The sequence below is a fragment of the Choristoneura fumiferana genome, chromosome 30 (assembly GCF_025370935.1).
Source record: "Choristoneura fumiferana chromosome 30, NRCan_CFum_1, whole genome shotgun sequence".
NCBI classification, from domain to species: domain Eukaryota; kingdom Metazoa; phylum Arthropoda; class Insecta; order Lepidoptera; family Tortricidae; genus Choristoneura; species Choristoneura fumiferana.
Genome location: NC_133501.1, coordinates 8,294,460 through 8,438,638, shown reverse-complemented (window position 1 = coordinate 8,438,638; position 144,179 = coordinate 8,294,460). Strand labels below are relative to the sequence as shown.

The window sequence follows — 144,179 nt, the reverse complement described above, 5'->3', positions numbered from 1 at the left end:
TTTTCACTCACACATACAAAATTATATATTTTATTTCATATTTTGTATTTCAACTATTTTTGTAACTTTCGTTTGTTACTATTATGTGTGTGTTGAAGAAACCTTTTTCATACATTCATTCATTCAATGATCTTTTATAATCCGATGCTTCAAAGGTTTTATATAAAAAAATTGTTTTTTGTTTCTCACAGGTTACGTCTGTGCTACTAATTTTCAGATATTAAAATATAGTAGGTGATTATTACTAAAACATTGGTTTTTGATTATTTAGCATTTTCTAATTTCAATTCCAAATTTTGTTACTTTTACACAGCATTCCGTGCTTCGTGCTATACCGCTACACCTGGGTTCAATTGCCAGCGCTGGTCTCTTTTTCTGGTTTTTCTGTGCATCTATGTGTCAGTTTGTATTTTCGATTATTACCATAATAATTATTTACTGTTCGACGACCGTCTAAATGTCAAAAAAACGGTTGGTACGCGTCCAGTCGACACGTTTCAATTCTGCCACTGGACTCATACTGGCCCGTTGTTTTAGACATCTACATCATCACTGTCATCATATAGCTTTTAAGACACATTCTTAAAAGCTTATTTTTTTTAAATCTTTTTACTATCTAAATTTTACTGGGATAAGCCTGAAGGTTTCCAATGTGCGGAATGATACTCAGACTCCACTATTATAACCCCACGTATTATTCATATTTTGTTTGCATATGCATATATTTGTATATAGTAGTGTATTTTTAAGTTAGGATTATTTTATAGATTTGTGTATTATATTATTTAAAGCAATGTATTGTAGCTTCCACTATCTATTTTTAATTTTTAAACTCACTTTTTGTTTGTCCCTGACTGAATGCTCCTCTCATCCACTCAAAGGTTGACTGGTAGAGATCCCTTAAAGGGATAAATTCGCCTTTGTACATATATTTAATTGTTTGTCGATTGTGTTTGTTTACTTATTTTGTACAATAAAGAGTTTACATACATACATAACGTATATTGATAAATGTGTGTACACACAGTAAAATAAGGAATTTGGTGACACAATTTGTGAACACTGTAACGATTGCGTTCCCACTAACTTATTATATTGTACAGTCGAGTTCATAAAGTTGTCAGCAACAATTTAATCAAAAATATCTAAACACGACTCTATTGTTAACGACCTAGAAGCGTGTTCAGATATTTTTTTTCAAATTTTTGCTCACAAGTTTATCAACTCGACTGTAGTCTCTGTAGCTAAGTCGAAGAATTATTAGGCTAACTTTTATTTGTTTATTTCAGTATTTTCAGTTATAACAAGAAGCAAAAAAAAGTAAAAAGTATGATAAACGGTTGGTACAATATCAGTAGACATGTTATAATTCTGTCACTGGTCTTATACTGACCCGTTGATCATGACTTGCTCTACATCATGATCTGCCTCATCATTTTCGCCATCATAAGACGCGCCGGAAGACGTCCTCTGTTGAACAAAGGCCTTTTAGAACGTCAACTTCATCATTATTTATATGGCATTTACATTGCGGAATTTATTACTACTAGACGACCAACCAAATGTCAAAAGAACGGTTGGTACGCGTCCAGTCGACACGTTTCTATTCTGCCACTGGACTCATACTGACCCGTTGTTTTAGACATCAACATCATCACTGTCATCATCATCGGTTCTAAGACATATTCATGATATCTTATTTTTTTTTAAACAATTATGCTAATAATATATTAGTATTCGTAGTTGTTAAGTCAAATAATATTATAAAGCTAGGTTTTCTTTGTTCATTTCAGTAATAACAGGGTGTCGCTAAACTAAAAAGTCAAAGATAAACGGTTGGTACAATTCTAGTAGACACGTTATAATTCTGCCACTGGTTTGTACTGGCACGTTGGTCACGACTTGCTCTAACGTCATCAATTCATCATAATCAACCTCATCGTTCTCCATCATCATAAGAAGCCGGAAGACGTCCTCTGTTGAACAAAGGCCTTTTAGAACGTCAACTTCATCATTATTTATGTGGCATTTTCATTGCGGAATTATTACTACTAGACGAACAATCAAATGTCAAAAGAACGGTTGGTACGCGTCCAGTCGACACGTTTCTATTCTGCCACTGGACTCATACTGACCCGTTTTTTTAGACATCTACATCATCACTGTCATCATCATCAGTTCTAAGACATATTCATGATATCTTATTTTTTTTAAACAATTATGCTAATAATATATTAGTATTCGTAGTAGTTAAGTCAAATAATATTATAAAGCTAGGTTTTCTTTGTTCATTTCAGTAATAACAGGGTGTCGCTAAACTAAAAAGTCAAAGATAAACGGTTGGTACAATTCTAGTAGACACGTTATAATTCTGCCACTGGTTTGTACTGGCACGTTGGTCATGACTTGCTCTAACGTCATCAATTCATCATAATCAACCTCATCGTTCTCCATCATCATAAGAAGCCGGAAGACGTCCTCTGTTGAACAAAGGCCTGCCTTTTAGAACGTCAACTTCATCATTATTTATGTGGCATTTTCATTGCGGAATTATTACTACTAGACGAACAATCAAATGTCAAAAAAACGGTTGGTACGCGTCCAGTCGACACGTTTCTATTCTGCCACTGGACTCATACTGACCCGTTGTTTTAGACATCTACATCATCACTGTCATCATCATCAGTTCTAAGACATATTCATGATATCTTATTTTTTTTAAACAATTATGCTAATAATATATTAGTATTCGTAGTTGTTAAGTCAAATAATATTATAAAGCTAGGTTTTCTTTGTTCATTTCAGTAATAACAAGGTGTCGCTAAACTAAAAAGTCAAAGATAAACGGTTGGTACAATTCTAGTAGACACGTTATAATTCTGCCACTGGTTTGTACTGGCACGTTGGTCATGACTTGCTCTAACGTCATCAATTCATCATAATCAACCTCATCGTTCTCCATCATCATAAGAAGCCGGAAGACGTCCTCTGTTGAACAAAGGCCTTTTAGAACGTCAACTTCACCATTATTTATGTGGCATTTTCATTGCGGAATTATTACTACTAGACGAACAATCAAATGTCAAAAAAACGGTTGGTACGCGTCCAGTCGACAAGTTTCAACTCTGCCACTGGAATCATACTGACCCGTTATTTTAGACATCTACATCATCACTGTCATCATCATCGGTTCTAAGACATATTCATGATAAATTTTTTAAACAATTATGCTAATAATATATTAGTATTCGTAGTTGTTAAGTCAAATAATATTATAAAGCTAGGTTTTCTTTGTTCATTTCAGTAATAACAGGGTGTCGCTAAACTAAAAAGTCAAAGATAAACGGTTGGTACAATTCTAGTAGACACGTTATAATTCTGCCACTGGTTTGTACTGGCACGTTGGTCATGACTTGCTCTAACGTCATCAATTCATCATAATCAACCTCATCGTTCTCCATCATCATAAGAAGCCGGAAGACGTCCTCTGTTGAACAAAGGCCTTTTAGAACGTCAACTTCACCATTATTTCTATGGCATTTACATTGCAGAATATAACTACTAGACGACCAACCAAATGTCAAAAGAACGGTTGGTACGCGTCCAGTCGACACGTTTCTATTCTGCCACTGGACTCATACTGACCCATTGTTTTAGACATGTACATCATCACTGTCATCATCATCAGTTCTAAGACATATTCATGATATCTTATTTTTTTAAACAATTATGCTAATAATATATTGGTATTCGTAGTAGTTAAGTCAAATAATATTATAAAGCTAGGTTTTCTTTGTTCATTTCAGTAATAACAAGGTGTCGCTAAACTAAAAAGTCAAAGATAAACGGTTGGTACAATTCTAGTAGACACGTTATAATTCTGCCACTGGTTTGTACTGGCACGTTGGTCATGACTTGCTCTAACGTCATCAATTCATCATAATCAACCTCATCGTTCTCCATCATCATAAGAAGCCGGAAGACGTCCTCTGTTGAACAAAGGCCTTTTAAAACGTCAACTTCATCATTATTTATATGGCATTTACATTGCGGAATTTATTACTACTAGACGACCAACCAAATGTCAAAAGAACGGTTGGTACGCGTCCAGTCGACACGTTTCTATTCTGCCACTGGACTCATACTGACCCGTTGTTTTAGACATCTACATCATCACTGTCATCATCATCAGTTCTAAGACATATTCATGATATCTTATTTTTTTAAAACAATTATGCTAATAATATATTAGTATTCGTAGTAGTTAAGTCAAATAATATTATAAAGCTAGGTTTTCTTTGTTCATTTCAGTAATAACAGGGTGTCGCTAAACTAAAAAGTCAAAGATAAACGGTTGGTACAATTCTAGTAGACACGTTATAATTCTGCCACTGGTTTGTACTGGCACGTTGGTCACGACTTGCTCTAACGTCATCAATTCATCATAATCAACCTCATCGATCTCCATCATCATAAGAAGCCGGAAGACGTCCTCTGTTGAACAAAGGCCTTTTAGAACGTCAACTTCACCATTATTTATGTGGCATTTTCATTGCGGAATTATTACTACTAGACGAACAATCAAATGTCAAAAAAACGGCTGATACGCGTCCAGTCGACAAGTTTCAACTCTGCCACTGGAATCATACTGACCCGTTTTTTTAGACATCTACATCATCACTGTCATCATCATCGGTTCTAAGACATATTCATGATAGCTTAATTTTTTTAAACAATTATGCTAATGATATATTAGTATTCGTAGTTGTTAAGTCAAATAATATTATAAAGCTAGGTTTTCTTTGTTCATTTCAGTAATAACAGGGTGTCGCTAAACTAAAAAGTCAAAGATAAACGGTTGGTACAATTCTAGTAGACACGTTATAATTCTGCCACTGGTTTGTACTGGCACGTTGGTCATGACTTGCTCTAACGTCATCAATTCATCATAATCAACCTCATCGTTCTCCATCATCATAAGAAGCCGGAAGACGTCCTCTGTTGAACAAAGGCCTTTTAGAACGTCAACTTCATCATTATTTATGTGGCATTTTCGTTGCGGAATTATTACTACTAGACGACCAACCAAATGTCAAAAGAACGGTTGGTACGCGTCCAGTCGACACGTTTCTATTCTGCCACTGGAAACATACTGACCCGTTGTTTTAGACATCTACTTCATCAACATCATCATCGTTTTTAAGACATATTCTTGTAATCTTATATATTTTAAATTTCTCAACAACATTTTTGTGTTTTCTTATCTTATTTCTGATTGTGATATTTTTGTCTTTACTTTAATTATCTTTTCAAATCTTGTTTTTCTGTGTTTAAATTACGCTGTTGGCAGATGAATTACGAGAAAAACGGTTGGCATACCTTTAGTAAACACGTTTGAATTCTGCTACTAGGGATATACTGACCAGTTGTTCTAGTAATAACTACTTCATCACTGTCTTCATCATCACGATCAATCATCATCGCTCATAATCTATGATGCTTTAAAGGTTATATATGTATATTTTTACTGTTTTTATATTTCTTACAGGCAACGTTTGTGTTACTAATTTTAAGATTTTAAAAATGTAAAGGTGATTATTACCATAATCATTATTTACTGTTAAACGACCGCCTAAATGTCAAAAAAAAAACGGTTGGTACGCTTCCAGTCGACACGTTTCAATTCTGCCACTGGACTCATACTGACCCCTTGTTTTAGACATCTACATCATCACTGTCATCACCATCGTCCCTAAGACATATTCAAGATATCTTAATGTTTTAAACCATTTTGCTAATAATATATTAGTATTCATAGTTTTCAAGTCAAATAATATTATTAGGCACGTTTTCTTCATTCATTTCAGTAATAACAGGGTGTCGCAAAACTAAAAAGTCAAAGATAAACGGTTGGTACAATTTCAGTAGACACGTTATAATTCTGTCACTGGTCTTGTACTGGCACGTTGGTCATGACTAGCTCTAACGTCATCATAATTTACCATCAACATAAGCCGGAAGACGTTCACCGTTAAACAAAGGGATGCCTTTTAAAACATCAACCATATCATTATGACAATTCATATTCCGAAACCAGGCTAGCAACCTGTCACTATTGTACCGTTTATGTCCGAAGCCGTAACGTTTCGTGTGCTCTGCCTACCCCATTTAAGAATACAAGCGTTATGTTTGTGTGTGTGTGTGAGTATATTCCGAAATTATTACAACTAGACGACCGCCTAAATGTCAAAAAACGGGTGGTACACGTTCAGTCGACACGTTTCAATTCTGTCACTGGGCCTATACTGACCCGTTGTTTTAGACATCTACCTCATCACCATCAGTATCATCATCACAAGTCTTATACCTAATTTTATTTTCTGTGTTTTTCTTAGCTTGTTTCCAATATAATAATCAAATTAATGATTCAAGTTATTATTAAACATCGTCGACAAAAAGTTATAATTTGTTTGGTATTATTACAACTTAATTTTGCGCGTGTAAGACGGCGCTATCACTGTAATTTATTTGACGTCACAAAATACGATTCCTGCAAATGCAGGACAAATGTTCCAAATCTGTCACTGGATTTAGACTGAAGTTCTTTTAGATTGGTTCTATTTCATCACAATCTACATCAACATCGTCATTTATGAAAGTTTTACTCACAGATATAGATTACACTAGATAACGCAAACACCTCAATCTGTATGAAAACCAACCGTGTCACTTTTTTATATCTACTGTGACGTCTCAAGAGCGAATTAGCGATGTGAATTCCTCAATGTCCGCGCAAAATCGATTCAAATGCGCCGCCCGCCCGCGCCGTGGGGCTCGATTCGTGGGGACATGATTAGTCAGTTAGCGGTCAGTCTTTGTATGGGGCCAACCCCGACGTTTGGTCGGGGTTCGGACACGCGAAGTAGATGCATTTGCGTAATCTAGTGTAATCTATATCTGTGGTTTTACTGCAAATTTACATTGGCTGTTTGTTTAGAAACACTGATGTTTGCATTGTAATTATCTTTCTCAAATTTACTTTAAGTTACTAAACTTTGTTAAAGCTGCAAAATTATAGTCCTACTCATATTATTAATGCGAAAAGTATGTGTATGTGTGTGTGTGTGTGTGTGTGTGTGTGTGTGTGTGTGTGTGTGTGTGTGTGTGTGTGGTGCGTGCGTGCGTGCGTGCGTGCGTGCGTGCGTGCGTGCGTGCGTGCGTGCGTGTGTGTGTGTGTGTGTGTGTGTGTGTATGCTAAAACGGCTGGGCGGATTTGGATGAAGTATGTAGATAGCTGCACGTCTGGAATAACACATAGGCCACTTTTTATCCCGATATTCCCACGGGATAGGTATTAAACCTTGAAATTTCAACCGCTGGGCTTAGTCTTGAAATTTTGGACAATTGTTCTTAGCACAACCTCAATGAAGACCACGATATAAACTTTGGGAATTCCCGGGGGAGTTTTAGAAAATACCGGAATTTCAATTGTACCAGATGTACCAGATCTAATAGTTTATGCGTGCGAAGCCCAACAACGCACCTTCGTATTGTTTATTTGTACCTAACAATATTGTTGTGTTTTGTATTTTCTATCTTTCTTTCCTTCCTTTTAATATTAATAGACTAAGTTCTACTCGTTCATTTCAGTTATAACAAGATGACCAAAGTGAAAAGTCAACGAAAAACGGTTGGTACAATACCAGTAGACAAGTTATAATTCTGTCACTGTTCTTATACTGACCCGTTGATCATGACTTGATCTACATCATCATGATCCACCTCATTATTCGCCATCATAAGAACATCTCAGCTCATCATTATGATAGGATTTAAAAAAAAAAAATTTGATTGCTTAGTAGCGACATCTCTTGTCTGGATGAGCGGTTGGTTCCGAAAGAGTGTGACGTCTGTCGACGCCACATAGATGTCGCTAGTACTGCTGCTTAAGTAGCTAAGTAGAAATAAGCAACCTGAGATATGTATGCATAGGAAAAATTCGTGTCTAGATTCCTGTCCAGCAGTGGTGTAGGGGTTATAGCACGCAGCACGGATTGCTGAGGATCTGGGTTCGATTCCCAGTGCTGGTCTCTTCTTCTGGTTTTTCTGTGCATCCATGTCTCAGTTTGTATTTTCGATAATCTCATCATTATTTACGAGTAGCATTAGTTCAGCGACTTTTTTTCACTTCTCATGCTCTAAAAGTAGGTCAACATAGCCTTACGAGGCGGGAGTAAAGTGAGTACTAGTCTGTATATTTGTCCATAAATATAAAAACCTGTTCACAGAATTTCAAGAAATGTACTCGCGTAAGGTTAGACCGCAATATAAATATAGATTATATAAACCAGCCGTAAAACTGGCATTGACATCCAAAAATACCTATGTTATGTGCATTAAGATATATAATAAGCTGCCGGATGTCTTTAAAGATAAGAAAATAAAGCATTTAAAGTGTAGTAGTGCAATGGTTAAGTGAAAAGTGTTTCTATAGTGTTCGTGAGTTCTTTGATAAGTAATTTATGTTAATTGGCTTCTGTGATTAAAATTAATACATTAAAACTAATGCACTCAATTATAAATTTGTACGCCAGTCTGTTGGCATAATGTGGCGTCTTATGACTGTATAACTCTAAGACCTTGATTGAAACCCACTATTAACAAATAAATATTTCATTTAATTTCATTTCATTTCACTAGTCCTAGGGAGTAAAAGTATTTTTTTTTTAATTGACAACGAGTGACTTAGATAAACTAAAACAGCCAGTACTTGCTTAGCTTTTGGCATAAAATATGATTGTGTATGGACCATTTTCATGACGAAAATGTTACGTTTTTTCTTAGTCTACGTGGTCTTAGTTCTATACTTTTTCCGCATAGAAGGTGGCGCCATTCTATTTATTCCAGTTTGTGTATGGACCATTTCGCCGATGCGATTTTGTTATATCTGCGTCTGGTTGGAAAAAAATACTTACCGCGAAAACTTTGAAATCATTGTAGAGCGAAAATCATAAACGATAAAAATAAATTGAGAAAGTGAAAAATAGAGTTTTCACTTCGAGACTAAAAGTCAATATAAGCCCTCGGATAAATAGACACCCTCGCTGATGCTCGGGTGGCTAACCACCTCGGGTATATATTGGCTTATTTCAGTCCCTCGATGAAAATATGCTATTTGATTTTTATTGTACTTTGAAGAAGCAATGTAAGCAAAGCAATATTCTAGCGTAACAGGCGACGTCAGTTGGGCTCTAGGATGGCATACATTGATGACAGTGGTTTGACCTATCGCCTCTCAAGCAGAGGGTCGTGGGTTCAAACCCCGGCTCGCACCCGAGTTTTTCGAAATTCATGTGCGGAATTACATTCGAAATTTACCACGAGCATCGTGAAAACATCGTGAGGAAACCTGCACAAACCTGAGAAGCAATTCAATGGTGCGTGTGAAGTTCCCAATCCGCACGCCTGTGCCCAGCAGTGGGACGTATATAGGCTGGGATGATGATGACAGTATTTAATTTGTATGAAAAAGGGAAAATCTAAATACTATTATTTTTATAAGTCGCTGAACTAATATTGTTCAGTTTGGCGAGTACGATCTATGTTTTAATTATTTGCTAACGTCGCGTTACAGGCCACATATGGCAAACCCTCAAAAGTAAAAAACGATACCCTTACTTTTTTTTTTTTTTTTATTCGACCACATTCCTTGCTCATCTCTGGTGGAAACGCGGCCTTAAGGGGATCCCATGCCCCAATGACCTCCGATCTGAATTCATTAGTTTTCTAATGATTTTTGTAGCTTTTTTATTAACAACAACGGTTTTAAGCAATATAGTATCCCATATTTACTTCAAAGTTCATTGTTTTTCTAGATATTTGGCATCAAAGTTGAACAATTTTAGGCCAAAAAACTGGTTTTCTGGCCATAACTTTTGTGTTAATTAGTTTCAAATGATAACCCTCGACCAGTTTTCAGAGACGTCAAAGACGAACCCAAATATCTAGATTTCGTATATGTTAGATCTTGCACGTCAATAGAGATACGAAATAAGCGTTTTTTCAGTCAATGTTTTAAAAACAAATACAAAATTAAGTATAATTTTTTTTCCAAATCCGGTAGACAAAAATGGAGATAAAACATTGGAGAACCGATAGTCGTTTGACTTATAATTCTATCTGTAGTGCAAAAGTAGGAGATACGATTCAAAACTTTTTTTTTTTTTTTTTTATTCGACTGGATGGCAAACGAGCAAGTGGGTCTCCTGATGGTAAGAGATCACCACCGCCCACAAACATCTGCAACACCGGGGGTATTGCAGACACGTTGCCAACCTAGAGGCCTAAGATGGGATACCTCACGTGCCAGTAATTTCACCGGCTGTCTTACTCTCCACGCCGAAACACAACAGTGCAAGCACTGCTGCTTCACGGCAGGATTAGCGAGCAAGATGGTGGTAGCAATACGGGCGGACCTTGCACAAGGTCCTACCACCTGCTCCTTGCCACCACTTGTCAAAAAATCGATGAAAACCTCGGTTAGCCCCCTAAGGCAATTAGTTATGCGCATAAAAACAGTACAAGCCTTATTTACGGTGTTATTTTAACTCACCTTATTGGTGAGACATTCTTCGAAGTCCTTCTTCATGTTGGACACGGACACTCTGTCTTGAGGCCTTTTCGGCCCGCTGACAGATGTCACCACCGTTGACAGATCCAGTTCCACGACCTGTCAAACCATAAAAGGGTTTAGGCTCAGATCAAATAAAAAGTAAAGATAGGGCGCTGCGAACAACGAAGTGAGGCCAATCAAACTACACCAATCCGTGTGCTAACACAGTGGCACGCACACACTTGCAATCAAACTACACCAAAACCTTATTACTTGAGCAACGCTAACCGTGGAACACAGCGTATTTTTAACTGCGACTCATATCACTAATAATGCCAAATTGCGTAGTGAAAGGGTGTAAAATCTATTCGTCCAAAAATAAAAAGCAGGATTGAATCACTTTTCACACGTGACTAAACTCGAAAACCAATATTTTCAATAAAAATCGAAATAATTTTGCTTAGAACATAAAACGTCAACACTAGTGTTGCCATTATAATATTGTAGTTACCCCATTAGGTATTGGGTTAAAGCCGGCTATGTAATTAAATATTTTTTTTATTAATTCTATTCTTTATTAGCACGGCTTATTTCTTTTTTTTTAAACTTTACATTGTTGCCTTGGATTTTGTTATATAACAAATATATAACCGTGTTTCATTTTTAACACCAAGTATCAAAATAATATGAGTGCCGTATTGCCTCGGCGTGGTCTATCGTCCTACACTACCAAAATGTAATATCTAGAATATCAGTGACATTAAATTTGAACCTTAATACCATGACGATACCGTTTGTTTTTCAATATGAATGGTGCAGTGGCACGTGCCAAATCGGTAGCTAACGGCTTTGCGATAATATATACAATGGCCTTTGTTTGAAAGATAAGGGCTCAAAGCGAAGAGTTCACCTGGGAAGATTCATACTATAACAAACACACAAAAAAACATACAGACGAATTGAGAACCTCCTCATTTTTTGAAGTCGGTTGAAAAGTATTAAAAATTAAATTCTTCACCGAAACTTATCCCTCTAATATTATAAATGCGAAAGTTTGTAGGTCTGTTTGTTTGTTTGTTACTTCATCGCGTCTAAACTATTAAACCGATTTAGATGAAATTCAGTATACAGATAGCTTGAGACCCGGAGAAGGGCATAGGATAGTTTTTATCCCGGAAAATTGCATAGTTCCCGCGGATAGTCGCGGGTAACGCTAACGGCTAGAACTAAAAAAAAATCCTTGCTCACCCGCGACCTTACGATAGCCAAGCTTATGCAAAATATGCGTGTTCATGCAGTTCCTCGACCTCCAACACTGTAAGAACACACACAAATCACACAAACCCATCTATCACCACCACCACACCACACTGACGCGTTTCGAACTCAACCAGAGCTCATCTTCAGAGTGACACAACCGTACACCATGCCACCAGTTGTTAGACTAACGGCTAGTTTATACTGTAACTATTTTACCTCAGAGAAGACAGGGTCTTGCGCAGGGTTATTGTAGTCTCTGAACTGGTTGGTGGCACGAAGGTACGTCTCGATGATTTCTATTTTTTCCTTAGTGCGGTCTGAAAACAAAAATAAGGAATATAAGCCAAAATAAAATAAACCTTATTACTTTGGCTACGTCAATGACGTTTATATATTTATTTCTCAATAAAAATTTACAGCATTACATTTACCACGAATGTGCTATAAATATAAAAACATGAAAATAATTACATACAATCAATATATCAATTAATAATAATATATTAAAAAAGTAATTTAGGGACTTTCATTTTGCACATATATACGGAATATAATGTGTGAGGTTTCATTTTCTATATCCATTACGTCATGTGCCATATATGTGGCACATAATATAGTGGCATGTGTGGCACATAATATAGTGACATGTGTGGCACATAATATAGTGACTTGTGTGGCACATAATATAGTGACATGTGTGGCACATAATATAGTGACATGTGTGGCACATAGTATAGTGACATGTGTGGCACATATATAGTGACATGTGTGGCACATAATATAGTGACATGTGTGGCACATAATATAGTGACATGTGTGGCACATAATATAGTGACATGTGTGGCACATAATATAGTGACATGTGTGGCACATAATATAGTGACATGTGTGGCACATAATATAGTGACATGTGTGGCACATAGTATAGTGACATGTGTGGCACATAATATAGTGACATGTGTGGCACATAATATAGTGACATGTGTGGCACATAATATAGTGACATGTGTGGCACATAGTATAGTGACATGTGTGGCACATAGTATAGTGACATGTGTGGCACATAGTATAGTGACATGTGTGGCACATAATATAGTGACGTGTGGCACATAGTATAGTGACATGTGTGGCACATAATATAGTGACATGTGTGGCACATAATATAGTGACATGTGTGGCACATAATATAGTGACATGTGTGGCACATAATATAGTGACATGTGTGGCACATAGTATAGTGACATGTGTGGCACATAGTATAGTGACATGTGCGGCACATAGTATAGTGACATGTGTGGCACATAGTATAGTGACATGTGTGGCACATAATATAGTGACATGTGTGGCACATAGTATAGTGACATGTGTGGCACATAGTATAGTGACATGTGTGGCACATAGTATAGTGACATGTGTGGCACATAGTTATAGTGACATGTGTGGCACTAGTATAGTGACATGTGTGGCACATAGTATAGTGACATGTGTGGCACATAGTATAGTGACATGTGTGGCACATAGTATAGTGACATGTGTGGCACATAGTATAGTGACATGTGTGGCACATAGTATAGTGACATGTGTGGCACATAGTATAGTGACATGTGTGCACATAGTATAGTGACATGTGTGGCACATAATATAAGTGACATGTGTGGCACATAGTATAGTGACATGTGTGGCACATAGTATAGTGACATGTGTGGCACATAGTATAGTGACATGTGTGGCACATAATATAGTGACATGTGTGGCACATAGTATAGTGACCTGTGTGGCACATAGTATAGTGACATGTGTGGCACATAGTATAGTGACATGTGTGGCACATAGTATAGTGACATGTGTGGCACATAGTATAGTGACATGTGTGGCACATAGTATAGTGACATGTGTGGCACATAGTATAGTGACATGTGTGGCACATAATATAGTGACATGTGTGGCACATAGTAATAGTGACATGTGTGGCACATAATATAGTGACATGTGTGGCACATAGTATAGTGACATGTGTGGCACATAATATAGTGACATGTGTGCACATAGTATAGTGACATGTGTGGCACATAATATAGTGACATGTGTGGCACATAGTATAGTGACATGTGTGGCACATAATATAGTGACATGTGTGGCACATAGTATAGTGACATGTGTGGCACATAATATAGTGACATGTGTGGCACATAGTATAGTGACATGTGTGGCACATAATATAGTGACATGTGTGGCACATAGTATAGTGACATGTGTGGCACATAATATAGTGACATGTGTGGCACATAGTATAGTGACATGTGTGGCACATAATATAGTGACATGTGTGGCACATAGTATAGTGACATGTGTGGCACATAGTATAGTGACATGTGTGGCACATAATATAGTGACATGTGTGGCACATAATATAGTGACATGTGTGGCACATAGTATAGTGACATGTGTGCACATAGTATAGTGACATGTGGCACATAGTATAGTGACATGTGTGGCACATAGTATAGTGACATGTGTGGCACATAATATAGTGACATGTGTGGCACATAGTATAGGACATGTGTGGCACATAGTATAGTGACATGTGTGGCACATAGTATAGTGACATGTGTGGCACATAATATAGTGACATGTGTGGCACATAGTATAGTGACATGTGTGGCACATAATATAGTGACATGTGTGGCACATAGTATAGTGACATGTGTGGCACATAGTATAGTGACATGTGTGGCACATAGTATAGTGACATGTGTGGCACATAGTATAGTGACATGTGTGGCACATAGTATAGTGACATGTGTGGCACATAGTATAGTGACATGTGTGGCACATAGTATAGTGACATGTGTGGCACATAATATAGTGACATGTGTGGCACATAGTATAGTGACATGTGTGGCACATAGTATAGTGACATGTGTGGCACATAATATAGTGACATGTGTGGCACATAATATAGTGACATGTGTGGCACATAATATAGTGACATGTGTGGCACATAATATAGTGACATGTGTGGCACATAATATAGTGACATGTGTGGCACATAATATAGTGACATGTGTGGCACATAATATAGTGACATGTGTGGCACATAATATAGTGACATGTGTGGCACATAATATAGTGACATGTGTGGCACATAATATAGTGACATGTGTGGCACATAATATAGTGACATGTGTGGCACATAATATAGTGACATGTGTGGCACATAATAGTGACATTTGGCACATTATACGTGCCATATGTGGCACATCACACGTGCCATATGTGGTATAATACTTACTGGTCTGAGCCAGGTACTGGAGCGAGCGCGTGTCGACTGGGAAGTGTGCCACCGTGGCACCGAACTCGGGGCACATGTTGGCGACGGTGGCGCGGTCCGCTATGCTCAGAGCGGACACGCCGGGACCGAAGAACTCCACGAATTTACCGACCACGCCCAGGGAGCGGAGATGCTGAAAAAAAAATACGTGTAAAAATAGTGTTTTATGAAACAGCTGTATAAGAGGGCGTAAAAGCGAGTGGCGTGGGTTACGATGTGAGCGTAGCGAGTTTTTTTCTTACTTATACAACGTTGCATACAATACTTTTTCTACGACAAGGTACTATTGTAGTCTACTCTAAGTAAATTAATTAAGACTATGGCAAACGCATATACAGGATGATTTGGGAAACGTGCTGGTGGCGCGCTGCCGCAGCGCACACCTTAGAATTGACCTAATGCACGCCAATAGTACAGCCAAAGTTACAAAAATATGTATGTATACGCGACTTTATTGACTGAACATTAAGGTCGTTTATACATGTTATTGTAACATTTGACCGTATCGATACCGACGACCGGATGGCCAAGTGGTTAGAGAACCTGACTACGAAGCTTGAGGTCCCGGGTTCGATTCCCGGTCAGGGCAGGTATTTGTATGAATGTTAAGAACATTTGCTCATGGTTGTTGGATGTGTAATATGTATTTAAGTATGTATTTGTCTATACCGGGTGTGGCCCTCGTCAATCTGAACAACATTAGTTAGGCGACTTTTTAAAAATAATAGTCTTTGAATTTCCTTTTTTCATACAAATTAATACTGCTATCAATGTACGCCATCCTAGAACCCAACTGAGGTCGTCTGTCACGCTACAAACATCAAGCTTTTCGCTTTACATTGCTTCTTCGAATAAACTTACTATATACGTCCCACTGCAGGGCACAGGTCTCCTCTCGGAATGCGAGGGCTTGGGCACTAGTTCCCACGCGAGCCCAGTGCGGTTTGGGAACTTCACACACACCGTTGAATTGCTTCGCAGGTTTGTGTGCAGGTTTCCTCGCGATGTTTTCCTTCACAGCAAAGCTCGTGGTAAATTTCAAATGTAATTCCGCGCATGAATTTCGAAAAACTCAGAGGTGCGAGCCGGGGTTTGTACCCACGATCCTCTGCTTGAGAGGCCATAGGTCAAACCACTCGGTTACCACGGCTCACGGAACTTAAAAGTGTAATAAAAATTAATAGTACATTGTGTCTTTAGGGCGGTAAATAAGGAATTACGAACGAGAGTCTATTAGATTAGTCTATTAGGCTTTAATGAGTCGATGTTCGTAATTCTAGTACCGCCCGTGCGACATACAATGTTTTTCATCACATTTGCGAGTAAAATTGTATATTTGCAAAAGAAAAACTAATATTTTATTATCAAAAATTGCCGATACCGCTGACTGCGCTCTTGGCAATCCGCAGCATGTGCATGGCGTGCGTGTGCAGCGCGCGCACGGAGCAGCAGCACACCAAACACCATGCAGTAACAAACTCATGCGACCGACCTTGGGCTTCATGACAACAAAATTAGTACGGGCAATGACTCATTTACCGACCTTGGGCTTCATGACAACAAAATTAGTACGGGCAATGACTCATTTACCGACCTTGGGCTTCATGACAACAAAATTAGTACGGGCAATGACTCATTTACCGACCTTGGGCTTCATGACAACAAAATTAGTACGGGCAATGACTCATTTACCGACCTTGGGCTTCATGACAACAAATTAGTACGGGCAATGACTCATTTACCGACCTTGGGCTTCATGACAACAAAATTAGTACGGGCAATGACTCATTTACCGACCTTGGCTTCATGACAACAAAATTAGTACGGGCAATGACTCATTTACCGACCTTGGGCTTCATGACAACAAAATTAGTACGGGCAATGACTCATTTACCGACCTTGGGCTTCATGACAACAAAATTAGTACGGGCAATGACTCATTTACCGACCTGGGCTTCATGACAACAAAATTAGTACGGGCAATGACTCATTTACCGACCTTGGGCTTCATGACAACAAAATTAGTACGGGCAATGACTCATTTACCGACCACGGGTTTCATGACAAGCACATTAAGGTCGAGGGTTTTATTTGGGGGGTTGCAACAAAGGTAGCCTGCATGTTACGACACTGTTTATGAGCAAGTGTGATCAAAAAAAACTAATTATTTGTAAATGTCGCTGAAGTAGTGTTGTTCAGTTTGAGGAGTATGATCTATGTTTAAATTATTTGGTCATATTACAGGACACACTCAGTATAAGTATGTTTATCCATTGCCTGGTATCCATAGTACAAGCTTAGCTTACTTTGGGACTAGATGAATTGTCCCATGATATTAGAGAGAGAGAGAGAGAGAGAGAGAGAGAGAGAGAGAGAGAGAGAGAGATACACTAGAAAAGCTCATCATAATTTGATTGCTTAGTTGCCACATCTCTTGTCTGGGTGAGTGGGTAGTTAGTGGTAGTGTAGGGGTATGGCACGCAGCACGGAATGCTGAGCACCTGCGTTCGATTCCCAGCGCTGGTCTCTTTTTCTGGTTTTTCTGTGCATCCATGTCTCAGTTTGTATTTCCGACAGGATTTCTTTTAATTGATAATTGAATGCTCCAGTCTTTAATTATCTAAGGCTTTGGCACTATGAGTGTCTATTAAATTTTGGCAAGTATTTTTTTATGGTTTTGTGGACTTACCTTAGTGATGGTAAGCACTAAGTCAGTGGAAGTGGCAAGCGGGTTCAGTTCCCCGACGAGGCGGTAGCCCACTACTTTGGGCAGCAGCATGCTGATAGCCTGGCCCAACATCACAGCCTCCGCTTCGATGCCTGTCGGAGTCAAAATGAAATAAATTGTACTATATATTGCATTTTATCCTACTGTATAAATGCAAAAGTTTGTGAGTGAGTAAGTGTGAGTAGGTTTGTTACTTTTTCACCCTGAAACGGCTGGACGGATTTGGATGAAATTTGGCATGTAGATAGCTGTACATCTGGAATAAAACATAGGCTACTTTTTATTCCGATATTCCCACGGGATAGGGATAAAATCTCGAAACAACAACCGCTGGGCTTAAAGTCATTTGACATGATTGTTTTTAATGTATGATTGGTTATTTCGAGTATTTTTGTGTTTTTTATTTCAACTCCAAATTTGTTACTTTTACGGTCATCCCGTAAAACCATATCGAAAATACAAACTGAGACATGGATGCACAGAAAAACCAGACAAAAGAGAATGAGAGCGCAACATAGATGTCGCTAGTGCTGCTGCTTAAGTAGCGTAGTAGAAATAAGCAACCTGAGATATGGGTGCATAGGAGAAATTCGTGTCTGTACTCTTGTCCAGTGGTAGTGTAGGGGTACCTATAGCACGCAGCACGGAATGCTGACGACCTCGGTTCGATTCCCAGCGCTGGTCTCTTTTTCTGGTTTTTCTGTGCATCCATGTCTCAGTTTGTATTTTCGATATGTTTTTAATGTAACGTCAATGAAAACCACGATTTAATTTTCGAGAATTCTCACAGGAATTTAGCAAAAAACCCAAAATTTCAATTCAGCTGCTGGATCTAATGAAGTAATGATTTACGTGTGCAAAGCACTAAGTCAACACTAGTCATTTATATTGATAACTCATTATCCATATATTATAGATGCCGTGGTGGCCTAGTGGTTTGACCTATCGCCTCTCAAGCAGAGGGTCGTGGGTTCAAACCCCGGCTCGCACCTCTGAGTTTTTCCAAATTCATGTGCGGAATCACATTTCAAATTTACCACGAGTTTTGCCGTGAAGGAAAACATCGTGAGGAAACCTGCACTAACCCGCGAAGCAGTTCAATGGTGCGTGTGAAGTTCCCAATCCGCACTGGGCCCGCGTGGGAACTATGGCCCAAGCCCTCTTGTTCTCAGAGGAGGCCCGTGCCCAGCAGTGGGACGGATATAGGCTGGGATGGAACTCCTTATCCCACTTTTCATTAAAAAAAAACTTATGTTGTCGATTGACTCACCCCCTACTCCCCACCCCGCGACGCCCAGCCCATTAATCATGGTGGTATGACTGTCAGTGCCGACCACGGAATCAGGGAACAGGATGTCGTTGGAAAACACCACGCGAGCTAGGTATTCCAAATTAACCTGGAATAAATCATTATCAACAACAATAACAACATCATTATAATCATTACCATCATCATTATCACAATAATCCACAACATCAACAATAACATATCAATATAGACAACAACATACATACAAAGATTAAGTTTTGATTGTTCATATATTATCACCGCGGAGCGAAACTTTGATGCAGGTTACAGCCGTTAACTTTAACTTAGCCGTTAACTTATTGGCCTCTTTAGTTTACGGATATTTTATTGACACTTGAGACTGGCCAGTACTCACGAGTACCTATAAATGTCACTATTTTAATATGTTGTCTATATTTTATAAAAACACCCTATATGTTAATTTGTGTCAAAATTACGTGACCGGCATCAGAATTTTGCTCCCTGATCATCACCATCATCATTGTCATCAACAACATTTATCATCACCATCATCATCAAAGTCATAACCATAAATTACATGGAAAAAAATCATGGAGACGACGAAATGTGTTGTAAAACATCCTGACATTCCACATTTAAAAATGTTTTTTTTTTAAAGTACAGGTGTTCTAAATTCAAAACTTTGATTTTGAATTTGGACCTTTTTTAGCAGACTGTAATGGACTTTGGTGTATTGTGACGGTATTGTGGTCATTTTTAAACATTTGATTTTTTAATGAATTTTTTTTAATTAATTTATTTATTATTCAAATCACAACAAACTGAAGATTAATGATTTATTTTTACCTTTTTTTCATGTAATTTAATAGTTTAAGTACTTTTAACTTGAAATTTCAAGACTAATACATTCTTTGTGAGTGCTCCCTGAGTTTGGTTTTTTTACTTTTTATCTCAGATTTAGCAAGCAATGTGAATGAGTCATACCTTAAGAGAAAGAACAATAAACAAGCATGTTTTTAAAATGTTTGAACCTTTCAAGGATTTTTTTTAAATTTTTATTTACGGCACAGAAAAATGACTGTTCCAACATAAGACATTTTAAGTAATGCCTCCATTTTGTTTTTGTGGCAAGAAAGACGAAAAATTATTTCATACACATTAAACTATCCGAAATAAAAGTTTTTGTTTACAAATTAACGCTCATTGGGGCAATATTGACTCGTGACTCTCAAATTCCTAAATTTTTAATTAAAAAAAATCAAAAATACCTCGGCTATTACCCCCTTAAGGCTTTGCACGTAGGTACCAAAAACCTGTATAAGTTTTTAAATCTAATGCCTGACCAGAAATATATATTCTCCGTGTTGCGGAATTTCATTGGAACTAATTTCTTACACTGGAAATAATTTTAATGATTGTCAGTGTCACTGTGGTGGTTTCTTTGAACAATAACAAAAAATGCCCAAAACGATTAGTAGTCAACAACTCCACGCGTTCCTGAGAAAAGAAGCCTTGATAGGTACGGAACCACAAAACACAGATAGATCAGAAATCAATCTCCATACAAGTGCGCTCGAGCAACGCACACATAGACACTGCTCACGGACACGATATCTCGGACCGGTTGGGACCAGTGCGAGCGCGAGTGCCATCCGCTTGAGACACGCGTCTGTGAACTTTTTTGTGCAATAATGGAGCAACAAAAAAAAAGTTATTATAACTGTTCAGTGGACGGTTGTTTAAATTAAATAATCGTGAATTTCGCCAATAACGAAATCGTCGCAAGATATTTTCTGTGACAAATTGACATTAAAATCAAAAATTTTAGTTGTTAATTTATATTTCCATTCTGCCCGTTTCATTCTCAACAATAAATCAAACAACTAGATAAGAGTGCCACTACCACGATAGTTTTTTGGTGCATAAGCCATAGTTGACAACCTTAGAGCGACCGCCGAGCGTAGGTATGAAAAGTGAAGTACATACAGGAGATTGACTTCTGAACTATCTGTTTTGTGACGGAACCCTTAAAATGAGGTACTGACCTGATGCACGATTCCAGACCCTGGTGGCACGATCAGCATGTTGTCAAACGCCTGGGCGCCCCACTGTAGGGACGCAAACAAGGTAAAGTTTAAAATATTAATCAAAATAGAAATAGAAATCATTTATTCGTGACAAAGTAGCGTAGCAAAAGGATATAAAAAAAATTAAGAAAGTTTTAATACATTTTAAAAAGTAGCATATTCAAATTAAACAAATCATATAAGCCGTAGCACGTCCACTGGTATGCAGGACGGAACTCCTCAACGGTTAAGTTAAGAGCGTTTATACCTACCGAGCTGGCAACGTTGCATTTTCTTTAGTTTTTCGCGATTATTCCATAAAAATTGAATGAAAATTAAAAATGTTGTCTGATAGAACACTTTTTAATATATAAGTTAATGTGTCTACTCCAATAATTCGTGATAGACTTTTACATTCTTCAAAAACGAATAAATGTTTATGACCGGTTTTTAAAGAAAATAAAAGTCTATAGCGAATAATTATTGGAGTAGACACATTAACTTATATATTAAGAAGTGTTCTCAGACGACATTTTTAATTTTCATTCAATTTTTATGAAATAATCGAGAAAAACTAACAAAAATGCAACGTTGCCAGCTCAGCAGGTATAAACGCTCTTAACGGCATCGACTTGAAACTTGCTACGCAAACGTAGCAAGTTTCGTAGTTTAGGTGACATTACAGTTCAGTCAGAATAGTACATTGTGTCTTATGGGCGGTAAATAAGGAATTACGAACGAGAGTCTATTAGAAGCCCGAAGTCGAAGACTGAGGACTTTAATGAGTCGATGTTCGTAATTCTAGTTCCGCCCGTGCGACATACAATGTTTTTCATCACATTTGCTAGTAAAATTTTATATTTCTAAAAGAAAAAATATAATTGTTCCAAATATTGGCGATACCTTAGGCTGCGCCCTTGGCAGTGCCGCCCTCCCCCTCCCCCCAACAGCGTGCGTGTGCGTGTGGCAGCAGCGCGCGCAATGACTCATTTACCGACCACGGGCTTCATGACAAGCACATTATGGTCGAGGGTTTTATTTGGGGGGTTGCAACCAAGGTAGCCTGCATGTTACGACACTGTTTACGAGCAAGTGTGATGAAAAAAAAGTTAATCTTTATTTCCAAACAATATTTAACCTTTTGTAGAGTAAACGCTGTAATATATCGCTTTGAATTACCTTCAAAAACTGGAAACGTTCCATGTTCCTCTCGAACTCTAATTCCTGGTTCTTATTCAGTGCATCAGGGCTGAAAAATTAACAAATACATAAAGGGTCCATATGTGGCGTTATCTGGGAAAAGGTACCTTGTTGTCGGTATTGAGTTATTGATATCCCCATAATCTACATACATTTAGCTATCGCACCATGTAAGAAACATGCATGTAGGTTTAATAGATATTTTTTTAAAAAATGTTGAAGCTCAAAAGCCAGAAAAGGTGATTATGAGAAAATTGAATTCAAACTTATACACCCAATAAAAGTATGTTAATGTTGGAAGTTACATAGATGACATGCTATTTGAGGAGTAGATTGTACGGGCTTTTAGGTTTCAAGAACAATTTTGTAATTGGACAACGGTTTTCCTATAGTTTACCTTGCCAAAGTGCATAAAGTAAAAAAAAAGGTTGATGGATTTTTTTACATTTTTTTTATTTATAGTATATTTCCATTGGATTTTATCGAAGGAAAAAATATTATGCGTAATTGGACACTAAATAAGAACTACTCCGTTTTGAATTAACGTTGTTTATTATATATAAAAAAATACTTTAACTAAAATAACTTTGTTGTTTACAAATGTAATTAAACAGTCAAAATCAACAAACTTTTATATTTAGTACGCTAAAACATAGCCAAATGAGACTAAATTAACTCAACAAATCTTGAAAAACTAGTTTTTCAATCTCAAAATTCAAGGTAAAGTTTAGTAAAAAGTTGGTACAATCACTCTATATTTTCTAAAAGGTACCTTATCGTCGGTGGTAAAATATTTAGTGATTATGAAGTGATATCATTTGAAAACGACTAATAACTTACGATTAATTTTAATAGTCTTAATTTAAGAACACTGTAGTATTAAAACTCTTACCAAAAACCTATAATTTTGTCTCAACACACTAAATGATTAACGTATTTGAAAACGTACCTTATTGTCGGTCGTAAAATGTTTAGTGACATAGTTAAGAATAAGATCTAAAAAAATGCTTTTGATTTGTAGTTGTAACTATTAATCGTTATTATTATTACTATAAATCAACCTCTAAAGACCAGCAGGTGGTAGGACCTTGTACAAGGTCCGCCCGGATTGCTACCACCATCTTGCTCGCTAATCCTGCCGTGAATAGCAGTGCTTGCAATGTTGTGTTTCGGCGTGGAGAGTAAGACAGCCGGTGAAATTACTGGCATTTGAGGTATCCTAGGTTGGCAACGCATCTGCAATCCCCCTGGTGTTGCAGGTGTCTAAGGGCGGTAGTAATCTCTTACCATCAGGTGACCCACTTGCTCGTTTGCCATCCAGTCGAATAAAAAAAAGACAAATTGGCGTAAATCGTCAATAAGGGCCTTATCACACTAGCGATTCGCGGGAGAGTTGCGAGCGTATAACGATTTCGCTGCAAGCGCGCAACGATGTCGCTGCTGCGAGCGCATGGCGAGTTCCCTGGTTTAGCGCCAAAAACGCCATATTGTAGACTTTCGTATAATATATAGGGCGTCTTCGGCGCTAACGCAGCGAATTCGCAGCGATATCGTTGCGCGCTCGCGGCGATATCGTTTCATGCTCGCGGTGAAATCGTTACGCGCTCGAAGCGAACTCGCTGCACGCTCACCTCGCTTTCAACTCGCCCGCAAATCGCTAGTGTAATAAGAGCCTAACTGGCTACCGCTTAAGGGTGGCCAGTTATTGATGATTTACCTTACTCTATCTAATTAAACGCATTTTATGATGATTCTTGACGTTTTTTACGCGCCGACAAGCACCGCAATGGGCCCGCGTAGTTCCCAATGCCCAAGCTCTCTCATTCTGAGAGGAGGCCTGTGCCCAGCAGTGGGACGTATAGGCTAGGATGATGATGATGATGATGATGATGACGCGCCGACAAAGTACCGACGTCCGACACGTCTTCCAAACCGATACTGAGCGCACAGAAAGCATTCAAGAGCGGCACCGACAATAAGGTACCTTTCTTACTAAACTTTAAGGGATGTTTTAACTCATAAAAAATCGATTTAAAAACTTGTGTCTCTGTCAAATTAAAATTTAGACCCTGCTTATTAATATAGAGTAAAAAAAGAAAAAATGATTTTTTTCGACATTTTACTAGCGCGATTATCTCGGAAACTAGAACCGACAACAAGGTACCTTTTACCAGATAACGCACATATACTGAAAAATTAACAAATACATAAAGGGTCCATATACTGAAAAATTAACAAATACATAAAGGGTCCATATACTGAAAAATTAACAAATACATAAAGGGTCCATATACTGAAAAATTAACAAATACATAAAGGGTCCATATACTGAAAAATTAACAAATACATAGAGGGTCCATATACTGAAAAATTAACAAATACATAAAGGGTCCATATACTGAAAAATTAACAAATACATAGAGGGTCCATATACTAGTAAGGTTGTCAAGTAATCCATACTAATACTATAAATGCGAAAGTGTGTGTGTGTGTATTTGTGTTTGTATGTTTGTCCGTCTTTCACGTCGAAACGGAGCGACGGATCGACGTGATTTTTGGCATAGAGATAGTTTATGGGTCAGAGTAATTTTATAATACGCCTTAGATATTAATGTCTTCTTGACTTGACTTAGCGCGCGGGTTTGTGTGTGTGCGTACGTGTGTGTGTGTGTGTGCGTGTGTGTGTATGCGCATATATATATGTGTGCGCGCGCTATCGCTTATGGAATGTACTACACAATAGGAACTAGTTTCCCGATTATTTTTTTTTTATTCGACTGGGTGGCAAACGAGCAAGTGGGTCTCCTGATGGTAAGAGATCACCACCGCCCATAAATATCTGCAACACCAGGGGTATTGCAGACGCGTTGCCAACCTAGAGGCCTAAGACGGGATAATAATAAGTAATTTCACCGGCTGTCTTACTCTCCACGCCGAAACTGCTGCTTCACGGCAGGGTTAGCGAGTAAGATGGTGGTAGCAATCCGGGCGGACCTTGCACAAGGTCCTACCACCTGCAACTGCTGATGTGCTGTCAAGGAGCCATTTTCCAACAGGATGTTCGCAGGAGAATTTTTTACTCACGCTCTAGCGAAGTCGACCTGCACGGAGTGGTCTATGACCAGGTCGGCGGGGCAGATGGGGTTGATCTTATCAGGGTCCCCGCCGAGGTCTTTCACGGCGTCCCGCATGGCTGCAAAGTCCACGACCGCCGGCACCCCCGTCAGGTCCTGGGGGGGAGGGCATTTTTTATCATCATCATCATCAACATTCATTTCATGGATTAAAACTATTAGCTATGACCAAGCGGAAGCATTGCTAACATATTATTAATAAAACTAAACGGGAGATATGCACACACATACACACACACACACACACACACACACACACACACACACACACACACACACACACACACACACACACACACAGACGCACAGACACGCAACACACACATACACACACACACACAAACACGCACGCATGCCCGCAACTTAAACGATTTTATAACGAAATGAATATTTTTCATTTCATTTCATTTCATCATTACCATCATCATCATCACCATCATCATTAGACATTCGGCTCATGTGGTTTGACTCGAATACGAACTTCGGCCAAACATTCGGTAACAATACAAAATACGGAAGAATTTCGGCCGAACTTCGGTTCAATAACTTTAAATTTTAAATACGAATAGATAGATAAAACAATAAATTGTTAAAGACTGTTGAAAACACCCTTCAATAATTAAAAATACTTCATGTTTCTCAATGTTCAATTTGTTTTTTTTTAATAATTAAAAAATATCTTTTTTATGCAATTTACGAATTGTAATAAAGATGCTTATTAAAAGAATTGTTACTAAGTTTATTTAATATTGTTTACATATTCTACTGATATGCTTTCTATTAATTTAAGTCCAAATAGTACATGTAGATAGACTCTTTTCTAGTGCCGAATGTTCGGCATTTAAACGAAATTTCGGCCGAATGCCGAAGTACGGCTCAAGCTGCCGAAATCCGGTTGCGCGTTGCTGGCCCTTTGTTGTAAAGTAACTTGCAATTACCTGCAAAATGACTCTAGCAGGCTTGAAGGCAATCTCGACGCCCCCCTCCACCGCCTGGTTTTTCTCCCACTCCAACACATGCTGCACGTCCTTGTCTAACACTTGGAAGTTGTCGCAGTTCCTCACGCACGACTCTAGCAACACCCTGATGCTGTACGGGAGACGGTCTGAAACAAGTGGAATATGTTGAGCTCGACTAATTTATAAATGCAAAACTTTGTATGTGTGTATGTTCGTTAGTCCTTCACGCTAAAACGGCTGGACGGATTTGGATAAAATCCTATCCTATAATATTATAAATGCGAATGTTTGTGAGTGAGTGAGTAAGTGAGATTGTTCTCCTTCACGCTGAAACGGCTGGACGGATTTGCATGAAATTCGGTATGTAGATAGCTGGACAATCGGAATAAAACATAGGCTACTTTTATTTCCAATATTCCCACGGGATAGGGATAAAATGTCGAAACAACACCCGCTGGGCTTAGAGTCATGAAATTTGACATAATTGTTTTTAATGTAACATCAATGAAAACAACGATTTAATTTTCGGAAATTCCCACGGGAATTTTTCAAATATCCCAAAATTTAAATTCAGCCGCTGGACCTAATTTATTTATTTATTTATTATTATTATTAAAGATCAAAAATACAACAAGTTACATTACAGGTCTTAGTCCTAAAGAGTAACAGGCTGGCAAAACAAATATTTACACTTATAATTACAGAATAAGGATAAATTATAATTAATAAAAGTAACAAAAACTAATGATTTACGTGTGCGAAGCCGGGGGTAAACACTAGTTTGTTTACAGTTAAGTTAATTTAAGTGTTTTTAGGGCTCCATAAAATGGTAGGAAAAAAACAATTCAGACTTCCGATAATAGGACTGAAAAAGTTCTGTAAAAAATGCGCACCCGTTTTCCTTCTACTTATAAAATCATAGTAACCGGTTATAATTTCACTAATACTTACTATAAACGTGTTTGTAAATCTGTTTGTTTGTTACCTTATCACGTCTAAACCGCTGAACCGATTTAGATGAAATTCTGTACACCAATATTTTGATTCCCGCAGAAGGGCAAAGGATAGTTTTTATCCCGGAAAATTGCATAGTTCCCGCGGGATAGCGATAAACGAATTCTACGCGGACAGAGCCGCGGGCAACAGCTAGTGTTTGATAGTAGGAAAATGCCGTCTCCTGTAATCATTCCTACACGTCCTATGCAAACACCATAATTATCAATTTAAGATTATGTAAGGTTTTTTTATTTTTTACAAGCTTTTATTTAGTTTCACCTGTCCCGTTGTCTGTCTGGCTGTAGTCAAATCTTGCAAGTTAAATTCGATTTAATTTAAATGCATACTTATGTAAATCAACAATACAATAATAACGGTTTATAGCATCGACTTGAAATTTGGTATGCAAATGTAGTTTGGGTGACAATACAAGTACAGTCAACAAAAAGGACAGCCAGCAAAAAAAGCTTGCATTAAAAATGTAATTTTTACCAAAAATTTATTAAGACAAATCCTTGATGTCTCGTTTCCTTAAATTTTCATTTCATTTTGTACAATTTACTTACACTTATGTGTCCCCTTGTTACGTATCTGGGACCTATATTTTTTATCTGTGAAATGTGTTGCTAATATACTTACTTTATACTTGTTTATTTTGTGTTGTATGTAATTTGCGAAGTGCAAATAAACATTTCTATTCTATTCTATTCTAATCCTATTTTTTTCATTTGCCGTCATTTCATGCTGCCTATGGTCCTACTTTAATTACCAATACCATTAACAAGTACAATTGTTGTCTGCCTTATTTCAATATTAATTATTTCACTGTATTGAATATGGTGTAAGTAGGTACACAAATTTATTTATTTTGTAAAATTAGATCATAACATAAAATTCTATATAACAAAGTTACTTACTTAGATACATGATACATCATGTCGACGTAATAAAGTGACATCCACCTGTCCCGCCTGATGTTAAGCAATTACCGCCGCCTAGGAACGCTTGCAACACCCGAAGTATCACTCGCGCGTTGCCGACCCTGCGTAAACCTTTTTATATCCCTTTCGAAGACCTCCATGCTGTAACTTACCATACTTGGGCCCGAGAGCGTTCAGGTCATAGTACTTGTAGGTTTTTCCATGAATCTCCAAGGTCCGGAGCAAATTGGCGTAAGGGTTGTTGGCTGGAAGAAAAAAACATACCGTTTAGATAGGTGCCCTTTGCAAGGTCCAAAATATTTTTTTTACATACTTTTTTTTCGCATACATATTTTTTGCATACATATTTTTATTCCCTGAAGCACTTTTGGTCTATAATTGTTTAGACTACATTTTTTATTATTAAAATGCTAAATCCATAATATTGTTAGATGTAATTATTATTTAGTCTAATATTCAATGCCCTCAAAAAAATAATGAAAAAAAAATGAAATTTATAAATTATAATACTAGTAGGAATAGCAAGATTGCTATAAAATCTATAAAACAATGACACTTCGCTTCATATCGTAGGTTACGCAATTATGATAAGATATCCTATTTATATATATGCTTGTTCCATTATTTACAATACAATAAAACAAGGGTCATGGTTTCTCATGAACTTGGCTAACATTTTTTATCTGATTTGTATGTTTTTTGCGTCAAAAGTTCCTTTATAACACTATCAATCGAAAACTAAATCGCAAAACTGGGAGTTAGTTAAGAGCGTTTATGCCTGCTGAGCTGGCAACGTTGCATTTTTGTTAGTTTTTCTCGATTATTCCATAAAAATTGAATGAAAATTAATAATGTTGTCGATAGAACACTTCTAAGTTAATGTGTTTACTCCAATAATTTTATTATTCGATATAGACTTTTATTTTCTTTAAAAACCGTCCATAAACATTAATTCGTTTTTAAGGAATATAAAAGTCTAGTATAAGGAGTTAAGATCGCGGGATCGCGGTGGATGCGGAAAGCACAAGACCGCTCTGAGTGGAGAGCCTTGGGGGAGGCCTATGTCCAGCAGTGGACGTCTTTCGGCTGACATGATGATGATGATGATGATGAATCGAGAAAAACTAACAAAAATGCACCGTTGCCAGCTCAGCAGGTATAAAAACACGTTCGGCCTCAGTGACACAACGTCTGTGACTTTTTAATTCATAGTCCTATGCCAGTGACACGTATTTGTGACTGCTGTGGGTTATGCGCTATGCCTACCGTAAGAGCTCAGTGGATCGTCACATTCGGCTCCGGCAAAGTTCCGCTAAGCCCTTACGCTATGCCAGCCTTTAGGAGGTACGAATACGGTATTTGACTACTCCTTAATTTGATGATGGTGATGATGAATTCCTGTAGCCCCTCAGCAGGGACATAGGGCTCGCAGTAGGGACTTCCATGCGTCACGGTCCTGTGCTGTGGCTTCTAGGTCTCGCCACTGGTACCCAATTAGGGAGATCTCCTTCTCAACCGACCGTCTCCAGGTGATTCGGGGTCGGCCTGGCCTCCTACTACCAGCAGCTTGCCACTCCAGCGCTTGCTTGGCGAGATGAGCATCGGGTCTCCGCAACACGTGTCCGATCCAGCGCCACTTCCTCAATAGGATCTCCTTATCAATTGGCTTCTGGCTCGTCAACTCCCTCCCTTAATTTGCCATATCTTAATATTATTTTGAAAATATAGATATACAGATAGTGTTTAGCGAAGAGAAAATTTAAATCGGGTGAAAATTGGATTTAGTGATTTTTTGAAAAATCTGTACACCTGTCTCTTTCTCAAACGCTTTCCTCTATGCAGCAAGTATGGCGGTACTGGCGTGCGACGTCACATGCCAGTACGTCTTTCTTTGTCTAATCTTGAATTTCAAACCATTATAACTTTGTTATTTGTAAAGGTAGCTTAAAAATTGTTTCTTTATTCGATAACAGGCATTGTGAAGTTTTAATTTATAAAACATATACAAAATAGTCAAATACCGTATTATTTTGACACGACGTAGTGTCACTGGCAAATAAAAAGTCATAGACCTTGTGTCACTGGCACCGGAATGTATTACGTCTGTGACACGTATACGTGTCAATGGCGTAGAAGTGACTGCTGTGCTACGCTGCTGTGGGATATGCGTAGGCATAGCGTAAGAGTTTAGTGGATTGTTGCCGGGGCCTTATTAAGTCTATTTTAAGTCTGGACTGATGTTTTGAAGTTCGTATCGTACCGTCCCTCTCGCTCTCGTATTAAATAGTATAAGTGTCAGAGGGATCGCACGACACGAACTTCGATTTTCGAGTTTCGTAGTAGCCGTGCTGTATCTAATCTTGATTGTGTGTGTTTGCAGTACCAAATAAACGTTTTTATCTGTCTATCTATCTAAGAAGCTAAATAGTAGTTAACCAAAATCTAATTTTTTTTTTTCAAAATTAAACATTTCTCTTATTTATTAAACATTCAAAAAAAAATTATAGGTTTGTATGTATGTACCTTCACTAGCCCTTTTTGCCCGTATTAATGGCTTCGTCTGCTTTGAGTATTTTTTTATCGTTTATTAATCAAAGCATACCTAACCATGTTTTCTCACATATATACAAGGTGTTAATTAAATAACTGAAAACCTCAGACACCCCAAAAATATTTTTTCATTTTAAGTTTGTTGATTGCATTTATTTTTGAATACCTTCATTATTTTAAAAGATATTCGGGTGTTTTGCTAAGTCAGTAATTCTTCTTCATTTCTAACTCTACACTTATGTATAAAGTATACTCTGTGTCTACACTCATGATTTGTATTTGTCAGTTGCGGTTTGACGTTTTTAGAAGAAAATCACACAGTCACAAGAAACCAGCCAGTATTAAATTATCAAAATAGTATGCAACCTGATAGAACATTTAATTGGCGCCTGTTGCAGTCGTAACTTTTAGACAGGGCACTATAAAAAAGGGATTTAAAAACACAAACACAACCTAATTTAAAACATAGTGTAATGATTCTACTCTCGATTCTGAGCAAACTACTTTCTGGTTTTCAGTTATTTTATTATATTTTTTTCCTTCCTGCTATAAAACATTATTTTTAAGATACTCAACTCATTCCTTTACATTTGTATAACACATATTATGATTGGTTTTTTGGAATCTTTTTGTATTTTTTATTTCAATTCCAAATTTTTACTTTTACGGTCATCCCGTAAAACCTAAATTGAAAATACAAACTGAAATATAGATGCACAGAGAAACCAGAAAAATTAGACCAGCACTGGGAATCGAACCCAGGTCCTCGGCATTCCGTGCCGTGTGCTATACCGCTACACCTCCAGCAGTCCATTACGTCTTATTTTTCTGGTGCTTCTGTGCATCTATATTTCAGTTTGTATTTTCAATACATATTATTATTTTTCTTCATCTTCTTATTTATTCCATTTTTTTTTCACAATCTGCTATGTGTATGTTTATGTTTATGCGTTTTTCTGTTTGTGTGTGCGTGTGTTTTGAAAAATAAAGTCTAATCTTATCTTATCTTAGCATATAATATACATATAAGGGAAATAAAAGGGAGGCCTTCTTAGCGGATGCGGAGGTTTAAATTAGGGAGTTAAAATTGGAAGTGGAAAAAATGTAAATATTATGTATATGTTAGAATCAAAGTAAACCTTTTTTTTTAATTGACTGGACTTGAGCTTTTAGTGTTTTTCGTTAGCCATTTTAAAATAACAATTGTAGAGATACTATTTCAAAACTCTTGCCAAAACTTCCAAATTTCAAAAATAAATACAACATGGGTAATAATTAGTAATAAAATGTTATAAATATAAAAAAAATATTTTTGTGTCCAAAATCACCTTAAATATTTTTAGGTAACTATAAATGCTCATGGTATATTGTAATCAAATAATCATAGTCAGAACGTAGCTATAAAAAGTAACACATGAATGAATTACTACAATCAGAAACCGGTTAACTAATAGTCGAATACATTAGGTGTGAATGACGTTGGAATATCATTTAAGATTTATCATTCAATATAACCTTTAACGCCATAGTTATAGAACTTATTTTATTTGTCTATTCATTACGTGTAAGTGAACTCCGAACACGACCTCGAACTTTTTACGGTTGTTTATAGTTACGGATCTGCATATTTACAGGACCAAGGGTCAATTGAGTACTTAGAGGTTTTAGTGAGAAACCTTGAAAAACTATGGTTATTTTATGACATAAAATTGTAATATAAATCCAATTAGATTTCGAAGAAAGTTGCCCGAAAGTAGGTGATTCTATTTTAATTCCTAAGAGTTTATTATATTATTTTTATTTTTAATAAGAAGTAAAAGGAAACATACCAGCCATGGTGCGCCGTCGAAAAGTCACGTAGAACTAGTGATTGACGCAATAAGATGTTTTTAGAACTGAAAATAGAGTCGAGAATATTGTGGATTTTCAGAATTTATCAGTGCCCGATCGGAATGTCAGAATGACATTGACATAATTTGACATTGCTTACTTTTTTTGGTTCGGCATATAGCATGGCAAAGGGATCACATTTTGTACATCAAAAGGTGCAAACTGTAAACGCATTGACAAAATGTTTGGAGAATTCTTTAAAATCGAAAATTAAGCGAAGTCGTTGTATTCTGGCTGCATTCATTTTGCTAACCGCTTCAAGAAAATTGTATGAAAGGCAAAACTATAAGTACTTAGTTCGTTTTAATTTTTTTTAAAAAGAGCTTGCCCGTCCGTTCCACTGGCGACTATAGGGCTGGCTCTTTCCTCGGTCAACGTATTGGCATTGCCATACAACGAGGAAACGCAGCCAGCCTTATGGGCACCCTGCCCGACTTGGGTGATATTTGTAAATATAGATAAGTATATAGATTTATATAATTAGAGTCAGTTAGGTTTAGTTCTATTTTTATTTATTTCTGTTGATTATTGTATATATTATTTGTTTGTTTATAAATAAAAAGTTTGTATGCAAATTTATAGTATGTAGTAGTAGTATGTATGCAACACCACTGTTTCCAAAAGCTACCAGCTTGAAAATTTTCCCTCAATCTGGAGGGTTCTTTTTTGTGGGTATTGGTTAAAAATTGTTAAAAATTGTTATTGTTGTTGTGTATTGTTATTGTGGTTTTGAGATTTATTTTCTGTTTCTATTATGTGTTTAATTGTATTACTATGCCTTATGGCAATAAATGACCTTTTTAAATAAATTGAGCGATTGATTTCTTTGAAAAGGGACCAAAAAGTAAGTCAATGATTTTTTTAACAAAATTTGGCAAACAAAAAAGATAGCCCTCACTTAGTTTTTTACTAAAACAACAAAATTGTACTTACCTATCATTTTGTTTTAATTTGTAACGTAATTATTACGAATATAATAAGTATGTATGTATGTAAACTCTTTATTGTACAAAATAAGTAAACAAACACAGATGACAAACAATGAAATACATGTACAAAGGCGAACTTATTCCTTTAAGGGATCTCTACCAGTCAACCTTTGAGTGGATGAGAGGAGCATTCAGTCAGGGACAGACAAAAAGTGAGTTTAAAAATTAAAATAGATAGTGGAAGCTACAATACATTGCTTTAAATAATATAATACACAAATCTATAAAAGAATCCTAACACAATAATAAGTCAAGAAGCGTAACTCGGAACAAATTCCACACAAAAGGGGCCATACTTTACTAAACTAAAACAACTTATGATTGATATACAAACCATGTTTGAGGTTGCAATTAACGTGCTTGATGATTGGTTAAATTTCAAAACAAAACAGGGATTCATTTGCGCGCGTGATGCAATGTCAGATGACGCACAGAACACGGTGTATAAGCCCAGCCTACTAGGACACGCAAGGCCGTTTTTCTAACGCAATTACAATTCCTGACTTATTGTTTACTAGCCGTTACCCGCGACTTCGTCCGCGTAGCATTTGTTTATCACTATCCCGCGGGAACTATCCAATTTTCTGGGATAAAAACTACTCCATATTCTTCTCCGGGACTCAATCTATCTGTATACCGAATCTCATCGAAATCGGTTCAATGGTTTATAAGTGATGAAGTAACAAACATAAAACCAACAAAAAAACAAACAGACATACAAACTTTCGCATTTATAATATTAGTGTGATAAGTGGGATTCGTGGCGTATTTATATTTTTCGTGGTGTGGTGAATTTTTGCAAATAAATTTGTTCTTTTCTTTCTTTCTTTTCTTGTTTACATTGTAATAATCATCTGTTCTGTCATAGACGTTTTATGAAATAAAAAAATTCTTACTTCTTGAATCTATACTTATAAAAACAAATACTGCATAGTTTGAACGATCTTCATTTGTAGTTTATTTGTATATAACGTAGAAACTAAATATTTGAACAACAATACTCAAAAAAGAACTTAAGATAAGAAAAGATAACATTTATTTGCAGAAAAAGGGTTGGTTACCTACATGTCTTAAGATAATGAAACCGAAAATGTACTAAGATATGCGTATAAAATATAATAATAATAATCGTAAAACCCTTTATTCTGAACCACAAGCATGAGAAAATGATAATAAATTTATAAAAACTGGTTAAAGAATGTCTCCTAGTTCAGCGTGCCTATTGGCATAGGCCTCCTCCAACCTTTTCCATTCGGTTCTGTCGCGTGCTACTCTTCTCCAGTGGTGTCTAGCTGTTAGTTTTAGATCGTCCTCCCATCTCGTCTGTTGACGTCCACGGCAGCGCTTGCCGTCTCGGGTACCAATCCGAGACAATCTTGCTCCATTTCTCTTGTGGATCCCTGATCATGTGTCCCACCCATCTCCATTTTTGTTGGTCTATTTGCTCAGTAATGTCTTTAACTCTCGTTTTCCTTCTTATTACTGTACTTTTGATTTTGTCCAGCTTTTTTTATTCCCATCATGCTTCTCTCCATGGCTCTTTGGCAACGTGCCAGCTTAGCCCTGTGATGCTTAGTTAGAGACTATATTTCGCAGCCGTTTGTAATAACTGGCAGGACGCAGTGTTGTATACTTTTCTTTTTAATGATAAGTTCAGTTCCTTGGATTTCAAAACTTTTCTCAACGACCAGTACTTCTTCCATCCATTTGTGATTCTTTTGTTAATTTCTTTAGTAGTCTGGTCGTTGTGAGTGATTATTTGGCCTAGGTAGCAATAGTATAAAATATTAACAAAATATAAAACGTTGTCCAAAAAATCTACCGGTGGCAGGGTACCCAAAATAGATCCACATCTTTTATTCTTCACTTGATGGGCCATTCCCGTATTTCCGTATTTGAATTGGCGATTAATTTTTAGACCAGTTGTTCTAATTATCCTGTTTTTTCTTTACTGCTTACTATGTGTTGGTGTTATTGTATTGTCGCTAGATTGTCGCAAACGTTGTAAAATAAATGACTTTAGGGGAAAAATAAACGGCTTGACTTCTGTGGTAGCTGGTAACCCTAGACCTTGTGTCAACTTGTCAAAAAAATTAAAAAATATCCGTTGGTTTGGTTGATGAATTTGCTTTTGCTTGTGTACGAATATTTTATGAATTTTTAACTTATTTATTGATAAAATCAAAGGCGAAATGGCTACATTTGATTTGAAAACGTTCGCTACAGCTTTAAACGAGACGAACAAGACACAAAGTGGTGTTGATTTTACTGGGAGATCATTAAAATTGGATACCGAAAAAGATGGTAAGCAAGCTAGCATTAGTTTTTTAAGAAATGCGACGCGATAACTCCACTATGCTGCGCTGAAGGTTGTTAAGTAACTGCACATACTTCATTTAGATACTTTATTAACATTATTGTTTACAAAGTAACCTCTTTTTTTCACATCACGTGTTTTTGTTATAATAAGAAATTGGCGCGCGAACCTACCTTTCGTCGTTATCGTCGCAATAAAACCTATCGAACGCTTGCACACAGACAAAGAAGGTTTTGTCCTATGTCCTTAGGATATCCAACTATTCATACCAACTTTCATCACAGTACTTTAGGCATAAAAGCATCACAAACACACATTGGACATGATATTTCTATTTACTGAATGCATATTGTTTATAATTGACTTTGATTCTTATTAATTTTGTTTGGTTTAAATTCTATTTGTTATGATTATATACAGTTGTGGTCATATAATTAAGAACGATTTTTTATAGAGAAGATTTTTTCAAACTGAGAAGTGTTACTAACTGTATGTATATTTTTGTAATTCTCTCGGTATCGTAAAACTTTTCCTTACTAGCGGTAAATTCATTTATACATATAATTGGCTAAAAAATAAATAGATAAACTTATATATTACATCTAAACCTAGTATTACTACTTACTGGCTGGTCATATAATTAAGAACGCTGAATAGTTTATTTTTTATTCAAATTTAAATAGAGAACGGACCGCCGCTTTGTGGTTTTAGGTTATTATTTGAATAATTTTGGCGCCATTTAGTGCCGCAAAAGTCTTTAAGGCGATTGCTTCATATAAAAACAATGGGGAAAATAAAAGTTGTGATAAATCTACAAGAAAAGTAATACTAAAACTTCGCGACAAGAATTGGTCGTATAAACACATAGCCGATCATCTGCAATGTTCAAAAACTATGGTTTTCCACGCCATAAAGCATTTTGCTACGTATCACACTACTTCAAATGTTCCGCGTGTACCTAGACAAGAAAGTCATCTCGTCGAGATAATCGAAATATCGTTCGTTTGGCAAACAAATTCTTTTAAAGGGTCTAATGAGTTGAGAAAGAATATTTTGGCGAAAACAACCCTTCAGCAATCTTGGCACGCAGTATTCGAATGCGTTTGGTAGAAGAAAAGTTGCACGGAAGGATAGCAAGGAAGGTGCCTATGTTGAAACGGTGTCATAGGCAAGCCCGGCTTGCATTTGCAAGAAGATATGTAAACTGGACAGTCAGACAGTGGAAAAACGTTATTTTTTCTGACGAGACAAAAATAAATAGGGTATGTTCTGATGGCAAACGATATGTAAAACGGCCTCCAAATAAAGCATTCGACCCAAAGTACACAAAAGTAACTTTAAAGCATGACGGGGGAAATGTAAAAATTTGGGGATGTTTTCTGGACATGGTGTTGGACCTGTTAGGCTGATAGAACGAAACATGGATCAATTTCAATACAAAAACATACTGTTAGAAACAATGTTACCATATGCTGAAGGCGTGCTTCCGGTTATTTGGACATTCCAGCACGACAATGATCCCAAGCATACTCTCACATCGCAATCAGTTTCTGTCTTAGATTGGCCAGCCAACAGCCCCGATCTTAACCCAATAGAGCATCTTTGGTGCGAAGTCAAGAAAAAGTTTCAAATCGACAGTGTGGCAATTTAAGAGAACTGTATGACGTATTCTTAGAAGAATGGAACTCTATCTCTCTTGCGAAATGTCAAAAATTGATAGATTCAATGCCTCGCCGGTGTAAGGCAGTAATAAAAAGCCGTGGACATGCTACTAACTATTAATTTAGTTAAAATGTATTACATTGCTTTTTTTTCTGTACAAACTTCACGTTAGTGTGATTTAGTTAATCTAAGTTTCAAATAAAAAACTTTCGAACAGTTAAAGAATCGTTCTTAATTATTTGTCCAGCTTCATTACTATTTGAATTTGTTACTAAAGAGAATAAAAACAAAATTTGTAAAAAAATGACAGTAATTTTATTCTTTATTCTAAATCCCGTTTGCTCTATTCATGTGGCTATTTCATAACGTAACTAGTTACTTCTAAGAAGGACCCACGACTACACATGACATGATTTAGTTAAAAATAATCTGGAACTTCAAATCGTTCTTAATTATATGGCCACCACTGTATCTAAAAAATCAAATAAAATAAATGATTAATTTATTGAATCAGGCGTTACTTTGCGGAGGTCCATATCAATGAACTAAAATAATTTCCTTGCTCACCCGCGACCTTACGATAGCTAAGCTTATGCAAAATATGCGTGTTCATGCAGTTCCTCCACCTCCACACTGTAAGAACACACACAAATCACACAAACCCATCTATCACCACCTATAAACCTTCCTACCTACCTACCTATTAAGCTTAGCTATCGTAAGGTCGCGGGTGAGCAAGGAAATTATTTTAGTTCAAAATAAATGATTATTATAATAGATCTGACTGTGCCTTTTATTTTGTTTTATTTTGCGTTCTTCAAATACAGTGTTTGTTATACTTTTAATCATAGAATTGCATGTACAATCAAGTGCAAAAATAAGTATCTATTTGAACCATTCAAAAATATGTTACTAGAGCCTTATTGCATCGGAATAAGTGCTTGTGGTACTTTTGTTTAAATCTTTGAATAAGTTCATAAGCCGTGGAAGCTGTGGTGGCCTAGTGACCTATCGCCTCTCAAGCAGAGGGTTGTGCGAAATTCATGTGCGGAATTACATTAGAAATTTACCACAAGGAATACATCGTGAGGAAACCTGCACAAACCTGCAAAGCGATTCAATTGTGTGTGTGAAGTTGCCAATCCGCACTGAGCCCGCGTGGGAACTATGGCCCAAGCCCTCTTCTTCTGAGAGGAGGCCTGTGTCCAGCTATGGGACGTATATAGGCTGAGATGAGGTAATGAATTAGTTCATATTTTTACACTCAACTGTACAACAGTTTATAAATATATAAAATGTTTCTTGCTATACCCTACCAGGGTTCAGTGACTGACACTATTATATAGGTACTGAGTGGCATAAAATCTGGCCTTCAAATGCAGTAATCGGTAGCTCTGTATGTAGTGGGCCAAATTTTTTGCCGGGGAGTATATTTTAAGACCTGTACAAACACTATGGTTATAGGTATAGGTATGAGCGGGCTGTTTTCCGTAACTCGACGTCTAAGTGCGCCTATTTTGCGTGATTAGGCTGTAGGCACTATTCATGCCAGCTCCTGGAGGAAGCCTAGCAGACCCCGGTGATCCGAGGTGTAGTGCCCTGTAGTTCGCCACACCAGAGCATTCCAGAAGGATGCGAGTGGCTGTCTCTTCTGTCTCCATGCATGCTCTGCTCAGGGGGCTGTCTGTAACACCTAGAAATATTATGTTAATGCTTGTTTAGCAAGGCGTGTCCAGTAAGAGCTCCGACCTGCAGTCGGAGTTGATCCCTCCTAAGTCCGCGAAGCTTGCGGGACAATCCGGGGTTGATTGTCAATGAAAAACATTATGGTTACAATAAAGCAGTGGTAGGCAGCATGTGGCCCTACTTCAAGCAGCACAACTTCTTCAGTCTTTAACACCAGACACAGTGCAGGAACCTCAACCGATGTTGGAGAATGATTGTAATATAACATTAGGAAAGCCAATCACTATGTCCGAGCTTAATAATTTGATTAAACGGAAGGAGTACGGCACCAGGTGCTGATGATATATCATATTCCATGGTTTACAAGTAAGGTAATGCTTTTATATATCTTCAACTTAATACTTATGACTGGAGAGGTTCCTGTACAGTGGAACCTGTGGCCCTCGGGCCTATACTTTGCGGCTAATGACTGTCTTATAATGTTCTAAGTCTCATATACCTAACTACCTACACAAATGTATCCAAGCAACGAGACAGGTTGATTCTTGACGTGGGTTATTTGACATACGCCCGCCCCCACCCCGACCGCGTTCCCGCTGCGCGCCGATGATAATGAGATGAGAAATAAACCTCCGTTATAACATAACATTAGTCAATAAGTGATTATGTATTACTAACAACATGGATTGAAAAGTCTGAATAAATATGATTATTATTATTATGTATGTATGTATGTATGTATGTAAACTCTTTATTGTACAAAAGAAAATTAACAAAACATTACTGACAAACTTTAAGATACTTGTACAAAGGCGGACTTATCCCTTATTATATTATTATATTATTATTATAACTCTGCAAAAAAAAAAGCGGAGGCGAAACTTCCGCAGTAACGGAGGCGGAGGCGAAGTTCCGTTAAAAACCTAATATAAACACAAAATCAGGGTAGACAGTAGGCGGTCTTATCGCTTAAAAGCGATCTCTTCCAGACAATCATGTTGCGACCCGGTATTTTATTTTCATGGGCCGGTACCGGCAAATGGGAAACGCTGACCTATTGATCAAAGTTCTATAATAAATAAAGATAAAAAAAAATACAATAGCAAAACATTATTCACTAGATTGTATTACAAACACCAAATTAAATTTATTACAGCCAAAGACATCATAGCAGCTATATCAGCATGCCCAGACCTCTACTATCTCACGCTGACGGGGAACACCCTGGGGGTGGCTGCGGCCGAGGCCATAGCGAAGGCCCTGGAGTCCCACCCGGAGCTCAAGGTGGCCCGCTGGTCCGACATGTTCACGGGGCGGATGAAAACGGAAATACCACCTGCTTTGGTGAGTTGGAAGAGTTTGCTGCATCTCTTTTTTATCTAGAGGTACATATATACCTAATACACAGTATCATACTATGACCGTAATGGGAACGTTTCAGGCACGGAATGTAACGCGCATGCATGGCACGCGACAGCGACGGTTGGTTAAGAATGTGGGCATAGTCTCATACAACGAGCCTTAAGTACACTAAGGGGCTGTTTCACCACCCACTGATTAATTTTATTTGACGGATAAATTGATGCCGTCTCCGTCTATTCGAGCAAAACCAACAGAGACAGCATCACATTTATCCGTCAAATAAATTTAATCAGTGGATCGTGAAACAGGGGGTTGATTATGTCAACCTCAGACACATTACACTCTCCCTTGTACCGAAACTAAGTCTCTGGATAATTCAGCCATATAAAGTTTTTCACTTTCTTCTCTCTTATTCTTTCTTTCGTTTGAGTTCAGTTTTGTTTTGGTGTATTAGTTGTATCAAAAGTTTAAAAAAATCTCGTGTCTGCGTCTAAAAGTCAATTTTTCGCGATAACAGTCAGTTTTTCGCGATAATCTTGGTTCCTATAGCCCCAGTGATGTTAACTATAGTTAGTATTTTTGGCAAAAACTTATTACCTGAACTGTTCTTAAAACATTGTACAGGGTAAGGAACCCTATATGTATGATATGTTTAAATTGTAATTTTCAAATACCACGCACAGGATTTATCACGCTAACAACCACGAGTAATATTTACCTCGACGTTTCGGCAACATTACAGTGGCCGTGGTCACAAGTAGACTGAAGTGTGGGGTGTCAAGTCTGCCTAGCAGCGCGAGTCCTTCGAACTACCCGCACTTGATCACTAATAGTACCGGCACTCGTATCACGAACTACCCGCACTTGGTCATTTTTATTTGTCACCCCATCACACCGACACACAACACCCCACACTTCAGTCTACTCGTGACCACGGCCATTGTAATGTTGCCGAAACGTCGAGGTAAATATTACTCGTGTGTGTTAGCGTGATAAGTCCTGTGCGTGGTATTTTGACTATGAGTGAATATCACGAAAGTTTAAGACATTAAATTGTAATTTTGCCGTATTTCTAGAAAGCCCTGGGTGACGGTATGATAGCGGCCGGCGCCCGCCTCAAAGTGCTGGATCTGAGCGACAACGCGTTCGGCCCCATCGGGGTGGAGGGCCTCGCCAAGCTGCTGCAGAGCGAAGTCTGCTCCGAGCTGGAGGTGAGCACTCACCATCAAAGCCAAAGTCAAAATATCTTTATTCAATTTAGGCTATAACAAGCACTTATGAATGTGAAAAAAAATCTACCACCGGTTCGGAAAAACCTCTGTTGAGAAGAATCCGGCAAGAAACACAACGAGGTATATTTTTTTTAAACAGATTTACTTATTTATTTAATATGTTTGTCCGTCAGGAGCTCCGTCTGAACAACAACGGTCTGGGCATCACGGGAGCCCGGCTATTAGCGAAGGCGCTCTCCTCTAGGCCTCCGAAGTTGCGTGTGTTCATAGCGGGCAGGAATCGGCTGGAAAACGACGGCGCCACAGCTCTTGCAAAAGTGTTTGAGGTGACGCTGCCTAAATTATTTATTTAATTACAGTACCCGGCGATAAAGATTGCACATGGATCTTCGGAAAAAGACAGTTGGCTGTTCACGACGATTTCCGAACACTGGCGACCGTCCATCAATCATCGTATTTATTAAGTGACGTTTTGTATCAAATAAATACTGCACCTTTATGGACTTAATTAGTTTACGTCAAATTGATGACATACTGTGGTAAAAGGTTGTCGTGTCGGTAGAAAAGATTCAATGCTCTATTTACAATTTATTTACAATTAGATATATGTACAACAAATAAAATATTTAAAGCAAATTTGTATGAGGTTTTTCTCTTGCTAGGAGATCGGACAGCTCTGTTGATTTTCGGTTGCTGCACAACCGTCCGCTGCATTGCGCAGGCGCGCGGACTTAGGTTGTGGCGGTCGAGCAGGCCGCCACAACATGTAAACTTTGCATATCTATAGAGAGCTGTTGCAACTACTAGAAAAAGGATAGTTCCCTCTTTTTCCTGAAGATGGCATCGCACGATATAAAGTTTTGGGGGGTTTCAACAACTCTTTGTTATAAATGTTGTAGCCATGTGCTATAACCACTTGGCTTTCCCGTCGTCTTATTGTTCTATGTTAGGGTTTTACCATTTTAACAATTCCACGGACCCCTGTCAAAAATATTTTTGGAAATTTCCTGGTAAATATGTTTACAGACTGACCTACTGCGGAACCGTGATACACATGCTACGGACCCCTAAGGGGTTCGTGGACTCTTTAAGAAACCCAGCTAAACTGAAGCTAAAATAAGCCATTCTAGCTAGCCTGTCAACGGGGGCAGGCTGAAAACCAGCGCTGGCAGCTTCTGAGCAAGCGCAGCATAAGCTGAGCCTGTTCCTTTTGCCACACAGTGCAAGGGACTGGCAAACGCATTTTTTATTAGTTTATTGTTTATTTGTATTCTGTGTGCCTATCCTGTATTGTTCATGTTGGCAAATAAATCAATCTTAAATAAATAAATAAATAAATATCATGGGACACTTGACACCAATTGACCTAGTCCCAAACTAAGCAAAGCTTGTACTATGGATACTAGGCAACGGATAAACATACTTATATAGATAAATACATACTTAAATACATATTAAACATCCAAGGCCCGAGAACAAACATTAGTGTTATTCACACAAATATCTGCCCCGGCCGGGATTCGAACCCGGGACCTCAAGCTTCATAGTCAGGTTCTCTAACCACTTAGCCATCCGGTCGTCTTAAATCTTAAAAATCTGTTACAGAAAATGGGTTCGCTAGAAGAAGTGGCCATGCCCCAGAATGGTATCTACCACGTCGGTATAACGGCGCTTTCGGAGGCCTTCAAAGAGAACCCACAGTTAAGCTGCCTCAATTTGAACGACAACACCATCGGGCCGAAGGGTGCTGCCGCCGTCGCTAACGCGTTGCCGAGGTAAGACGGCCAGATTTAGGGGCTGTTTCACCATCCATTGATTAGTGTTAACTGACGGTTAAATGTGATACCGTCTCCGTCTATTCGAACAAAACAAATAGAGACGGCATCACATTTAACCGTCAGTTAACACTAATCAATGGATGGCGAAACAGCCCCTTAGAGTCGAACCATTTGATTCCTGACCCACAGGGACTTTCGGGGCACGAACGATTTGCCAAAGAGAAGACATTAATAGATAGGTTATTCTGACAAAACATGATTATGCCTAATGAATAATTACCTCACTGGGAATTGTAAACTATACTAGTAAGTACTTTAGGTTTAAGTACGAAGGCTTTTGTTATGAGATAATAATAAAAAAACGTAAGTAGTTGATATGATTTTCGAAATAAATTATTAATATCTTTTCTAAATTTGGAACAGTTCAGCAGCGGCGTCTTGCTGTAAATATCCATTTTAACCCACTGAATGATTTTTCTACGTCGGCAGTTGTAATAGGTGCATATTTAAATTTCTTGACGGAATCAATTGATGCACGATGTGTCTGCGATCGCAATTCTGCTTCATTGCCTTGTAACAATTCGTTCTTCATGTTTAGCGTGCTACAGCCAAAATTCTTATTTATAAATAAATAAATAAATATCACGGGACAGCAATTGAGCTTGTCCCAAAGTAAGCTTAGCAAAGCTTGTGTTATGGGTACTAAGCAACGGATAAATATAATTATATAAATAGATACATACTTAAATACATATTAAACACCCAAGACCCGAGAACAAACATTCGTATTTTTCATACAAATATCTGCCCCGACACGGGAATCGAACCCGGGACCTCAAGCTTCGTAGTCAGGTTCTCTAACCACTAGGCCATCTGATCGTCTTATTTAAACTTCAATTCATTAAAAATCTTTTCGAACGATTTCATCTTACGAAAATTTAATATTTTTTGTGTTTTAAATATCATGTATTTGTTTTCTAGATGATTATTATTCATTAGGTAGAAACCAGCTAGAGTGCACTCTGTTTTTTAACTCGATACCTACTCTTTGGCTAATGTCATCATTCGTGCCCCGAAAGTCCCGGGGTATGGTTATCACAGTGTCATAGTAAATTCCCTTGTCAAGCAATGCGATGGGGATTCGATTTGTAGCATTCGAACATGGCGGATGTTGACAATATCTAATTTTATTTTGCTATTTCTGTTTTTTTTTTTTTTTATTCGACTGGATGGCAAACGAGCAGTGGGTCTCCTGATGGTGAGAGATCACCACCGCCATAAACACCTGCAACACCAGGGGTATTGCAGATGCGTTGCCAACCTAGAGGCCTAAGATGGGATACCTCAAGTGCCAGTGATTTCACCGGCTGTCTTACTCTCCACACCGAAACACAACAGTGCAAGCACTGCTGCTTCACGGCAGGATTAGCGAGCAAGATGGTGGTAGCAATCCGGGCGGACCTTGCACAAGGTCCTACCACCTGCAAAACCTGTTTCTTTGGCTAGTTGAAGTATAATTTTGATAGTGTTTTATGCGGCGATTAACCTTAACAGTGAACAGTGATCACAAAATTCTATATTGCTCTCGTGTCTGGCATTTTTTAATGCGCAAGTTGTCTCCGCGTGGTTTCTGGAATTTTACTATCAAGTTGCAAAAACTACAATCACCGTACAACGTCCTCTCAAAGAGAGTACTTTGACACTGGCGAAATTGTCCTATTAATTAGGACAGAAAAGCCATATTTTAAAAGAGAAGAAGAAGGGGGACACATTCGATACACAGAAAAAACACGTTGGAAGAAATAATAATTGAAAAAAAACACAAACAGCAACTGTTGTTGTTTCGAGATTTTATCCCTAACCCGTGGGAATATCGGAATAAAAAGTAGCCTATGTTTTCTTTTGTTTCCGTCCAGCCATTTCGGCGTGAAGGAGCAACTAACATACACACAAACTTTCGCATTTACAATATTAGTAGGATTTTTGTTGCAGATTAAAAAATCTGAAAGCGATCAACTTTGGTGACTGCCTGCTGAAGAGTACAGGAGCTAGGACCCTGGCCAAGGCTTTCAAAGACAACGAACTGCTAATAGAGGTGGGCTATTATAAACACCATTTATACATAACGTGACCTGACGTCCCGTTTTAAAACGTGTCTAGATTCCTGTCCAGCGGTGGTGTAGGGGTTATAGCACGCAGCACGGATTGCTGAGGACCTGGGTTCGATTGCCTGCGCTGGTCTCTTTTTCTGTTTTTTCTGTGCATCCATGTCTCAGTTTGTATTTTCGATATAACTAAGGTGGGCATAAAAAAAACTTGCCAAGTTCAGTGTTCATTCTTTACTTAAAAGCATCACCAGCTATGTTAAAGCAAATTTGCTCCTCTGATAAATATAACTAAACATTTTGAATATTTTTTTTTTCATTTGTAACAGTTAACCTTTTCTAAATAAATGTCTTTTAAAAGTGTTTTTTTTTTCATTGGCTACCTGTTAATTGAGCTAAATAAACTAATGTCCCGTTCTGAATCAATCAATACTGTTGTTATTCTGTCTCGTGACCCAGGAGACACCAGTCATACACTTCCTTAGAAGAATGCTTGGAATGTATAATACTAGCATGCTTCGGAGATGAGCTACGAAGGAATGAGGGCTATCGGTTTTTGTTTTAGATGGCGCCACTGTTGAGTGTGGTTTTTAAGTATGGCTTTCAAAGTCTGTTATTACGGGCTATTATATATTTAGATTAAAATCATATTTAATACACCTTAAAACCGTAAGTAGGTACCATAAAAATATCGAGCAACCACAGTGTTGCGTAGTCCCGTTTTGTTCGGAAAAAAAGGGAGGACAAAAGTTTCCGAAAGACAAAACTGTCTCAAAACACAGACATTAATTGTCTCGTAACGCATAATTGCCAAAATTAATTTCAGGTAATCCACAAAAATATTCTAATTATAAATAAACCCGCGTAGCTCACCCAAAAACTATGAGATTTGACATTTCGGAGACCTCAAGCTACACTAGCGCCTCTAGCGGCGAATTCATACGCGATAGCCCTCATTGCCTTGGAACTGTCACAACTCCCTAACTTTTAGTGAATTTGTACCCCATAAAATCATACTTTTAATAAGTGACCCAGGAGACGTTACCATGGCACTGCACGAAAAAGTTGATAGACCCATATATTCTACGCAAAAAAATGGTAACCAGACGTTGGTTTTAGTGCTGTGATGCGATATTGTAATAAATTTTAAGTTTAGCATTAGCTAACGATTAATTTTAGATTATTTTCGAGCAGCAATGTATTGCATTATATTAAAATTAATAATCCCCATCCCATCCCAGCCTATATACGTCCCACTGCTGGGCACATGCCTCCTCTAAGAACAAGAGGCCTTGGGTCATAGTTCCCACGCGGGCCCAGTGCGGATTGGGAACTTCACACGCACCATTAAATTGCTTCGCAGGTTTGTGCAGGCTTCCTCACGATGTTTTCCTTCACCAAATTCCAATTCAAATTTCAAATGTAATTCCGCACATGAATTTCGAAAAACTCAAGGTGCGAGCCGGGGTTTGAACCCACGATCCTCTGCTTGAGAGGCGATAGGTCAAACCACTAGGCCACCACGGCTTTTTAAAATTAAAAATTATTTTACTTTTTTTTTAATTACCTTATAATGTGTTCCACAGCTGGGCAAAATCCTCCCGTTTTTTTCTTCCACTTGCCTCTATTTTTAACCAACTCCTTTAAAAACTGATTTACATTGAAAAATGTTTTTTTTTCAGTGTTTAGACCTCAGTCACAACGAGATAGGAAAAGAAGCTTGCAAAGAACTGGTCGCCGCCATTACAGACTTGCCTGACAGCGCTGACAGATTGTCACGCGTCGTGCTAGCAGGCAACAGTCTCGGTCAGTACAAAACAGTGGTGTCTCTATACTATGGATGGGTCAATTAACTTTTAAGTGTTGTTATTCTGTTCCGTAACCCAGGAGACGTCAGTGATACACTTAACTAAAATAATTTCCTTGCTCACCCGCGACCTTAAGCGCGTTTTTTTAAGGTCGCGGGTGAGCAAGGAAATTATTTTAGTTCATTGATATGGACCTCCGCAAAGTAACGCCTGATTCAATAAATTAGTGATACACTTTGTTAGAAAAAAATACAATGTATTCTATTAGTAGGTTTAAGAGATGAGCATGAAGGAATTACCTTATTATACCTGCTGCGCTGGCAACGTAGCATTTTTGTTAGTTTTTCTCGATCATTTCATAAAAATTGAATGAAAATTAAAAACGTGGTCTGTTAAAACTGTTCTTAATATATAAGTTAATGTGTCTACTGCAATAATTATTCGTGATAGAAAAACGAACTAATGTTTATTAACGGTTTTTAAAGAAAATAAGAGTCTCTCACGAATAATTATTGCAGTAGGCACATTGACTTATGTAGAACAGTTACAGACCACATTTTTAATTTTCGTTCAATTTTTATGGAATCATCCCATCATCCCAGCCTATATACGTCCCACTGCTGGGCACAGGCCTCCTCTCAGAACAAGAGGGCTTGGGCCATAGTTCCCACGCGGGCCCAGTGCGGATTGGGGACTTCACACACACCATTGAATTGCTTCGCAGGTTTGTGCAGGTTTCCTCACGATGTTTTCCTTCACCGCAAAGCTCGTGGTAAATTTCAAATGTAACTCCGCACATGAATTTCGAAAAACTCAGAGGTGCGAGCCGGGGTTTGAACCCACGACCCTCTGCTTGAGAAGCGATAGGTCAAACCACTAGGCCACCACGGCTTTTATGGAATAATCGAGAAAAACTAACAAAAATGCTACGTTGCCAGCTCAGCAGGTATAAACGCTCTTAAAACATACTAAACCTAAACTCGCCTGCCTCGCTTATAAACTAAAGCTCAGTATATCTGTCTCGCCCTTGAGCTAATTCGCACTAAAGCTAAATTTCAATTCGCCTATTACGCTCATGAACTAATACGCAATCGGTCTAAATATCAATATGCCAATCTCTTTTTAAAGCTCTAGGCATAACGCGAAATTGGCGGACTCGGTTTTATATTTATATAGTACTAGCTTTTGCCCGCGGCTCCGCCCCCGTTGTATTTTTTCTAAATTTTCTTCAATAAAACCTTCTCCTTACAATAACGAACACAACAAAAAAGAAATTAGTGAAATCGGTCCAGCCGTTCCCGAGTTTTGCGCTTAGCAACACATTTTACGATTCATTTTTATTTATATAGTACTAGCTTTTGCCCGCGGCTCCGCCCGCGTGGATTTCGGTTATCGCGCGCTTTTCCATCGGGAACTATGCATTTTTCCAGGATAAAAAGTAGCCTATGACACTCTCTGGCCCATAAACTATCTCTATGCCAAAAATCACGTCGATCCGTGGCTCCGTTTCGACGTGAAAGACGGACAAACATACACATACACACTTTCGCATTTGTAATATTAGTATGGATTTCCTACTTAGAATCAAGAGCACAATCTATTCAGATAGTGTGCCAAAACAAATACAGCCGGTGAAATTTACTGGCACTTGAGGTTTCCCATCTTAGGCCTCTAGGTTGGCAACGCATCTGCAATCCCCCTGGTGTTGCAGGTGTCTATGGGCGGTGGTGATCTCTTACCATCAGGAGACCCACCTGCTCGTTTGCCATCCAATCGAATAAAAAAAAAAAATACGTTAGTTTTGTGACTTTTTTTTCACACACTGTATGGGCGTCACAAAACTGACTCATAAAAAACAAATTGAAACATGGATGCACAGTAAAACCAGAAAAAGAGACCAGCAGTATAGCTATTCTAAGTTTATTTTGTGTATGTATAGATAAGTGGTTTATTTATTTATTATATTTGTGTATCGTTCCGTGAGTCACAGACGGTTCTGGCAGAAAATCAGCGCTGCAGCGTTTAACGCTTCAGCATATGCTGAGTCAGCGGACCGTTTCACTTTCGCGGGGACACACAACATTGTGTATATTGTATTTAATGTTTTCATGTGTTTTTCTGTAATTTTTTATTTATTTGTGTTAATTTTGCTGTATATGTGTGTCTTCTGTGTAAGTGAATAAATGTCTTCTTTCTTTCTTTTCTTTCTTTCTTTCTATAACCTACACACTGCTGGACAGGAATCTAGACACGATTTTTTCCTATGCATACATATCAGGTTGCTTATTTCTACTATGCTACTTAAGCAGCACTAGCGACATCTATTTTTCGTCGACAGACGTCACACTCTTTCGGAATTTTGAAACAAAAACTACACTTTTTTTTAAATCCCCCATCAACATCCTAGTCATAGCAGTAACGTTTGGCTTGCAGGCAACGCTGCGAGTAAAAAGAGTATGCGGGATCAGCTGGGCGCCGCGGGGGAGCTCAGCGACGACGACGGCGACGGGGAGGACGATGATGACGACGAGGACGGTGATGATGACGAAGGTATGATAAAACATATTAAACGAGAGTTGAAGTGAACGATTACACACACAGCTATACGAAGAACTTTTTTTTTTTTAATTAGGTTGGCAACGCAACTGCAACCCCCCTGGTGTTGCAGGTGTCTATGGGCGGTGGTGATCTCTTACCATCAGGAGACCCACTTGCTCGTTTGCCATCCAGTCGAATAAAAAAAAAAGTAAATTTTACGTCGGCCCTATACATGTTGCGTAGGTACGTTTTACGTGTGTTACGTACTTAGTTGTAGTACTTTTCCCTGTTTGTTACTTTGCCACGTTATCAAAGAGACTAGAGTGACAGAGTTGCTTAAAAAAAACTGTTATACTGCTTAGATCAGGGTTTCTCAAAGTGGGGTACGCGAACCCCTAGGGGTTCGCTATTCGACGGTAGGGGGTTCGCGACAAGGTTTACGTGATGGTGGCTGCAAGACTGGCAAGATGATTAAGATTGGTTTTTGGAGTATTTTTGTATTTTTTATTTAAACTCCAAATTTGTTACTTATTTGTTTGTTATTTGTTGTTGTTTGTTTCAGTTTGTATTTTCGTTGGCAAGATGATTCTTACCTATATTTGTTACCTTTTATTGAAATAAATAATAAACATTATACTATAATGATGATTGAAATAAAAATAAACTTAAGTTTCTCCAACAGTCAATTTCATTACTTCTTTGGGGGGCGGGGGGGGGGTCGAGGTAGGGGTTCGCTGTCGTCTAGAAACTTTAACAGGGGTTGTCCATAACGATATTTATAAATGCGACGTCGGGGACGGTGACTCAACGGGGTCACGCCGTTTTGTCACCAAATTAGTTTTAAATATTATTGACTATAAATATGTATGTTAGTCTGTAAGTTATTTATTGTATGGGCTAAGTTGCCCGAAATAAATGAATTTATTATTATAAAATAATGGGCTTGTAACTACGAGAAAAACGTACGCTCCATGAACTTTAACCACAGAATAAATAAAATCATGGTTAAGAGTTGTCCAGGGGACGTCACCTTGGCAACGAGGTACAAAAAAGTTGATCAACTCTTGTTGTTAAAAAATGAAATGTTTAACATAAACTTATTTTGCAGCAACAGAGTCTGAGGAGTCGGAAGGCGAGAACACAGAAGACAGCGCCACCGAAGACGCGCAGCACAGCGCAAACACCACCCTCGGGGCTCTCAACGACGCTACTAACATCAGCAACATCACCCTTGACACATCAGGTAACACAAACACTTTTTTTGTATTCGACTGGATGGCAAACGAGCAAGTGGGACTCCTGACGGTAATAGATCACCACCGCCCATAGACACCTGCAGCACCAGGGGGATTGGAGATGCGTTGCCAACCTAGAGGCCTAAGATGGGATACCTAACGTGACCTGACGTCCCGTTTTAAAACGGGACTGTCCCTTTTTTTGATTACGAGTCCCGGTGTCCCCAAAATGAAAACCGGGACGCGAAATTGTCCCGTTTCCAATAATTGCGCGAAAATTCAGTTCTAAAGGCGATGTTGATAACTAAACATACACAGGTGGGCATAAAAAAAACGTGCCAAGTTCAGTGTTCATTCTTTACTTAAAAGCATCACCAGCTATGTTAAAGCAAATTTGTTCCTCTGATAAATATAACTAAACATTTTGAATATTTTTTTCATTTGTAATATAATAACAGTTAACCTTTTCTAAATAAATGTCTTTTAAAAGTGTTTTTTTTTTTATTGACTACCTGTTAATTGACCTAAATAAACTAATGTCCCGTTCTGAATCAAAAAATAAATGGTCACGTTAGGGATACCTCAAGTGCCAGTAATTTCATCGGTTGTCTTACTCTCCACGCCGAAATACAACAGTGCAAGCACTGCTCTTCACGGCAGGATTAGCGAGCAAGATGGTGGTAGCAATCCGGGCGGACCTTGCACAAGGTCCTACCACCTACAAAACCTTTTGATTCAGGCCACCGGTTCTTATTTTTTTTGGCTGGCGACAAATTAAACAATTGGGTCAATCAACTTTTCAGCGCAGCTGGTTGCCATGGTAACGTCTCCTGGATCACTTATTAAAAGTATGATTTTATATGAAATGAAATTTATTCGTTATATATTTAATTTACTTTATGTGGTACAAATCCACTAAAAGTTAGGAGTTCTGACGGTTTTAGGGCAATTCTTTCGTGGCTCACTCATCTGTCATCTCCTAAACATGCTACAAGGAAGTGTATCACTGATGTCTCCTAAGTCACGTGACAGAATAACAACATAAAATTATTATAAAGTGTATGTTTGTTACTACTTCACGCTAAAACGGCTGGACGGATTTGGAAAAATTTGTTGTGTAGCTGGACATCTGGAATAACGCATAGGCTACTTTTTATTTCGCGTATACCTATTATTGTTTTATTACTTGCCCGAATTTCACTTGCCACACCAACGTTTGCCATAAAATATATGGAACCGTGCTGTTTACAGGATTTTTCGAAATGTCATCATATAGAATACAGTAGGTTAGGTAAGTTTAACCTGTCCTCTCCCAGAGGCACAAATTTGTGCCCAAATTCCTTTGATCCTGTTATCCTGGGAGATGACAGATTAATATCAACTCAGAAGAAAATACCATTTCAGAAATAAATTACTCTATGGCAAATGAAAATTATGGAAAACGATACATTATGGCGTATGAAATCCGGGCCAACGATAGAGAACCTTTATTTCGATATTCCCACGGGATAGGGATAAAATCTCGACATAACAATCGCTGGGCTTAGAGCAATAGACCACGATGTAATTCCCACGAGAATTTTGTAAAATCCCAGAATTTCAATTCAACTGCCGTGTAAAATCCCAGAATTTCAATTCAACTGCCGTAACTAATGATACACGCGCAAAGTAGCGGGTAAACACTAGTCGTAAATATATATAAGGATAGCGAGTTCGATTCCCAGCCGCAGTTATACTTTTCTGTTGTTTAAGGTTCCATACCACAAAAGGAAAAAACCGAACCCTTATAGGATCAGTTTATGTGTCCATCTCTCAAGATCCTTCTCAGGGACTCATCGAGGCTGGTCAATCAACTATTTATTGTACGAGTATGTTATTCCGTCCCGTTACCCAGGAGACATCAGCAAGGAGCGGAATTTCTCATAGCAAAAATCAAACGTCAAAGGAATTGAACATAAGTTTTATCGACTGTCGATAAATATTTCAGTAATTAATAAAACAGGAAATAGTAGGTACTTTTAAAATAGCGCTTTTTAAGTTAGTTACAATTGGGGGCCTTGGGGGCCAAGTGCGCGTCGGCTATATAAAGATTTGTCGACGCGCCTAATAGAGGCCTCGGGCGACCAGAGGGCTGGCCACTATTTCGCACAGCGTATAAGTATCGCTATACAACGAGGAAATACGGCCAGCCTTCTGGGCACCTTGCCCATTGACGGCGATTTAGGCCAAATTTTCTACCTATAGTGTAATTATGTTTTATTATGTTTGTTTTTAATAAAGAGAATTCACAGTTATAATTAAAATATAGCTTTAAATTAACATTACATTTAGAGCAGTATATCGTTGAAGAATCTTCATTGTAAATAAGTAATGGATGTTTTTTAATCCATTTGTCAATCGTTTTTTACAAGGCGATAACAAGAAGAGTCGATTCGATAACATCGATAACTGGAATAGTCGATAAAACTTATGTTCAATCCCTTTGATGTTTGATTTTTGCTATGAGAAATTCCGTTGAATTTTGAATTTGAATTTGAGCATGCTTAGGAGAGCCATGAAGAAATTGCCTTTAAACTGTCACAACTAACTTTTAGTCAGGGTGTCCACTTTCTGGAAAGTCAGGGAAAAGTCAGGGAGGCTCAAGGTGGTCAGGGAAAGTCAGGGAGATTAGCTAGAAATCCAAAAATCCTGGGAACAAACTCGTTTTCCCAAAACTTAGCTCGATATTTTGACACCAGTCGTTCCAGTTCTGGGTGATGTTGTGATGTATTAAAGAGTGGCACCGTAAAACAGCCAACGAAAAAGTGAGCAAGTTCGGTGTGCAGTCAACTCCCATCATCGGGTCTAGCTTAGTATCTCGGGCAATAAAAAAAAACATATTAGGATTTGTACCCCATAAATCATACTTTTAAGAAGTGAACAATGGCAACCAGCTACACTAAATACTTAATTGATTCTTTTGTTTTGTGCGGCTCCCTCTTTTTGCCGAAATATTATTTCCGAACGTTTAATTTGCCAAACTTTTTCATTTCCCAACTCACAAATTTAACTAAAACCATATTTATTTTTGGAACTTTCATAAAACGAACTTAACCTGTCTTAATTGGGTGCGTCTACAAAGGTTTCGGAGAAACTTTAGAGTTGGGAAATAAAACAATCTGGCGAATGAAATATTTGAGAATAATCATCATCATCATCATCATCCCAACCTATATACGTCCCACTGCTGGGCACAGGCCTCTCAGAACAAGAGGGCTTGGGCCATAGTTCCCACGCGGGCCCAGTGCGGATTAGGAACTCCACACGCACCATTGAATTGCTTTGCAGGTTTGTGCAGGTTTTTCTCACGATGTTTTCCTTCACCGCAAAGCTCGTGGTAAATATCAAATGTAATTCCGCACATGAATTTCGAAAAACTCAGAGGTGCGAGCCGGGGTTTGAACCCACGACGTTCTGCTGGAGAGGCGATAAGTCAAACCACTAGGCCACCACGGCTTACTTGAGAATAATATAAAAGGCAAGATACTGTTTTGTGTGTGTCCAACATTAGTGACGTCATGTTTTCCATTTCAGGCGCGGATGAGATCAAAAACGAAGTGGAACAGTTCCTCAGGGAGCCGACGTTGGTCAATTTTGAGAAGCTCGGGCCCAAGGCTGCGGAGGTAATCGAGGCGCATATAGAGGTCAGTAAAAATCACAGTATATATATACCAGGTGTGGCCTGTAATATGAGCAAATAATTAAAACATAGATCATACTCCTCAAACTGAACAACATTAGTTCAGCGGCTTTTAATAGTACATTGTGTCTTAAGGGCGGTAAATAAGGAATTACGAACGAGAGTCTATTAGAATGAGTCGATGTTCGTAATTCTAGTACCGCCCGTGCGACATACAATGTTTTTCGTCACATTTGCGAGTAAAATTGTATATTTGTAAAAGAAAAACTAATATTTTATCAAAAATTGCCGATACCGCTGACTGCGCTCTTGGCAGCGCCAGCTCCCCGCAGCAAATCCCTTTCTAATATATTTTTTTAATATACGAAATTTATTATAAAATAGGAATCATTCTGTTATCAGACCGGTGAAGATCTTTTCAAGTAGGTTCGGTTCTTAGACCAATCCAGTTGCAGCACACTTATCTCTCATTTTCATTACTATCAATTAGTACGTGTTAAATTGCTTGAAATAAATCATTTTTATTTTATTTATAACAAACAATTTTTCCAGTCAATAAAGGACCCCGAAGACCTTCTCACCCAGTACGTGAACTACACACTGTCCGTGGCGGGACTGTCCCTCTCCAGCGCGGGCGCGCGCGCGGCGGCGCAGGCGCTGCTCTCGCGAACACTGGAGGCGGCCGCGCGGCGCCCGGCGCAGTCCTGGCCGCTGGCCGAGAGGCTGCTGAGGGGGCTAGCGCTGATCAAGGTGAGACCAGCGGTTCTGAGATTGGCAGTAGTTTCTGATTTTTCAGGTTTTTTTTTTTCGTTTTTCCCCAATTTTTCTACTTTTCCCCCCAAGTTTTGAGAATTTTTCAGCGATTTGCCAATTTTTTTTTCAATACTAGCTGTTGCCCGCGGCTTCGCCCCCGTTGTTTTTTTCTGTATTTTCTTCCATAAAACCTTCTCCTGACAGTAATGAACACAACAAAAAAAGAATTAGCGAAATCGGATCAGTCGTTCCCGAGTTTTGCGGTTAGCAACACATTTTACGATTCATTTTTATTTATATAGATTGCTTCGATTTTTTTACACACATATACAGCAAAATTCTTTTAAGTCGAATTTTTCACTTTTTTTTCTAAATAAAGCGAAATGTTGAAAATAAACTGAATGGCTTCGAGAAAAGTATGGTACGGTCGTGTCTTTATTTTTCTCGACTTGGCGCGAACGCTTTTGCGTTACGTACTGTATTATTATGTTAAGACTATGTTGAAAAAATTTACTTTTTGATCTCAAAATTCACTGGATTCAGCTGTGCGGAGCGAGTATAGGTACAGTTTGATTAATTCGAGTTAACACTTGACAGATGGGCGTGCCTTCAGTCAATTTTCAAGTTTGACGTCATACAAATAAAGCCATTTTTAGTATGCCGCTACTCACGTTTACAGATTATGTAAAAACTATTTTATTTGTATGACCTCAAAGTTGAAAATTGACTGAAGGCACGCCCATCTGTCAAGTGTCAACTCCAAGTAATCGTACTGTAAATGAAGCGTTTCTATTGGTTCATGAAAAACACATTCTCGCACATCTCCGGTAGAAACGCAGCCTAACGGCTAGAAGGCTATACCTGAGGTTTTCATCGATTTTTGTCAAGTTTTGAATCGTATCTCCTATACTTTTACACTACAAATAGGATCATAAGTCTAACGGCTATCAGTTCTCCAATCTTTTATCTCCATTTTTGTCTACCGGATTTAAAAAAAAAAACTTAATTTTGTATGATTTTTTTAAACTGTCTGAAAAAAACATTATTTCGTATCTCTATTGACGTGGAAGATCTAACATAAACGAGATCTACATATTTGGGTTCGCCTTTGACGTCTCTAAAAACTGGTCGAGGGTTTTCATTTGAAACTAATTAACACAAAAGTTATGGCCAGAAAACCAGTTTTTTGGCCTAAAATTGTTCAACTTTGATGCCAAATATCTCGAAAACAATGAACTTTGAAGTAAATATGGGATACTATATTGCTTAAAGCCGTTGTTGTTAATATAATAAACCACAAAAATCATTAGAAAACTAAGGAATTCAGATCAAAGGTCATTGGGGCATGAGATCCCCTTAATGAACATGAAACTTTGTCACTTGAGAGCTCGATGTCAAATTACAATAGGCAAGTCCTATATAAAAGCCGCTGGGTGGTAGGAGGTACTAATTTTAGAATTTGCATTTAACTTTCAGTCTGAAGAGAAGAGCCCTATCCGCTGGCACCTCCCGGGCTGCTACGCCGTGCTGGCGGCCGCCCTCCCCGCGCCGTCCTTCCCCGCGCCCCTCCGCACCACCCTCCGCTTCTTCATCAGCGCGCGCGCAGCCACCATGCCTCGCGAGCTACGAGCCACGTTGGAAGCCTTGCCAATGCTGTTACATGAACAATAAAATGGAATACTGTATGATTTATGTTTGCATTTATTTCCTGAGATTTCCTGGAATTTTTGGATTTTCCCGACTTTCTTGAGTTTTTGACTATTCCTCGATTTTTCCTGGACTGTGTAGTAATATTTTCTAAATTTTCCCTGAATGTAGCCACCTCACCACACTCAAATAGTAGCATTTTATTAGGTACGGTCACGAGCGTTAATTTGGACCTATTTCTTCAAAAAATCCTTTTATATGTCCTTATATATGTTTTAGTTATTAAATGGGTCCCACTGAAAAACAGCGTTGCGGCTTGCCGTAACAGTATGCTGAGTGGGGTCCACATTATACTATTCGATGTTATTATTATTTTTTTCTCTCCATCTAATGTATTTTTATGTGTATCGAATATGTGTAAATAAATGTCTCTCTCTCTCTCTCTCTCTGAATTGTCATACAAAATGACAGATATTCAATCTTAAGTGGGTCTCAAATTAACTCTCGTGACTACACACACACACGCACAGACAGATACGCACGATCGCAAATCACACATACACAGTCACCGGGACAATATCACGGGAGAAAAAAATTACAAAACCTTATTCTTGTATATGGAATGAAACCAAAGAATCCTTTGAACAGTTTATCATCGTTTCCGTACTCTTCTTATATTGAGGTGTACGCCTTGAACATGTTGCTTCAAGTTGGACGTGTCCGTGAAAGCCTTCTCGCAAATGTGGCATTTATGACGGCGAACGCCTTGGTGCGTCTGAAAAAAAAATTGGATACTTTCAAGATTATTTCAACTCCAAATTTTTGTTACTTTTACGGTCATCCCGTAAACCCCTATCGAAAATACAAACTGAAATATAGATGCACAGAAAAACCAGAAAAATAAGACCAGCGCCGGGAATCGAACCCAGGTCCTCGGCATTCCGGTTCAGGTCTTCGGCGTGGATACTTTCCTCAAATACGTGTCCAATATTTTTTGATAATCTAACTGACGCTGACGGACGCAATGGATTTTTTTAGGACTAACGTATTGATCCAAGGGCGTAACCCGTCTGTATAGGAAAGACGGTACAGGTCGATTCACAAATGGATTGAATGATTCAATCAAAGTATCAGTTACCGTTACAATACCAAACTACCACAAACGGGACTTGTCACGCTAAAACACACCAGTAATATTTACCTCGACGTTTCGGCAACATTACAGTGGCCGTGGTCAGGGGTAGACTGAAGTGTGTGGTGTCAAGTCTGCCTAGCAGCGCGAGTCCTCCGAACTACCCGCACTTGATCACTAATAGTACCGGCACTCGTATCACGAACTACCCGCACTTGGTCATTTTTATTTGTCACCCCATCACACCGACAACGTCCGATCGTTCCTCCGAACATCCATCCCGACCAAAGAGTAGTATAATATACAGGGAAAAAGAGGGCCCTCTCTCGGCTCATTCATGCAGACGGTTTTGAAGCGCCGTCTACATTTCGTAACAAGTACCATTGATGTATATATCCATCCATACGTATAGCTATTAATAGTCACAGGTATTCTTTTACTTTACTGGTTTTGCTTCCCAGCTCAAACCACATAAAAACTAAAAACAGGGCTGCAAAGAGAAGTGAGACCGCTTGAATTCAGTCTTCTTAAGTTTAAACCAGCTCATTTTCCGTTGCAGCACTGTCTTTACTTTTATGTGGCCTGAGTTTCGATTGTAACGTAGCCATCTTGTTCCTGTTGAGCGGAATAGACGCCTGGCCTGACATAGGGGTTGCTACACAAAAAATATTTGTAAGACTGAGCGGATACATTATGTGACTTTTATATTAGAAATTACAATACGATTGTCAATTTCGAAAATAAAGTTCTTTTTGCGGTAATTATCAACGACAAAATATTTTTTAATAAAAAAAAAATTATGATCTCAAACTTACAGTGACATCTATCTGAAACAAATGACAACAATCTGTTTTATTTTAGGTTAAACAAACAAGATGGCGGCGCTATCGACATCAATTAGTACGGTATAGGCGACTGTCCCCCCCCCCCCCCCTGATCCCGACGACGACGACCGCGACGAGTGTTGTGTTGTGTAAGTTTTGTGTGTGCACTAGGAAATAACGATTCTGGGAAATTAATCTAACAAATCCATTACATACCAGTTTATGTCTGAACAGGCCGCTAAGCTTGCTATAAGTCTTCCCGCATATCCTGCAAGAGTTGCGGCCTTGCTGCTTCTTAGCCGGCGGTGGACGGATGCCCTTGTGTACCAGAGAGTGCTGCTGGAGGAGACCGGGCGACTGGAAAAAAAGTATCTTATAAACAAACAGCGTAATTTATTAACTACTTACAGATACAGTACACAATGGTTGTCCAGTATTTTATCGGAAAAGTTATATAGATAAATATATTAGTTAAAAGTCATATAATAAATAAAAATATATGTAACCAAATACCAGCCTGTTGAAGTATTAAAAATAGTGAATGATCTACACTTTCTGCCAACAAACTGCTACGCAGTTTCGCAGTTTGGCAGAGGTTTATAGTTATAAGTATTTCTGTACTTCTTTTGTTTTTTTATTTGAGTAAATATATATAATATATATATTATATGCACTCTCAATTAGCCTCAGCATCCATCGTACAACCATTTTGACATTTCATATTATTACCTGTCTCTGTTACAAGAAATAAATGTTTTGAATTGAATTTGACTTTAAATAATAAAGTTTTAATGAAAATATCGCTCATTGAATACAATGGATGGACCAAAAATGCGCCATTTACACATACACTCGGAATACGGTATTTGACAACTCCTGATTTTGCCATATCTTAATATTATTATGAAAATATAGACATACATATAGTATTTAGCGAAGAGCAAATTAAATTCGGTTGAAAATTGGATTTATAGTGATTTTTTGAAAAATCTATAAGTATACCTGTCTCTTTCTCAAACGCTTTCTCTATGCAGCAAGTATGGCGGTACTTGCGTATGGCAGTATGTCTTTCTCTGTCTATCTGAATTTCAAACTTTATAACTTTGTTATTTGTAAGGGTAGCTTAAAAATTGTTTTTATATTGGATAACAGGCATTGTGTAGTTTTAATTTATAAAACATATACAAAATAGTCAAATGCCGTATTCATACAAATCTATGGAACTACCACATACAGACAGTAGTTATCCGTTCGAACTTTTCTTTGATTCGGAATTCCGCATGGTGGCCTGTGCGTACAGAATTGAATAAACGCATGTGTGTAAATTCCGAAACTGAATTCCGAGTGTATGTGGCGGCTCTTAAAGCGAAAATGCCCTGGTACACACCTTGTATGTCTTGCCGCACTGCTCGCACAGATAGTGCCGTTGCACGGCGAACTGGTACGGCTTATCGGGGTGAGAGCGCAGGTAATGCTGATACACACCGTTCGGGTGAGAGAACACTTCGTCGCACTGCAACGAATACACTGTCGTGGAAACTGAATTACGTACTAGCCCGGACCTATTTAATTAATCAATTTCGCTATGATTACTCTGGTATAGTATGAATTTTTTGAGGTGTCCCGATCTCGTTAACAGCCCACCGTTCGAACAAAGCCATTGTATTCTATTGTGCCCTCAACCGCATAATCCTCAGTCTAAAATGAACGGAAACATAAGATAACTTAGTTCATTAAAATAACGACTTTATTGTCTAGAGCAGAAAGTGGATTTTAAAATAAATACTCGTTCCCAGATAATACTTTCCCATGAGGCTGCTTGTATAAACGCATTCAATTTTGAAACAAAGTTTTATTTCAAATTAACTCTACTGTAAATAAATAAAGTCGTTATTTCAATGAGCTATTTTGTCTTATATTTCATTTCATTTTAAACTGAGGATTATGCACTTGAGGATATAATAATAATAATAATAAAATTTATTTATTCAGATAACTAGGATCCATCAGTTGTTAGTATTACTTATAAATATGTTAGGTACATGGTGTTAGTTAAATGTACGATGCTTACCGTAGTGTTAGTGAAACAAACAAAAATAAAGAAAAATCAAATAAAGAAAATAAAATAAAATGGTTCAGCACTTTTACTAGTACATAGGCTTGTTTGTCAGTACATGAATCATATGACAATGATTCAGATACTGAGAATCAAACCTATCTGCGAATGCCCTCAGGATGCCGTTGGCGCTCCCCTCCAACAATAATGATGATATAATGAATACAATGGCTTGTTCGAAAGGTGGGCTGTTAACGAGATCGGGACACCTCAAAAAATTCATACTATAAATAAATGTATAGGATGTCTACGTGACATCAGTAGCACCATGGTTCCACCCTGGTACGTGGTTCAGTTACAAAATATTTTTTAATTCTGGCCCTCCTCTAAAATATTTGCCACTTTTTGGCCCCCTATCAAGAAAGTTTGCCCACCACTGATTTAGATGATGATGTTACCTCATCGCACTTGATGGCGCGCTTGGGCACCTCTGCGCGCGCGCGGCGCTCCTTGTAGTGCGTGTGCTGCTCCAGCAGTTCCCTGGTCGCGAACTGCTCCCCGCACTTGCGGCAACCTAGGCTGAAGCAGACGTCGATCAACCTTACCTTTTTTAGTGTTCCGTACCCAAAGGGTGACAACGGAACCCTATTACTAACTCCGCTGTCTGTCTGTCCGTCCGTCTGTCACAGGTCTATATCTCTTGAGTCGTAATAGTTAGACACTTGAATTTTTCACAGATTATGTATTACTGTAGCCGCTATAACAACAAATACTAAAAACAGAACAAAATAAATATTAAAGGGGGGCTCCCATACAACAAACGTGATTGTGTTTCCGTTTTTTGCTTAATTTTAATAACGGCAACAGGTACGCTTTAAATATTCACAGAATCTTTAGTTTTATAATCACTAAAAATAAATAATTAAATTAAAATAAAATGAATTTTTAAAGGGGGGCTCCGATACAACAAACTTGATTTTTTTGCCGTTTTTAGGGTTCCGGAGCCAAAATGGCAAAAACGGAACCCTTATAGTTTCGCCATGTCTGTCTGTCTGTCTGTCCGTCCGCGGATTTGCTCAGGGACTATCAATGCTAGAAAGCTGTAATTTTGCACGGATATATAAGTAAACTATGCCGACAAAATGGTACAATAAAAATAAAACTTTTCTCGTCCAACCCTATAGTGTGGGGTATCGTTGGATAGGTCTTTTAAAACCAGGTTGCTAAAACGATTTTTCAATTCAGTGATTTGTTTGCGAAATATTCAACTTTAAAGTGCAAATTTTCATTAAAATCGAGCGTCCCCCCCTCTAAAATCTAAACCGGCGGGTGGGAAAATTTGAAATAATTCAATTCATTCAACTTTCAAGGAAAACTATAACGGCTAAGTTTGCTTGAGAATTATTAGTAGTTTACTCTTAAATAGCAGCCTAAGGTATAAAATATACCTAAACTTGGAAGATTCCGTATAAAATACGAAATCCTTAGAAAAATATTACTTAATTTTTTCGTAATGGCTACGGAACCCTATTTTGGGCGTGTCCGACACGCTCTTGGCCGGTTTTTTACTAATATAATATCTAATGTTGTATAGATAATGGTACGGAACCCTTCGTGCGCGGGTCCGACTTGTTTTTTTTTTAACTCGCCGAAGTGGCAATAGGCAGGTCATTATAGCACGGAGGGGAGCGCCAAAGTTCGCATACTTTTCGCTAGCCATGTAATCTTTGTCCGAATCATCGTTTGTCATAATTTTTTCCCACTGAAACCTTAAATTAGCTGAAATTTTTAAATGGTCATCTTCTAGAAAACTGTACCCAGCCCCAGCATGAAGAACAGATGTTGAAAATTGGTTTTGTAGTGTTTTTTTGAACAATCTATACCTCATCTACTATTCACTGTTATTATTATTATTATTTTTCTCTCCATCTAATGTATTTTTATGTGTATCGAATATGTGTAAATAAATCTCTCTCTCTCTCTCTCTCTCTCATCTCATCCACTTCTGCTGCTAACTGTATGTACACAAAAGATTAGAACGTAACCATACTTACATATCCCTGGCTATCTCTTTATGTTTGTCCGTAATAAGTACGTGACGGACATACATCTTGCGCGAGACAAAAGTCACGTCGCACTCTTCACACTTCGTGCTGTCGCTCTCTAACTTATCAATATCCTGAAACAGGCAAACATATTTTAAATATATTATTTTCCGGTCTTTTATCACCTTTACGGTCACTTAAAATTTTACCATTTCACTAGCCCTGATTTTATAAACCATCTTATCACAAGGCGGTTTTTTTATTGATCCTAATTATTCATTAGTCCCAATATTATCATCCAGAAGTTTCATAATGCCTAATTCCTCATGACCGAATTATCATTTGCCATAAAATTTAACTTTTTCCATAAAATAAAATAAAAAACTATCCTATGTCCTTCTCTGGGACTCGAAACTATCCGTATACCGAATATCATTTAAATCGGTTCAGCCGTTTAGACATTAAAAGGTAACAAACAAACAGAAACTTTCCCATTTTTTTTTGTTACTCGATTGGATGGCAAACGAGCAAGTGGGTCTCTGATGGTATAAGAGATCACAAGAGCCCATAGACACCTGCAACACCAGGGGATTGCAGATACGTTGCACATAGAGGCCTAAGATGGGATACCTCAAGTGCAGTAATTTCACCGGCTGTTCTTACTCTCCACGCCGAAACACAACAGTGTAAAGCACTGCTGCTCACGGACAGGAATTAGCGAGCAAGATGGTGGTAAGCAATCCGGGCGGACCTTGCACAAGTTCCTACCACCAGCAAACTTATACCATTACCAATACCACTACCATTACCATTTCTAACATTAGTACCTAAGGCTAACACTATGATCCCATGTTGGTCGAAAGAGTATACTGAGCGGCAAAACATCTGGCCCTCAAATGTATGCAGTAATAGGTAATTTTGTATACAGAGTGGGCCAAATATTGTGCCGGTCAGTATAATTTTGAATAGATTTGAAAAGGAAGGATATAGTGTCTCTGGCCTTTAAGACGAATCAACAAAAAAAAAACAATCCTTTTCCAGGCACAGTGCAATAGTGACCGTATATATATATAATTGTAAACAAACATCCAACTTTGCCTAACTCACAATATGGCACAAAATGAACTGAAATCGTTAAATATATATATTTTTTAAATTAATTATCATTGGGTAACAATATAAAACTATTATTCATTTTTAGTAGTGTATCTAAGTTAGCGGGACTTGGCAAGGAGTTAAATTTATAAAATAAAATAAAAAGTTCTAAAACCGAATAGGGAATATCACTGCAATGTTCTGCCGTCAGAATGCAGCACTAGCACAAACCGTGAACAGTTTTTTTGAATATCTTAAATGTATTTTAAATGTCCGTAGGATGCCATAACATCATAATTATAGCAATTAAATTTTTGGAATTATAGCTCTACCGCTACCATCGATGTAAATATCGTGTTATTTTGTAACTAATAAATATGTCGAAAATACAAACTGTGACATGGATGCACAGAAAAACCAGAAAGAGACTAGCGCTGGGAATCGAACCCAGGTCCTCAGCAATCCGTGCTGCGTGCTATAACCCCTACACCACCGCTGGACAGGAATCTAGACACGAATTTTTGCTATGCATACATATCTCAGGTTGCTTATTTCTACTACGCTACTTATGCAGCAGCACTAGCGACATCTATGTTCCGCTCTCATCGAGAGACGTCACACTCTTTCGGAACCAACCGCTCACCCAGACAAGAGATGTCGCTACTAAGCAATCAAATTATGATTGGTTTTTTGGAGACCAAAAACCAATCATAATAAATATGTCACGAATTCATGATCCGTCATGGCGACAAAATATAAACAGAACTGACGTCGTCACGGCGGTTCGTTTACGGTTTGTGCTAGTGTCGCCCTCTGTGCAGAGCTTTGCGTAATATTCCCTATTCAGTGGGGTGGCACCACGCCGCTGCAATTTTACCTTATGTACAGCTTTTATGTGTAGATTAAGGCCGTAAGCGCTGACGAAGCTGCGTGCGCACGCGCCGCAGATGAAGGAGGAGGGATGCGCGCGCCGCAAGTGGCCCATGTATGTCGTGTGCTTCCTACAGACATACAGCCTTATTCATAAAAAGTTAGAGCCTCCTTGAAGGCTTCTTGAAGGCCCGATGCTAAAAACATGATTCATAAACGTCTGTTAGCGCTAATCAGTCGATCAAGGCTCTGCTAAAGTTAGAGGACCGTAGGACCCTCCTTTATCTCCCTGCGAAGTCACAAAATGGCCGCCACAAGTTTGAACAGCTGACTTTGACAAGAGCAAAAAAAACCATACCGAGATATTTTTTAGTGAAGGGAGGGTTATTGCAGATTAAAAAAAAATCCAGAAAAAATATTTTCAGGAATTTTTATTTAAAAATCCTCTAAATTAGGTATTTTATTACTGCTACTTTACTAACAATAAAAATATGAAAAAAAAAAAAAAATGTGATGATTAAACAATTACGGCTTTTTTGCACTAAGGTACAACATAAATATGCGGATCGAATGGCGGGGAAAACAAAAACATCTTGCTTTTTTATTTTTTCCTGCTAATTTTGCTGTCACTGCTATCAATTTTTTTTAATTATCGATGAGGCCATTTTTGTCTTTGATTAGTCAAGATGGCCAACATAACGCGTCTAATCCGTCTATCAGCAGCTCAACAACTAGCAGACTGCTAGCAAGCGTTTATGAATCATACTTCTTGACAACCGTCTAACAAGCTCAATCAGTCTGCTAAGTAACAGACCGATCAAACCTCAATTAAGGATTTTTATGAATAAGGCTCATAATAAATTAGGACATTTTTACTTTAAAGGACGCGGTTTTTTTTTTTCAGAATACGGTATTTCAAACTGTGGATTTACCATACCCTGTACATTATTATAAAACTATAGATATACAGACAATGTTTAGCGAAGAGAAAATTAATTCGCTTGCAATTTTTTTTTATTCGACTGGATGGCAAAACGAGCAAGTGGGTCTCCTGATGGTAAGAGATCACCCATGCCCATAGACACTCGCAACACCAGGGGGTTGCAGATGCGTTGCCAACCTAGAGGCCTAAGATGGGATACCTCAAGTGCCAGTAATTTTTACCGGCTGTCTTACTCTCCACGCCGAAACACAACAGTCGAAACACTGCTGCTTCACGGCAGAATTAGCGAGCAAGATGGTGGTAGCAATCCGGGCGGACCTTGCACAAGGTCCTACCACCCTGCAAAATTGCCAATTGGATTTATAGCGATTTTTTTGAAAAATCTTATGTGTCTCTTTCTAAAACGCTTTTCTCTATGCAGCAAGCACAGTATAACGAGTTCTCCCAACAGTAGGCCGACGCCTTTGAAGTTGAGCGATACCGCAAGGTATTTACGCAAGTAAGGAAGGGTTGTCACAATAAAATTTGGAAGGTAGATGTCTTTTACGAATCGGTATTGCGAAATTTTTTATTTTAGGGGTGGCATACTTACTAGGGGTAAGAAGTATTAAAAGATACTATTTTTGTAATTAAAAAAACTTTCTCTTTCTACAAAATATACTTTCATAGATTAGTAACCGACAAATAGGTACTTTCGGTTTCTAGACTTAATGTAGAAGTAGAAGTAGAAGACATTTATTTTAATGGATCCTATTCCAATCCAATCTCAGCCTATATACGTCCCACTGCTGGGCACAGGCCTCCTCTGAGAACAAGAGGGCTTGGGCTATAGTTCCCACGCGGGCCCAGTGCGGATTGGGAACTTCACACGCACCATTGAATTGCTTCGCAGGTTTGTGCCGGTTTTCCTCACGATGTTTTCCTTCACCGCAAAGCTCGTGGTAAATTTCAAATGTAGTTCCCACATGAAATTTGGAAAAACTCAGAGGTGCGAGCCGGGGTTTGAACCAACAACCCCTCTGTTTGAGAGGCGATAGGTCAACCACTAGGCCACCACGGCTTTTTTACCCTGTATATTATTAGAAAAATATAGATATACAGACAATGTTTAGCGAAGAGAAAAAATAATTCGCTTTGCAAATTGGATATATAGCGATTTTTTGAAAAATCTTTATATGTGTCTCTTTCTAAAACGCTTTTCTCTATGCAGCAAGCACAGTATAACGAGTTTCTCTCTACAGTAGGCCGACGCCTTTGAAGTTGAGCGATACCGCAAGGTATTTACGCAAGTAAGGAAGGGTTGTCACAATAAAATTTGGAAGGTAGATGTCTTTTACGAATCGGTACGTATTGGTATTGCGAAATTATATAATTTAGGGGTGGCATACTTACTAGGGGTAAGAGTATTAAAAGATACATTTTTGAAATAAAAAAAAACTTTCTTTTTCTACAAAATATACTTTCATAGATTAGTAACCGACAAATAGGTACTTTCGGTTTCTAGACTTAATGGATCCTATTATTGAATTTAATTATATAAAAATATATATAAATAGATTAATTATTTTTTAACATGTACATTGAATTTTCAATCAAGAAATCATAGAACTTGGCAAGGGAGGTATCAAAATTAATGGGGAAACTATCCAATTTATCCAACTTGCAGATGATATTGCTGCTGTTGCAGAAACTTCTACGCAGCTAGGGGAATTTGTGTGGGCAATGGATTCAACATTCAAAGAATGCGGGCTAAAGAATAAACATAAAGAAGACAAAACGCTATAGTAACAAAACCCCTTCCAGATATTCGCCAATAGTACTTAATGATACACCAATTGAAACGGGTTGATAGTTTCAGATATTAAGGCAGTTTAATCACCAAGGACTCCAGGTGTACGCCTGATATTTGTCACACGGATTGCTATGGCAAAAACAGCTTTTAACCATAAAAAACAACTGTTAAAATCAAGCAGCTTGTCATGTAAAAGCAAGAAACATTTGATTAAGATGTACATCTGGAGTATTGCTCTTTATATGAATGTGAAACGTGGACACTGACACAGAATGATAGGGCAAGACTGGAAGCCTTTAAGATGTGGTGCTGGAGGAGAATGAAAGGCATAAGTTGGATGGAAAGGAAGACCAATGAAGAAGTCTTGAGAATGGTTGAAGAACGGAGAACAATCCTGAACACTATAGATGCTAGACGCGGGAATATGATCGGGCATTTGATACGACACGGCGACTTCTTCAAAACAATTTTGGAAGGAAAGATCGAGGGGGAAGAGAGGAGAGGCCGACCTAGGCGCAGCTACATCGATCAGATAAAGGAGAAAGTTGGCGTCGCGTCGTATCAAGAGGTCAAGAGGATGGCTCAAAGGTGTGGAAGATACTCCACCGACAAGAGTATAACTCTTAAGTTGAAGAAGAGGAAATAGATTAAATCTTAGTTTCTTATTTATGCGAGATGAAGATTTGCACGCACTCACAGTACATGTCGTATATACCATAATAAATTTTATTATAAATGTAAGTGTTGAAAAAGGCGATAGCCCTGGAAGACTTGTCCCAAGCTGCTAAGAACGGCGAAGTTAGCAGCTGGGGCTCCTCCCACCCGCGTCTCACCCCTCACGCCCCGCACGATTGCTCTGTCTAGACGTCTCCGTCGGATTACTGTACGGAAACTTGTTATACTGTGCAGCAAGTATGGCGCTACTTGCGTGTGACGTCACATGCAAGTATGTCTTTCTCTGTCTAATCTTGATTTTCAAATCTTTATAACTCTGTTATCATCATCATCGTGTCAGCCGAAAGACACTGCTGGACATAGGCCTCCCCCAAGGCTCTCCACTCAGACCGGTCTTGTGCTTTCCGCATCCACCGCGATCCCGCGATCTTAACCAAGTCGTCGCTCCATCTTGTTGGAGGCCTACCGACAGCTCGTCTCCCGGTCCGCGGACGCCATTCGAGAACCTTCTGGCCCCATCGGCCATCAGTCCTGCGAGCAATGTGCCCCGCCCACTGCCACTTTAGTTTCGCAATTCTTATAACTCTGTTATATTTAAAGATATTTTTCTTTTCGATAACATACATTGTCAAGCTTTAATTTACAAAAAGGAATAAAAAATAGACAAATACCGTATTAGGTAATTCTGGATTCTCCTTACTTAGAATCACTATTGATTTAGAGTCAAAAAATATATACAAGCTTTTTGCTGACTGTACTTTTTGTCGACTTTACTTGCATTGTCACCCAAACTACATTTGCATACCAAATTTCAAGTCGATGCCATTAACCGTTGAAGAGTTCCGTCCTGCGGAGACGATCCTGGCCGGACTACCAGATTATTGTATTGTCACGCAGTTTACATAAATATACCAAATTTCAAGTAAATCCGACTATTGGAAGTTGGTCGAATTTAACTTGCAAGATTTGATGACAAACATCGGGACAGGTGAAACTAGAGAAAAGCTTGTAATAATGATGATGGTGATGATTAGTTTACCTAAAGGTGGCGCCACAGTGTTGGCACGTATGCTCCACCCCTTCGTGCCAGCCATGATGCTTTAGTGCTTGCGCTCTGAAAAGAAAAATTAAACTTAAACACAATATACGTGAACTTAAATAATAAAATACAATAAAAAACATGGAAATAAAAATTAAATGAGTGAACCAACTATTTCTTGTTGTTATTCTGTCCCGTCAGCGAGGGGACAGAAGTTGTACAGTTTAATAGACGAAATGTTGTGTCACATTATACCAAAACCAGCTGTAGCCCGCCACTCCGTTCGCGTAGAATTCGTTTACCGCTATCCCGTGAGAACTATGCAATTTTCCGGGATAAAAACTGTACTATGTAATGCCCCGGGATTGAAACTATCGGTGCACTGAAATTCATCTAAATCGGTTCAGTAGATCCAGAGATTACCCTACAGCCTCACAAACTTTGCCTCTATAATAGTAGATGCTTATTAGATGATCAATTATAGAACGGGCTGAAAACTACGACAAAATGCATGTCTGGCAAATCCTATAAACTTACGGTATAAAGAGTGACTTGGGAAATCACAAGCGTGACAGAAATGTCAAACATACCTCACGACACTAACGCCATCTAGCGATATTTCGCCTCTCGAAAAACACTCATAATATTTTTGCGTCAATTATTACTTTAAAAGAACACATGAACATAGTGTCTTCCCCTTAAGGAACTAAGAACTGCCAATGGACATTTTCTTAGATTAAATTCTGATTAGATAGTTTAAGTTAAAGATAAATTGCTTATTAGCCTAGATAGGCTAGATTGTAATGTAATAAAGCACCTTTATAAGCGCTTTATAAAAAAAAATATATTACTTTGGTATACAATATAATTTTACTTTCTAAAACATACTTACTTGCTATAAGTGACGAAAGGGCACCGTTTACAAGTAAATTTTGTAGTATGATTAGCATCTCTGTGTGTCCTGAACAGTTTCGGTGTCTTGCATCTTATCTTGCATATACTGCACTCGTAATCGCCCGCTGCAGGCTAAAATAGTACATTGTGTGTTAAGGGCGGTAAATAAGGAATTACGCACGAGAGTCTATTAGAAGCCCGAAGTCGAAGACTGAAGACTTTAATGAGTCAATGTTCGTAATTCTAGTACCGCCCGCGCGACATTCAATGTTTTTCATAACATTTGCGAGTAAAATTGTATATTTGTAAAAGAAAAAGAAAGAAAAAGCACACCATGCAGTAAAAATTCAATTACCGACCTTGGGGCTTCATGACAACCAAATTAGTACGGGCAATGACTCATTTACCGACCACGGGTTTCATGACAAGCACATTAAGGTCGAGGGTTTTATTTGGGGGGTTGCAACCAAGGTAGCCTGCATGTTACGACACTGTTTACGAGCAAGTGTGATGAAAAAAATCTAACGTAATTTGTTCCATTTGTTCTAGTCTAGTATAAAACAGTTCTCTCATGTTTCTCAATCACTCGTCTAGGGGTATGTGTCAGTGATCTTTGTGTCAAATATGTCAGTAGTTAAAATGTATCAGTGGTAAAATATGACAACATTTAAACGTGTTAGTGGTAAAAATATGTGAGCAGCTAAATGTGTTGACCGCTGTGTCAGAGGTCAAATGTGTCAATGGTACAATTATGTCAGTAATTATAATGTGTCAGTAATCAACAAAATAATGTGTAATGTATAATGTGTCAGTAGTAAAAAAAGAAAAGTTGCCTATCTGGGTCACGTATTAAGACATGACAGATACGAACTCTTGCAACTCATAATGATGGGCAAAGTGGCAGGCAAAAGAGCAGTGGGTCGTAGGAAGAAGTCGTGGCTACGCAATATCCGGGAATGGACGGGAGTTAAGAGCGCCGCGGAGCTTTTTAGACTGGCAAAAGACCGAATTGGATATGCGGAGCTGACTGCCAACCTTCACTAGTTGGAGAGGCACTTGAAGAGAGAGAGAGAGTAATCAACATTTAAACGCGTTAGTGGTAAAATATGTGAGTATTTAAATGTGTTGGTCGATGTGTTAGAAGTCAAATGGGTCATTGGTATTAAAACGAGTCAAAAGTAAAATATTTCAGTTAAATGCATTGTTCACTGTATCAGCGGTCAAATGTATCAGTGGTAAAATATGTCAGAAGTAAATTAAGTCCATAGTTAATACCTATATGAGCGGTCCAATATATCAGCGGATAAATAAAAAAAAAACTCACCTCGTGTTTTCTGACATGCTGTTCCATCCACTGGCGCCCCTTGAAGCTGGTGAGGCATAAGCGGCACTGGTAGCGCCCCTGAAGGCAATCAGAACTGGTTACAATGAGGGCTATCGTTTTTTGTCTCACTAGATGGCGCACTGTTGCGTGAGGTTTTTAAGTATGGCTTTCAAAGTCTGTTATTACGGGTGTGAAAACAAAGTTTAGATTAAAATCATATTTAATACACCTTAAAACCGTAGCATAAAAATATCGAGCATGCCACAGTGTTGCATAGTACCCGTTTTGTTCGGAAATAAAGGAGGACAAAGGTTTCCGAAAGACAAAACTGTCTCAAAACACAGACAGTCATTGCCCCGGAACGCATATTTGCCATAATTAATTTCAGATATTGCAAAATATTCACAAAATTATTCTAATTATAAATAAACCCGCGTAGCTCACCCAAAAACTATGAGATTTGACATTTCGGAGACCTCACGCTACACTAGCGCCTCTAGCGGCGAATTCATTCGCGATAGCCCTCATTCGTCAAACTTCAGTGACATCAACGCCTACAAAACATCTTTCTTGTGGAAACTTATAGAATTTGTGATCACTGTTTCCGCCACTGTTCTTGCAGTTAACTACGCAGCAGGTTTCGTCACGCATATTTATTTATTTTTGCTTATAATGCACGAATACATAAATTACGCTAGTAAGTAGTGACAGTTGGTCCGCCGAAAAGTTCCTTGTTTGGCCAAGGCGGGCGCTGCGATCGATTCGGGGTTCCTCCACCTCCTACTTTGTCATCATCATCATCATCCCAGCCTATATACGTCCCACTGCTGGGCACAGGCCTCCTCTCAGAACAAGAGGGCTTGGGCCGTAGTTCCCACGCGGGCCCAGTGCGGATTGGGAACTCGCAGGTTTGTGCAGGTTTCCTCACGATGTTTTCCTTCACCGCAAAGCTCGTGGTAAATTTCAAATGTAATTCCGCACATGAACTTCGAAAAAATCAGAGGTGCGAGCCGGGGTTTGAACCCACGACCCTCTGCTTGAGAGGCGATAGGTCAAACCACTAGGCCACCACGGCTCCTACTTTGTACCCAGCGAATATTGTATTGTATGAAAGAGTCTTCGTTACCTGTAAGTGACCCTCGGCCTGTCTCCTCGCCAGGAACTCGGCCCACTGCTGCTCCGGGCTTAGGAAATATGTGATGCTGAAGTGCTCCTCCAGCTCCTGGTTGACTTTGAGCCGCTTTGCCCTGAGGAGCTGCTGCTGGGTGTGCTTGGAGGACTTCGGCTCTTTTTCTGTATACCCAATAGGGAATATTACCATGGTAAAAGAGAAGTAAGTTCACTACAAACAAAAGTATTAAGTTTAAGATTGGTTTTTTTGGAATCTTTTTGTATTTTCTATTTCAATTCCAAATTTTACTTTTACGGTCATCCCGTAAAACCTAAATTGAAAATACAAACTGAAATATAGATGCACAGAAAAACCAGAAAAATAAGACCAACACTGGGAATCGAACCCAGGTCCTCGGTATTCCGTACCAAAAAACCAATCTTAATTTGATTGCTTAGTAACGACATCTCTTGTCCGGGTGAGCGGTTGGTTCCAATGGAGTGCCGAAAGTTTCTCGATGAGGGCTACGGTATAGATGTCGCTAGCGTCGCTGCTTAAGTGGCTAAATAAGAAACAAGCCAGCAAAGATGCGAGGTGCATAGGGGAAATTCGTGTCTGTACCGTTGACCAGCAGTGGTGTAGCACGCGGTACGGAATACCGAGGACCTGGGTTCGATTCCCAGTGCTAGTTATTTTTCTGGTTTTTCTGTGCATCTATATTTCAGTTTGTATTTTCAATTTAGTATTAAGTTTTCTGTAGTCAAGGATGCGCTGCCGTCGGTGCCGTACGTTTTGATTTTACCTCGCTCGTCTTGCGCTCGGTTCGCGAGATGATTACCTTTTACGTTCGGGTATAGTTGTAAAGGAAGCCGTGGTGGCCAAGTGGTTTGACCTATCGCCTCTCAAGCAGAGGGTCGTGGGTTCAAACCCCGGCTCGCACCTCTGAGTTTTTCGAAATTCATGTGCGGAATTACATTTGAAATTTACCACGAGCTTTGCGGTGAAGGAAAACATCGTGAGGAAACCTGCACAAACCTGCGAAGCGATTCAATGGTGCGTGCGAAGTTCCCAATCCGCACTGGGCCCGCGTGGGAACTATGGCCCAAGCCCTCTTGTTCTGAGAGGAGGCCTGTGCCCAGCAGTGGGACGTATATGGGCTGGGATGATGATAGTTGTAAATTAGTAGTAATTATTATAATTCTATATCTATCTATCTACTACCTTTAAATGAGCAATTATTGTAATTTTGGGTATCTCGGAAACTACTCCAATGATAACGATGAAATTAGGTATAGGGGTTTTCTGGGATGATAAATCGGCATGACCGTAAAAGTACAAAATTTGGAGTTGAAATAAAAAATACAAAAAGACTCCAAAAACCAATCTTGATGATAAATCGATCTAACTTGGTCTTATCTCTGGGAAATCGCTTAGTAACGAGTTTTAGCCCGAGCAATGCTCGGTCGCCCAGGTACTGTATAGTAAAGTTATAATTAAATAACTGCAAGAAAATATTTAAAAAGCATTTATAAATATATCATTTTATTTATTCATATTCCTGTAAATTTTTTAACTTACTGTTTCTCTTTACTTTTTTCTTTTTTTCCACTATTTCAAAATCCACATCATCCAATATGGTAGCTGCTTGTAATTCTTCCTTTATCTCCTGTAGCGTCATGTCTTCGTCTCTTTCTGGTTTTACATCTGTCTCGTTTTGTTCTTCAACAGTATCTTCCACTATTTGTTCCTGAAACTATAAGTTTTGTGAAAAATAAACTTTTTGCCTTCAATTATACTTAATTTTATTTATTAACTACCCTATCCGCACGGCTTCGCATGCGTTAACGTAACCATTAGGTGCAATGAGGGCTATCGTTTTATGTCTTTCTAGATGGCGCCACTGTTGCTAGAGGTTTTTAAGAATAAGAATAAGAAACGTTTATTGTTTAAGTGTGGCTTTCAAAGTCTGTTATTAATCTGTCATCTCCCAGGATAACAGGATCAAAGGAATTTGGGCACAAATTTGTGCCTCTGGGAGAGGACAGGTTAAGGGCGTGAAAACAAAGTTTAGATTGAAATCATATTTAACACACACTCAAACTGTACCATAAAAAAATACGAGCAACCAGTGTTGCGTAGTCCCGTTTTGTTAAAAAAAAAAGGAGGACAAAAGTTTCCGAAAGACAGAACTGTCTCAAAACGCAGACATTCATTGCCCCGTGACGCATAATTGCCATAATTAATTTCAGGTAATGCAAAATATGCACAAAATAGTTCTAATTATAAATAAACCCACGTAGCTCACCCAAAAACTATGAGATTTGACATTTCGGAGACCTCACGCTACACTAGCGCCTCTAGCGGCGAATTCATACGCGATAGCCCTCATTGAATTGAAATTCCGGGATTTTGCAGGTAGTAGGACCTTGTGCAAGGTCCGCCCGGATTGCTACCACCATCTTGCTCGCTAATCCTGAAGCAGCAGTGCTTGCACTGTTGTGTTTCGGCGTGGAGAGTAAGGCAGCCGGTGAAATTACTGGCACTTGAGGTATCCCATCTTAGGCTCTAGGTTGGCAACGCATCTGCAATCACCCTGGTGTTGCAGGTGTCTATGGGCGGTGGTGACCTCTTACCATCAGGAGACCCACTTGCTCGTTTGCCATCCAGTCAATTAAAAAAAAACATTGCAAAAAATCCCGTGGAAATACCCATAAATTAAACCGTTTTTTATTCACATGTATGTATACCTTTCATAAAATTAAAAATAAATTTAATTAATAGAAAAGCGTCGAATTTACGTGTTTGATTCTAGCGCTTGTAACTTAGGGGCACTTGCAGGCTTTTTAATGTAGGTTTAAGTGGTCTTAAGTCCTGTCAGACCCATACAAGAACTGTCAGTTTAAGCCTAAAATCAAGATTTTAAAAAAAGCCTGCAAGACATCCTTAATGCGCTAAGGTGACATTAGAAAAGTTTAGTTGTTAAATTTTATAATTTTCATAATTTTTAATTACTTAAGAACCTTCTAAAATAATAATAATTCAATTAATTTATTCGAGTTACGTGACTAATGTAAAAATGTAAAAAAAAAAAATAGATTAAATTGATAGTCATCAAGTTATGGTGTGACAAATGATTTTCATTGAAAAAGTGAGTGACTGGGTGAGATGGAAGATGTTTGCAGGGAAAAGTAGTCTCATTCTGTGAGAAGCCAGAGCGGACAACTGGTACTTATAAGTTAGGCTATAAATGACCAATCAAAATGTGATCAAACTCACCACCTCTTCATTTTTGACTGCTTTTGTTTCCTCTACACACAGCACTTCCGTCATAGCGCCTTCGTTTTCTACCATAGTCTCCATCTCATTTTCAACGGGCACATCTCTAGCCTGAATTGTATCCGAGTCAACAAAATCATCAATGTATCCTTCGACATTGTCTATTGGCGACTCTAAATATTCTTTGTTGTCTTGATCCATGTGAAGCTGCCGTTCATTTGTTTGTACATAATCGTCGGGTGGTTTTGCTTGTGTCACTTCTGCTGATTCATCTTTTGGTACTGAAATTGAAACAAATTAATTGATTAAATGTACTGTAACTAGAACATTTTGAAGAAAGTAGAAAAGATAAAGCTGTGCTTTAAAAAATTGAAACTGACTAGAAAAAGTCATTTAGACCTTAGGTTGTATGTCCACTGGAGCGGAGCAAAGCAGCAGAGCTAGCAGCAGGGATAGATTGAAGAAACTGTGGAAGTAGGTAATTGTATTCTTCTTATTTATTCATAATGTGTATTGTGTTCAATGTACATGATAACTAAGTACCTATATATATATATATGCTGCATGCGGCGACCGCAAAAGTGTAAAGAACACTGTAGTCGGCCGCATTCGGCGAGCCACAGCTGTCACCGCCTTAATATGGTCCGTGTAGACGGACAGACTAATGTAAAGACGACATTCGTTCCCCGAAGTAGTTTGAAACAAATTCGGCGACCGCATTAGGTGAATGACGCAGTGTAATTGCCGGTTTATAAAGCGAGTCTTACCTGTCAAATGCCAAACATATAATTTACTATCTGTCTTCATTTTAGTCTTGCTTTTCTTGGGTGTGTGGATGCAGTCAACAACTTCCATCCGCTGAGCCTTGCCACATGTTAGGTGGATGGGGTGGTACCGCTGCCGCCAGTCCTGGTTATGATTCACGTAGAGCTGAGTCACCTGGAATGTTTTTATGTATGTTTGTTATGTTTTCATGTTAGTAGTTTGCTGATTGTGATGAATGGTACGGAAATATTGAGACATTCAGAAGGTAGGATAGTTTTGTCCTGGAAATTTGCCAGGTAGCTGGATCTTGAGAATAATACATAGGCTACTTTTTGTTCCAATCTTCCGTCTGTATGTCCATCACAGTGCTGTATCTCAAGAAGTATTTCTATTGCCACTATAACAAATAATATATTTATTTATTTATTTAAGAAATATAATAAATAAATAACAGTTGTTTATAGGCTAAATATAATAATAATAAGAAATATAATATTTTAGTTTTCATTGTTTCTCAATAATAAAATTATAATTAATTCAAATTCAAAAATAATTTAATAAGAAATCTGGGTCCACATGTAGTTATTTAATGAATTTAACAGAAACCACAAACATAGAACAATAATACAGATAAATATACTACTTACATAATATCACCAAATAATAAAAACTAGTCAAGCGTGAGTCAAAGTAAGTGGTTTGTTTGCAGCTGTACTTAATGAACTTAAACATGTAGTGTGATTATTTTTTTCAGATTTTTTTCGTTTACATATTGACGGTTGAAAGGAGAAATTGACTAAGCAACATTTTTGAGAAAATTTTGAAACATAGGTAGCCCAAATGACAGGTAAAAATTCATTGATTCCAAAAATGTATACTGCTCAATACAAAATAAGGGCCACACAAATTTTATGGGTGAAACGAAAATACGAATAAATATAATAATTTATAACATTCCTTGTCTAAAATTGGTTATATTAATAGAACATAACACAGTACAAGTACTTTTCATCCAATTAAATGTATTCAATTAAAAACACAAATATATTTTTGATTTCATATTACCAGTGAAATTCAAGTGGCCCTTGAGGTCTTGAGTAGTATATATAACTTAATCATCATCATCATCATCCCAGCCTATATACGTCCCACTGCTGGGCACAGGCCTCCTCTCAGAACAAGGAGGCTTGGGCCATAGTTCCCACGCGGGCCCAGTGCGGATTGGAACTTCGCACGCACCATTGAATCGCTTCGCAGGTTCGTGCAGGTTTCCTCACGATGTTTTCCTTCATCGCAAAGCTCGTGGTAAATTTCAAATGTAATTCCGCACATGAATTTCGTTAAACTCAGAGGTCGAGCCAGAGTTTGAACCCACAACCCTCTGCTTGAGAGGCGATAGCTCAAACCACTAGGCCACCACAGCTTCACGGCATATAACTTAATACCTTAAATAAATTTTGGTTAGTTAATTTCTCCTCTAAAGCATCAATGTACATTCTAAACCTGGACTGTACGGAGCCATTGGTGTGACCAAGTCGCACTTGGCCAGTGCATCCATACCTTTCTTCCATTGTTTAGGTATTCTGTCAGCTGATAATAGGAGGCCCTGCACATTTTGACGAACTTGTACAGCTTCCTCATGAGACAGGCGCAGTGCGGGCAGAACTTGTTGATCCATGGTAACTCCTCAAACTGAAGATTGTTAAACATAAACTATAGTATCAGGTATAAAAAGATTCGTAAATTGTGAAAATCAATGTGCACTCTAGAATGGTACATGGAACCATAATAATAGAATAGAAGATTTAATAATGATTAAATTAATTTATTCTAGTAACATCGCTTATTACATATACGAAGTTAACGTTTTTATTAAGTGTAGAATAGATAGATAAACCAAACAAAAAAGCAAAAGAAACAAAAATAACAACGGACTTTGACTGTTGGTTTGAAATCTTGTAAATTTGTGTTTTTATTTCTTATTTGTTTAGATACTTACTGTGCATCCAGTCAACTTTTCATACGTTGATTCGTAAAAATCGCCTTCTTTGTAATTTTTTAACTTTCCCTCAATACGGTAACAAATGCGGCATGCAGCGAATGACGGCGCCATTGAAAGCAGTCACAAAAAATATTATTTACCGAAGTACCCGTTTAAATTTAACTTGCTCCAAATATTCATAAAATTTTCGGAAAACGCGAAATTGAAAATTCGTCGACGGCAACCATTATCAACAACAACCACAGACTAATAAGAGATACTACGACAACAACAACGGAAAAAAATGAGACGTTTTTTAGTTGATGTAAACGACAACACGGTAGTCTGGTTACTAACAAGTTAATCTGAAAAATTAAATTGATTATTGAACAATCAAATTGCAATTCTACAATTAAAATATTTTGATTTGTATCGCAGTGGGTTCGGTAAAAGAAATGTAACACTGTTTTTCTTCGCTACTTTAATTTTTTTAAGCCTGTATAATGTTTGAGCAGTTTGCGAAAAACACTTAATATTGACATTACGTACGACATGCTTGCGACATGCGCTTACATCCAATAACTGTTAATCGCATTTTACTTAAAAAATGAAGTCACGCCCTATGCACTACCTTTTTTTGGCTTATTTTTCATTTCAATTTGTTTGTTTTATTATCATTTTTACTTTTAATATTTATACAGTTACAGAAATTATAAAACTTATTGTTGGTTTACGCTTTGCCTCCACACGATCTTCAAAAATGCAAATCGTTAAATTGTCGGGGTCGGCAGGGCTACTATGAAACTCGAAACTCGAAGTTCGTGTCGTGCGGTCCCTCTGACACTTATACTATTTAATACGAGAGCGAGAGGGACGGTACGATACGAACTTCGAGTTTAGAGTTTCGTAGTAGCCCTGCGGGTGCGGGTGACACCAAGGTGATGATACTATTTACCCAATATTTACCGGCCGTACAATACCGAACATGATTTTTGTGTACACGCCCCATACACTTAATAATACACTTTCTCTGTCTACGACACGCCCGCCCATAGAATCTCTCGTCCAAAGAGTATAAGTACCTATGTAGAAACTCGTCAGTTTGACACCGAGGAGCTACTACGAAACTCGCAAATTGAAGTTCATATCGCACCGTCTCTTTCACTCGCGTATTAAATGACATAAGCGTCAGGCGGGACGGCAATATACGAATTTCGATTTTTGCAGTTCGTGGTATAGAGCCAGGCCGTGGTATAACCCCTCAGTTGTATGGGCGTGTATACGAAATATCGGGTTCGTATTTCCATTTCCTTATTATCGAAGCTGGTAAATAGTGTCACCCCTTGGTCACCCCTATAATATAAAGTACTCTGTGGTGTCACCCAAATTGTCAATTTGACAACATTACAATAACATAACCTCAAACGTCTGTATGTTTTCGTGTGAATGTCGTAACTAAAAAAGGAAATTATTTATATACGTTTAGGTTTATCACGAAGGTAAATATTTCGACAGCACTTTTTTTATTAAAAATTTGTTACACACAAAACTGTTGTTTGTTTTAAAACTCCCATTATTATTTGCTTACGATGGTATAAATAAATGACATAGAAAATAACAATTTTTCTTAAAGTTTGAGTTGAAAACAAGGATATTTGTCATAATTTTATATCTATGAGTTAATAGTTAGTGTTTCTCTTTCAAGACGAATAGATTTGTTTGTTCTAAACGACTAGACGCAATCCTCAACTTTCGTAACTTGGCTGGAAATTGAGTTGTAACTAAACCGATTATATTGAGATAGGTACTTGGGCAGATAGTATTTGTTTTATATTTTAAATTCAATTAATCGATCTCATTTACGCTTTCCCATTGTCATGTTTCTTTAATTTAAGAGTTAAACTTTTGTCAGTGGAGTATCTTTCCTTTGAGCCATCCTCTTGACCTCTTGATACACGATGCCGACTTCCTCCCTTATCTGATCGATGTAGCTGCGCCTAGATCGACCTCTTCCTTGTCATGCTTAGCATACAGTAAAATTTTGAAATCAACTACAACCAGCAGTGTTTGTTGCTCCTATTTTGCCACATACTCGTAGGGTTGAAAAGAAAGGAGACATTTTGTATGTGGTTTTGTCCCATTATGTTTTCCTATCAATAATAAAAAACTTTTTAATGGCTTGTGGTTAATCTTTTTTCTTTTAATATATAAAATTCTCAGGTCAAAAATGTTTGTGACCAAACTCCTTCGAAGCGGCTTGACCAATTTTAATTAAATTTTTTGTGTATATTCGGTAGGTCTGAGAATAGGATGTAAACTATTTTTGATACTTCTATGCGGACGGAGTCGCGGGCAACGGCTAGTAAAACTAGATAATTGTTAGAGTATGTTGACCCGTGGGGTGTTGGGTTAGAATTTCACTTCTCCATTTCTTCCGTGGATGTTGTAACAGGCAACTGAGGATATAGGTTAAGGTATACCGTAGGCGACAGGCTGGCAACCTGTCATTATTGTGCTCTGCCTACCCCATTTGGGAATACTGGCGTTATGTTTGTGTGTGTGTGTGTGTGTGTGTGTGTGTGTGTGTGTGTGTGTGTGTGTGTGTGTGTGTGGTGTGTGTGTGTGTGTGTGTGTGTGTGTGTGTGTGTGTGTGTGTGTTTTGACAATGACGAGTTGCATGCACTGACTGTAGGCTGCTTACCCTGATGTTAACTTTTTTTTATGGCCACTGGTTGTTTTAGTTTACTAACCACTACTGAAAATGAGTCCTTTAAGCATGTTGTGTTTGTTTGTTTTCAAAAGATATAAATTCTGTTGCTAACAATATGTACTTATAGTATTATCACTTTGAACTACTGATATGCCAATCGAAATTTTCCAAAATTGCGGAATTTTCCATATAGGAAAATTTCGGAAATTTTTCACAATTTTGTATGGGGATCGGAACTTTCCGTTTCTTAAATTTTAATTTGCTGTTTCTTGCGAAAATTTCAAAAAATCTCCGATAACTTTCCCAACTTTTTGGTAGCATTCTGCAATTTGCAGATCTGTACTTAGAGCCCCTGGAGGGTTTTCATAGTTCTACCAGGGGTTGCAATAGTTTTTTTTTTGTTTGTTCACTTACAAACCCATAATGGACATACATGGATTCCTGATCAGGAATAAGAAAGGTGATGAAATAAAAAAAATAAAAAAAACTCATTCAGCAGGTGGTAGGACCTTAAGCAAAGTCCGCCCGGATTGCTACCACCATCTTGCTCGCTAATCCTGCCGTAAAGCAGCAGTGCTTGCACTGTTGTGTTTCGGCGTGGAGAGTAACACAGCCGGTGAAATTACTGGCACGTGAGGTATCCCATCTTAGGCCTCTAGGTTGGCAACGCGTCTGCAATACCCCTGGTGTTGTAGATGTTTATGGGCGGTGGTGATCTCTTACCATCAGGAGACCCACTTGCTCGTTTGCCATCGTCGTATAAAAAAAAATACAAATTATCATTACTCTGAGCTGTTGTCGTCAGTTTATCATTCCGCTGTCATCAATAACTACAGTATGTCATCATCTCGTCTATCGTACAGGCCTTTTCACAGCATTCTGACATGACCTTTAGCTTAGCAACCACTGTGCACTGCTGCCAATGACTCCTGACAGCAGCATAGTGAATGTTGTGTTTTACCAGCATTTATAGGTTAACAACAACAACACAAAACATAGAACTGGTAGAAAATATAAATAATTCTTTACAGATCCATAAAAATGTCAGAGACATTGAAACTGAACATCTGCTTTGGTGGCGGCGCCGAGTTACTATTTGACAAAATCAAGAAAAGGGAAGTAGAGTTGCCAGCGCTGAAAAAATATTTCCCTGATTGCCAGAGCGGAAAATGGACTATAAAAGAATTACTTGTGTGGTTGAAAGATAATTTATTAAGAGAGAGGCCGGAGCTGTTTTTACAGGTAGCTATTTATAGGTTTGGGGCCGTCCATAAATTGGATAGATTCCTGGGAAAAAAAATATATTTCATTTAGTCCATCAGTTAGATTATCAGAAAATATTGAACACATATTTTTTTCTTTTGTCAATCTAACTAAAAATTACCGAGAGGAAACGTATCGAAATTCGGCAGTTGGAGCTCGTGCCGTCACTCCTTAGTAAAAAGTGTGTGTAGGTATGACGTTATACGGAACTTCAACCAGCTGGTAGCTAGGTATACATATGTCTGTAATTTTTTGTTTCATTGACGAATGAAAAAATTATGTGTTCGTTACTGTCCGATATTTATCGAAAATTTATGTCACACATTTATTTGTTCATTTATTTATTCAAGCTAGAAAATTATAAGAATGTAGGGTAGGATATTAATTACATTCTTTTTGCAGGGTGATTCTGTGAGGCCTGGGATTCTAGTGCTAATAAACGATACGGACTGGGAGCTGTATGGAGAACTAACTTACGAACTCCAGGGGAATGACACTATCATGTTCATATCTACACTTCACGGAGGATAGGTATAGAGTTAATGAGAATAAGTGTAATGTGCTAAATCGATAAAGAAATAAATAATTTTATTTATTATTTGTAAGGACTGCTCGTATCATTTTAGTGTGTAATCTTCGTGATTTTTTTTTATTCGACTGGATAGCAAACGAGCAAATGGGTCTCCTGATGGTAAGAGACCACCACCGCCCATAAACACCTGCAACACCTGGTATTGCAGATGCGTTGCTAGAGGCCTAAGATGGGATACCTCAAGTGCCAGTAATGTCACCGGCTGTCTTACTCTCCACGCCGAAACACAACAGTGCAAGCACTGCTGCTTAACGGCAGGATTAGCGAGCAAGATGGTGGTAGCAATCCGGGCGGACCTTGCACAAGGTCCTACCACCTGATATTTTTAAATACTTTAAAATTAGAATCATTAATCGAGATTTAAACTTAACTGAACCTCAAAGCACAACTAGTTCATTTGTAAGAATATCCACGAATCAAAAAGTGCTCATACCAGTACGGAACCCTACATGGTTTCTAATGAGATAAAAGAACAAAACATTTTTTAAATCTAGGTTATTTTAGGTGTAAAATAAAACAAAACTTCAGAAAAACTACTTATCTATTCTACATATCACTACCCTGTTATCATCAATTTATCATTCCGCTGTCATCAATTACTGCAGTAAGTCATCAACACTTCTCTCGTGCAGGCCTTTTCACAGCATTCTGACACGATCTGCCTTTTCCCCCTGCTGCCTGTCAAAGCATGGGGTTTTTCCACCAGCCATGGAGGAGGGTACTGCTCGGTCTCTACGTAGTCTGCGGAGCAGAGTACGGCGATGGCTCTCGCGAGACGTCTTCCGCAGTAAACTTTGGGGTAGTCCTGAGCAGCCAGGGAACTGTCGATTGCCAGCAAAATGATGATCTGCAAATTTTTTAGTTCTTGTTACTATCGTTAAATGTCAGGGAAATTAGACTAATATTACTTATAAAGGAAGTTGTTTTTAGGGTCCCGGAGCCAAAATGGCAAAAACGGAACCCTTAGTTTCGCCATGTCTGTCTGTCTGTCTGTCCGTCCGCGGCTTTGCTCAGGGACTATCAATGCTAGAAAGCTGTAATTTTGCACGGATATAAAGGTAAAGTATGCAGACAAAATGATACAATATAAAAAACAAAAAAAAAATTTTTTTAGGGTATATAGACGAAAAGTGGTGTTTTTTTTTTCATCCAATCCTTTAGTGTCGGGTATCGTTGGATAGGTCTTTTAAAACCATTAGGGGTTTGCTAAGATTGTTCGATTCAGTGATTTGTTTGCGAAATATTCAACTTTAAAGTTCAAATTTTCATAAAAATCGAGCGTCCCCCCCTCTTAAATCTACTCGTGGGTTCACTTCTTCATCAATTATTAATTCGGGGGTTCACAATAAGATGATGTAAAAAAACAAAGCTACTGTAATAAATACCTATAAAATAAATAAATAAATAAAATAAATATCATGGGACACTTGACGCCTATTGACCTAGTCCCAAACTAAGCAAAGCTTGTACTATGGATACTAGGCAACGGGTAAACATACTTATATAGATAAATACATACTTAGATACATATTAAACAAAAAAAAAAGTAAATTAAATTATATTCAAATGAAAATAAAATTAAATTACAAAATCTCTGTTCATACTTGTGTTTTCTGTACTGCTTACTGTGTTGGTATGGAATAGAGTTATTGTATTATGTTGTAATAATAATAATAATAATAATAATAATATATTATTAATAATATTATATTAGGTTTTTATAATATTTTCATTTTGTATGTACTTATTTTTCTGTATTTTACTTTTTATAACTATTATAAAAACCTAATCCTAAAAAAATATAAATAATAATAATAATAATTTTTTTTTGTTAGGCATTTTTTTAAACCCAAAAAATTTACAGTTAAAAATTAAAATTAAAAATCACAATCTATACATGTCAATCATAATGATCTTTTCAAATGTTGTCTTGTTTGCTGTTTTTGCTTTTTAGGTCAGAGGGTATTTAATGTACCTCTATGAACCTCAAGGAATACCTTTAACTACCCAAGTCTCTAGCCCCTCCCCCTCCCCCCTCCCCTCTACCCTCTAGTCTCTAGCTTTAAAACTGTTCTACGAGCCGTATGACCCTAGTGAGAGATAACAGGAAAACATCATCATCATCATCATAATCAGGGCCTTACCCCTAATGGTTAAGCTGTGCAGTTAGTCACACGTCAGACAGTCCGCTATCCTTTTTGACGTACCTCTAAGATGATTCTCTAATTTTTGCCGAAAATGTTCCCTAATGATTCATCTGGACCATAGGAAGAATTCCTTTCTATGATCTGAGTGATTCACCTTCCCGACTTTATGAAGGTTTTTTAAACAAACTAAGTAGTCAAAGTCAAGTACTCTTGGATTATTATGTCCTGAAATATTATCCTGAATAGTTATATAATAGTTAACAATATCAGAAAAAATAATCGGTCATCCATATAAAAGAAAGATAAGAGCATACCAAACTGGTAAACTAAATTGGCTAAGAAATAATTAAATTGTAATAGCTTACCTGAAAGTTCATGGTGGTTGTTGGTGTCTTCTTGTCAAGTTGCAATGTGATACATCAAATTATTTTTGCCTCCTTTTATAGTATTGATAGCTTTTATTTAGTTTCACCTGTCCTGTTGTCCCTGTCTGTCTATAATGAACACTTGCAAGTTAAATTTGACCAACTTTCAGTAGTCAGATTGACTTGAAATTGGAATACTTATGTAAATTGCGTGACAATTGAATATAATTTTAATTTACTTTTTTTTTGTTTAATATGTATCTAAGTATGTATTTATCTATATAAGTATGTTTACCCGTTGCCTAGTATCCATAGTACAAGCTTTGCTTAGTTTGGGACTAGGTCAATAGGCGTCAAGTGTCCCATGATATTATTATTATTATTAATTTTTTTATTTGAAATTTTAATTTTTTGAAGGGAACTGTGTCGTAGGCTAAAAGAGACTGCTCGTATCATTTTAGTGTGTAATCTTCGTGTTTTTTTTTTATTCGACTGGATAGCAAACGAGCAAATGGGGGTCCTGATGGTAAGAGATCACCACCGCCCATAAACACCTGCAACACCTGGTATTGCAGATGCGTTGCTAGAGGCCTAAGATGGGATACCTCAAGTGTCAGTAATGTCACCGGCTGTCTTACTCTCCACGCCGAAACACAACAGTGCAAGCACTGCTGCTTAACGGCAGGATTAGCGAGCAAGATGGTGGTAGCAATCCGGGTGGACCTTGCACAAGGTCCTACCACCTGATTTTTTTAAATACTTTTATATTAGAATCATTAAACGAGATTTAAACTTAACTGAACCTCAAAGCACAACTAGTTCACTTTGTAAGAATATTGACGAATCAAAAAGTGCTCATGCCAGTATGGAACCCACATGGTTTTTAATGAGATAAAAGAACAAAACATTTTTTAAGTCTAGGTTATTTTAGGTGACAAATAAAACAAAACATCAGAAAAACTACTCTCTTAATATCACTACCCTGTTATCATCAATTTATCATTCCGCTGTCATCAATTACTGCAGTAAGTCATCAACACTTCTCTCGTGCAGGCCTTTTCACAGCATTCTGACACGATCTGCCTTTTTCCCCTGCTGCCTGTCAAAGCATGGGGTTTTTCCAACAGCCATGGAGGAGGGTACTGCTCGGTCTTTACGTAGTCTGCGGAGCAGAGTACGGCGATGGCTCTCGCGAGACGTCTTCCGCAGTAAAATTTGGGGTAGTCCTGAGCAGCCAGGGAACTGTCGATTGCCAGCAAAATGATGATCTGCTAAATTTTTAGTTCTTGTTACTATCGTTAAATGTCAGGGAAATTAGACTAACATTACTTATAAAGGAAGTTGTTTTAGGGTTCCGGAGCCAAAATGGCAAAAACGGAACCCTTATAGTTTCGCCATGTCTGTCTGTCTGTCTGTCCGTCCGCGGCTTTGCTCAGGGACTATCAATGCTAGAAAGCTGTAATTTTGCACGGATATATAGGTAAAGTATGCAGACAAAATGATACAATATAAAAAACAAAAAAAAATTTTTTTTAGGGTATATAGACGAAAAGTGGTGTTTTTTTTTCATCCAATCGTTTAGTGTCGGGTATCGTTGGATAGGTCTTTTAAAACCATTAGGGGTTTGCTAAGATTGTTCGATTCAGTGATTTGTTTGCGAAATATTCAACTTTAGTTCAAATTTTCATTAAAATCGAGCGTCCCCCCCCTCTAAAATCTAAACTCGTGGGTTCTCTTCAAAAAATTAAAATTTCAAATAAAAAAAATAATAATAATAATAATATCATGGGACACTTGACGCCTATTGACCTAGTCCCAAATCAAGCAAAGCTTGTACTATGGATACTAGGCAACGGGTAAACATACTAATATAGATAAATACATACTTAGATACATATTAAACAAAAAAAAGTAAATTAAATTATATTCAAATGAAAATAAAATTAAATTACAAAATCTCTGTTCATACTTGTGTTTTCTGTACTGCTTACTGTGTTGGTATGGAATAGAGTTATTGTATTATGTTGTAATAATAATAATAATAATATATTATTAATAATATTATGTTAGGTTTTTATAATATTTTCATTTTGTATGTACTTATTTTTCTGTATTTTACTTTTTATAACTATTATAAAAACCTAATCCTAAAAAAATATAAATAATAATAATAATAATTTTTTTTTTTGTTAGGCATTTTTTTAAACCCAAAAAATTTACAGTTAAAATTAAAATTAAAAATCACAATCAATATATGTCATAATCATAATAATCTTTTCCAATGTTGTCTTGTTTGCTTTTTTTGCTTTTTAGGTCAGAGGGTATTTAATGCACCTCTATGAACCTTAAGGAATATAACTACCCAAGTCTCTAGCCCCTCCCCCTCCCCCCTCCCCTCTACCCTCTAGTCTCTAGCTTTAAAACTGTTCTACGAGCCGTATGACCCTAGTGAGAGATAACAGGAAAACATCATCATCATCATCATAATCAGGGCCTTACCCCTAATGGTTAAGCTGTGCAGTTAGTCACACGTCAGACAGTCCGCTATCCTTTTTGACGTACCTCTAAGATGATTCTCTAATTTTTGCCGAAAATGTTCCCTAATGATTCATCTGGACCATAGGAAGAATTCCTTTCTATGATCTGAGTGATTCACCTTCCCGACTTTATGAAGGTTTTTTAAACAAACTAAGTAGTCAAAGTCAAGTACTCTTGGATTATTATGTCCTGAAATATTATCCTGAATAGTTATATAATAGTTAACAATATCAGAAAAAATAATCGGTCATCCATATAAAAGAAAGATAAGAGCATACCAAACTGGTAAACTAAATTGGCTAAGAAATAATTAAATTGTAATAGCTTACCTGAAAGTTCATGGTGGTTGTTGGTGTCTTCTTGTCAAGTTGCAATGTGATACATCAAATTATTTTTGCCTCCTTTTATAGTATTGATAGCTTTTATTTAGTTTCACCTGTCCTGTTGTCCCTGTCTGTCTATAATGAACACTTGCAAGTTAAATTTGACCAACTTTCAGTAGTCAGATTGACTTGAAATTTGGAATACTTATGTAAATTGCGTGACAATACAAAAATTTATTATTATTATTATTATTTATATTTTCTTAGGATTAGGTTTTTATAATAGTTATAAAAAGTAAAATACAGAAAAGTAAGTACATACAAAATGAAAATATTATATAAACCTAATATATTATTATTAATAATATATTATTATTTTCGAAGGATTGCTTTTTCTCAACTCTAGGCTGGTATTAACTACATTTACGGGTTATCCACACAGTAAATAATAATAATAATAATTATTATTACAATATAATACAATAACTCTTTATTGCACACCAACACAGTAAAAAGTACAGAAAACACAAGTATGTACATAGGGATTTTCTAATTTAATTTTATTTTCATTTGAATATAATTTAATTTACTTTTTTTTTTGTTTAATATGTATCTAAGTATGTATTTATCTATATAAGTATGTTTACCCGTTGCCTAGTATCCATAGTACAAGCTTTGCTTAGTTTGGGACTAGGTCAATAGGCGTCAAGTGTCCCATGATATTATTATTATTATTAATTTTTTTATTTGAAATTTTAATTTTTTGAAGGGAACTGTGTCGTAGGCTAAAAGAGACTGCTCGTATCATTTTAGTGTGTAATCTTCGTGTTTTTTTTTTATTCGACTGGATAGCAAACGAGCAAATGGGGGTCCTGATGGTAAGAGATCACCACCGCCCATAAACACCTGCAACACCTGGTATTGCAGATGCGTTGCTAGAGGCCTAAGATGGGATACCTCAAGTGTCAGTAATGTCACCGGCTGTCTTACTCTCCACGCCGAAACACAACAGTGCAAGCACTGCTGCTTAACGGCAGGATTAGCGAGCAAGATGGTGGTAGCAATCCGGGCGGACCTTGCACAAGGTCCTACCACCTGATTTTTTTAAATACTTTAATATTAGAATCATTAATCGAGATTTAAACTTAACTGAACCTCAAAGCACAACTAGTTCACTTTGTAAGAATATTGACGAATCAAAAAGTGCTCATGCCAGTATGGAACCCACATGGTTTTTAATGAGATAAAAGAACAAAACATTTTTTAAGTCTAGGTTATTTTAGGTGACAAATAAAACAAAACATCAGAAAAACTACTCATCTATTCTAAATATCATTACCCTGTTATCATCAATTTATCATTCCGCTGTCATCAATTACTGCAGTAAGTCATCAACACTTCTCTCGTGCAGGCCTTTTCACAGCATTCTGACACGATCTGCCTTTTCCCCCTGCTGCCTGTCAAAGCATGGGGTTTTTCCACCAGCCATGGAGGAGGGTACTGCTCGGTCTCTACGTAGTCTGCGGAGCAGAGTACGGCGATGGCTCTCGCGAGACGTCTTCCGCAGTAAACTTTGGGGTAGTCCTGAGCAGCCAGGGAACTGTCGATTGCCAGCAAAATGATGATCTGCTAAATTTTTAGTTCTTGTTACTATCGTTAAATGTCAGGGAAATTAGACTAATATTACTTATAAAGGAAGTTGTTTTTAGGGTCCCGGAGCCAAAATGGCAAAAACGGAACCTTTATATTTTCGACATGTCTGTCGCTAAAGCTATAATTTTGCACGGATATATAGGTAAACTATGCCGACAAAATGATACAATAAAAAATTCCAAAAAAATTTTTTTTTAGTGTATAAAGATGTAAAGTGGGGTGATTTTTTTTTCTCATCCAATCCTATGGTGTTGGGTATCGTTGGATAGGTCTACCATTAGGGGTTTGCTAAGACCATTTTTTGATTCAGTGATTTGTTTGCGAAATATTCAACTTTAAAGTTCAAATTTTCATTAAAATAGAGCGTCCCCCCCCCCTCTAAAATCTAAACCCGTGGGTGGAAAAATTTGAAAAAATTCAGGATGGTAGTAAGTATATCAAACTTTCAAGGAAAACTATAACGGCTAAGTTTGCTTGAGAATTATTAGTAGTTTAAGAGTAATTAGCAGCCTAAGGTATAAAATATACCTAAACTTGGAAGATTAATTCCGTATAAAATACGAAATCCTTAGAAAAATATTACCTATTTTTTCGTAATGGCTACGGAACCCTATTCTGGGCGTGTCCGACACGCTCTTGGCCGGTTTTTTTGAGTGTTATCGTATTGATAAATCTCATCCTAGTTTATACTTTCATAATATCTGTTTGATCTGCTAAGCTTGTATAATTATTTTTAACTATCCGTTACCCGCGACTCCGTTCGCTCAGAATTCGCGAGAACTGCAATTTTCCGAAATAAAAACTATACTATCCTTCCCAGGGACTCAAACTATCTGTATACCGAATTTCATCTAAATCGGTACAATGGTTTAGACGTGATGAACAAACAAACAGACTTACAAACTTCCGAATTTATAATATTAGTGAGATAATGGGATTTTATTTTATGCTAGTGGCTCTTTTAGCCTACGACACAGTTCCCTTCAAAAAATGAAAATTTCAAATAAAAATAATAATAATAATAATATCATGGGACACTTGACACCAATTGACCTAGTTCCAAACTAAGCAAAGCTTGTACTATGGATACTAGGCAACGGGTAAACATACTTATATAGATAAATACATACTTAGATACATATTAAACAAATAAAAAAAAAAACAAAATTAAAAAAAAATGATTAAATTAAATTATATTCAAATGAAAATAAAATTAAATTAGAAAATCTCTGTGTACATACCTGTGTTTTCTGTACTGCTCACTGTGTTGGTGTGCAATAAAGAGTTATTGTATTATATTGTAATAATAATAATAATAATAATAATAATAATATATTATTAATAATAATATATTAGGTTTATATAATATTTTCATTTTGTATGTACTTACTTTTCTGTATTTTACTTTTTATAATTATTATAAAAACCTAATCTTAAGAAAATAATAATAATAAAAATTAATTTATTGATTTAGGCATTTTTTTAAACCCATACAATTTACAGTTAAAAATTAAAATTAAAAATCACAATCTATCCATGTCATAATCATAATGATCTTTTCTAATGTTGTCTTGTTTGCTGTTTTTTGCTTCTTAGGTCAGAGGGTACTTAATGTACCTAGAGCTATGAACCTCAAGGAATACCTTTAACTACCTAAGTCTCTAGCCCCTCCCCCTCCCCCCTCCCCTCCACCCTCTAGTCTCTAGCTTTAAAACTGTTCTACGAGCTCTATGACCCTAGTGAGAGATAACAGGAAAACATCATCATCATCATCATAATCAGGCCTTACCCCTAATGGTTAAGCTGTGCAGTTAGTCACACGTCAGACAGTCCGCTATCCTTTTTGACGTACCTCTAAGATGATTCTCTATTTTTTTGCCGAAAACATTGTTCCCTAATGATTCATCTGGACCATAGGAAGAATTCCTTTCTATGATCTGAGTGATTCACCTTCCCGACTTTTCATATAAATGAAGGTTTTTTAAACCAACTAAGTACTCTTGGATTATTATGTCCTGAAATATTATCCTGAATAGTTATATAATAGTTAACAATATCAGAGAAAATAATCGGTCATCCATATGAAAGAAAGATAAGAGCATACCAAACTGGTAAACTAAATTGGCTTAGAAATAATTTAAATGTAATAGCTTACCTGAAAGTTCATGGTGGTTGTTGGTGTCTTCTTGTCAAGTTGCAATGTGATACATCAAATTATTTTTGCTTCCTTTTATAGTATTGATAGCTTTTATTTAGTTTCACTTGTCCCGTTGTCTCTGTCTGTCTATAATGAACTCTTGCAAGTTAAATTTGACCAACTTCCAGTAGTCAGATTGACTTGAAATTTGGAATACTTATGTAAATTGCGTGACGATACAACACTCCAAAGTGGCATCTTCGTGGCCCAGCCAGGATCATCTCCGCAGGACGGACCTCCTCAACGGTTGATAGCATTGACTTGGAATTTGGTATGCAAATGTAATTTGAATGACAATGCAAAGTAAGGCGACATAAAGTACAGTCAGCAAAAAAACTTTTATTAAAAATGAAATTTTTACCAAATACTTGCAAGTTAAATTTGATCCACTAAAATTGAGCTGAAATTTTGCATGCATGTGTAAATCAGATGACAGTTATAATATTATTATGACATGAAGCTGATCTGATGATGAAGCTGGAAGGTGGCCATAGGAACTACGTAATGAGACGACACAAACCCATCGAGTTTGGGTTCGTTTGATTCATCTTGATGAGTACTTTTGTGCTAAATGGTAGCTAATAGTGTCTGATGGGGGAGCTGGAAAACGCTGCTACGCGTACGACTACACCGTAGTAAATTTTGCATTGAAAATACTAAAAAGTTAAAAATAAAATCAAAAGATGAAATTCCCGATGCGGAGGTTGTGATTGGTTCCCCATCCATTAGATTTACTGCTAAGCAAGTTGCTAGTAAAATAAATGGAATGCAGAAAGGGAAGTCACCGGGGCAAGACAGCCTCAGCATCGAGCATCTCAAGTATGCGGGTGACCATCTTCCGAGGTTGCTATCTTTATTGTTTAACCTATGTATCAATCATAGCTACTTACCCGACGAGCTCATGTATACTGTGGTGGTGCCTATTTTGAAGAATAGGACTGGGGACGCCTCTGACATGTCCAATTACAGGCCGATATCGCTAGCCACGGTTGTAGCTAAGGTGCTGGACAGTTTGCTTGATGACATCCTAGGGAGTAATATTCAGCTTAATGATGCCCAATTCGGTTTCAGGCCGGTTTATCTACCGAAAGCGCAATTCTATGTCTCAAGCAAACTGTACAGTATTATACGTCTCGTGAAACGCCGATATTTGCCTGTTTCTGGACTTGTCAAAGGCTTTTGACATGGTGTCGTATGACCTATTGTGGCAAAAACTGCGTGATGATACATCTGTTCCGCGAGAAGTTACTGCTTTGTTCGGTCATTGGTATAGGAATCAAAGGAATAGTGTGAGGTGGATGGCGCCTTCTCTGATTCTTATGTATTGCAGTGTGGGGTTAGGCAGGGGGGACTGAGCTCGCCTAAACTGTTCAACATTTACGTGAACGGCCTGATCGAGGAGCTCAGCAGCTCTCATGTCGGTTGTCACATAGAAGGGGTTTGCGTAAACAATCTAAGCTACGCAGATGACATGGTGCTGTTGAACCCCTCGATGGGGGGGTTAATAAAAATGTTACGCATTTGTGAGGATTACGCGGTGGCCCACGGGCTCAGGTACAATGCCTCTAAAAGTGAACTGTTACAATTTAAAGCTGGTAATAAAACCTACCGAATGGAGCCGTCACACTTTGTGGCACCACTTTAAAGAGAGTTGATAAGTTTAAGTACCTGGGTCACTGGGTTACCGAATCGCTGTCGGACGTCGAGGACATCGAGCGCGAGCGCCGCGCGCTGTGCGTTCGCTGTAACATGTTGGCCCGCAGATTCGCACGCTGTAGTGGGGAAGCCAAATTAACTTTATTTAAGGCTTTTTGCCAAACGTTCTACACGTGTGGTTTGTGGACTAACTTTACTCAGCGGGCCTACAGCGCGTTGCGCGTCCAATATAATGACGCGTTCAGAATGTTGTTCGGGTTGCCACGGTATTGCAGTGCGTCGACAATGTTCGCGGAGGCGCACACGGACTGCTTTTTTACCATCATGAGAAACGATGTGCGTCTCTCCTCAACCGTAGTCTGGGCAGCTCGAATAGCATCCTGTGCATGTTAGCCCACCGCTGGGACTCACCGCTGCTTCAACGATACGTGCAGCTACACGCGCCTGTACTGCCGATGTCCAGGCGTCTTTAGTCTTTAGTTTTGTAATTAATTATAAATTACTAACCATAGCGATAAGATTATAATTGTATTTACTAACACTATGGATTCTAAAGTCCGCAATAAATGATTTTGTATTTTTTGTTTGTATTGTTGAAATTAAAAGTTAACAAGAGAAACAGATAATAATATTAAAATTAATTATATAGGGTCATGTGTCCAACAATGAAACTTAAAGTCAAAGTCAAAGTCAATCACTATATCGCGTAAGGACACCCTTGAGAACCTCCCACTTTACTCCAGTTTGCATCGGCGTCACTTGGAGGAACATGTGTCTACGGAGCTTTTTCAGTATTAATTATTGTCACGAAAGTAAATATTTTTAGCAATTTTGTATATTTTTCATTAAATTATGGTTAGAAATTCAGTATATTTGATACTTTCCTAATATTAAACATATTTCGTAGATTATCCTGGACTAGATCACGTGTAGGGCTTGCATTATCCGGTAACTTTTTATTATCCGGATATTTCGGATATTTGAAATCTCAGTATCCGGATATCCGGTTATTTTGAATAATTTTCCAAATATTTAAAAAAACGCTAAAAACAATTTTAAATTTGTTTCATCAGACGAATCGTGTTAATTAACTTAATCACTGATTGTCTTATACGCACGTAAAAATCATTATTTTGCCACTTTAATGAGTGAAATAACTTAAAAACACTTTATGACTTCTCTGTCTCCTGCTTGTTGTTATTTTGCCTTACGGACCAAGAGCCCACGACAGCCAGACCTTCGTTATATTTTAAAGGCTGAAAGTTTTTTTTATGCAAGGTTTTAATTTTTAATATAACTGAAAGCCGGAAAGCACTTTGCTCAGAAATACTCAGAATCGAAAGTAGATTCGATTCATCATGTCAGCCGAAAGACGTCCACTACTGGACTTAGGCCTCGCCCAAGGCTCTCCACTCAGACCAGTCTTGTGCTTTCCGCATCCAACGCAATTCAGCGATCTTAACCAGGTCGTCGTTCCATCTTATTGGAGGCCTACCGACGGCTCGTCTCCCGCTCCGCAGACGACATTCGAGAACCTTCTAACCCCATTGGCCATCAGTCCTGCGAGCACGCTCACTGCCACTTCAGTTTCGCAATTCTTCGGGCTATTTCGGTAACCTTAGTTCTACTGCGGATATGATCATTTCTGACTCTATCCCGTAGAGAAACCCCGAGCATAGACCTCTCCATAGCCTTTTGAGTGACTTTGAGCTTCCTAATGAGGCCCATCGTTGGCGCCCACGTCTCAGATCCGTATGTCATCACTGGCAACACACACTGGTCAAAGACTTTTGACTTCAAACACTGCGTTAATTTGGCCGAAAAGACACTGCAAAGCTTCCCGAATGCTGCCCAGCCGAGTCGGATTCGACGAGTGATCTCTTTCTCGAAGTTAGACCTACCTAACTGGATCGTTTGTCCCAGGTATACATAGTCGTCAACAACTTCGAGCGCAGAGCCTCCGACTATTACGGGAGCTGGCACAACATTAGACATGACTTTCGTCTTGTCCATGTTTATTTTTAAGCTAACTCGGTCGGAAACAACTCTGCTGAGGTCAGCGAGCATATCACTGAGGTCCTCCAGAGTCTCAGCCATGACTACAATATCGTCGGCGAATCGAAGGTGAGTGAAGTACTCCCCATTATTGTTAATGCCTCGTCCTTTCCAGCCCAGAACCTTAAAATCATCTTCCAATCCAGCGGTGAACGGTTTCGGAGAGATCACATCTCCTTGTCTGACTCCCCGCTGCAAAGGAATAGGCTTCGTGCTCTGGTACTGTAGTCGGACTATAACGAAGGATTATAACGATACTATAACGAAGGTCTGGCTCTTGCGGGCTCTTGCTCTATTATAAGAATAAATAACACAATAGGTACAATACATAACGTATTGTATTGAACACCAAAAAACATTCATTATAAAATGAAATCAGAACATAAAAGGTAGGGTAGGAGACGAGAAAACAGGGATCTAATCGCTAAAAAGCGATCTCTTCTTCTACCTTCTTATTCGACCTGACGATGTTATTAACATAGAATCAAGAAAAAAGGTGATCAAAGCAGGTGTGTGTAATGTAAGGTAAAAAATATATTGAAGATTGAAAAAATACATAAAATATAATAATATTAATAAAATAAACACATACATTACTTACATACACATTTACCAAAAATTCATCATCGCCACTACCATTACCAAACAAGATGTTAAGAATGAACCTAACTAATAAGTATTGCATGTAAACCTTCCTAATACAAAAATAAATGTATCTGTGTGTATGCATACACTACACTAACCTCTCACAATGCGCGAGCGCGCGCTTAATATCAGATATTCGAATTATCCAAATTATCCGGATAATGAAGAGCTTCCTATCCGGATTTGAAAATGGGCGGATATCCGGATAATATGGATATCCGGTTATCCGGATTGCAAGCCCTAATCACGTGTTAAAGTGGCACAATTTAGCAGGCAAAAATTCGAGGTTAATGTAAAATACCTTAGGTAGTCAACAATGAAACATTTGCGCATGGGACTTTTAATGAGACTTATTAAAGTTAAAGTAATTAAAACTGTTTTGATTATATCCGTGCATTTACATAAATACGTCTTAAAATTATGAAATAGCTTATATTAGTTTTCACGTTTCATTGTTTAAATATGTAATGTTTCATTCTGTACACCACTGTGGACACGGTGACACATTTCCCATATTTTACTTTTTCTTTTTTTGATGACTTACTACACATTCCTAAAGAATACTGTATATGTCAACCGAAAGCCAACAAAATTAAGTACTGTAAAAAATTCAGACTTGTATCTGTCAAAACAAAAGATTTATGAGATTTTGAATTTTATGTGTTTCATTCTTGGACATTTGACCCTAGGTATTGTAGCACAAAAAAAGAGAAAGATGCACTACAACAATTACGAATTAATTTGTAAATAAAAGATTTGCCGAAAAGAATAAACAATTTATTGAGCAACACTATTTTTGCATATGATCGACTATAGGTATATTTGTTTTTAATAAAACCTAATGTTTACAACAAAAATAAAACTAAAAACAATTCCTGATAGATATTGAGCCTATAGGTATGCCAAAAGTATTAAAACGTGCAAATGCTAAATTTAGAATTTTGAAAAAAGACGTAAATAAGTAATTAAAACTGGCCATAAAGTTAAAATTAAAATTAATTATTATAATAAACTGGTAATTAACCGATCTTATTAACTACAAATTAACTAAGGAACACAGTTAAAAAAAGTAAAACAAACACACTTCTTCACTTCTATTTGTAAAAGTCAGTAAATGATATCAGAATGATATTTCGCAGGTGGTAGGACCTTGTGCAAGGTCCGCCCGGATTGCTACCACCATCTTGCTCGCTAATCCTGCCGTGAAGCAGCAGTTCTTGCACTGTTGTGTTTCGGCGTGGAGAGTAAGACAGCCGGTGAAATAACTGGCACTTGAGGTATTCCATCTTAGGCCTCTAGTAATACCCTGGTGTTGCAGTTGTCTATGGGCGGTGGTGATCTCTTACCATCAGGAGACCCACTTGCTCGTTTGCCATCCAGTCAAATAAAAAAAAAACACTAGGAGGGTCTGCTCAAGGGAAGCTTGTATGATCCCTCAGGAAAGAAAGATAAATGAATAGGCTCAGTGAATAGGTTGTACGTTACCAATTTCCGGCGACAATATAAAAATGTGGCTGGTGCGCGTGATTGTCCACAAATGAAAAACCAGTTGGGATTCGATTATTCAGGACAAATCAATTGTAGAATTCCGGTAAAACGGAAAACTGAAAATAGTATTTTTTATAAGAAATTTGCATAGCTAAAAAAAAAATGGAAAAACTTTAGAGATGTTAAAATGTAGGACACTTGCCAGGTTCGGAACAGTACCGGCTTAATTTTTAATTACGAATAAAGATCATATGTTTGGTCTTTGAGTTTAAAAATACGTTATTATTTTCAAGCAAATTAGATAGATAGATAAAGAACTTTATTCACAAACATGCCGTGACAATTGTACATAAACAAACGATTCAAATTGCTACATATTTAAATTAAGTTGTCACGGCACAGCCGCGAAAGGCGCCGACTCAGCATGTGCTGCGACATGCTGTCACAGCGCTGATATTCTGCCGGAACCAGTAGGAGTTCACGCACTCAGTCACATACAATTTTTACTCAAAGTTACTATAATATATAATTTAAGGTTCAAATAACAAACAAACATACCAGACATTCTTTGAATATAGGTACCTAATACAAGCAAAAACAAAGACAAAGATTTTCGCAGCCTGGTTGTCAAATAGAACCGACGATACCGGGTAGTACTAAGCATTGACCTGAAGCTTCTGGCAATTTAATAAATATGTTTTAAACCTTTGCTTAAACATCTGCCTTGAACGAACTCCTCGAATAGGAGGAGGGATGTTATTCCAACACTTCGAGGCCAGATACCTAAAACTTCCCCGAAATGCAGCTGTCCTGTGTCTGTAAGGGCAGAGTAGGCTCTGTTCGTTCTGTAGCTCTTTTGACTCAAGAGTTCTTGTCATAACAAAGCAAGCCTCGTCAACATTCGTAGACAAAAGTTTGTAGCGTGATTGCTACAGTATGTATGGTTGTTATATTTGGACTGTGTGGTGTGTTAGTGTGTTTGCGGGAGGTTGCTTGTCGCGTAGTTCTGAATCGGATGCCAACCCGGATCCACGTAATATCAGCGTCGAGCCACCTCTAGTGCTGAGTGAACTCCTTTTAGGTATGTTTGGCGTGATGAATAAAACACCCTAATTGATTGTGTATAGAAGAAGAAGAAAATTTATTTAAGTACAAAAAAATATATATATACAAAATAAACAAGGCGCAACTAGTGTGAGGTTCCCGGAGGACAGAAACGTTCGCCGCGTTCGTTCAGTTCGCCGCGCTCTCGCTCTAAATGAGCGAGAGGATGCGTGAGCTATGCAACGCTCGGATCTCTCGCTCGCGTCTCTACAAAACTCGGCGCGGCATCGCCTTCGATGTTTTCTGCGGGCGGCTGCCGAGGAGTGAACATGTCGTCGTAGCCCCGATGTACTTCGAGTGAAGCGTGTCTCCGCTCTCTGGAGTACGACGACGAAGATTCCTCGAGGCTTGAAGATGAAGATGTAGAAATACTGCGATGATCTTGCACGAGGAAAACAAACAAACTGTTCTTCTGAGAACAAACAAAACTGTCCTTCTGAGGACACACTCGATCTTATGATCGTGGTCTCTTGACAACAACGTCTCTTCATAAACGACGTCAATCACCTACACTACATCTTTTTTCGTATTTATATTTTATTTTTAATTTATTATTTTTCTTTTTCATCTAAGCATGAACATGTTTGTACCTACTTCTTACTTATGCGAAATAAAGATTTCTTATTCTTAAAAGAAAAAAAAACTTTTATTGCTTGTAAAAAAAAAAAAATGAAAAAGTTAAAAATAAAAATTATAATTAAAAAAATCGAAAACCCGCCTGCAAAAATGAACTGAAAAGATCGACACAAGACAAAAAAAATAGAAATATCAAAAGCTAACAGAATTGAACGAAAGAAATCGATACAAGACCAAACACAAAAGATTAACTTAAAACATGTCCATGGTAGTCCTTGAAAATTTAATGCAATGATATGAAATGCAGACGGAGGCATGAGATTGAGTGATAGGAAACAAATGCTGTGATTTTTTTTCAAAAATTAAATCAAACAGTTGAATGTTTTTCATCACACTTGCTCGTAAACAGTGTCGTAACGTAGCATGCAGGCTACCTTGGTTGCAATCCCCCAAATAAAACCCTCGACCTTAATGTGCTTGTCATGAAGCCCAAGGTCGGTCGCATGAGTCAGTGCCCGTACTAATTTTCATGTCATGAAGTCCAAGGACGGTAAATGAGTGTGATACTGCATGGCGTGCAGGAGCGTGGCGCGCGCACGTCGGGCACATGCTGCGTGGGGTGGGGCGGCGCGGAGGCTGGCGCTGCCAAGACCACAGTCAGCGGTATCGGCAATTTTTGAAAAAATATTAGTTTCTCCTTTACAAATATACAATTTTACTCGCAAATGTGATGAAAAACATTGTATGTCGCACGGGCGGTACTGGAATTACGAACATCGACTCATTAAAGCCCTCAGTCTTCGATTTCGGGCTTCTAATAGACTCTCGTTCGTAATTCCTTGTTTACCGCCCTTAAGACACGATGTACTATAAAAGACCTATCCAACGATACCCTCCACCTTATACAATGTAGGCACCCACTAAGGTAGGATTTTTGGAAATACCCACGGGAATGGGAAAAAGCGGGATTTATATATTCGAATCCGAGTGACCCTATCTCAGTAACTATAATAACTAGACTCTCTAAATTTGATACACAATCAGGTATTTTATTAATTAAAACATTAATTTCAGGGTTTTTGGAAATTCCCACGGGATAAGGAAAAAACGGGATTCACATATTCAGTTCAACGGACATAAACACGGTTGTGACAGATGGTGCCTTGGTCGTGACATAACTGAATGTGGCCGTTTTTCTTCCGTAGTTTTGTTCTTTCGTGACATCTATAAAATCAGATTAGCGGAAAATCAGTATACCTTAAGAGGTAATTTCAAAAATGATATGCATATATAACAATATAACTAAGCATAATTAACAAATCCGCAGAGTAATTCAAATGAAACTTAATGTCACAACCACGCATTATATATGTCACGACCATGTACTCAAAAAATCCACGGCGGTGACATTTTTTTCATACCATGGTCGTGACAATTTGAAATACATTTTGGTATACCTCAAAAGACAACCATAGTTTTACAAATCTTAAGTACTTAATTATCTTAAACTACACCACATTACCTACATAATTATGTTTTAAATAATAACGTGACCTTAGATGAATGATTGGTCTCGCGCGCTCGCTCGACTAGATACCGCCGGCGTACTTGTCAAATGCGGCAACAAATAGTACGCCGAAATCGGCGTACCTGAGCCCGAGGCGACTCAGTCGCGTTGCAAACTGTGCGTAATGTGCATGTCCCGAATTTTTGTTAAATTTTGGTCATAAACCGGAGTAAAATGCCAGTTTTCGCAGTCAAACTGTTTAAAAATAATACTACAAGAAATAAGAAGGACACTGGGATCACATACCATCAGTAAATATCGTATAATTTCGATATTACAAAATAAAATAACATGAACCCTAAACGCCATTCTGTGTTGCCGCGTACACAAGAATCAAATTCCCCGTGGTTGAGATTTTAATAAATTGAATTTTATTGTTATCATCATTAAATGATGATAAATTTTAATAACTTATTTTATTTAAGTATCTAACGTAATTATTATATATACATAACCTAGTAATATTATTTAATGTTTATCTTTGTGATATTATACACTGAAGGTGTATAAATTGTTACCCGACACTATTTAATTAAGGGTGAATGTGTCTTAAAATTAAAAATGTTTTTTCGTCTTCCCAGTCAAAAGCCCGATCAGCTGATTTACTTAGGTATTACGGGAAAAGAAAAAAAAAATTTTTCTTATTTCTACCCATTTTCCTGAAATGTTAACTTTTTACCCGGCTGCCCGAAGGAGGGTTATGTTTTTCAAGCGTATGTAAGTATGTATGTATGCATCTACCTATGTATGTATATTTGTAAACAATTATTTTTATTTTAGTTTTAATTAACCTGTAAATTATATTAGGTTTAACTATAGGTGCAACGTGTTAAGTACGCAAAACTTCTTAGTTGGTGACTCAGTCCATGAATTTTCAGTAATAATTTGTAAATATTGAATGTCCTTAAATATATATATTTTTTAATTAAAAGTGAGGCCTGATCATTGATATACCTACATCATACTTACCATTTTTTTAAAGAAGAAACCTACGCCTAACCTATACACAAACATATTAATACATTCACTCTTAATTACTTCTTAATTTCTAAGTATTTCCCAAGATACATTTTGTAACCAGTAACTTAATAGACCACAGAATAATTTATTTTCCCAATAATTCGGGTAACAGTGGAGCAGCTGGCAACACAATTCGTCACGCACACTAGCATCCTTGCAAATTGTCTTACACCGTTCTTACGCACACTACAATATTGAGTTGCCGCATTCACGAACGTTTGTTTTTAGTTCCCGCGGTATCTAGTAAAGTAGATTTTCTAACATTTACACCCCTGACCTGAAGATGTGAAACGGGGCTTCAAAGTTGACTTTGATATTCGAAAATTCCCAAATATAATCCTCCGAAAAATCAATTAAAACACGAAAATAAAGATCGAATATTATCGTATCTGCGTAGTGTGTGGTAGTTTCAGATAATTAAGTTATTATACGCAGTTAAAATATTATTGTATCTGCGTAGTGTGTGACACGTTTTTTACAAGCCCCGGCCGGAACGTGGGGGGGTTGCCGGCCTCGCATCCCTATCCGTCTATATCTATTTGGCCGGCAACCCCCTACTTCCCGGCCCCTACAGTAATGTACTAGTAGTTATGAACTCCAAGGGCATGATATATACTATGATAATTTACATTATCTGTCGGGTTGTGTCGTGACGCATTAGAACGGTATCGGTTTCATAATTTTTATTTGGTAGCGCTCATATTTATCTGGTGCAGTGTGTTGTGATGGCTTGTGTTGTGTCGCATCACAAGCATAGAGAGAGAGAGAGAGAGAGAGAGAGCATCACGACAACACGATAGATAAATGTGAACCGGGCTTTAGTGCTTGCTTTAGTCCTAAATCGATTTAAGAAATAAATAATTTTATTATTTGTAAAGACTGCTCGTAACATTTTAGTTCGCAATTTACGCGATTTTAAATACTTGAAAATTAAAATCATAATGGTCACTTTATAAGATCACTATATAAGGTCAGATCACTTTATAAGAATATCGACGAATCAAAAAATACTGGTATTGGTAAGGAACTGTACAATATATATTTACAACAACATTTAAGTAAAGGTTAAAATAAAACCACAAATATTTAGAAGACAAAAAATATCAAAATCTTTAAAATATAATCCGATTATTAAGAAATAAAAATAGTACTTAAGTACTTAATCATATTTAAAACTTTTTGTTGAAAATGATTCATACAGTCGCTTATTAAGAATGCCAGACAACGAACAAGTCTCCGGTAAGGTTTTGAATATGGAACGAAAAAGTATCCAGCAGGTAGGTACAATACAAATCTCATGCTCATGCATTTGGGTCATTAAAAAGGTGGAACCATAGACGAATTTTTTTTTTATGAAAATAAACTTAAATATGATTTTATTAGGATTTGTATTGTTTGAAACATGAATATAAATAGATTACTCGCGAATTCGTTCAATTTGACAAATATTTGATCCAACTTTAAGAGATAGGCAGTATACGGAACGATTTTATAAAAAAAAACAAGCGCAGCGGCTTTCGTACAAAGAGGTTGCATACGTTATTAAAAGAGTGGAAAAATTTTAACATTTCGGAAATATTTCGCTGTCATATAATTCACTAGGTTTTTTTAAATTCACCTCGTGTTTCAGTTTTTCATTTTGTCCTTTATAATTAATTCATTATTGACATATTTTTAATTGTAGTGTAGGGGTAGGGCGTCCTGGGGCACGGTGGACGGATGACCTTAAGAGGATCGCTGGCGGCGGATGGATGCGAGGGGCTGAAGACAGAGTGTTGTGGCGCGCCATGGAAGAGGCCTATGGCCAGCAGTGGACTGCTGTAGGCTGATGGTGATGATGATGATGATATTTTTAATGCTAAAGGTCAACACAGTATTTTTTTATTAGGTTGGTATAAGCTTATTGCTTAATTAAAAAGCAAAATAAACTTAGAAAAAAAATAAAATTGAGCGGGAACGTTCATTTATGCTCGTTTTGTTTGCTAATTTATCTTTGTAGTTTTTTTTAGTTTAAATTTGAGAAAAACACCGTTCAAGCTTCGAACAATAAGTGCTATACGAAATCCCTCTAATAATGCACTGTATACTTAATCATCATCATCATCATCATCAGCCCGAAGACGTCCACTGCTGGACAAAGGCCTCCCCCTACATACCCCCCCTACATACTTAATATAACAGACGTTTTGTAATTTTAAGGTTATGTATCCGAATGTTTGTTTGTTTTTAGGCCTACAGAATTTTAAAAAACCAAATTAGTATCGATTTGATCCTATCTCTCGCTTTTTTCATATTGAAGTGAAAGTGACTGATCAAAGTCAAGTTCAAATATTTGGAATTCAGTGAGTGGACCCAGCACTGTCCTCAGCATTTTAAAAAAATAATATGAAAAAGCTAAATGCGATTTTGCTCACTGATTTTGAGCTGCTGAGGTAAAATAGTATTTTATGCAACTGTATCGTAATAGGGGTCCTTAAAACACGAGTGTGTGAGTGTGGGAATAGGGTCACATGAGTGTTTTAAGGCCTAATTATGTACAGTTGCATACAATATTTTATCTATATCCATATATTAAATCCTCTATCATGTGTTCCGCGAACCATTGAGAATGACCTGCATTAACGAGAACTAGGTAGTATGTCTGCCCCACGAGCTGCGCCCGCGACGTACCTATGTGTTCTGTGCTTAGATAATGAAATTTGAAATTTTTGCTAGCTCTTAGCCTGCGACACCTCGACGTTTCGGCAACATTACAGTGGCCGTGGTCACGAGTAGACCAAAGTGTGGGGTGTCAAGTCTGCCTAGCAACGCGAGTCCTTCGAACTACACGCACTTGATCACAAATAGTACCGGCACTCGTATCGGTATATAATTACTCGTGTGTTAGCGTGATAAGTCATGTGCGTGGTATTTTGACTATTAATTATCTTATCTTATCTTATCTTATCTTATCTTATCTTATCTTATCTTATCTTATCTTATCTTATCTTATCTTATCTTATCTTATCTTATCTTATCTTATCTTATCTTATCTTATCTTATTTTATCTCTTATCTTATCTTTTAATTAATTAAATTGCCCGGGCATTATATAAAAAAAAACCGGCCAAGAGCGTGTCGGACACGCCCAAGATAGTGTTCCGTAGCCATTACGGAAAAATCAAGTCATATTTTTGTAAGGATTTCGTATTGTGTACGGAATCTTCCAAGTTTAGGTATATTTTATACCTTAGGGCCCTCGCCCACGGCGACTTTTTGTAGCGATGCTGTCGCGCGATTTGTAAATGCTCGACAACATCGCTACTTCGCGTTAAGGCTTGTTCGGACTAGGCTAGTATTTTAGTCTAGTAACGAGTAATTTAGTAGCTAAACGTGTCTGAACACCAAATAATTAGTCGAGCAGATTAGTAAGTAATTTAGTCGAGTCAATCCATTTTATTCTATTTTTTTTAGTAGTTTAGTAGTGAGTAGCACCCCCCACCACGTGTCCGTGCTTACTCGGCCGCCGGCTAAACAAGTCCGAACCTGTCGATTTACTCGAGTTCATTAGTTGGCGTGAAAATGTCGTTTCGCTGGAGCGAGGAAACCACTTTAATACTCGACTGTAATGCGAACGATTTTTAGGCAGTAGCGAATAGTTTAGCTACTAAATTACTCGCTACTAGACTAAAATACTAACCTAGTCCGAACAAGCCTTTAGTCTCATTGGCAACGCGCTACAGACGCGATGCCAACGCGCTGCTGCTTCGCGACTGTATCTATGCAAACGCGACGGTTTCGGACGACATCGTGGAGAGAACGGAGGGAGGGTGTAAAGGGAGGGAGGGGGAAGCGCGACAGTAGCGCGTTTGCATCGCGACTGAATCGTTGGTGGGCGAGGGTACACAGCTAGCGGCCGCATCGCGACTGTATCTATGCGAACGCGCGACAGCATCGCTACTGCATCGCTACAAAAAGCCCCCGTGGGTGAGCGGCCTTAGGCTACTAAGTAATTACTTTTAAACTACTTACTCATAATTCTCAAGTAATTGCCTATTGCTTACCTTGTAATTTTCTCTGTGTATCGGTTTTCTGTAGGGTTCGCTTACTATTTCTTTCTTTCTTTCTTTCTTTCTATTGTAATCTTAGTCGTTATAATTTTCACTGTAAATTTGATAAAAACACTTACTACCATCCTGATTTTTTTCAAATTTTTCCACTCAACAGTAGATTTTAGAAGGGGGGGGGGGGTACACTCGATTATCATGAAGATTTATTGCTCACATGTTGTCCCTTTCTTATTACATGGTGTCCGACACAATGTAAATTGTTATGGAAATAAATATACTGAATACTGCATACTGTTATACATTAATAGTGTTTCAAACATGCACCCACAAGCAAGCAAGCAATTTTTAGGGTTCCGTAGCCAAAATGGCAAAAACGGAACCCTTATAATTTCGTCATGTCTGTGTCTGTCTGTCTGTCTGTCCGTCCGTCCGTCCGCGGCATTGCTCAGGGACTATCAATGCTAGAAAGCTGTAATTTTGCTCGGATATAAAGGTAAACTATGCCGACAAAATGGTACAATTAAGCTCAAATAAATTTTTTTTTAGGGTACCTCCCATAGACGTAAAGTGGGGGTGATTTTTTTTTCTCATCCAACCCTATAGTGTGGGGTATCGTTGGATAGGTCTTTAGGATATAGTACATTGTGTCTTAAGGGCGGTAAATAAGGAATTACGAACGAGAGTCTATTAGAAGCCCGAAGTCGAAGACTGAGGGCTTTAATGACTCGATGTTCGTAATTCTAGTACCGCCCGTGCGACATACAATGTTTTTCATCACATTTGCGAGTAAAATTTTATATTTCTTAAAGAAAATATATAATTGTTCCAAATATTGGTGATACCTTGGGCTGCGCTGTTGGCAGCGCCGCCCTCCCCCTCCCCCCGCATGTACCTGAGCCGCGTGTGCATGTGGTCCTGCAGCAGCGCGCGCAGCACCATCAGTACGCGCAATGACTCATTTACCGACCACGGGTTTCATGACAAGCCCATTAAGGTCGAGGGTTTTATTTGGGGGGTTGCAACCAAGATAGCCTGCATAATACGACACTGTTTACGAGCAAGTGTAATGAAAAAAATTTTTTTTTATTCCTCCGTCATATTTTTTTTCGCAGACGCCATATTGAAATATTACATACATACTATAACCTTATTAATACTTTAGACAATACAGCTTTAGCTTGTACATTTTAAACTGGCTTGACGCAGGTTTTTAATAAAAAAACTGTCCAAATCTCTCCCTGGCAGTTGGCCGCCATCTTTTGGAGGGTTATAACCCTTTCTGCCGCCCCCTTTTGTCCTTAAAAGCATTTTAATTATTAAGGATTTTAGCAACCACGCTATATAGAGCTTTGAGACTTTTGAGCCAATTAATAGAGAGATAGATACAGATGTCATATCATTTTGATGAGACTAGTACAAACTTTGCAATGTAGTGCATAAACTCTGGAATGAACTATCGCCTGCGGTATTCCCGGACCGATATGACCTTCAAGCTTTCAAGGAAAGAGCGTACTACCTAAAAAGCCGGCAACGCACTCGTGACTTCTGGTGTTGCTGGTGTCCATGGGCGACGGTTATCGCTTACCATCAGGCGATTCGTTGCTCGTTTGCCTCCTATACCATAAAAAATAAAATGACTAGTGTGCCTCGATTGCCGTCAAGTGTATGCTGCGTTGAAATCATTAATATTAAAGTACCTGGGCGACCGAGCTTTGCTCGGGCTAAAACTCGGTATCAATATCCCACAGAAAAGACCAAGGTAGATCATTTTTTCATTCCCGGAAACCCCTACGTACCAAATTTCATCGAAATCATTTTTTTTTTATTCGACTGGATGGCAAACGAGCAAGGGGGCCCCGGGGGGGGGGGGTAAGAGATCACCACCGCCCATAATCTGCAACACCAGCGGTATTGCAGATGCGTTGTCCACATAGAGGGTGACAACTAAGATGGGATACCTCAAGTGCCAGTAATTTCACCGGCTGTCTTACTGCAAGCACTGCTGCTTCACGGCAGGATTAGCGAGCAAGACGGTGGTAGCAATCCGGGCGGACCTTGCAAAAGCCGTTTTCGAGATCCCAGAAATATAATAAGATACAATAAAAATTGCTCGTTTAAAGGTATTAGATACTTAGCTTTTTGGGGTTTAGTACCTAAAGTTGTCAACTTAGACCTATAAATAAGTCTCGCTGTCCGTATCCATTATTATGGGTATACTGTACGGAACCCTCTACGCGCCAGTTCGACTCGCACTTGGCTTTTTTTTACTGGCGTGCCGTGAAACTTTGATGAACGAAATGTGTGCGTTAAAACCAAAAGGTTGGAAACGGCTGTAGAGCAAACCTTGGCTTATCGGTGATCATCAGCATCATCATTCCAGCCTATATACGTCCCACTGCACGGCAGAGGCCTCCTCTCAGAACAAGAGGGCTTGGGCCGTAGTTCCCACGCGGGCACAGTGCGGATTGGGAACTTCACACGCACCATTGCTTACCAGGTTTGTGCAGGTTTCCTCACGATGTTTTCCTTCACCGCAAAGCTCGTGGTAAATTTCAAATGTAATTCCGCACATGAATATGGAAAAACTCAGAGGTGCGAGCCGGGGTTTGAACCCACGACCCTCTGCTTGAGAGGCGATAGGTCAAACCACTAGGCCACCACGGCTTCTTGCACGGGTTAATCGGTGATACTGCGTTATTATTATTATTATTTTTTTTTATTCGACTGGATGGCAATCGAGCAAGTGGGTCTCCTGATGGTAAGAGATCACCACCGCCCATAAACATCTGCAACACCAGGGGTATTGCGAACGCGTTGCCAACCTAGAGGTCTAAGATGGGATACCTCACGTGCCAGTAATTTCACCGGCTGTCTCACTCTCCACGCCGAAACACAACAGTGCAAGCACTACTGCTTCACGGCAGGATTAGCGAGCAAGATGGTGGTAGCAATCCGGGCGGACCTTGCACAAGGTCCTACCACCTGCAAAAACTTATCTTATGTTGCGCTCACAATAGTTAAATGCAAGCAATAAAATCGCTGGCAAACCGGATTTAAGATTTACGAGCATCAAAACTGACAGCATCCATCGATTTATCGATTTTATAAGATACAAAGCAGTATCAGTGATACCTACTGTAGGTATCACCGAATTACCAAGTATCACCGATAAGCCAAGGTTTGCCCTACTACACCGTACCATACCATGACCGTTAAGGAACGTTAAACCAGCATATTCTTCGAGCTATCTCGATGTCTTTAGTTCTTCGACAAATTTCCGTATTCCAGATCCTATCGCGCAAAGGAACCCCAAGCATAGCTCTTTCCATAGCATCGTTTCGTATTAATTCATAGTTCTGTGTTCTGTGCCCTTAGTGTAAGTTTTCGCCGTTTTCGGTTACAAAATACGTCTCGATCGCGTTCGCGTTAAAATCTCAATTTGTATGGAAACACGAACAGCGCCTCTAGCGGAACGTTCGCGCTGTTCGTGTTTGCCTACAAATTGAGATTTTAACGCGAACGCGATCGAGACGTATTTTGTAACCGAAAACTTACACTAGGGGCACTGTGTTCATTCATAGGTCATTGGTACTGCTAAAAGACGCAAAGATCTTGTCTGTCTTAATAACAGAGCACCAAAACGTGCATTTTCTTCAAAATTTTTCGCTTTTAGGGTTCCGGAGCCAAAATGGCAAAAACGGAACCCTTATAATTTCGCCATGTCTGTCTCTGTCTGTCTATCTGTCTGTATGTCCGTCCGCGGCTTTGCTCAGGGACTATCAATACTAGAAAGTTGTAATTTTGTATATGTAAACTATGCCGACAGAATGGTACAATAAAAAATTTAAATAATTTTTTTTTAAGGGTTTCTCCCATAGACGTAAAGTGGGGTGATTTTTTTTTCTCATCCAACCTTGCAGTGTGGGGTATCGTTGAATAGGTCTTTTAAAATCATTAGGGGGTTGCGACAGCAATTTTTCGATTCAGTGATTCTTTTGCAAAATATTCAACTTTAAAGTGCAAATTTTCATTAAAATCGAGAGTCCCCCCCTCTAAAATCTAAACCAGTGGGTGAAAAAATTTGAAAAAATTCAGGATGGTAGTAAGTATATCAAACTTACTAGGAAAATTATAACGGCTAAGTTTTCTAGAGAATTATTAGTAGTTTAAGAGTAAATAGCAGCCTAAGGTATAAAATATAACTAAACTTGGAATATTCCGTACAAAATACGAAATCCTTAGAAAAATATTACTTATTTTTTTCGTAATGGCTACGGAACCCTATTTCGGGCGTGTCCGACACGCTCTTGGCCGGTTTTTTCATTATAATAACGATGACAAATTTTATTGTTGACAGGTTTCCTGTCCCATGAGTCACTGTGCCTCATGCGTGACTACTGGTACGTCCATGAGGCACATGTGCCTCATAGCCAGTGATGTAAATAATGCAGTTGTTATTTTGTTAAATAATAAATTTTATTAAGTATTAGCTTTTACCTGCGGCTTCGCTTGCGTGAGTAATAAACAGTTCAAAGCGAGCAAAGTGAGCATGTAGATAAGCAAGCAAAATAGTTCAAGCAAACATGCATTCAAGCATGCAAGCAAGCATGCAGCGGGACAGGGAACCTGTTAAAAATAATAAACACCGGATATCTATCTAATAAATAAGTGTTTTATCAAAGTTGACTAATGTCTCTGAGTGTATACTCGTACACTTCAAAGTTTTAACCCTTCTCGAGCCCCCAAAAACGTTTTATTGCTGTGGGTTTTAATTTAACACTCCCACTCCTGGTACAGTAAAATATCAAAGGATTTTATTTTAATTTCTAATGTGCTTAGAGCATGAAAGTAAGGAGACGTCAATGGCTCGTCTTTTTCAAATGCTAGTAGGTATAATTGGAATAATGGTGGATAGTGTATATTATTTCTGATTTGCCTATATTAGCTTCAATGAACTGAAATATTTACTTTGCTCACCCGCGACCTTATAATAGCTACGTTTATGCAAGAAATGTGTTCATGCAGTTCATCCACCTCCACACTGTAAGATGAGAACACACATAAATCACACACACCCATCTATTACCACCGCCCAACTGGCGCGTGGGTGAGCATAGTAATTTTATTGTTTCAGTTCATTCAAATTCAAATATTTTATTTGCTTTTAAACACAAATGCGTGCAAATAAGTACACTTTGTTACATTTTTATAATAATACAAATAATTAGTTTGATATGGACCTCCGCAAAATAACGCCTGATTCAATAAATCATATAGCTTCACTTGTAAATATATATGTTGTTGTATGGCTCGAATGGAGACCGTGGATCGCCAAGCGCAGCGTAGGACGAAGGAAGGAAGGTAGTCCATCAACGAGATGGATGGATGACCTGCTTGAGGGCGCGGGTTCACGGTGGATGCACGCCGTTTCCAACCGAAGCAACTGGAGGTTAGTGGGGGAGGCCTATGACCAACAGTGGACGTCATGTGATGATGATGATGATGAATAGTACGATTGTAGCGGTTTTTTATATGATAGGAGGCATACGAGCAGGCAGGTGAGCGATGGAAAGCAATCACCGCCGTACATGGACATCCATAACTTAAGCTGAGTGACGGATAATAATAATAATAAAACTCTTTATTGCCATAGTATAAACAAGTGGATACAAGTGGTTTGAGAAAAGCCCTTAGTTTGTAAGTCCTTAGTTTATGAGATTGATGCTGGACCCTGGCAGATTGTGACGTAATAAATTTAAAAGTCAAAGTCAAAGTCAAAATATCTTTATTCAATTTAGGCTATAACAAGCACTTATGAATGCCAAAAAAAAACTACCACCGGTTCGGAAAAACCTCTGTTGAGAAAAATTCGGCAAGAAACTCAACGAGGTACATTTTTTTTAACAGATACTACAATATTATTAAATGATATCTTTATTTTTAACACAGTAGGTTCGCTATTTGAAGGGCTCGCTAATGCGGTTCGGAATTATTTCCAAATATACCGATTTAATAATAAGAACCTATGTATACAAACTCACAACTTATCAATAAATATTTGAATTTGAAAAAAAAACCCTTAGCCCTTTTTTCGGTTTTCCAATCGATGACTAGATGGCGTTAGGGGTCCGCTACAAAAAGTCGCTATAAAGGCATCTCCCGTCATAAATGCTGCAATGTGATTTAAAAATATCGCTAAAAAGGGCGGTCACGCGCAGATTGAATACACGACACCCTGTTGTTCAATTTATTGTCGGAAGGGTTGATAATCTAATTTTTAGAAGCTTTTACACGACTACATGATAAAGAAGGGTTATGCGCGTAGTAACAATGTTTTCCTTCTCATATTTAGCCTTGTGTATCCTACTTACATAATATTATAATGTAAGTGTGAGTGATGTTGAGTGAGTGAGTGAGTGAGTGAGTTTGTTACTTCTTCACGCTGAAACGGCTGGACGGATTTGGATGAAATTCAGCATAAAGTTAGTTTATAATCTGGATTAAGACAGAGGATACTTTTTATCCCGATATTCTGACGGGATAGGGATAAAATCTTGAAATAACAACCGCTGGGTTTAAGGTCATGGAATTTGGTATGTAGGTTGCTGGATGTCTAGAATAACACATAAGCTACTTTTTATCCCGATGTTCCCACGGGATAGGGATAAAATCTTGAACTAATAACCGCTGGGCTTAGAGTCATGAAATTTGGTACGTAGATAGCTGGACATCTGGAATAACACATAGGCTACTTTTTATCCTGATATTTCCACGGGATAGGGATAAAATATCGAAATAACAACCGCTGGGTTTAGTCATGAAATTTGGCATGGTTGTTGTAATACGAGTATAACGTCAATGAAAACCACGATGTAATTTTAGGGAATTCCCACGATTTAATCATCCCAACCTATATACGTCCCACTGCTGGGCACAGGCCTCCTCTCAGAACAAGAGGGCTTGGGCCATAGTTCCCACGCGGGCCCAGTGCGGATTGGGAACTTCACACACACCATTGAATTGCTTCGCAGGTTTGTGCAGGTTTCCTCACGATGTTTTCCTCCACCGCAAAGCTCGTGGTAAATTTCAAATGTAACACCGCACATGAATTTCGAAAAACTCAGAGGTGCGAGCCGGGGTTTGAACCCACGACCCTCTGCTTGAGGGGCGATAGGTCAAACCACTAGGCCACCACGGCTTCGACACGATTTAATAAAATCCCGAAATTCCAATTCTACTGCTGTATCTAATGATTTACGCGTGCGAAGCCTCGGGTAAACGCTAGTCGAATAAGGGTCGATTTCACCAACGTAGTATAAGTCTTATTCTAAGAATAAATCGTTAATTACTCGAGAGTAAGCCCATTTTACGTTTCACCAACATTTAACCTAAGGATAAAATCTCTATACTAGAGTAACTCTTTATACCGCGATTTCGGCCGGGTAAACTGTTATTCGTAGATTAGTACTGTCACTGTTAAGTCAATTCTTAGACAATCTTAAAAAATGGCACGTCGTTTGAGTATATTAATAAACGAAACCGATAGTGATGATGATGAATATGTATTTCCTCGACCACGGTGGTTTAAGGAAAGGGCTAATTATTTTGAAGATTATGACGACCACGATTTTGTGTTGAGATTTCGTTTATCAAAGAAGGCAGCATTTAGTTTATTGGCAAAAATCGAGCATCGTTTGGAGTATCCCACAGATAGGTGAGTGTTATAATTTATGTTGTTGTTAATTTATTCCTTACTTCTCCATCCGTTCCATTGTAAAGAGCGCCTGGAAGATATCGCTCTGAAGCTATAACGCCGCCTATTGCTTACCTCAGAAAGTCTCTGTGTATATACCTGTGTTTTCTGTACTGCTTACTGTGTTTTTTTTATTCGACTGGATGGCAAACGAGCAAGTGGGTCTCCTGATGGTAAGAGATCACCACCGCCCATAAACATCCGCAACACCAGCGGTATTGCAGATGCGTTGCCAACCTAGACGCCTAGGATGGGATACCTCAAGTGCCAGTAATTTCACCGGCTGTCTTACTCTCACGCCGAAACACAACAGTGCAAGCACTACTGCTTCACGGCAGGATTAGCGAGCAAGATGGTGGTAGCAATCCGGGCGGACCTTGCACAAGGTCCTACCACCTGCAAATACGTGCGTTGGTGTGCAATAAAGAGTTATTGTATGGTAATGTACCTACTTATTATACAAACAAACCTACTAACGGAAGCTGGTATAGAGGTAGTAATATCCTAACATATTAGCAGTTATTACGCCTTTATGTCCGACCTACGCCAACGTGAGGTAGCTTTTGCAACTGCTCTTGATACTTGATGCTAGCGCGAGCAATATCTTGATACCTTAACCCAGGCGATTTCAACCTTTTGGTTATAACGGCACCTTTTTAGTTCGTCAAAGTTTCACCACCACCATGTCGGACACGCCCGAAATAGGGTTCTGTAGCCATTACGAAAAATATAAGTAATATTTTTCTAAGGATTTCGTATTTTGTACGGAATATTCCATGTTTAGGTATATTTTATACTTTAGAAAGAAAGAAAGAAAGAAAAACATTTATTCGTGACATTTTTTACAAATAAAAGAAAAAGAAAAAAGGAAATAAATTTTGTCACGAAATGGTCCCAACTCAGCATGATGTCAACCTTGCGGCCGACGCTGGTCTTCCGTTGGAACGATTTAAGCATTTAGGCTGCTATTTACTCTTAAACTACTAATAATTCTCAAGAAAACTTAACTGTTATAGTTTTCCTTGAAAGTTTGATATACTTACTACGGTCCTGAATTTTTCAAATTTTTCCACTCACCGGTTTAGATTTTAGAGGACGCTCGATTTATTGAAAATATGCACTGTAAAGTTGAATATTTCGCAAAAAAATCAATGAATCTTAAAATCGGTTTAACAGACTGTTTTAAAAGACCTATCCAACGATACCCCACACTATAGGGTTGGTTGAGAAAAAAAATCACCCTCACTTTACGTCTATGGGAGGTACCCTTAAAATTTTTTTTTTTTAGTTTTTTATTGTACCATTTTGTCGGCATAGTTTACATGTATATCCGTGCAAAATTACAGCTTTCTAGCATTGATAGTCCCTGAGCAAAGCCGCGGACGGACGGACAGACAGACAGACATGGCGAAACTATAAGGGTTCCGTTTTTGTCATTTTGGCTCAGGAACCCTAAAAAATGGCCAAGTACGAATCGGGCTGCCGCGTAGACTACCTAAAGGGTTCCGTATAGTATACCCATAATATGTAAGCGTAACACAACGGACAGCGGAGGCTTATTTATAGGGTCTCGTTGACACCTTGTACGAATCGCATACATTACACTTCCTGGCGATCGCGGCACACCAGAAAATAGACGCAGCATCTCCATTTCCGCGCGGAAAGAGTTTAAAAGATTGAATAGATTTTTAAGTTCAAGCCCATATGACGAATTGCAAAAGGTTCGTGCGGCCGACTCGCCAGTTTAGTCCACGGTTTGCACGCCTACGAGATTAAGGCAGTTGTCTCACCGCCGGCGAGGAAACGATTGGCTATCGACTATTTTCTCGCTCAAGAAACGAACAAAAGATATAAGATCCTGTGTGAGTAAAAGAGACATATATTAATAGTTGATCGCTGGCGGTTCACACTGCCGGCGAGAACTCGCTCTTACATCTTTTGTCGCAGCGACAAGAGCTATAAAACTCGCTGAGCAATAAAACTAGCTCAGCGATACTCGCTCAGCGCTGTTAGCTTGGCGGCCGCCCGGCTCGAGCGAGTAGAGCGAGTAATCGCCCGTCGTGCTCGAACACTCGCTTTTCACTGCTCGCCCACTCGTTTCTAGTTACTCGCTCTGCTCGCTTCTCGCTTATCGTCGGCGGTGGGACAAGTGCCTGATAGCGGGAAAACGCTGCTACGCGCTACGAACTACTCGCTACGAGCTACTGGTGTAGTATTACGTCGCAACTTTAGTGTAAAATTAGGGCTTCTAGATTTAGAGCTGGGCACGTAGGGTTAGAAACTTGGCTCTACAAGAGATCTGATTACTTTTTGACAGTGCGAGCTACATGGTCTCGTCTTGGCAACATTGATGAAATGTTTTAGTGGGATTTATATTTTACAAACGTAACAAAATCAAAGTATCAAAACGCATCGGGCGCTATATCAATCGATAGCTTCCGAAGACGCCCGAACCTGCCCGAAGTTATCCGAACTGGAAGAACTTAGTTAGTTATACGTTTCCTTTAGTGTAATTACTTTATAATTTAGAGATAAACAAGCGATTTCCTGCGGCTTTCGCTTAAACATTTAGATTTTATTATTCTTTTTTCTAGAGTAGTTAATCTTAAAATAGCGTTCAGAACACAGGGTCAATATCATAGATGGCAAATAACAAAGTGTACGATTTCCTTATTTTTAGGGTTCCGTACCTTGAAAGGAAAAAACGGAACCCTTATTGGATCACTTTGTTGTCCGTCCGTCCGTCCGTCTGTCAAGACCCTTTTTCTCAGGAACGCGTGGAGGTATCAAGCTGAAATTGATATCGAATACTCATATCTGCAGTTTCTTGAAGCCTTGAAAAAATCAAACTTTTAAGTTAACGCAATCAAAAGTTACAGTCATTAAACAACGTGATTCCATACAAATTTCCGTGCACTGGAAACCTATAGGGCAGGGTTTCTCAAACTTATGGCTCCACGTACCCCTGTTAAAGTTTCTAGACGACAGCGAACCCCTACCCTCCCCCCCCCCAAAGAAAGAAATAAAAAATTGACTACGAAACGAGACTAGCCATTACGAAAAAAATAATTAATATTTTTCTAAGGATTTCGTATTTTATACGGAATCTTTCATAGTTTAGGTATATTTTATACTTTAGGCTGCTATTTAGTCTTAAACTACTAATAATTCTCAAGCAAACTTAACCGTTATAGTTTTCCTTAAAAGTTTGATATACTGATTACCATCCTGAATTTTTTAGTTGAAATTTAAAGTTGAATATCTCGCAAACAAATCGCTGAATCGAAAAACCGTCTTAGCAAACCCCTAATGGTTTTAAAAGCCTACTATAGGGTTGGATGAGAATAAAAAAACACCCCACTTTACGTCTATGGGAGGTACCTTAAAAAAATGATTTTTATTTTTTTTATTATACCATTTTATCGGCATAGTTTACATATATATCCGTTCAAAATTACAGCTTTCTAGCATTGATAGTCCCTGAGCAAAGCCGCGGACGGACAGACAGACATAGCGAAACTATAAGGGTTCCGTTTTTGCCGTTTTGGCTCCGGAACCCTAAAAACTAAGAAACTTAACCTTTTTTCGGGCAGTCGGGTAGTAAAGTTTAGAAAAAAATTACGCTTTTTTATCATCGTTCTATCATCCACTGTATCGGTCTCCACTCGAGAACTTTTCGGACCCAACGACCGTTCTCCGTGCTAATATGGCCTGCCCATTGCCACTTCAACCAGCTAATTCGCTTGTCTGTGTCAGTGACCCTCGTTTTTTTTTTATTCGACTGGATGGCAAACGAGCAAGTGGGTCTCCTGATGGTAAGAGATCACCACTGCCCATAGACACTCGCAACACCAGGGGGATTGCAGATGCGTTGCCAACCTTGAGGCCTAAGATGGGATACCTCAAGTGCCAGTAATTTCACCGGCTGTCTTACTCTTCACGCCGAAACACAACAGTGCAAGCACTGCTGCTACACGGCAGGATTAGCGAGCAAGATGGTGGTAGCAATCCGGGCGGACCTTGCACAAGGTCCTACCACCTGCCACCACCCACCACCACCTGGTCGATGTTAGGGTTCCGTAGCCAAAATACCAAAAACGAACCCTTATAGTTTCGACATGTCTATCTGTCTGTCTGTCTGTCCGTCCGCGGCTTTGCTCAGGGACTATCAATGTTAGAAAAATGTAACTTTGCACGGATATATGTGTATGCCGACCAAATGGTGCAATAAAATAAGATTTTTTTTTTAGAGTAAGATTAGACGTAAAGTGGGGGTGATTTTTTTTTCTCATCCAAACTTGAAGTGTAGGGTATCGTTGGATAGGTCTTTCTAAATCATTACGGGGTTTTTAAACCGATTTTTCGATTCAGTGATTTGTTTGCAAAATATTCCACTTAAAAGTGCAATTTTTTATTAAAATCGAGCGTCACCCCCTCTAAAATCTAAACCGGTGGGTGAGAAAATTCAGGATGGTAAGTAGTAAGTATATCAAACTTTCAAGGAAAACTATAACGGCTAAGTTTGCTTGAGAATTATTAGTAGTTTAAGAGTAAATAGCAGCCTAAGGTAAAATATACCTGAACTTGGAAGATTCCGTATAAAATATGAAATTCTTAGAAAAATATTACTTTATTTTTTTCGTAATGGCTACGGAACCCTATTTTGGGCGTGTCCGACACGCTCTTGGCCAGTTTTTTAATAAGAGTTTTTTTTGCTGACTTTACATTGTACTTGTATTGTCACCCAAACTACATTTGCATACCAAATTTCAAGTCGATGCCATTAACGTTGAAGAGTTCCGTCCTGCGGAGACGATCCTGGCTGGACTACCAGGATGTCACTACCAGATTATTGTATTGTCACGCAATTTACATAAGTATTCCAAATTTCAAGTCAATCCAACTACTGGAAGTTGGTCAAATTTAACTTGCAATATTTAATTACAGACAGGCAGACAGACAACGGAACAGGTGAAACTAAATAAAAGCTTGTAATCCTACTAATATTATAAATGTGAAAGTTTTTGAGTGAGTGAGTGAGTATGTGAGTGAGTGAGTGAGTGAGTGAGTATGTTTATTAGTTCTTCACGCTGAAACTGCTGGACGGATTTGGAGGAAATTTGGCAAAAAGTGAGTTTATAACCTGGATTAAAACATTAGATACTTTTTATCCCGATATTCTCACGGGATAGGGATAAAATCTCTAATTAACAACTGCTGGGCTTAGAGTCATGAAATTTGGTATGTAGGTAGCTAGACGTCTGAAATAACACATAGGCTACTTTTTATTCCGATATTCCCAAGGGATAGGGATAAAATCTCTAAATAACAACCGCTGGGTTTAGAGTCATGAAATTTGGCATGGATGTTTTGATTTAACGTCAATGAAAACCACGATGTAATTTTAGGGAATTCCCGCAATTTATAAGAATTAAAAAAAAACCCGGAATTCCAATTCAACTGCTGTATCTAATGATTTACGCGTGCGAAGCCGCGGGTAAACGCTAGTGTAAAATACGTTAAACTTAGCTTTCGTAGTGTCTTCGTAGACTCGTAGACCCTCTACGTCGTAGTCTGCTACGCTTATACACTGCTACGGCTACGGCTCAACCGTATTTATTTAACGTAGTAGAATGATTACTACTAACATTATGAAAGCGAAAGTTTGTGTGTTCTATCAAATTCTAGACTCACTCTAGAATCTAGACATGTTTTTTTATACACCGTGTTATTTTTGATCTCCCTTAACTTTAAGCGAACATTAAAGAGATCAAATGAAGATATTTCTCCAAGCCACTAGTGGCCTAACTTACTGTTTAAAATAAACAATTATTAGGAGCGATGTGGACGTGCCGTCATAAAACTCAATTGTTTAAAATTCTTTTGCTAAATATGTGTGAATTAAAAACTTTACATTGTTAACATAATTAAGTAGGACGTCGGCTGCGGGACCGGGGATTAGACTCTCGCTCCGAGTCGTTCTTGATGCAAAGGCTATCTATCGCCGTTCAACGTGGCGACGCGGCAAGCGTGTTGGGCACCTTTGCGCCAGGAACGATTCGAGGCGGTATTTTTTTATAATCATCATCATCCCAGCCTATATACGCCCCACTGCTGGGCACAGGCCTCCTCTCAGATCAAGAGGGCTTGGGCCATAGTTCCCACGCGGGCCCAGTGCGGATTGGGAACTTCGCACGCACCATTGAATCGCTTCGCAGGTTTGTGCAGGTTTCCTCACGATGTTTTCCTTCACCGCAAAGCTCGAGGTAAATTTCAAATGTAATTCCGCACATGAACTTCGAAAAACTCAGAGGTGCGTGCCGGGGTTCGAACCCATGACCCTCTGCTTGAGAGGCGATAGGTCAAACCACTAGGCCACCACGGCTTCTATTTTATAATATAAAAATATTATTTAAGTTACCTAGTAGATTTATTATTTAGTAGTATTCAGCTCTTAGGTATATGATTGTATTTTCTATAAATTTATATTCTTCAATATTTTTTTTGAAATTATGTATCATATTATTAATATTAGCCTATTTTGTCTCACTGATGAGCAAAATTTCGCCCACTCTGGCGACAATTACCTATACAAAATTACCTATTACTGCACACATTTGAGGGCTAGATTTTTTGTCGCTCAGCAGGTAAGTATATCTTAATTTTTGATTAAAAACTAAATAATACTGTCACATGTAAAGATAGCTTAAATATTATTTTTCAGTTGGATAACCATGGAATAAAATAAAATAGTTAAATATAGTATTGAATAAACATTTTTGATTATCTTTTTAACAGTAACAGTTAGCCGCTAGCGTTTTGAAGAAATTAAAATTCGCTTCGCTTCGCTTCGCTTCGAGCTTCGCTCTGTCTAGCGAATACAGGTTGGAATGCGGTGTGAGGCAGGGGGGGATCACATCTCCGAAACTAGTTAACCTGTATGTTAATGGACTGATAGAGGGGCTAAGCAGCATGCATGCTGGTTGCTACGTGGGGAGCACCTGTATAAATAACGTCAGCTATGCCGATGATATGGTGCTGCTTGGCCCGTCTGTTGGAGCCATCGAACAACTGCTGGCTACTTGTGAGACGTATGCCCGGTCCCATGGGCTTGTGTACAACCCCACTAAAAGTGAGGTCATGGTGTTTACCGCGGGGAAAATTAAGCCATACCATGTACCGCCAATTTGGCTAAGTGGTAGTCAGCTGTCGGTCGTGAACAGGGTGAAGTACCTGGGTCATATCATAACATCTGATCTAAAAGATGATCTTGATATTGAGAGGGAGCGCAGGGCGTTAGCGGTTCGTAGTAATATGCTTGCTCGCAGGTTTGCTCGATGTTCATACGAAGTAAAAATAACGCTTTTTTAAAGCTTATACACAATCTTTTTACTCGAGTAGCTTGTCGGTTAGGTGTACGAAGCGAGCCTATGACGCCCTGCACGTCCAATACAATAATGCGTTTAGAATGCTGTTGGGGCTGCTGAGAAGGTGTAGCGCCTCGGGCATGTTTGCTGAAACCAGTGTAGATGGCTTTCAGGCAATCATGCGCAAAAAGATAGCCTCAATATTAGGCAGAGTGAGAGCAAGCACCAACAGCATTCTGAAGGCAATAGCGGGTTGATATGATTGTCCAATTCAATATTTCTCGATTGGACAGATCAAGGGCGTTGCCCAATTTATTATTTAAAAAAATACGTTCGTAGTTAGTCAGTAAGTGTTACTAATCTAGATATAAGTCAACGGCTACTAACGTATCATGGATCTCTACGGTCTGAAATAAAACATTTTTATTATTATTAACTTCATTTGATCTGTTAAGACAAGTTTCCCTGCCGGCCGCGCGGCCGCGTTCGGTATTCGTTTGGGATATTGCTGTCTTTATCGCTCGTGACATAAGCGCTCGCAGCCGTCCCCCCCCATGCCTTCCGCAACGACGTCCGTAATTTATATCGAGATAGCTGTAGGCTTTTCAAGATTTGGGCGGTTGTATTTTGGGTTTCGTTGTCCTCATATTATACGAAAAGTATAGCACAAAAATTAATGGTATTTTACAATCAAGATATTCATTATATTTTCTATGCCTGTGGTTTTTTAGATTTTTGTAAAAATGCTTTATTAGTCTGTAATTCTCGTGCAAAGTTGACATCTTTTTTCGTCGACTTTTGAGCTCCTGTAATTCTGATATTACACATTTATATAAAAATCTGGAAAACCACAGGCATAGATAATTACGTCTAGTTCATACTTCATACCTACTTAGAATGGAACGATGAGATTTCTCTTAAATGTTCTCTTATGGTTAACGGAAATAAAAAATAACACAGTATATAAGATACGGCAAATTCAAGAGTTTTAAATTAACTAATACAGTCTTCTATTATTGTTGTACAATTCAGGCCGTCTAATACACAGTCGTACATAAAACGCACCTAAAGTAGCGTGCTACAGCTAGTATGTGTATGAAATGCTAATCAAAGGCAAATCCTTATTTAATTAACAAGGAATTAGGACCGAATCCCGCGCAAAGCTGAGCCATAAACTAGTGAAATACCTGAACACACTATATGTACACTGGCAGAGCATTTGTGTGTTTGATTGTTTGAATTAATCAGTTTTTAAGGTTCAACATAAGATTGGTTTTTTGAAATCTTTTTGTATTTTTTATTTCAATTCCAAATTTTTTGTTACTTTTACGGCCATCCCGTAAAACCTATATCGACAATACAAACTGAAATATAGATGCACAGAAAAACCAGAAAAATAAGACCAGCGCTGGGAATCGAACCCAGGTCCTCGGCATTCCGTGCCGTGTGCTATACCGCTACACCACCGTTGGACACAACTAGTGTCGCTGCTTAAGTGGCTAAATAAGAAACAACACAAGCTGAGATATGAGGTGCATAGGAGAAATTCGTGTCTGTATCGCTGTCCAACGGTGGTGTAGCGGTATAACACACGGCACGGAATGCCGAGGACCTCGGTTCGATTCCCAACGCTGGTCTTATTTTTCTGGTTTTTCTGTGCATCTATATTTCAGTTTGTATTTTCGATATAGGTTCAACATAAGTTTTTGCTTCATCGATTTAGTTTTTCTCATTACTAGGTATAATACCTAACTAAAATATTTATTCTTAACTAGCGTTTACCCGCGGCTTCGCACACCTAAATCATTCGATCCAGCAGCTGAATTGAAATTTCGGGATTTTTAAAATTTCCCGTGGGAATTCCCGAAAATTGAATCTTGGTTTTCATTGTAATCATGACAAATTTCATGACTCTAAGCCCAGCGGTTGTTATTTCGAGATTTTATCCCTATCCCGTGGGAATATCGGAATGAAAAGTAGCCTATGTTTTATTTCAGACGTCCAGCTATCTACATACCAAATGTCATGACTGTAAGCCCAGTAGTTGATATTTAGAGATTGTATTCCTATCCCGTGGGAATCTCGGGATAAAAAGTATCCTATCCGTCCAGCCGTTTCAGCGTGAAGGAGTAACAAGCATACTCACTCATTCACTCAGTCACAAACTTTCGCATTTATAATATAGGATTAAGGATTAATAATTTAAAAATATCGTTCACAGTTTTAAGTACCACGATTACTTGTATTACATAATAACTTTACTGAAGTTTTTGTTAATTGTTTATTTTTAATCTTTTCGACGCCAACGACTCATATACAATACGCACCGCACGCACGCAGGTTTTCTGTAACTTAACAAAAAAACCGGCCAAGAGCGTGTCGGACACGCCCAAAATAATAATAAAAAAAAATTTGGATTTTTTTATTGTACCATTTTGTCGGCATAGTTTATATATGTGGCGTCGCAACAAAATGATCCTTAAACCGAAACTAGTGATTGAATTCAAAATAGAAGTGCAAAAGAAGCTTTTGAACATCAGCTCCGTTCTTTTTATGTGAATCAAACGGATTCTGTGCACAATATGAAAAAACCATGGACGTCTGCCCGTATTTTAGAGGTTAGTATTTTGTTGATAAATAAAGTATTCACTAGTTGTTATTTATTTATATAGAAAAATTTAGGTACGACGAGCGAAGCGAGGTGTGGTTAGTATTAATTGTGATCACGACGCACGAGCCGAGCGAGCGAAGCGAGCGTGCCGCGGCAGCGGCCGGCGAAGTGCCAGAACCGATATGGCGGCGTTTCATGATATGCCTAGGAATTTCATGATCTGCCTAAACTGGCCAAATCATGAAATGGCGGCGCTTCATGATATGCCTAGGAATTTCATGATCTGCCTAAACGTCACTAGGCAAATCGCTAAACGGTGAGTTTTGAACGATATGGCGGATGTCCCTTAGCCAATTCATGAAATGGCGGCATTTCACGATATGCCTAGGAATTTCGTGATCTGGCGGATTTTACGATCGGCCGCCGACATATATATATATATATATATATCCGTCCAAAATTACAGCTTTCTAGCATTGATAGTCCCTGAACAGGGGTCGGACAAAAAGTGCCGATGACGTCAAACCACTTATAGGTAATTTCAAATAGTATTTTTGGTTTTCATAAACAATTATCCCTTATCATTTATCAACCTCTTTATTAAACGACACGAAATTTATTTTATTCACTGAATTCCATTGATTTATTTACGATTATTTTGTTACTTCATTAATGCTACTTTGTTACTACATGTCACACGGAAGTTTAAATAAAAACATCATCTTGTGTGCAAGATTACGTCATTTTTACGTCATCCGCACTTTTTGTCCGACCCCTGTCCCTGAGCAAAGCCGCGGGCGGACAGACAGACAGACAGACATGGCGAAGCTATAAGGGTTCCGTTTTTGCCATTTTAACTCCGGAACCCTAAAAAGAGTTATGACAAACGATCGTTCTGACAAACAGTACATTCGGACTTCCAATAAGTAAATGCGACCGAGCCGATAAAAATAAAAATTAACGATAAAAATCTATATTATAAACCTTTAATTTATATTCTGGAAAATTTGAACTCTTCCAGTAAAGCACAGGCGAAGTTACGGGCGACAACTAGTGCTAATATAAATCACAGCGTGCCGCGTAAATTGACAAAGCCGTACAATAACGTTAAAGCCTTTGTTGAACCGCAGTTAACTGAAGGTTAAAGTTACAGGTTAAGAATAAGTTTAAGGGGGAGTAGGAGTTCCAAGGAAAATGGCCAAAATAAATAAATATTATGAGACATTATTGACACCAAATGACCTAAACTAAGAAGCCGTGGTGGCCCAGTGGTTTGACCTATCGCCTCTCAAGCAGAGGGTCATGGGTTCGAACCCCGGCTCGCACCTCTGAGTTTTTCGGAATTCATGTGCGGAATTACATTTGAAATTTACCACGAGCTTTGCGGTGAAGGAAAACATCGTGAGGAAACTTGCACAAACCTGCGAAGCGATTCAATGGTGCGTGCGAAGTTCCCAATCCGCACTGGCCCGCGTGGGAACTATGGCCCAAGCCCTCTTGTTCTGAGAGGAGGCCTGTGCCCAGCAGTGGGACGTATATAGGCTGGGATGATGAAGAAGCCGTGGTGGCCCAGTGGTTTGACCTATCGCCTCTCAAGCAGAGGGTCATGGGTTCGAATTCGAATCCCGGGGAAGGATATAGGACAATTAGGACAGTTTTTATCACGGAAAATAGCATAGTCCCCGCGGGATGCGATAACCGAATCCGGACGGAGTCGCGGGTAGCGGCTAGTATAAATAAATTAAACCTTGAAGCACTGCCCCTTATCAGTAGCTAGAAAGACGTCCTTTGTACGCTTGCCGTCGCCCACGGCGTTGCCTCCAAACTAGACTACATACTACATAATTGAGTTGCAATGCTCAAAAGAAAGTTTTACAATGCCATTGAATGGCAGCCAAAGTCACATACGGTGCTTTTATCTACATGCATATCATAACTTCCCTATTATATGTTCAGAAACGACTATCAAGTGGCCATTATTAAGAAACCTGGTATCTGCGGGTGCATCTTAATGTTCACATTAAAGTACAGTGCATCTTAATGTTTACATTAAAGTATCGGTAATACTTTTTTTAACAATGCATATCTGTACATATTGTAGAAAACTTATGACATGCATGTAGATAATAATCATTATTCAAAGTCAAAGTCAAAGTCAAGTCAAGGTCAAAATCAAAGTCAAAGTCAAAGTCAAAGTCAAAGTCAAAGTCAAAGTCAAAGTCAAAGTCAAAGTCAAAGTCAAAGTCAAAATCAAAGTCAAAGTCAAAATACAGGCCATATCTGAACATATTATAGAAAACTTATGATATGCATGTAGATAAAGTTATGTATGCGGCTATACATAATTAGGCATTAAAACACTCGTGTGATCTTATTATGAAACTCGCCTTCGGCTCGTTTCATAAAACCACACTCGTACTTTAATGCCTCTCATTATGCACCAGCCACATAAATAACTATTATGTGGCTAAAAAACTATATATCATCAACATCAGCCTTCCACTGTCCTCTGTTGGACGTAGACCTCCCCCATAGACTACCATTAGACCTCCAGTTGCTTCGGAAGCGGCCTGCATCCATGAACCTGCAGCTTTAACCAAGTCATCCGTCCATGTCGTTTTTTTATTTTTATGGTATTGGGGGCAAACGAGGAGGCGGATCGCCTGATGGTAAGCGATTACCGTCGCCCGTGGACACTTGCAACACCAGAAGAGTCACAAGTGCGTTGCCGGCCTTTAAGGTAGGAGTACGCTCTTTTCGTTGGTGGACGTCCTGCACTTTGCTTGCCGCCCAGTCTCCATTCGAGAATTTTTCGGCTCCAAAGGCCATCTGTTCTCTGTGCTATTGCTATATGGCCTGCCCATTGACCTTCAACGAGATAATTCGCTTGGCTATGTCGGTGTCGGTGACTCGTTCTTCTAAGTATTTCCTCACCAAAAAAATACAGGTATCCATGTCGGCGGCCGATCGTAAAATCCGCCAGATCACGAAATTCCTAGGCATATCGTGAAATGGCACCATTTCATGATATGCCAAAAAGTTGGCCAGGCATATAACGATGTGCCTGAGAAACAATACGACAGATCGATTAGAGCAACGCATTCGTCGATATTCCTAGCTCTATATCAAGCATATCGTGATATGCGGAAAAAAAGGCTGCGTTTTCTGATACGCCTAGGAATTTCATGATCCGCCTGAACTGGCAAAATCATGAAATGGCGGCGTTTCATGATATGCCTAGGAATTTTATGATCTGCCTAAACGTCACTAGGCAAATCGTTAAATGGTGAGTTTTGAACAATATGGCGGATGTCCCTTAGCCAATTGATGAAATGGCGCCATTTCACGATATGCCTAGAAATTTCCTGATCTGGCGGATTTTACGATCGGCCGCCGACATCCATACTAATATTATAAATGCGATGCGTGTGTGTGTGTGTGTATGTTTGTTATTCCATCACGCTAAATCGGCTGGATTAGATTGGTAGCTGGACATCTGGAATAACACATAGGACTTTTTATCCCGATATTCCCACAGGATAGGGATAAAATCTTAAAATTTCAACCGCTTGGTTAGTCTTGAAATTCTGGACAGTTGTTCTTAACAAAACCTCAGTGATGGCCACGATATAAATTTTGGGAATTCCCAGGGGAATTTTGTAAATTTTTGCAGGTGGTAGGACCTTGTGCAAGGTCCGCCCGGATTGCCACCATCATCTTGCTCGCTAATCCTGCCGTGAAGCAGCATTGCTTGCACTGTTGTGTTTCGGCGTGGAGAGTAAGACAGCCGGTAAAATTACTGGCATTTGTGGTATCCCATCTTAGACATCTAGATTGGCAACGCATCTGCAACAGCCCTGGAGTTGCAGGTGTTTATGGGCGGTGGTAATCTCTTACCACCAGGAGACCCACTTTTTTTTTTTTTATTCAACTGGATGGCAAACGAGCAAGTGGGTCTCCTGATGGTAAGAGATCACCACCGCCCATAGACACCTGCAACACCAGGGGGATTGCAGATGCGTTGCCAACCTAGAGGCCTAAGATGGGATACCTCAAGTGCCAGTAATTTCACCGGCTGTCTTACTCTCCATGCCGAAACACAACAGTGCAAGCACTGCTGTTTCACGGAAAGATTAGCGAGCAAGATGGTGGTAGCAATCCGGGCGGACCTTGCACAAGGTCCTACCACTTGCTCGTTTGCCATCCAGTGTAATGAAAAATAACCTTTTTTCAATTGTAACTACCACATCGAATAGTTTACGCGCGCCGCAGGTAAACTCTAGTTATATAATAAATAAATAACAAAACGTACACGGGTCGCTCTCGTATTACTATGTCCGACGTGTTTTAAACCAATCTATTTTTTTATACGACTGGATGGCAAACGAGCAAGTGGGTCTCCTGATGATAAGAGATCACCACCGCCCATAAACATCTGCAGCACAGGGGTATTGCAGATGCGTTGCCAACCTAGAGGCCTAAGATGGGATACCTCAAGTGCCAGTAATGAGGGCTATCGTTTTTTGTCTCACTAGATGGCGCACTGTTGCGTGAGGTTTTTAAGTATGGCTTTCAAAGTCTGTTATTACGGGCGTGAAAACAAAGTTTAGATTAAAATCATATTTGATACACCTTAAAACCGTACCATAAAAATATCGAGCATGCCACAGTGTTGCATAGTCCCCGTTTTGTTCGGAAAAAAGGGAGGACAAAGGTTTTCGAAAGACAAAACTGTCTAAAAACACAGACATTCATTGCCCGGAACGTATATTTGCTATAATTAATTTCAGATATTGCAAAATATTCACAAATTAATTCTAATTATAAATAAACCCGTGTAGCTCACCCAAAAACTATGAGATTTGACATTTCGGAGACCTCACGCTACACTAGCGCCTCTAGCGGCGAATTCATACGCGATAGCCCCCATTCCACCGGCTGTCTTACTCTCCACGCCGAAACACAACAGCGCAAGCACTTTGCAGGTGGTACGACCTTGGGCAAGGTCCGCCCGGATTGCTACCACCATCTTGCTCGCTAATCCTGCCGTGAAGCAGCAGTGCTTGCACTGTTGTGTTTCGGCGTGGAGAGTAAGACAGTAGAAGAGGTATCCCATCTTAGGCCTCTAGGTTGGCAACGCGTCTGCAATACCCCCGGTGTTGCAGATGTTTTTGGGCGGTGGTGATCTCTTACCATCAAGACCCACTTGCTCGTTTGCCATCCAGTCGAATAAAAAAAAAAAACTGCTCCTTCACGGCAAGATTAGCGAGCAAGATGGTGGTAGCAATCCGGGCGGACCTTGCACAAGGTCCTACCACCTGCAAAATATCTATGCTCGAATCACTTGAATGGAAAGCCAAATACGAGTATGAACTTTTTTTTTATTTATTCAAACGGCACATGCTATGCTAATACACTAAATTTTGGTATCGCCACACTGTTACCAGCTCCTTGGCGATAAAACGCTCATAAATTTATTGAATCATGCACCATAAAACAGTTCACAGCTAAAAATTAACATGCACAAAATACCTACTTACATTTTTTACATCATCATCATCCCAGCCTATATATACCAAGAGGGCTTGGACCATAGTTCCCGCGCGGGCCCAGTGCGGATTGGGAACTTCACACACACCATTGAATTGCTTCGCAGGTTTGTGCAGGTTTCCTCACGATGTTTTCCTTCACCGTAAAGCTCGTGGTAAATTTCAAATGTAATTCCGCACATGAATTTAGAAAAACTCAGAGGTGCGAGCCGGGGTTTGAACCCACGACCCTCAGCTTGAAAGGCGATAGGTCAAACTACTATGCCACCACGGCTTTTTTACATTTTTTACATATCTATCTATATATATAAAAGGCAAAAGTGATTGACTGATGTATCAACGCACAGCCCAAACCGCTGGACCTAGGGATTCCAAATTTAGCACGTAGGTTACTTTTAAGGTCTAGGGGTGCACTAAGAAAGGATTTTTCAAAATTCACCCTCTAAGGGGGTGAAATGGGGTCCAAAGTTAGTATGGGGAAACAAGATTAGTTAGACTATTTTATTCGAAACTTCACAGGTGTACTCTTAACAATAAATAAGTAAACACGTGTTTCAGTTTTTTTGAGAATTCAACCCCTAAAAGGGGGTAATGTGGTGATAAAGTCAATCAAAAACCAATCGTTGATATATCAACGCACAGCCGAAACCACTGGACCTAGAGACTTAAAATTTTGCACATAGATACCTTATACAATGTAAGCATCCAATAATTTGGAGATTTTTGGAAATTCTTACGGAAACGGGAAAAAACGGGATTTATATATTCGATTCCGAGTGACCCTATCTCAGTTAACTATAATAACTAGACTCTTCAAATTTGATTTACAAGTAGGTATTACATTAATCAGAAAATCGATTTCAGGATTTTTGGAAATCCTACGGGATAAGGAAAAAACGGAATTTATATATTCAGTTTCATGGAATCCTATGAACTATAATTAGTACTAGACTTCAAATTTGGCATAGAAGTAGGTGATTATAATAATAAAAAAACAGTCTTAAGTGTTTTGGGAAATTCCCACGGGATAAGGAATAAACGGGATTTATATTCAGTTTAACGGAATCCATTTTTCGTTTTACTGGTCCTAGAAAACTGATATTTGGCATTGAGGTTCCTTGAGAAGTGTAGGGGAACACTACAAATGAATTTCCCTAAATTCTGACGGGAAGGGGAAAATATGGGATTTTTCGTTTTACTGGTCGTAGAAGGCTGCAATTTGGCATGTAGGTTGCTTAAAGAGTGAAGAGAACCATTTAGAAATATATTCCCGAAATTCCCGCGGGAAAGGGGAAAAAACGGGATTTTTCGTTTTACTGGTCCTAGAAAGCTGAAATTCGGCATGTAGGTTGTTTGAGGAGTGTAGAGGAGCGTTGAGAGAGGGCTTTCAAAAATTCCCACGGGAACGAGAAAATATCTGAATAACTGAAATTTGGCATTTAGGTTCCTTGGGGAGTGTAGGATAGTACTACAAAAGGATTTCCCGAAATTCTGACGTCAACGGGAAAACATGGGAAAGGGAAAAAACGGGACTTTTCTTTTACTGGTAGAAAGCTGAATTCGGCATGTAGGTTGCTTGGGAAATGTAGAGGAGCATTGAGAGAGGACTTTCCAAAATTCACACGAGAACGGGGAAAAACGGGATTTTTCGTTTTACTGGTCGTAGAAAGCTGAAACTTGGCAAGTGGGTTCCTTGGGGAGTGTAGGGGAGCATTGAGAGAACATTTCCCGAAATTCTTATGGGAACGGGAAAAAACAGGATTTTGCGTTTTACTGGTTGTAGAAAGCTGAAATTTCAAAATTCAAAAGTTTATACTGCACGTACGCTGCAAAAAGCCCTTTAACCGACTTCAAAAAAAGGAGGAGGTTATGCGTTCCGCTATATATATTTATTTATGTATGTTCACTGATTTCTCACTCAATTGTGTATCAATTTTAAAATGATTTTTTTATTCGAAGGAATATCTACTCCCGAGGCAGTCCATGTCACCAAATCAGAATCTGATGACGGGATCTCAGGGAAATCAAGGGCAACCCTCAAATTTTGTAGGCACGCATTACGTTTTATGTAATATTTTCTCGAGTTATTTAAGTATTTCCGTCTGGTAGACATCTTCTCATGTTGATGAGCTGATGATGGAAGGTAAAACTCCTTAACGGTCAGGAGTAGAGGATATTTTTTTAAATACTAGCTGTCCCGGCGAACTTCGTACCGCCTACTTAACAGGCAAACAATGAATGTCGTGTTAACTTTTAGCTAAACAATGTAGGATTTTACTAACGTAACTGAATGAGTATAAATAAACATTACGTTAAAGTTTATTAGAATAATAAGGATTAAATAAAACAAAGTCAGGTTAGGACACCATTATTATAAATTATTATTTCCAAAATTTATATTGTGGTTTTCATTGAGGTTGTGTTGTGAATGTGAACAATACGGTATTTGACTATTTTGTATATGTTTTATATATTAAAACTACACAATGCCTGTTATAGAATAGAAAAACAATTTTTAAGCTACCTTTTCAAATAACAAAGTTATAAAGGTTTGAAATTCAAGATTAGACAGAGAAAGACATACTGGCATGTGACGTCACACGCCAGTACCGTCATACTTGCTGCATAGAGAAAAGCGTTTGAAAAAGAGACATGTATATAGATTTTTCAAAAAATCACTATAAATCCTATTTTCAACCGATTAAAATTTTCTCTTCGCTAAACACTATCTGTATATCTATATTTTCATAATAATATTAAGATATGGCAAAATCAGGAGTTGTCAAATACCGTATTGTACAAAATTCAAGACTCTCAACCCAGTGCTGAAATTTCAAGATTTTTCCCTATCCCGTGAGAATATCGGGATAAAAAGTAGCCTATGTGTTATTCCAGATGTCCAGCTACCTACATACCAAAATTTCATGACTCTAAGCCTAGCGGTTATTATTTCGAGATTTTATCTCTATTGTACCTTTTTTTGACAAATTTTAAACTTAAAATTGCTAAAAGTGGCTCCGAAGCGGTAACGTTTCGTGTGCTCTGCCTTCCCCATTTGGGAATACAGGCGTGGTGTTTGTGTGTGTGTATCCCTATCCCGTGGGAATATCGGGATAAAAAGTAGCCTATGTGTTGTTATTCCAGAGGTCCAGCTACCTACATACCAAATTTCATGGCTCTAAGCCCGAGATTGTTATTTCGAGATTTTATCCCTAGGTATCCCGTGGGAATATCGGGATAAAAAGTAACCTATGTGTTATTCCAGACGACCAGCTACCCACATACCAAAATTCACGGCTCTAAGCTCAGCGGTTGTTATTTTGAGATTTGATCCCTATCCCGTGGGAATATCGGGATAAAAAGTATTCTATGTCCGTCTCCTGGCTCTAAGCTACCTCCCTACCAATTTTCAGCCAAATATGTTCTGCCGTTCTTGAGTTATAAGTGGTGTAACTAACACGACTTTCTTTTATATATATAGATTATATTTACGTGTAGACTGATAGTTGTTTTCTTTCATGTTATCTAGGTGAGCTGATGATGGAAGGTTAATCTCCTTGACGGTTAGGAGTTAGAGGAAGTTTCTTTAAATATCATATGCATGTATAGGTACACCTTTAGTTGTATTCTTTCTGTTTATTCAGGTGAGCTGATGATAGAAGGTATAACTCCTTAACGGTTAGGAGGACACATTAAGTACCTACACCAAACCAATCAACTCATTACGTAACAAAATTTATCCATACCTATAAAACAGTATACTGTGACAGGCTGACTGACTGACAGACGACGCGTAGTTAAAATACAGATTTTACAGACCTGAATTTGGCACACATGTAGATAAAGTATCATAGAAGTGCACTAAGTAAGGATTTTTCGAAATTCCCATGGGATAAGGAAATATTTAACTTTGTCTGCTTCTTTGTTTGTTTGGTTTGGGGGAATCTCTGGAAAAACTGAGCTGATTTAAAAAAATCTATTAGTGAAAGCTTTTTAAAAATCGATACCTGAAATAATGGAAAACTGTTTCAATTCAATCGCGGACAGTGTGGTTTTCTATTGAATTTACTTATTCCTATCCCGCGGGAACAATCTATGCCACGTAAGATACGAAGTCGCGGGCAAATAAAACACGTGGGTTTCCTAAAACTACAACCCTGACCTAAAGATGTGAAATAGGGGTTCAAAGTTTGTACGAATTATGACTATCTAGGTTGATTTTTAAATTCAAAAATTTGCAAATAGAATTCTACGAAAAATCAATTAAAATACGAAAATAAAGATCGTAGAAAGTAAATCTGTGTTACCCCACATTTAACGCGAGCGAAGCCGCGGGCAAAAGCTAGTTATTTCTAAAAGGTTTGTTTTCAGTCTCTTTTTTAGGACCGGTTCACTACACTTAGGTTTGTCTCTTAACCTCCCTATTTCGTTAAACAGCCTCGTATGTATGTGTTACTTATCTAATTAATAATTTCATCAAGTCGAGTTTTTCAAAATGAGATTATAAAAAAATACCAACATATTTATTACCTACCATAAAAGATAACTTAACCAACAAAAACTTGGAAGACCCCCGACATTGTCACTTTAAAGTTCAATATCTCAAAAACGGCTGAACCGATTTTGATAAAACATGTCTAAGTTTAAGAGCTACGGTGCCACAGACAGACAGACACACATAGCGGTCAAACTTATAACACCCCTCTGCGTTGGGTGTTAAAAAACCGGCCAAGTGCGAGTCGGACTCGCGCACCGAGGGTTCCGTATAAATATTTTTATTATATGATGTAACTAAAAATTTACGGTTTTCGCAAATTTTCCTTTATATGTGCTATAAGACGTTGTTTCGTAACAAATTACAAGATTCTGAGTTCACGGGAAGTACCCTGTAGGTTTTGATTCCCTTGCAAGTTTCGAAAATTTGCGGAAATTTGCGGCATAAACGGCTGTGTCTTTTGATTGCGTTGGCTTAGAAGTTTGATTTTTTCACAGCTCCAAGGGACATTAGACCTGAGTATTTGATATAAATTTCAGCTTGATACCATATTTATTTGTTGTTATAGCGGCCACAGTATTAGGTACATAATCTGTGACAAATTTAAGTATATCTCTTCTATTGTCTATTTGTCTATTACGGCTCAAGAGATAGAGCCCTGTGACAGACGGACGGTCAGACAGACAGACAGCAGAGTCTCAGTAATAGGGTCCCGTTAGCACCCATTGGGTACGGAACCCTAAAAAGTAAAGACTCACGAGAATGGGATATGGACGTATGCTTTCATTTGATAAATTGATTGAATTGTATTCAATTTAATTGTAACTTGTAAGAGGTTACCACTCGCCAACGCACGATGTATTTAGAGTGCAAATAAGGCTCAAGTTCCCGTAAAACGCTTGCTCCCTCACTCTCTCCCGTCCTTTTCTACCGTAGTCTACGTTATCGAACGAAGCTTTTAGTACCAAAAGCGGCTTCGGCAGAACCGCCGCTCTCTCGGTCCCTAAAAGCTAAAATATACAAGAAAAACTAGTAAAATATAATAAATAACACTACTTATATATCACCGGTTAATATAGTGACGTTTCTAAGTTATTTTCTGTGTTGAAATTGTGTTTATTCACGTGTTTTTGAGTAGAGAAAAATCCAAGATGGCCGTGTGAATGAATTTGGATTTTTGTTGTTTTTTTTGGGATTAATACAGCTGTTGGAGGTGAGTTTTTTGAATTAAAATATTAGGAAAACATGATTAGTTTTTGATAGAATTAGTATTACTAATTTTTTCCTGTTCGCGGTGTAAATATCTCGGTGTCTTTAGAGCTTTTGCTGTCTCTAGAAATTCTAGTCTCGCCTTAGGTTTCGGAACTAAGAAGGTACGTTACTTGTATTATTTACAAGCTTATCTCACGGGTTTACTTGCGTAAATGTCTTAAATAGCGAATTGGGGCTAAAAAATAAATTGAAATTTTGGGTTTCCGCAAATTTTTTAAGTGGTTTTCCCGAAAATTCGACCGGATGGCCAAGTGGTTAGAGAACCTGACTACGGAGCTTGAGCTCCCGGGTTCGAATCCCGGCCGGGGCAGATATTTGTATGAATAATACGAATGTTTATTCTCAGGTCTTGGATGTTTAATATGTATTTAAGTATGTATTTATCTGTATAAGTCTGTTTTATCCGTTGCCTAGTATCCATAGTACAAGCTTTGCTTAGTTTGGGACTAGGTCAATTGGTGTCTAGTGTCCCATGATATTTATTATTTATTATAATTACATCGTTAAATTCATTAGCGTTGCAAAAAAAACCTGCACCGATTTTCACGTCTGTAATCCTAACGGTTAACGCGGTAAGGTAACATTGGAAAAGTTTATATAAGGTCCTTAATTTTCTACGAAACTTTCCTCATTTTTTTGCCTTAAAAACCTTCTTTCACGAATTTGAAAACTTTAATTGACCTAGCTTAAAAATATGAAAGTTATATATTAAATGATATTGTAACGGATAACTCACGTCTTAAACCGAGTTTAGCTCGACATGTTTCGGGCTATTTCGTAGCCCTTCTTCTCAGGAGCACGCGAATCGGCAGCTGCCGCAACACGCACACACATCGTGTCGAGCTAAACTCGGTTTAAGACGTGAGTTATCCGTTACAATATCATTTAATATGAGTGAGTCTCACGGTAGTTTCATATTCAAAATATGAAGGTTGTTTGTTTTATTTGACAGTGGTATACTTAATTTTAAATGAAATACTAAATTCTGTGAAAAAGTCGGCTAAAATCAATTTAAAAAGTTGAAAAATCCTTGATTCAGTAATTTCAAAGCTTAAAAACGGCTGAACCGATTTTAAAATAATATAAGTAACTAAAAATTACCGCAAAGAAATTCGCTTTTACGTAAAAAAATGCATCGAAATCGGTCCATCCGTTTAAGAGTTACGGTGCCACAGATAGACATTGACGTCAAACTTGTAGTACCCTTCTTTTTGTTAGTTAGTTAAGCCACTAGAGTAACTTCATTTGATCCGAATGTTCTGTTAATATAAATAACAAAAATAATACGGGTGTATAAATTGCAAAAAAGGTTAAGGTCTATAGAATTTAACCTTTTTAAACCGTAAATGAGTAGGTGTAGTGTAACGGAATGGTATAACTATACTTATTGAACCCTAATGTGTTAAATTAATTACAAATTTAGTAAAGTGTCAATTTTGTTACGCTACACCTATTCCTTTTCACCCAGCATCCAGCAACTGTTTTTAATGCTAACCCAACTTGAACTTGAGAAGGGTTAAGAGGGTTCATAGTAAACATATATATAAATATACCGGTTGGGCTCTTTAACAGACAGGAGCAAATAATTAAAAGATAGTTCGTACTCATCTTCTAATAACCAACATGTTTTGTTTAACCATAATGTTTTTATTCTATAACGGATTATTTTAACTGTAATACAATTATTTAATTATTATTATTCTCATTTAAATTTAATCAGATCAGTTGACATTTTTATCATTATTATTCACTTAGACATAATACCTAACTTTGACATTATTTTTATTTTATTTTTAGGTTATAAAACTTTATATTTTGCATGCTAAGTATTATAGTTAGCTAAGTGTGTGAACATTTTTTATTGCTTTTATTAAATTTAAGACCATTATAACCAACTTTTATTGCAAATAAATGAATTATGAACACACACGAATTTGTCACTTCAAAGCTCAATATATCAAAAACGGCTGAACCGATTTTGATGAAACATATCTAAGAACCATTGCTAGAAAACCTGCTTCTAAATTAAAAAAAATCCAAATCGGTCCACCCTTTTAAGAGCTATGGTGCCACACACAGACACACATAGCGGTCAAACTTATAACACCCCTCCTTTTGCGTCGGGGGTTAAAAATAGGTAATTGAGCCTTTAGATGTTCCCTTTTTCATACAAATAAAATAATATTATCAATGTACGCCATCCTTGAGCTAAATTGACGCTTTGTCACACTACAGACACCAAACATGTAGCTTTTCATTGCTTCTTCGAATAAACTTTATTGTGACATTAATAAAGAAAACTAATTATTTTTAAAAGACGCTAGACAGTTGACATTTTCACATATAATACTGTATTTTTGTTTGTGTTTTCCATTTCTTACCCGTGTGGTGTCGGGTTAGAATAACCTCTCCATTTCTTCCGTGGATGTCGTAAGAGGCGACTGAGGATATAGGTTAAGGTATACCGTAGGCGACAGGCTAGCAACCTGTCACTATTGTACTATTGTACCTTTTTTTTGCCTAACCTAAAATTGCTATAAGTGGCTCCGAAGCCGTAACGTTCCGTGTGCTCTGCCTATATACCCCATTTGGGAATACAGGCGTGATGTGTGTGTGTGTCTGTGTGTGATGTATTTTTGTTGCCGCTACAACAAATATAAAAACAGAATAAATATATATTTAAGGGGGGCTCCCATACAACAAACGTGATTTTTTTTGCCTTTTTTTGCTTGTTATTAATAACGGCAACGCTTGTAATATTCATAGAATAATTAGTCGTAATATTCACTTTAAAAATAAATAATTCAATAATTTATTTAAAAACAATGTTAACTAACCTTGTACAATTATGAGTTTACATACATAAAAAAGAACTAACCTAAGATAGCTTAACTACCTCTAACTGTAACAATGAAAATTATAAAAAGAATACCCCGTCTAAAAGATCTGCCTGTGGCAGGGTTCCCATTCAATAATTAGAATAAAATAAATATTTAAGGTGGGCTCCCATACAATGTCTAATAAATAATAATAAATATTAGGGACAATTCACACCAATTGACCTAGTCCCAAAGTAAGCTTAGCAAAGCTTGTGTTATGGTACTAAGCAACGGATAAATATAATTATATAGATAGATACATACTTAAATACATATTAAACAACAAATATTCGTATTTTTCATACAAATATCTGCCCCGACACGGGAATCGAACCCGGGACCTCAAGCTTCGTAGTTAGGTTCCCTAACCACTAGGCCATCTGGTCGTCTAATATGTTGTATAGATAATGGTACGAGACCCTTCGTGCGCTAGTCCGGCTCGCACTTGGCCGCTTGTTTCTATCGGGCCCATATCGGCTCGCATACTTCTTGAAGTCCGAATGTAACGTTTGTCCGAATGATCGTTTGTTAGAACTCTTTTTTCACAGAATCCAATAATTAAATATAATGACCCGGATAACTCACGTCTTAAATCGAGTTTAGCTCGACATGTTTCGGGCTAATCCGTAGCCCTTCGTCCTCGGAGCAAACATGATATATTATATATTATTATATTTTTTATTATTTTAACTCATATATTTAATATATATGAAGAAGCCGTGGTGGCCTAGTGGTTTGACCTATCGCCTCTCAAGCAGAGGTTCGTGGGTTCAAACCCCGGCTCGCACCTCTGAGTTTTCGAAATTCATGTGCGGAATTACATTTGAAATTTACCACGAGCTTTGCGGTGAAGGAAAACATCGTGAGGAAACCTGCACAAACCTGCGAAGCAATTCAATGGTGTGTGTGAAGTTCCCAATCCGCACTGGGCCCGCGTGGGAACTATGGCCCAAGCCCTCTTGTTCTGAGAGGAGGCCTGTGCCCAGCAGTGGGACGTATATAGGCTGGGATGATTTAATATGAGTGAGTCTCACGGCAGTTTCATGTTCAATCCAATAATTGTTCAGAATTGTTATAAAACAAAACCTAACCTAACTTATAGTTTTCTATAGGATGATAATTTATAAATTCCAGAATGTGGGACAATTGGTCTTATGACAAACGATGATTCTGACAAAAAATACGGTATGACTAGCGAAGAGTATGCGAACTTTGGCGCTCCCGCTTCTATCACACGGTATACCATGTTCTAACTTCGGCTTAGACGAGGTTAGAAAGTGATGGCGAATGCGATTGCGAACGTCAGCACGTTACACTTGCGGTTGGATGCAGGCCGCTTCCAAACGAAGCAACTGGAGGTCTATGGGGGAGGCCTATGTCCAACAGTGGACGTCCTATGGCTGATATGATGATGATGTACCTGAACGACAGAGCTTCGTACGAACAAACTTGCATTAAAAATAAAACTTTTTATCATTTTGTCAGTTCTGTGAACACGCTTCCCAAGCCTTTTCTGACGAATTAAAAAATATAAATGTCAATTTTCCCGCGTTATTATAAATTATGAATGGCTATCCCGTGGGATAATTACTCCATTTCTCACCTGGCATTAGAGCCATTAAAAATACATTAGAGGTAAAAAGGGTTACGGCGAATTTTAATATAAGACGGGCTAAGAATTCTAGGGATTATGGGAGGTGGGTAATTTGGGGCTGAGGGGTAAATCGATAGGGTAATTTTTTAAACATGATTTGTTTTATTCTCAACCCGCTGCAGCTGTAATATAGTTTAGGTGTCGGCAGGAGAGTAGAGCTGAATGAAAATAATTGAATTGAATCAGGTGTTACTTTGCGGAGTTCTGTATCAATCAACTAAAACAATTAGGTACTATGCTCACCCGCGACCTTATGATCGCTACGTTTATGCGAGCAATGTGTGTTCCTTCCACCTCCACACTGTCATCATCATCATCCCAGCCTATATACGTCCCACTGCTGGCCACAGGCCTCCTCTCAGAACAAGAGGGCTTGGGCCATAGTTCCCACGCGGGCCCAGTGCGGATTGGGAACTTCGCACGCACCATTGAATCGCTTCGCAGGTTTCTGCAGGTTTCCTCACGATGTTTTCCTTCACCGCAAAGCTCGTGGTAAATTTCAAATGTAATTCCGCACATGAATTCCGAAAAACTTAGAGGTGCGAGCCGGGGTTCGAACCCACGACCCTCTGCTTGAGAGGCGATAGGTCAAACCACTAGGCCACCACGGCTCCACACTGTAAAAACACACAAACCCATCGATCACCACCATTACACTAGCGCGTTTCGAACTCAACCAGATCTCAACTTCAGAACAACACAACCGTTCACCATGCTATCAGACGCTTTTTGTATTCTTCATCACATCACTAGTTTACCCCCTCCCCCCCGTTGTGAACCCACCACACCACGCATTGCTACGGTTTGAAATATGCAAGTCGTAGCACGTACTCGTAGCGTAGCACTGCTACGGAGTCTGCTACGCGTTAAGATCGTTTTATGGCCAATCAACTATTTTACCCACACTTTGGGCGTCTCCTGCGTTACCAAAATTGTCTCTGGCGTTACCATAAAATCGTTACTTCCAACAAGATATTTCACGGTTTAATAGGTTGAACTAATGTAGGAGGGCATGTATTCATGTACACCATCTATTAAATTACAGAAAAACATGTTTACTTTACAAAAAACTGCAATTGTTTGAAAAATGTCGCGGACATATTAGTGTGGGTAAAAAGTTGATTGGCCCTTATACTGCTGAGCTGGCAACGTTGCATTTTTACCCGACTGCCCGAAGGAGGGTTATTGTTAGTTTTTCTCGATTATTCCTTAAAATTTTTATGAAAATTAAAAATGTGGTCTGATAGAACTGTTCCTAATATATATGTAAATGTGTCTACTGCAATAATTATGCGTGATACTTTTATTTTCTTTAAAAACTAGCCAAGTGCGAGTCGGACTCGCGCACCGAGGGTTCCGTATAAATATTTTTATTTTAATAATATGATGTAACTAAAAATTTACGGTTTTCGCAATTTTTCCTTTATCTGTGCTATAAGACGTTGCTTCGTACCAAATTTCAAGATTCTGAGTTCACGGGAAGTACCCTGTAGGTTTTGATTCCCTTGCGAGTTTCGAAAATTTGCGGAAATTTGCGGCATAAACGGCTGTGTCTTTTGATTGCGTTGGCTTAGAAGTTTGATTTTTTCACAGCTCCAAGGGACAGTAGACCTGAGTATTTGATATAAATTTCAGCATGATACCTCCACGCGTTCCTCAGGAAAAGGGTCTTGACACACGGACGGACGGACAACAAAGTGATCCAATAAGGGTTCTGTTTTTTCCTTTCGAGGTATGGAACCCGAAAAACAGTAAACATTTGCTCATTTTTAAAGAATATAAAAGTCTATCACGAATAATTATTGCAGTAGACACATTAACTTATATATTAAGAACTGTTCTATCAAACCACATTTCATTTTCATTAAATTTTTATGGAATAACCGAGAAAAACTAACAAAAACGCAACGTTGTCAGCTCAGCAGGTATAAACAATCTTAAGTTTTTGTGCTTCTTTCAACTCGTGAACATTTGTGTAAAAAACTTACTTAAAAATATAGCGAATCCTGCTGGGCTACTCCGAAACTCGAAACTCGAAGTTCGTGTCGTGCGGTCCCTCTGACACTTATACTATTTAATACGAGAGCGAGAGGGACGGTACGATACGAACTTCGTATCTAGCCGTCCGCTAACGATCATCCCATCATCCCAGCCTATATACGTCCCACTGCTGGGCACAGGCCTCCCTCAGAATGAGAGGGCTTGGGCCATAGCTCCCACGCGGGCCCAGTGCGGATTGGGAACTTCACACACACCATTGAATTGCTTCGCAGGTTTGTGCAGGATTCCTCACGATGTTTTCCTTCACCGCAAAGCTCGTGGTAAATTTCAAATTAACTCCGCACATGAATTTCGAAAAACTCAGAGGTGCGAGCCGGGGTTTGAACCACGACCCTCTGCTTGAGAGGCGATGGTCAAACCACTAGGCCACCACGGCTTACAATAATGTTATTTAATACGAGAGTGAGCGGGACAGTGCGATACGAACTACTATTTTCGAATATTTTAGTAGTCCCATCAGTAGACCCATCGTCTTTTGTATTGAATTAAATTGTATAACTCTTCATTGTACATAAAACATATGAAAAATAACTGTTAACAAGAGGAGTGAGGGAGGCAAACTAGTATGCTTGTCATCTGATGGGAAATCGAAAATACAAACTGAAATATAGATGCACAGAAAAGACCAGAAAAATAAGACCATCACTGGGAATCGAACCCAGGTCCTCGGTATTCCGTACCGCGTGCTATACCGCTACACCACTGATGGTCAACGGTACCGACACGAATTTCCCTATGCACCTCATATCTCAGCTTGTGTTTCTTACTTAGTCACTTAAGCAGCGACGCTAGCGACATCTATGCCGTAAGCCCTTAAACTTTTTTTTTTTTTTTTTTTTTTTTCGGCATTCCTTTGGAACTAACCGCTCACCCGGACAAGAGATGCTAGCGTCGCTGCTTAAGTGACTAAGTAAGAAACACAAGCTGAGTTATGAGAAGCATAGGAAATTCGTGTCGGTACCGTTGACCATCAGTGGTGTAGCGGTATAGCACGCGGTACGGAATACCGAGGACCTGGGTTCGATTCCCAGTGATGTTCTT

At 38.4% G+C, this 144,179-nt stretch overlaps 6 protein-coding genes across 15 annotated transcripts in view; 3 read left to right on the top strand and 3 right to left on the bottom strand.

Annotated features, from left to right (window-relative positions):
- The window catches only part of LOC141444578 (cytoplasmic aconitate hydratase-like), a gene marked incomplete at its 3' end in the record, with an annotated part of 48,377 nt that extends 15,360 nt beyond the window's left edge, over positions 1 to 33,017 (bottom strand). Inside the window, 11 exon segments of the mRNA XM_074110144.1 lie at positions 10,613 to 10,729; positions 12,089 to 12,189; positions 15,165 to 15,336; positions 17,893 to 18,023; positions 19,202 to 19,328; positions 21,247 to 21,309; positions 22,447 to 22,516; positions 25,552 to 25,697; positions 26,540 to 26,706; positions 28,650 to 28,742; positions 32,877 to 33,017. Coding sequence (XP_073966245.1) covers positions 10,613 to 10,729; positions 12,089 to 12,189; positions 15,165 to 15,336; positions 17,893 to 18,023; positions 19,202 to 19,328; positions 21,247 to 21,309; positions 22,447 to 22,516; positions 25,552 to 25,697; positions 26,540 to 26,706; positions 28,650 to 28,742; positions 32,877 to 32,883 — 1,194 coding nt within the window.
- A 2,987-nt stretch (positions 33,018 to 36,004) lies between these two features.
- Positions 36,005 to 57,769, top strand: LOC141444689 (uncharacterized). The gene is made up of 12 exons (XM_074110280.1): positions 36,005 to 36,230; positions 40,748 to 40,935; positions 42,030 to 42,164; positions 42,359 to 42,511; positions 43,791 to 43,960; positions 45,956 to 46,058; positions 47,751 to 47,874; positions 50,310 to 50,426; positions 51,523 to 51,657; positions 55,223 to 55,332; positions 55,881 to 56,078; positions 57,558 to 57,769. The coding sequence occupies exons 1-12, from the start codon at positions 36,119 to 36,121 to the stop codon at positions 57,750 to 57,752; spliced, it is 1,740 nt and encodes a 579-aa protein (XP_073966381.1). The 5' UTR covers positions 36,005 to 36,118; the 3' UTR covers positions 57,753 to 57,769.
- Positions 57,770 to 58,364: 595 nt separating this feature from the next.
- LOC141444688 (uncharacterized) lies at positions 58,365 to 79,836 on the bottom strand. 3 transcript variants are annotated; one of them, XM_074110276.1, is made up of 15 exons: positions 79,569 to 79,836; positions 79,130 to 79,261; positions 77,572 to 77,743; positions 76,805 to 77,085; positions 75,107 to 75,281; positions 73,544 to 73,710; positions 72,418 to 72,495; positions 71,092 to 71,225; positions 70,200 to 70,274; positions 65,758 to 65,881; positions 63,795 to 63,919; positions 62,199 to 62,319; positions 61,072 to 61,197; positions 59,901 to 60,041; positions 58,365 to 58,503 (listed from the first exon to the last, which is right to left on the bottom strand). In XM_074110276.1, exons 1-15 carry the CDS (start codon positions 79,680 to 79,682, stop codon positions 58,381 to 58,383), a joined length of 2,088 nt encoding a protein of 695 aa, XP_073966377.1. In that variant the 5' UTR covers positions 79,683 to 79,836; the 3' UTR covers positions 58,365 to 58,380. The 3 variants fall into 3 exon arrangements, with proteins under 3 accessions (XP_073966377.1, XP_073966378.1, XP_073966379.1); XM_074110277.1 differs by having other exon boundaries at positions 76,808 to 77,085; XM_074110278.1 differs by lacking the exons at positions 58,365 to 58,503; positions 59,901 to 60,041 and having other exon boundaries at positions 61,108 to 61,197; positions 62,199 to 62,314.
- A 936-nt stretch (positions 79,837 to 80,772) lies between these two features.
- Urm1 (Ubiquitin-related modifier 1) lies at positions 80,773 to 84,128 on the top strand. 2 transcript variants are annotated; one of them, XM_074110184.1, is made up of 3 exons: positions 80,773 to 80,843; positions 83,292 to 83,502; positions 83,926 to 84,128. In XM_074110184.1, the coding sequence occupies exons 2-3, from the start codon at positions 83,302 to 83,304 to the stop codon at positions 84,052 to 84,054; spliced, it is 330 nt and encodes a 109-aa protein (XP_073966285.1). In that variant the 5' UTR covers positions 80,773 to 80,843; positions 83,292 to 83,301; the 3' UTR covers positions 84,055 to 84,128. The 2 variants fall into 2 exon arrangements, with proteins under 2 accessions (XP_073966285.1, XP_073966284.1); XM_074110183.1 differs by lacking the exon at positions 80,773 to 80,843 and adding an exon at positions 80,923 to 81,049.
- Positions 84,129 to 84,684: 556 nt separating this feature from the next.
- Positions 84,685 to 93,480, bottom strand: LOC141444634 (insulin-related peptide 1-like). Of its 3 annotated transcripts, XM_074110200.1 has the most exons (4): positions 93,297 to 93,480; positions 89,495 to 89,623; positions 86,628 to 86,756; positions 84,685 to 84,962 (listed from the first exon to the last, which is right to left on the bottom strand). In XM_074110200.1, the coding sequence occupies exons 3-4, from the start codon at positions 86,637 to 86,639 to the stop codon at positions 84,708 to 84,710; spliced, it is 267 nt and encodes an 88-aa protein (XP_073966301.1). In that variant the 5' UTR covers positions 86,640 to 86,756; positions 89,495 to 89,623; positions 93,297 to 93,480; the 3' UTR covers positions 84,685 to 84,707. The 3 variants fall into 3 exon arrangements, with proteins under 3 accessions (XP_073966301.1, XP_073966300.1, XP_073966303.1); XM_074110199.1 differs by lacking the exons at positions 84,685 to 84,962; positions 86,628 to 86,756; positions 89,495 to 89,623 and adding an exon at positions 90,792 to 91,117; XM_074110202.1 differs by lacking the exons at positions 84,685 to 84,962; positions 86,628 to 86,756; positions 89,495 to 89,623 and adding an exon at positions 90,792 to 91,114.
- Positions 93,481 to 136,252: 42,772 nt separating this feature from the next.
- Positions 136,253 to 144,179, top strand: part of LOC141444740 (igLON family member 5-like) — a 253,183-nt gene continuing 245,256 nt past the window's right edge. For all 5 annotated transcript variants that reach the window (XM_074110365.1, XM_074110364.1, XM_074110368.1 and 2 more), the window contains exon 1: positions 136,253 to 136,485. The gene's annotated coding sequence lies outside the window, so the exon portion shown is untranslated. The remainder of the gene's footprint in view (positions 136,486 to 144,179) is intronic.

What these genes read in the sequence shown, in the direction of transcription:
- LOC141444689 (XM_074110280.1), top strand. Translation starts at nt 36,119, where the DNA reads ATGGCTACATTTGATTTGAAAACGTTCGCTACAGCTTTAAACGAGACG. An exon ending in GGACGGTGATGATGACGAAG is followed by an intron (nt 50,427 to 51,522) that starts GTATGATAAAAC and finishes CTTATTTTGCAG; the next exon opens with CAACAGAGTCTGAGGAGTCG. An exon ending in TAATCGAGGCGCATATAGAG is followed by an intron (nt 55,333 to 55,880) that starts GTCAGTAAAAAT and finishes CAATTTTTCCAG; the next exon opens with TCAATAAAGGACCCCGAAGA.
- LOC141444688 (XM_074110276.1), bottom strand. Translation starts at nt 79,682, where the DNA reads ATGGCGCCGTCATTCGCTGCATGCCGCATTTGTTACCGTATTGAGGGA. An exon ending in ACCTAAACAATGGAAGAAAG is followed by an intron (nt 77,744 to 79,129) that starts GTATGGATGCAC and finishes AAAACATTCCAG; the next exon opens with GTGACTCAGCTCTACGTGAA. An exon ending in ACATAAAAGCTGTACATAAG is followed by an intron (nt 63,920 to 65,757) that starts GTAAAATTGCAG and finishes TGCCTGTTTCAG; the next exon opens with GATATTGATAAGTTAGAGAG.
- Urm1 (XM_074110184.1), top strand. Translation starts at nt 83,302, where the DNA reads ATGTCAGAGACATTGAAACTGAACATCTGCTTTGGTGGCGGCGCCGAG. An exon ending in GGCCGGAGCTGTTTTTACAG is followed by an intron (nt 83,503 to 83,925) that starts GTAGCTATTTAT and finishes TTCTTTTTGCAG; the next exon opens with GGTGATTCTGTGAGGCCTGG.